The following is a 144179-nucleotide window of genomic DNA, read 5'->3' as shown; positions in this document are numbered from 1 at the left end:
ATCTGGTTAACACTACATCACTGTGCAGTTCTTACTGTTAGTCTAGTGGTAAAACATTTTACATTATATTATCCAAACAGTGCTGTATACTTGCATAATGACTGCAACATTCACGTTAATTCTTAACCCTTGTGTGTCTTTATGGACATTTTTGTCTTTCTTTTTTTTAATCTATCATTTTGTCTGTGTTAATACAAACTGCATAAATTTTGCAAAAGGTGTATATTTTTATTGGAATTTTAATATTTTACCCTCATTTGCTTTCATAAATCTATTATAAACTAGGTACACAAAGTAGTTACACTCAGGACCTTAAAGACAAAAATGTCCCCATTGAACCCATTCAAACTGCAATATTTAATACCCATGATGTTTAAATATAAAATCATGGATTCTGTGTTAATAGGCTTTTATTTTGTTGACAAGGTTTCAAAACACTGATTTTTAATTTTCTGAAATGTGTAGTGTTTTCTCAGGTTTAGTCTGTGGGGAAAATCCATGCCTTTCCTTTTTCCTGATTCTGCTGTATTATAGAGCGCTGCAGACCAGCTGAATAAATGATGCAACTATAATTACATGGGTGTGTTTGTATTGAAAATTTTATACGTGTGTGAACAGTTTGAAAGAAAGTAATGATATTGTACTGGAAATCACAAATCGCACCCCATGTATATGAGTCAGAGAAGATTACCGAGTTTTGAAGATATTTGCATTATGTAAACAAACCGGCGTTTAAAGGGTTAAAATTCTGAAAATTAATGAATGTTTGGTAATTATTATCAGAATTGATACTTTTGAAAAAAATCTACATAAATGAAAGTGGAACAAAATATTAATATATAATGTTTCTATGACAGTTTTTTGACATGGGCATTTTTGTCCTTTATGGACCCATGTGTAACTTTTTTTAATTGACACGCAAGGGTTAAGTACTTGAAGGCTGCATGCTCCTGTTATGTAGTGATGGGAAGTTCGGATCATTTTACTGACTCGAATCTCTGAATCTCGTTCAGCAAAATGAATAAATCTTTTACCGAGTCATTTCGTTCATTTCAGCAGAATATAATTAAAATGTTACATGTTCAATTCCCCAACACGTCTAGTACTTGCGCAAACGTTTGGAATAAAAAATAAACTATAGGCTAATGCAGCCAAAGCCAAATTATGAGAAACAGAAATGATTAATTAATAGCTTAGCAGTAGGTCTTCAGGCTATGCAGTCTGTTATTTCACCTCACCTCCCGATCCAAGTCGTTCTTTCTTTTCTCACATCTGTTCCCTGGAAACAGAAATGATTAGTTCACATCTTGAGTCTTCGGGTTCGAGTCGTTCGTTCATCACCTAACCGCCCCATATTCTGAATGCAGTGGAGCTGTGATGTGATGAACAAACGACTCGAACCTGAAGACTCAAGACGTGAACTAATCATTTCTGTTTCCTGAACAGAACCTATGGGGATGTTGCAGCGCATGCGCGGTCAAAAATGAACGAATCGCTCTCTGAGACAACTCGTTGTTCCCGAGTCATATGAAAGATTCGTTCAAAATGAACGAATCGTTCATGAACGACACATCACTACTGTTTAATATCTTCTCTTAATTGTCATTATTCACAGGTGGTTTTTAGTAAACGCTGCTTGATAAGTGGGATTTCCGTTTCTGCTGGGGTTTGAAATCAGGCATTGACACTTCAGATATATTGGGACTGATGGCCTGTGATAATTCTGGGGTGATGCCATCACTAGCTGGGGGAGTAAGGCGGTGTAGCAGACATTATTTCACACGCTATGTAGTGTACTGTTGTAGGGAGCCATTTGGTTTTCGAGTGTCGTACCTGGAACTCCAGGGTGCACTTAGTCCCGATGGTGATGTCCTCGTAGAAACATTGCTTGGCATTATCTGGCAGCTCGAAGGTGAGCTCGGAGCCCCACACACGACCCCAGAGCAGCTGTGCACACAACATCTGTAGCAGCACGCGCAAACCGAGCATCATGGCTAACTTCCGAGGGAGGAGATCTCAGAAGATACACAGATGCACCTGCAACTGAAAAACACCGCGTTCCTAAATGAAAAGACACCTTAGCAATGAGACATTTTTATACATATAAAACAGTCATGTTGAGTGAGGAACTTCCTTTTTTTTTAACATACAGTCCTTCCTAGCTAGCGCTTCATAATGAACAAACCCACCGGCTAAGCTAATCCTCAGCTGACGTCGGCTAAAAGCGACGCAGAATAACCCGGGATATAGATGACAGATGAGTTTATAGATTGAACACACGCGTTCGTTGTAATCTCACTGGTTTATTAAAAAAGAATACTAAATTATTTGTGTTCCGTTTTTATGTTGTTGTTGTTTTTTTTTTTTTTTTAGCAATGAAGCTTTACTCACCAACAAACCTCTACCCGGATGAAGGAAGTGCACCAGTGGCGATGACATAGCACGTACGTGCGTCGTGACGTAATACAGAACGGGTCCACGTCTGAATGCAAGATGTTATGTTTTCATCACCCGTATTCGGACCATTCCTGTGGCAGGCTTTCAGAGCCAAAGCGCGTGGGAATACCCACATGTACACGTAAACGCAATGTCGTCTTAATACGTAAAACTTAAAACGTAAATGCTTTAGCGCCACCTACTGGTGTGGCGTTAATGCTTACACAAAAAGGAGACAGACCAAGTGGAAAGTTTGGAAATAGAAAAAAGTTACAAAGAGAAAACAACAGAAAAAAAATTATACTGCACGGCCGCTTAAGGCTTCCGTGTCATAGTAAAGTTTTGTAACGTTCAAGGTTTTATAATACATTACGGTTATTATTATTATTATTATTATTATTAGTAGTAGTAGTAGTTGTTGTTGTATTAGGAGTATTAGTAGAAGTATATTAATAATACATTTAGCTATGAAAATACACAGCTATGCAAAGTTATGGGCAAATAATAGGATACCAAAATAAGCATGAGTATGCTCCTTTTATTGACCAGAAAATTCTACGTATAGAACTTGATGCGATAATTGTAAACCTGGATCAAATACCACTAGATGACAGTATAGCTACACTATTCTTCACGTACAACTACATACAATAGAGACGCAGTGGAATGAGCAATACGTTTGTAATACATCACCTACACTGATTTTAAACAAACAATCAATGACATAACAACAACGCATTCATGACATGCCTAATTTCACCTAGAATTACCAGATCGTATGTTGTGAGATGAAAAATCTGTGCTTCTGAGAGTTTCTTCAGTCAACAGACTCAACAATTAATTTTGGTGGCATAATCAAACACATTATGTAATACAAGGGCTAGATATTAACTTTAATATTAATAAATATTTGAACTTACCCTGAATGTGTCCACAGGCAAATGTCAATGTGGTGATTGATAAGTGTGTTGTGGCCTGGGAAAACCCATCACATGGTCTAATTTTGATATTTTCTATTCTACTATATATACAGTCCCCTCCAAAGTATTGGAATGACAAGAAAGATTCATTCTTCAAGTAATTTGAGTTTGAGCTCAAAAGATGAATGTGAGACGATAGATCAGAATTTCAGCTTTCATTTCCTGATATTCACATCTAGATGTGTTAAAAAAACTTAGAACATGGCACCTTTGGTGGCATACCACCCAATTTGTAGGCAAGCAAAAGTATAGGAACAGGTCATTAAAGTAAATTAAAGTAAACAACACTTTATATTTGGTTCCATATCCCTTGCTTGCAGTATCTGCATCAAACCAGTGACCCACTGATGTCACCAAACTATTGCATTTATCTTTTGTGCTGCTTTTCCAGGCATGTACTACAGCTTCTTTCAGTTATTGTTTGTTTTAAGGGGTTTCTCGCTTCAGTCTCCTCTTCAGGAGGTGAAATGTTGCTCAATTGGGTTAAGGTCTGATGATTGACTTGGCCAGTCTAAAACCTTCCACTTTATTCCCCTGATAAAGTCTCTTGTTGTGTTGGGTCAATGTCTTGCTGCATGATGAACTAATTTCATAAATTTCTTCAGCAAAATGATCAACTTGTATACTAGATCCCTTACCTACATGTTTCTTCAAACAAATTATTCTGGGAGTAATCAAACCCCTTCTAAAAATAATCAATTCTCCCCTTAGCACTGGCTATGTACCTAAATCATTTAAACTAGCAGTTTATGCTTGTATCTACATAGGAATAACATTCATGAAATGTATCAGTGAGGATTTAGGCCTCATCGTAGCACAGAGATAGAACTATTTAAAGTGGTAAATGACTTACTACTGGCCTCTGATCAGGGTTGTGTCTCCTTGCTTGTGTTACTTGACCTTAGTGCAGCTTTTGATACAATTGATCATACTATTCTCCTTGATAGACTAGAAAATGTTGTTGGCATTAAGGGAACGGTCCTCTCCTGGCTCAGGTCTTATTTGATTGATCGTTATCAGTTCATAGATGTAAATGGAAATTTCTCTGTGCATACTCCGCTAAAGTTAGGTGTTCCACAAGGTTCTGTTTTAGGCCCACTGCTTTTTACTTTATATATGCTATCTCTGGGTCAAATTATTTGTAAACATGGAATTAGCTTCCACTGTTATGCTGATGATACAAAGCTTTATGTTTCAGCAAAGCCAGAAGACAGACAGCAGCTTAATAAAGTTGAGGAATGTGTAAAAGACATGAGATGGTGGATGCTTATTAACTTCCTTTTACTTAATTCTGACAAGACATAAGTACTTGTACTTGGACCACGTGCAGCTAGAAGTAAGCTTTCTGATTACACAGTAAATCTGGATGGCCTTTCCGTTTCATATTTGAGCAGCAGTAAAAGACCTTGGTATGATTATTGACCCTAGTCTTTCATTTGAAGTTCATGTAGATAATATTACTAAGATAGCCTTCTTTCATCTCAGAAATATTGCTAAGATAAGAAATATAATGTCCCTACACATTGCAGAAAAATTTGTTCATGCTTTCATCACCTCTAGGTTGGACTATTTTAATGCCTTACTGTCTGGATGTTCCATTAGGTGCATAAACAACCAGCTCCAGTTAGTCCAGATGTCACATGATCCATGTAATGGAGGTTAGGACGGATGCAAGTGCAGATAAGAGCTTTTATTAAAGAGAGGCAGGCATACAAATCCAAATCATGAGACAAAATCGTAGTCAAAAAACAGGCAATAGGTCAGGCGATCTGCAAACAGGCATAAAACAGGCAAGGCAAAAGCATGTAACGAGAAACAAGAAACAAGATCAAAGACTATGAAACAAACCGCAGAACAGTGTACAAATGCTTGGTATGGTGATAACACTCAATCCTTTGCAAAGAGTGAATGCATAGAAAGTCCTTTTAAACTGTGGTGTGATTGTGTGTGAGATTGGATGCAGGTGTGCTTGATTAAAATGAAAGCGAGTGTTCTGGGAATTGCTGTCTATGGCAGACATGTTTGTAGGCCGCAGCGCAGGATGGGAAATGTAGTTATTGGTTTGCTGTGATATGACACCAGAGTGCAGCTGAAAGAGTCCTTACTGGAACCAGAAGATATGACCACATCATCCCTATCTTATCCAAACTGCATTGGCTCCAAGTAAAATTTCACATTGATTATAAAATACTACCACTGACCTATAAAGCACTGAATGGTCTCGTGCCATAGTACCTGAGTGAACTTTTGGTCTTTTATGATCTGCCACGTCTACAGGGATCAAAAGGTGCAGGTTATTTTTTGGTACCTCGAATAGTGAAGGCTACAGCAGGGGGAAGAGCTTTCTCTTACAAAACCCCACAGCCTTCCAATTAGTGTTCAGACTCAGACACAGTCTCAGTGTTTAAGTTCAGGCTGAAAACACATTTGTTTACTTAAGCTTACCATGAATAGACTTTTTTTACTCAAAGTATACAGTCTTATCTATTATGGGATAGTAAGCATACCTAACAATCTCTCCCTATCTTTACCTCCCTCTCCCTCTCTCCTTCTGTGGAGCCACACATGATATTATGGAGATGCCAGTGATCCTGACCCTTTCTGCTCTCCGGACCTGCCTGATCCATCCTGATGCCCTATCTCTGATGAGGTAAGATGCTTTGAGACCATGTCAATTGTTAAAAGCGCTATACAAATAAAATTTTATTGAATTGAAGTTCCTCCCAATTAGATTGGATACATTTCTCTTTAAATTGGCAGACTGAATGTTTCTGTCATTTCAGAAGCAGCCATGTAAGCCCAAGCTATGACACTACCTCCGCCATGCTTGACCAGTGAGCTTGTATGTTTTGGATCATGAGCAGATCCTTTCTTTCTCCACTTTGGCCTTTCCATCACTTTGCTGAGCTTGGCTAATCTTGGTTCCAGAACTTTTGTGGCTCATCTCTGTATTTCTTTGCGAATTTCAATCTGGCTTTCTGATTCTTACTGCTGATGAGTGGTTTGCATCTTGTGGTATGGCCTGTTTCTGCTCTTGAATACCTTTAACCCGTCCCCTTTGGAGGATGTTGGTGATGTCACTGACTATTGTTTTTGGGTTTTTGTTCAGAGCTCTCACAATGTTTCTGTCCTCAACTGCTGTTGTTTTCCTTGACTGACCTGTTCCATGTCTTGTTGTTAGTACACCAGTGGTTTCTTAATTTTTTGTAACATTCCAAATTGTTGTGTTGGCTATGCCCAATGCTTGTGCAATGGCGCTGATCAATTTTCCCTCTTTTCTCAGCTTCAAAATGGCTTGCTTTTCTCCCATAGACCTCTCTCTGGCCTTCATGTTAGTTTATCCTTTTTAACAACAAACACATTCTTCACAGGCAAAACCCAGGGCTCAAAACCAAGAGTTGACATTCAGAGCAATCAATTTAACAGGGCACACCTGAGCAACAAGAAACACCTGTTAGTCACAAGTTCCAATACTTTTGATCAGTTGAAAAATGGGTGGCTTCAAACAAAAGGCGACATGTTTTAAGTTGTTTAACACATCTAGATGTAAATATGACAAAATGAAAGCTGTAATTCTGATGCATCGTCTCATATTCATTTTTTGCTGTCCCATTTCTTTCAGAGGGGACTGTAGTTATGAAAACAGGCTGATAGAGATTTAGAGACTGTACTGTTCTGTAGAAACACTATGATAGAGCTTTAGAGAGTGTACTGTTCTGTAAAAACACTGATAGAAATTTAGAGACTGTGCTGTTCTGTAGAAACACAGGCTTTCCTGGTGTGAAATAAGTTTCCCGTCATGTGGAGCAAACTGTAAATACATTTTTATTGCCTTGAAACAAAATGAATTTAGTGAACAGTCTTTAAAATTCTAGCATACATTATTTAAAACCCATTTTCGGCAATACTTTGTATCTCTACAGCCTGGTGTGCAAATGTTTACATACTATGTGTCAAAAACTGATTACTTTAAAGTTTCAAACAAAATTGATAGAATGCTGGATTTCAAATTGATACCAGTTAGCTTTCTAAGTAACAAATAGAATATTGAATAAAATCAAAACTTAAAAAAAAGAGCAACAATGAATGTTCAGTGATTGTGTAGGAATATCACACCACAAAGCACAAATCAGTCGATACAATACAACTCAATTTAGTTTTATTTGTATAGCATTTTTAACAATAAACATTGTCATAGAACAGCTTTACAGAAATCTGGGGGTAAATAGGTTAAGATCCCTGATGAGCAAGCCAGAGGTGACAGTAACAAGGAAAACCTCCCTAAGAAATGAGGAAGAAACCTTAAGAAGAAATGAGTCCATAAATTATTACAGTTTTTTCTTTAATTGCTTATGAGCATTAGTCACTACTAAGTTAACTTTTTCAAAACTCATTATATCGCTCTGTACAAACATACAGCTCAGCACATCAGTTCATTTCATGGCCAAAATCCATCAAAATACCACAACCACATGTCCAAATAAATTCAAACACAGCACTCTTTCTACCAAGAACACTTTGTCAATCAGAGCACAAGGACAAAAAAAAAAACCCACTAACATTTGGTGTCGTTACAGTACGTTTACTATATGATAAGTATTAATGATGTAGTCATTTTTCTTTAGTTTGTTTTGTATTTTCATTTGTTGATTTACCCTTAATTGATAAAAGCATTTAAAAAAAATAAATGTTGAATTATAAACAGAAGGCCACAATTTACAGTAATTAAATATAACAGGAATATACAAAGTCAAAAATTCAGACAACAACAACAACAACAAAAAACTTGATCATACATTTTCTGTGTGGTTAAGTAATAAACAATGTGAAAGGAATAGTGAGAAGTTGAAAAATAAATATAATTGAGAAATTTATCCCTGTTCTAAATAACTCTTTGGTCATACTGTGATGCTGTGGTACGTTTTTAGTTAAAAATTTTATGGTAATGTAATAGGGAAGGTAAATAACAAAGCATGGGTAATAGGATCTGATAAAAATGGGAAAGGTAATATGAACACCTGGTTTTCACCTGGAGAAAACGCTGAATGAAAAAGCTTGGTAGATAAACATAGCAATTATCTTTGATGGGTATTTACACAACTAGTGATAAAGCACAGTAGAAAGTACACTGTGTATCGCAGCAGCATGTCAACAAAAATACTTTCTCTCTAGAAGAAAAGAAAAAGAAGATAACATATAACTTAACTGATGTTTATTTATAACTATCAACAAAAATAACTTATACAAATGGACAATTATATATCATTTAAACTGAACAGCTGTACTATGGAATCCCTTATATGCTGCTCAAGATCATTGGAACCAGACTTGCATTACTGACTAATTCACAGAGAGTTTAAGGGGTTGCATGATGTGTTGGATAAATATAAACAGTAGCCAATATTTCAATCAAATTAATACATTTCCTGTAAGATCTCAGAAAAAAAAGAGCTCTGGCTGTTATAATGTGTTAGATTTTGCTCTTTGTTTTGTATAGTTTTTAAGTAACAGGTCATATGTGTGTATGGTTTAATGCATATATCTTAAAATGTTCCCACAATTCCCTGCGTATTTGGTGTATAAAGAACATCTGATAATGTGATGCCATAGTTTGATATATTGTGACTGAATGTTCACTCAAACTTCGATCGAGGTTCTTGGGAATATTGACTTAGCTAGTAAAATATTTATACTGACTGCAAACCAGCACACTCCATGCTGTACTTTCCAGACTCTAAAGCAACTTGGATTTTATTCAGTGCTGTTGTAGAAAATAATGTTTATATGTGACATGAAACCCAATCTTCTGATTATCCTATTTTTGTTGTTCAACCATATATATGTTCAATAAACCATATACATTATCAAACTGTGTGTGTGTGTGTGGGGGGGGGGGTAGCTTAGTGGTTAGCATGTTTGCCTCGCACCTCTGGGGTTAGGGGTTAAAATCCCACCTCCACCCTGTATTCACAGCGTGTGCGTGTTCTCCCCGTGCTTCGGGGTTTCCTCTGGGTACTCCAGTTTCCTCCCCCCATCCAAAGACATGTGCTGTAGGCTTATTGGCATCTTTGAATTGTTTGTAGTGTGTGAGTGTGTGATTGTGTGTGATTGTGCCCCACTTTGTACCCCAAGTTCCCTGAGATAGGCTCCAGGCTCCCTTTGACCTTGTGTAAAATAAGTGGTACAGAAAATAGATGGATGGATAATATCAAACTAATTTGAGCTCCAACTGTCCCAATTTCATTTAATCAGTCATTGTCACTGTATTATCTACGAGATTGTGTATTTTCAAAAGGTTATCATGTTTTTTCAACTTAATCCAATTTTCTATACATCACAAAAGGATGAATAATCTCTCATAAGGACTATTTCAGGCTATTTAGGTTAAGTTATTTTTGGAACTATCTAGAAAAATATTGTATATCACACCCTCTCTGAGTAATATCTACACATATAGTCATGTAAAAAAATAAGTACACCCCATGGAAATTGTTGGCTTGTTTGACATATTTGGACAAGCAATCACTTGATCCTCTTTGAAACAGTGCCTATTAATAAAGTTGATACACTCTATGAAATGACACATAAAATTTATATTTTGTAGTCATTTTCACAATTTAAATTTACAAAAAACCCCCCCAAAAAAATGGTTACATGGAAAAAAGTACACCCCTATATTTATCACACCTTCAAACACATAAAATGAGAATCACGTGTTGAAGATTGGGTGCCAGTGATTAGAACCTGCTTAGGGAGTGCAGGTGGAACCTGTCTTATTTATATCCCTCTAACAACTGCTAATTTTTACAGGACTGGACACCCCAGCAAATTCAGCCCAAGAGCAGATTGTCTGATGCAAAAAGAAGTCTCCAAGAACCCCAAAATTTCATCACAGGATCTGCTAATAAGCCTCACAGCTGTTGGTGTCAAAGTGCATGCTTCTACAATCAGAAAGAGATTGCACAAATTTGACCTGCATGGGAGGCATGTCAGGAAAAAGCCTTTGCAACACTACAGTTTGCCAATGAGCATATAGGCAAAGACCAGGCCTTTTGGAATAATGTGCTCTGGACAGACGAATCAAAGATACAGTTGTTTGGCCACGGTAACAGCAGACATGTTTGTCGCAGACCAAAGACAGCTTTTTAGGAGAAGTACCTCATACCAACTGTGAAGCACGGTGGTGGAAATGTTATGGTTTGGGTTGCTTTGCTGCCTTGGGGATTAGCAAATCCTCCAAGGAATGGCTCCAAAAGAAGAAATGGAGGGTTATGGACTGGCCTAGTCAAAGCCCGGATTTGAATCCCATTGAAATGTTGTGGGAAGATTTGAAATGGGCAGTACATGCAAGAAAACCCTCTTGCAACTGAAAGAATATTGCATGGAAGAGTGGTCAAAAAATTCCAGCAAGCCGATGTCAGAGACTGGTGGACAATTATGCAAAATGCCTTAGTTATTTCTGCTAAAGGGGACTGCTTCTGATGCCAAGGGTGTACTTTTCTTAAGGTTAATGAGCTGGGCCACACTCAAATCTTCTTCTTGGGTTAGTCTTCTTGGGTAAGTCTGTACTAACTTTGCACAACTAGCTTTGGGCAGTTTCTTCCACACTTCCTGACAGATCCTCTCAAGCTCAATCAGATTGGACAGGGAGTGTCTGTGAAGTGCCAACTTCAGTTATGTCTTGGCTATATGCTTCAGGTCACTATTGTGATGAAAGATGAATCTTTGACCAGTTTGAGGTTGTGTGCACTCTGAAAGAGGCTGTCTTCGAGAACCGCTCTGTATTTGGCAGAATTCATCCTTGCCACCATTATTCACTGTAGGGATGCTATTAGCCAGTTGATGAGCAGTGCCTGGTTTTTATTTAAAATTTTTTTTTAGATGTAGTGCTTGGAGATTGGTCTAAAGAGTTACATTTTTGTACTTTTATTCAGGAGTAACGCCTGGTTAATCACGCTACCATAAATTTCCTTCTACTTAATTCTGACAAGAGAGAACTAGTCATACTAGGTCCAAGTAGATAATATTGCTAGAGTAGGATAGCCTTCTTTCATCTCAGAAATATTGCTAAGATAAGAAATATAATATAATGTCACTACACGATGCAGAAAAGCTCGTTCATGCTTTTATTACCTCTTGGTTGGATTATTGTAATGTCTTGCTGTCTGAATGTAGTGAAGGCAGTAGCAGGGGGAAGAGCTTTCCCTTACAAAGCCCCACAGTTATGGAACAGCCTTCCAATTAGTGTTTGGGTATCATTGTTTATATCTAGGCTGAGTATTGTGTTGAATGGGATATTTGGAAACTGTCATGCTGTCATGTGTTCAGTCAGGTTTGTTGATGATGGAGTGGCCGGCCATTTTATGTCCCAGGGCTCCCTCATGTCTCTGTTACCTTCTGGCTCTCCCTTTTAGTTATGCTGTGATAACTAGTTTTGCCGGAGTACCTGCCTGCACGCTACACGTAGTGTACAATTTTTTTTACTATTACATGATAATAAAGATACCTTATAGTCTCTCTCTCTCTCTCTCTCTCTCTTTCTTTCTCTCTCTGTCAAGCTACACATGCTACTCATAAGCACTTTTTGACACTTGATTGCAGAGGTCTGAGATGCACTGTGGATTGTGGGACCTTATATACACAGGTGTGTGCCTTTATAAGTCATGTCCAATCAATTGAAATTGCCACAGGTGGACTCCAGTTATGCTGTGAATCAAAGTAAACAGGATGCACCTGAGCCTTATTTGTTTTAATAATAAAAAAAATTTAATTCTAAAAACATATTTTCACTTCATCATTAAGGATAATTGTATGCAAATTATAGATTAATGACCAAAAAGTTTTTTTTTTTTTTTAAATAATAAAAAAGTATATTAATAATATAAAATTATACACAATTTCCTGTTCCTAGTCACCCAGGTGTACCATTTAAAAAAAAAAATATCATTGGGAATATGCTTCAAATATATTTTTTCTCATGAATTCATAGGCGTGCCAATAATTGTTGTACACCTATATTTCATGAAGATTTTTTTTTTAAAACCTGTGTTTTGTTTGCAATTGTTTGATATCCATGAGAGCAGAGTATTTTTGTGAATTTTTTTTAACAAAAGATTTTCTAACAAAAGAGATTTAAAAATTTTTTTTATTTTATTTTATTGTGATTTTGGCCCATTCTTCTAAACATATTGTCTTTAAATCTTGTTCAGTTGGATTCAACTCAGGTGATTGACTGGGCCTTTCTAACGTCTTGATTTTTTTTGTCTGAAACCAATTGGGAGTTTCCTTTGCTGTATGCTTTGGATCATTGTCCTGCTGGAAGGTCCACCCATGTCTCATCTTCATCATCCTGGTGGATGGCAGCAGATTCTTCTCAAGAATCATCCAGTAAAGGGCTCCATTCATTGTTCCTTCAATTATATGAAGTCTGCCAGTACCATGCGATGAAAAACAGCCCCACACCATGATGCCTCCACCTCCAAACTTCACTGTTGGTATAGTGTTTTTAGGGTGATGTGCAGTGCAATTTCTTCTCCAAACATGGTGTGTAGTATGACAGCCAAAAAGAGACTACATTCTCCCAGTATTTCATAGGCTTGTCCAAATGAGTTGTAGCAAACTTTAAACGAGTTTCGACATACCTTTCTTTAGTAACGGAGTCTGCGGGGTGAGTGTGCATAGAGGGCATGGCGGTGGAGTGCACTGCCTATTGTTTTCTCTGTGATGATGGCATTTGCTGCCTCCAAGTGTTTCTGGAGCTCTTTCCGAGTGGTCCTTGGCTCTTGGGCTACTCTTCTGACTATTCTTCTGACTCCCTGGTCAGAAATCTTGCGAGGAGCTCCTGTGCGTGGCCAGTTGATGACGAAGTGATATTTCTTCCACTTGAGGATAATGGCCCCAGTGGTGCTTACTGGAAGATTGAAAAGATTTGAAATACGTCTGTATCCGATTCCATCAATATGTTTTGCAACAATAAGGGTGTGAAGGTCTTGGGAGAGCTCTTTGCTTTTACCCATCATGAGATGTTTCTTGTGTGACACCTTAGTAACGAAAAGCCTTTTTATAGACCATCAATTTACAAACCCAGCTGATATTAATTTGCACAGATAGGAGGTATAATTACTTACGGATTTCAGCTGGTTCCTTGCCTTAACTTGTCTTGGAGAACTGTATTTCTTAGCGTGTTCAATACTTTTTCCTGAGTCATTCCACTTTATTACACATAACTTTATTTATGGACTTTAAAGTTGTGAATTAGTTATATTTCCAGATTTCTTGAGTTAATACTGATGTCTGGTAGAAATTTCTTGGGAATAACCTCATTGGAAATGTATTTACAGAAGTTTTTTTTGACGCGTCTAATATTTATTTCACTCACTGTATACACATACACACACACACACAGAAACTTTACAAGAGACATAGTAATCCCATGCACAAGTCACTTTACATGTTCGTACTGCTGTTAAGGACTGTTTACATTTTCGAGAATTTTACTGTGAATCAATTTGGGTTTCTGTAGTGTTCAGTGTATTGTTTATAGAATAGTTTGTTTAGTGGACAGTCTATTGTTTGCAATTGTTGTACTGATTAACTTTGCACTGTCTGTCACTGTACTGATCTTATCTTTGCATGTTTATGTTTTTTGTATCATTGTCTCAGGATAGCACTGTGATTCTGGCGGAACTATATTACTTTCCCAACATTACAGCGGTCTGTCATGAGAGGAATGACAATAAAGCCTACTTGAACTTGGACTTGAAATCCTTAATTTTGATATGTCCTTTTATTCCCTTTCCTCGAAACTGTGTAATACATTATTTTCTGATGAACTGCTATTTCAGTACAGACTGTTTAAAAAGACCTTTTATACTCATTTTCATATATACCCATTCAACTCATTTGTCATCTCTGAAAAATAATAAATGTGCTTCGGGAATTTAAAGCCTCAAAATATATTTGTAAAATTATTAAGTATCTGTGTTAAAAGATTAGTAACTACAACACTCCTCTGCCTATCATACATATGAACCAAAATGGAAAGTAATTGTTTGTCAAAATGAAATGAACTAAAAAGACAGTGATACTGACTCCAAATCAGGATATTAGCACCAAAGAATTTATTATACAGGACAGACAAAGATGATTGGAAACATTTCACAGAAATATTATTTAATGTTGTACAGTTAGAGCAAAACTTTTTCATCATCCTAATGTGTGGCTGGTGGAATAAGCAGTGCTGCTAGAAATTGAAACCTATAAATTCCTCAACTGTATCGTTATTTATAGAAAAACATGTATCATTCACTGTGGTAACTAAATTTTTACTCTACTTTTACCTACAAAATCACTGTTATGTAAGACTTCATTTTAATTTTAAATAAGACACTTAGGCTTAAAATACTAAGCACACTTACTACCATTTTTGTTCCTCCTAACATCAAATGTTCCATATGTAATTTACTGACAATGAAATGTATAAAAAAAATAAATTCATGCAAAATACATGCAAGTCTTTAGACTACTTAAGGGGTTAATGTTACAGTGTGGAAGTCATAAACCATGCCAGTTTACATCAAAATTAACTCATCAATAAAAGAAAGTGCTCCATTTTACATAGAGGTATTATAAATCTATGAACAGCTTTTTAGGTAATGACTTTTTTGTGACCACAATGCAAAAAAAATTAAAATACCTTTTTTGCATAAATTACATGTTTAGGCAAAACAATTTCAGGCCTAGTAACAGTACAAAAGTATGATTATACAGGTCACAGACGCTTAGGAATGCTGTTAGGAAGGACTTTTCTCAAACCTAGTGAACAAAGAACAGATTGCTGAGGCAGTCCAGCCACAGTCTGCTATTCAGGCCCCTTAAAATGTGTTCAGCAACATTTGCCAAGCTTACACTGGGTCATAACAAAACCTCTTGAATTACCGAGTCCCTATTCCAAACGTCCTTTGCAAATTTACCAAAAAGTATCAAATCATTATTTTTGTATTACAAAAAAAAAATAATGATGTCACCTTTGCTGTTTTAATCATGCCTTAATTTGTGAAGTTGTCTTCCCCGTTCTCAGTTATTTTCTTGTGAGACTGTAGTTTCCTGCGAAAGAAAAGAAAAAAAGTACTAAGTCGACAAAATAAGGTCACTTTCTGTTAAAATCACTACAATTAAAACGTGTGAAAAAACAAGTAGTGGTGACGTAAGCAGTGTTTTCCTCCCCTCTCATCACTATCTTATCACAGGAGTGATTTTGCAATGTGCTTGGCCAGACAGCAGTTTGGTCAAGGTGAACTTATGTAACTCTTGAATAGAAGATAAGTCCACAGTATTTGCCGAAGCTGAAACAGATCCCCTGTAGGTACCCCCCCCCCCCATTTGGTGTTGCTAGAACTCTGAGAGCAAGCTTGCACATGTTTTAAAAAAATGCTTTGCCAGAGGAACAGTTTTCTGATCACCATTACATCTTCACAATTCTATCATCTGAATATTACTAAATAGATGCATGTGCAAGTAGTTCATTCCCTAAATACTCCCAGATCCCTACTTCTGAGACTTGGACATACAGTATATATACACCTGAGGGGATACATAGATGTTCTTAATCACTGGAGTCTCTGTGAATGCGATAAAAAAAAAAAAGCACTGGGAAAAAGAAACCACCAATTCACTGTCTTAAATTAAATTAACCTTAACTACAGCCTTTCATGGCAGCAAGTGACTAGAAGATCCTGCTTTAACCCCACCTATGAAAATGAGTGTCTGTAGTAAACAAGAACACATATCAGATATCTGTAAGGAAGAGAAAAACTCAGAAACCCCTAAACACTATTTTTTAAAACTCTTTCAACTCAACTCTTTAGTTCATTAAGCTTTCTCCACTGGTAACGAAAGAAATATATTGATGGGGATTATAAAGCTCTAGACAGATATAAATAAAAGAACATTTAATGACCATTGGATGCATAAGTAGATAAGTTTTATGAGGTGATAAATCAATCCAGTTTTATTAGCCATATAAATAAACAATAACACATCCACAAACTTCAGTCAGGGCTGAATTTCTTTATCTTTATCCTCTGTAAAATGTACATTTTGTCAGACTTCCTGGCACTGATAGCACCTAGGTGTTTACTTTTATTGCTTAATAACACATTGGATTGGATTCTGTACCCATCCTACACTCTGTACAAAGTTCTATCGCTTTCTTAAACCCCTCTGAAAACAGGAAAGCAGGCCAGAACAGTCCTGTAATTACAGCACTGCAGAGTTTAGCATTCTACCTCATTTAACTCGTTATAATTACTAACGCTTTAATCGTATGACTTTGGCTTGTTATCTTTGCCCAGTATGCCGCTTTGCATCCAAAGCTTACTGTCAACAAACTACATTGTGTGGTTTAAGAATTGTTTATTGTGAATATTTTAAATATGAATATCCATTGAACACCCTGTTGTTATGCAAGAACACCCTTACCCATGATTCAATCGCTAACACACACCCTTTCATGGTTTATTTCTTCATTCTTTACTGCTGAATCAGAGTTCTGGCTATCCCGGGCTGGACTTTTGTCAAGACATTTGTAACATATAGACTTACAAATGGTGTCTTCTTGCCAAATTTACTCCAGAATGTCATTTTGACTGTGTTCTTATGTCCCGTTCTCTGGTCAAATGTCTGACAATACTGGAAAGGAGGGCTGTACAAGTGCAAGCTGGCTGCACATTCCGTGTGACTGACGTTTTCTACCCGGTGAAGGCCAATGGAATCTGCAACACATAGACATTCTGGTGGTACAATTCAAGCCAAAACATTCACACGAAGGCATGTTTCATGAGAGTAAACCTTTATTTGAAAGCAGGCTATTTATACCCTCAATCTTGCAATACGTACTCTAACTAAGATCCCACCTGCACCCTTCTAGCACATTTACAAGTACAGACAAGTGAAGCAGCAAAGCAGAAAATATGTGCCCTCTTAGCAAAAAAGGATACACCCTATGACCTTTCTTCAATAAGTGTTTTATCTCAAATCTCCCATAATCAGTGTTAATAAATTATTAACCAGAGGTGAACAGATAATTAAGAAAATATGTGCTGCTTTAAAAATGATCCTTTATTCATTCTGATCACGCAATCTTACCATTAATATAAGCACACTGGTTTTCCTGCAAGATGCGCTGAGATTTCTGGACCATGTCTCCATGCCCTTTACTGTCAGGCCATTCGAACAGAGTCTCTTTCAGCTGGCCTTGCAAGAGCTTCATGAAGCAGTGTGAGTCTGTATGGTCATGGATACTACTGCAAGTGGCACAGAGCACAGACACTCTCAGAAACATACAATACATATTATCGTTTACTGTAACTACTATTAAGCTCAACTTAAGTGCAGATTTATTTCTTGCATTTGAAAATATAATTAACCTTTACAGTACAGTCAATACATAACAGTACAGTAAAACAGAATAATGACACATATTTAATGGAAATCTGTCATTTCATTGTCACACAGTGATTGAATTAAGCACATGACATTTCTGTATTGGGTTAATAATCTTGTAATAATCGTTAAGTTTTATAACCGTTTAAAGCAAAAAAAAAGGTGATTGATAAAGATAAATCTTGCTGAACCAGATTGGGGTCTGAGTCATGAATTATGCTTATCAATGTGTCCTTTCCATTAACGACGTTACTACGCATGGATTTCAAGACTGTTGAACTCCAACAGCAATTTACGTGTCTCCAATCGGCTACACAGCAACATCAGCACAGTTGAATGAACACCTAAAGTTAACACCTTTTAACCCTTACAGATTGAAGATTCTTGGTGTTCATTCAACTGTGCTTACAGTGCTGATTATGTTCATTCAATCTTGAGGATTTAGATCTTCAAGCATTTAATCTTAGTTTTTTTTTTAAATTACTGATGCATCTTACCATTTATAAATGAGGCTAAAGATCACAATTAATCAAACCGTAAGTACAAAAAGTATGCCAGACATTCCCTACAGTATTTATGGGAGCTCGATTTCAAGAGGCTTCAAGTCAAGAGGATAATTATAGCCTGAAAACTGATATATACAGTTGTATAAATTTAGCTCAGCTCATGTGTATTAATATTTCATATTTACATTATCATTAACACATTACCTGCCATGCCCTTCACCCCAACATAGAATCATAAGGTTGAATTTGCCATTGCCCTCATCGACAAGATTCCTGGTATACCTAAACAGACATATCATGATATCATTCTGTTAGTTTCATATGATTGAGACAGATATTACTTGTTCAATTAATCTAGATTCAAACTGAAAGATTTGTTACTTAATTATTTTTTTTCAACATTTGTTAAATTTGTTATTTCAAATGATCAGCTTTGTCAGTTTTTATTAAAATCAAATCACCAGCTGAGTGGACTCTCATGTCTCGTGTCTAATTCTAATGAGAAGTTTTATTTAAAAAGGTTGTGGAAATTTTTTTTAAAACTCTATTTTATGGCACAAAATAAAGCAGATCAACTGTGTGAATGTACTTATATGTGCATGATTTAAGGAACTGAAGTTATGGATGCAACAACATAATCAAATTAATATTTAATTCTATTACGAGGACACATTTTTGTATATTTTGGATTTACTGGACATAATTTCCATTGCATAAATTCAAATGCAGTTCTTTGCAGGATATTTGCAGGAGATCAACTTGCTGTTTCGCGCTCTCTCTCACACTCTCTGTGTGTGTGTGTGTGTGTGTGTATGTTTGTATATATAAATTGTACACACACACACACACACACACACACATATATACATATATCCCAGGGAGCATCGGGCACAAGGCGGGGTACACCCTGGACAGGATGCCAATCCATCACAGGGCACACTCACATACACATTCACACACCCATTCATACACTACGGACACTTTGGACATGCCAATCAGCCTACCATGCATATCTTTGGACTGGGGAAAAAAAACGGAGTACCCAGAGGAAACCCCCGCAACACGGGGAGAACATGCAAACTCTCTCTCTCTATATATATGTGTGTGTGTGTGTGTGTGTGTGTGTGTGGAACTGAGCTACAGTTTCAGAAGGTGCTATTGGTGGAACGATCCTCAGGTTACAGATATTGCAGCAGTGCTTTTTTTCTGTGGCAATTTTCGGGTGTGTGTTGGACTCTGGCCTGTGATTGGTGGCCTCCTTCCCACCCTTCACAAGCCAATCTTCATCTTTTCAAAACACTCAGCAACTTGAGGCCACCATGTAATAGCATTTTCCAAACATGGCCAACGTGGCAAGCACAGACAAACATTTTAACAAAAGAAGAAAACAAAAAGAAGAAAAAAGTACCAAACAAGAAAAAGTAACAAATAAACAGATCTAACTGTATTAACTATTTTTTAATCCATAGCTCCACTTTTTAAAAAAAAACTATCTCCAAAATAATTCGGGAAATTGCCAATAATAATAATAATAATAATAATAATAATAATAATAATAATAATAATCTGTACCTGTATTGGTCAAATTTTGCAAATTTCTTCCATTCCTGTGGTTTACTTTCGTATGACTCCATAATACTCTGCACCTCCTCAATATTGACACTGTCACTTTCGAAAATCTGGTGGAGAATTTTAATCAGATCCTCCAGCGTCTCTGGCTTGACCATTTCAGTGTGCTCCATCTTTCCAGTTTCTGTCTCCGAGATCCCGAGTCGCACTTAATCTGCTCTTCTAACGTTATATAGATTTAGGTCCAACTCAATGGACTGTACCACTCTGTTTTAGAGGGGGGAGTTCGATAGACGTCGATTTTTAAACCGCCAAAAATAGCACAAAAATAAACTACTCAAAGGTAGTAAGTGGAAGTTACGTCTTTTTAGGTTTGTAACTGAAAGATACGACAGCAAGGAAAATTGCAACGCTCGTTTAACTTTATTTATTTTAGCCGAAACCTCATTTTGGTGCATTTGGTATAGTCCTGCCACACGTTCTTATAGTCGAACTGGGCTTCAGTTCAACTATGAGCCATAAAAGAAAAAGGAACATGTTGTTGCTCTAGGCCTCATTTACATAGAAACGTAAACGTAAAACAAAGCACACTGTAAGATGAATAAAACAACAACAACAACAACATTCAAACGTTTTAAAACATGAAGCAGTGAACCAGGGTACGCAATTCATTTCTTAAAATCAATAGATACAGATTAGCCAAAGAAATTGTGTTATTTTCGAAGGACTTCTGTTGGTTCAAATTTAGCCTATTACCCAAAAACACTTAAAATTCAACACAGAAGCCAATACTCACATCTACCTCTGAGCCTAGTTGGAGATAGAAAAAAAATACACCAGCCGTGAGTGAGAAGAAGCAAGGGTCCAGCTTTATTGTTCCATTCCACCACACGAGATCCACACCGATGAGAATTCTCAGAAGTGATCCCAATACCCTGAGCTTAAGCTCCAGTATTTATACTGTATTTACACACTAAATAACCCATATGTTTGAAGAAGACTATGATCTCACTACTTAAAAAAGAGCTCATTTACCTTACTCTTATGTTCCAGAAAAGGGCTATTTCACTTACACATAGAATTGAAACCAGGGGTTTTAATTTACACATAAAATCAGAACCCAGGCATTTCTAATAACCCAGAAAATAAAAACCCAGAGTTTTTAGTTACTCAGAGAATCAGAAACCAGAGTTTTGAATTACACAGAGAATCAGAAACCAGAGTTTTGAATTACCCAGAGAATCGAAACCAGAGAATTTGAATAACCCATAAAATAGAAAGTGGACAAGACTAAACAATCTAGAGTGACCTTGGTCTTACTGTTATCTCGCGGTGGGGGGGGGGGGCAGCTTGACTCAGCCACCCTTATAAATGGCTCCCCATGGTTCATTCTTAAAATTAAGGCCTTCCTTGCGAGACAAAAACCCTCACCATTTGAGTCATGAGTAAGTTTACATTTTCCTGTATTTCTAGTTTATAATTTATTTTCATATTTGCACTATATTTCTTATTTTATATATATTTATACTACTTGAAAAGCGGTTTACTGTACTTCCAACTTCTTAATACCATTACAGTTCTACTGTCCTGCATATCCTACTATTCTGTTTTTTTATAGAGAGTTTCTCTATTACTATAAGATATTATTAAAGTTATTCATGTGTGTGTATGAGAAAGAGAGAGTGTGTGTGTATGTTGTGTCTACTTGCCCGCCCTTGACTGTACGAGCGTGTGTGTGTGTGTGTGTGTGTGTATTAGCCCTCCTCAGCTCAGCTCGTATACCTCTTTTTTGACTTTTTTGACTACTACTGCTCTTAAAGATCTTTAAAGTGTAATTCCAATTTGTCAATGTCCGCCTAATCCCGCTTCTATGTGTCTAGGTGCCCGTTTTTTCTTCTTCTCCCCTTTGCTGGATGCTAGGTCTCCCTTATGTTTATTTTATGACATTTTTTATCCACAACACTTCACCCGACGACAAACACATCCTAAAATGATTTTTAAATAAATAAATGAATAAACAAACATTTTTATTTTACTCCTTGCAAGTGTAAGCAGCCAGTGTGCAAATGTCAGTAGGGTTATTTACAAAACATGTACAGCTTCTGAAAATGTCACTTGTATGCTACTCTTTAAAAAAGAGAATGAACCTACATAAAGATGTTGTGCTTTTCCAAGGGAAATGATGTCTAGCACTACTACAGTGTGGTGAAGTGCTTTGATTCTTAATCAAAGACTCAGTTCAAAACAGCCTTCTTGCTCCATCACGTGGACACACAAGGTCAATACAATGAAAGCGGCACTGCTCACTGACTAGCATTGTGCTCCCAGCTGCTACTAATTTGCGACCTCTGCTGCCTGAGGAAGAATTAGCAAATACACGCTTTGATTTCTAAAACCATCTCTAATCCCCTTCACCGTTTAAACCACTTTGCCCCTGTCTTCTTGTGAAATAATCCACAGCGTCTCCCCATTTATGGCAAACCGCTGAAAAATGTGGTAGACAAGATGCAATGAGAAGTACTGCAGCTGAAAATATTTACAGGGAGTAAGCTATCAACAGTTATTGTAGCAAGGAATACTCAAAGTAGCTCATCTGGCACCAACAACCATGCCATGTTTAAAGTGACAGAGATCACACTTTCCCCCATTCTGATGTGTTCCCTGTATGCAGTAGTTAGTACCTACCAAAAGTGGTCCAAGGAAGGACAACCAGCTAGCCCGTCTGGTCCGATCCCACAGAAGTACAATTTGCTGGAAAAGTTAATGCTGGTTATGATAGAAAGGTGTAAGGACATACAGTGCATCGCAGCTTGCTGTGTATGGGGCTGCGTAGCCACAGAACGGTCACATGCTGACCCTGTCCACTACATTGGGCACTTGAGCATCAGAACTGGACCATGGTGCAGTGGAAGAAGTGGCTGGGTCTGATGAATCACATTTTCTTTTACATCGTGTGGACAGCAGGGTGTGTGTGTGTCGCTTACCTGGGGAAATGATGGCACCAGGATGCACTATGGGAAGAAGGAAGGCCGGAGGAAGCAGTGTGATGCTCTGGGCAATGTTCTGCTGGGAAACTTTGGGTCTTGGCATTCATGTGGATGTTACTTTGACACGTACCACCTACCTATAAAACACTGTTGCAGACCAAGTACACCCCTTCATGGCAGTGTTATTCCCTAATGGCAGTGGCCTCTTTCAGCAGGATAATGTGTCCTGCCACACTGCAAAAATTGTTCAGGAGTGGTTTAAGGAACATGACAAAGAGTTCAAGTTGTTGATTTGGCCTCCAAATTCCCCAGATCTCAAATTGATCGAGCATCTGTGGGATGTGCTGGACAAAGAAGTCAGATCCATGGAGGCCCTACCTGTCAACTTTCAGGACTTAAAGGATCTGCTGCTAACGTCTTGGTGCCAGATACCACAGCACACCTTCAGAGGTCTTGTGGAGTCCATGTCTCGACGGGTCAGAGCTGTTTTGAAGGCACAAGGGGGACCATGTGGATGGCCAGGTGTCAGATGGCAGGATATCCAGTATTAATATCCAGTGCTACTAAACAATCTGTTAACCTATTGTTTTCAGTAACACGTTATTTTGGATATATATTAGTGAAGTTTGATGCTAAGTACAGCTTCATCGTGCTATTAATTCCACAGCTCCAGGGTTCTCATTTCGATCTTGGGCTCTAGTTACTGCCTATGTGGAGTTTTGCATGTTCATGGTCTGTGTGGGTTTCCTACGGATTCTCTGGTTTCCTCCCACCTTTCGAAAACATTACTGTGGGTGGAACGACTAGGAAAAGAATGCGCATCCTCTAATAGTTTCTACATTCTGCGCATTTGATTAGAGAAATTTCTAGAATATTGTTTAAAGTGGCCATGTTATTAGCAATGTTTCTGAGCCTTCAGTAGTTTCGTACAAAAATGTAGAAACAAAGTTTTCTTTCATTTACACCTCATTATAGAGCGCTTTAAATCTTGTCAGAGATTTCAAGTGACACATCACACCTCTGTATAAGGTGCTATATATAAGTGTGATGTAAGACAGCCATGAAGGCAGAGACAAAAGGACGTATGGTGAGTTTGGATTTGAATGAATAAACTGTGATTTATGCTGCAAAAATGCAGTATATCACTCGCTTAGAAATCTCAGGATGTGGAACATGTGCAGTTCCTATTTAATGCCTGTTTTTCTTTGTAAATGGCCTAATCCTTAACATATAATAAATAAATTCCGTTTAACCTGCTTTCAGGTAATAATGTGAATATTACAACGCTTAGCCAGAATCATACATTTAGGGTGTAGTTCTTATCAGTAATATCTAATTCAATTCTGTTTTATTAGTAACATTGTCCCAACGCAGCTTTACAGTAATATATCAATTCAGGATATAGATTTTAAACGCATGAATTTATCCCGAATGAACAAGACAGAGGCGATGGTGGCAAGGAAAAATTCCCTGAGACGATGTGCAAACCTGTTTGTGGCAATTGCTGTCCTAAAGCTATCATAGCATAACTGTTCGTATGAATTGAGGTCCAAAGCCATCTTTATGGTTTTTAAGTGGTATCATCCTCAGCAATCTCAATGATCTTTAGGCTGCACCATGTGGGGCCATCCTCAGCAGCAGCAAGTGACTCCCAATTAATGAGAACTCCAACCAGAAGTAGGGCATCAGGACGGATCAGGCAGGTCTGGAGAGTAGAAGGGGTCAGGAACGCTGGTCTCTCAAGAGTATCATGTGTAGCTCGACAGAGAGAGAGAGAGAGAGAGAGAGAGAGAGGGGGAGAGAGATAGATTATTAGGTATGCTTATTGTCCTGTAATGGTTAAGGACAACGTACTTTGCGTGAGTGCAAGCAGGGACTCCGGCAAGACCAGCTATGACAGCATAACTAAAAGGGAGAGCCAGAAGGTAACACAGACATTTAGGGCTCCCTGGGATATAAGGTGGCCATCCACTCCACCATCAACAAACCTGGGTGAATGCGTGAGAGTGGGGGGACGACAGCATCCAAATATCCCAGTTCACCACAACACTCTATGCCTGTGAGCCCTCTAGATCTGCTCACTTGCCTAGAAAAAAACCTATTCACAAAAAGCTTGACTAAACAAATATGTTTTCAGCCTGGACTTAAAGAATGAGACTGTGTCTGAGTACCGAACACTTTGAATCATTTTAAACACAGTTAATCAGTTAAAATGAATTGTTCTGAAATACTGTGCATGAGCCTGAAATACACCCTGAATGGGATGCCAGTCCATCACAGGGCACCATGCACACACATTTGTAAACACTTATTCACACCACGATGATAATGATATTATTATTTTTGTAATTAAGTGCATTGTATTCTAGACACAACCATATCAATGTTGCAAGTGGCAGGTTTTCATGTTTACAACAGTTGTTTTTCTTGATGAAGTTTTCTTGGGCCATTTCAGACTTTTGGATATTGTATCAGTCACCAAGCAGTTGGTGGAGCATGAAACTTTTAATGATACAATCTTAAAGATCAGGCTGGTTAACATGCAGTAAAGATCTAACTAATACACAATAACCAGGAGGGTAACAGGTAACACTACAGCTTAACCTTAGCCTGGTTTATACTTCTGCTATTTGCATGAGGTATTGAAAGTTTGACACCTTTTCAATACTGCAATGTGGTAAACAGTTTGAAACTTTCAGCGCTGTAAATAGGCAGACACTAATCTGATTTTGTATACGATAGTAATAAAATCAATCACATTTCAGGGTGTTGAGATTTAAAGCCTGCACTGGATGATAAATTGTTTCACAAGGAATTCTGACATGTCAGAAAATGTGATCAGATATTATGCAGTGTGAGCAGTGTCACAATCTGGTATGCATACCAGAAGCCTAATTAGCATAATCAGTTGAAGTGAATCTGTGACCTTACTATCACCAGTGTCGTGATCTTGCTTGGTAACAAAATTCATATACTGTAGTTTTGTAATCCAAACCTCTAGATTCACTACAGGGTCTGGTACACTGTTAGCCCAGATTTAATATCTAATTAACAATTTAATTACAACATACTTAAGTTTGAGTGCATTACTATAAAAATGTAAGTAGATTCTACTAATTTGTAGATATGGTTCAATGTGTGAATAACTTTAAGTTAAATGGATTCAAATTATTCAGTTTTTGTCCTGACCACACCTTCCCCACTGGTTAGCTGTTGCAGAGTCAAGCCTTGTTTATACTTCCGCCTGGCTCCACAGCGCGAGCTCTCCCTCTCCAAACGGACAAGGTGTTTATACTTGATGTGCTCGCCGTTATAATATTCTTTGAAACGAAATGGGGCGACTCTGAGTAATCGTCCTATAAACCAACAGGAAGTAGCTGAGAGAAGAAGTAGTTTGTCATAACAACCGTAACAACCATAGCAACGCTTACAAACAAGGTGTCTCACATGTACAGTAGTTGCTGAATGCTGAGGAGGAATTGTTGTGTTTGTTGTTGACGATGTTTGTTTTCAGTAAACTTCACTAAAACCCACAGTATGAAAAAAGAGCAAAGAATCATACAATAATCATATAAAACCCAGTAAACCTTGAGATTATTACTTGCCACATTACAACAAAATATAGCTTATATCATTTTGTAAATGTTAGCAATTATTAAAGACATAAGCAAAAAGTGGGCGCTTCCTGCAAATGTCATTTCTCACATTTACAAAATCAGGTGATTATTATGTTCGCCCATCAGTGCAAATGTCTCTTTATGTATAGGGACAAAAGGAAGTTATTACAGAATGATCACTCTGTATGTTCACCCATCCATGTAAATGTCTGTTTATGTATAAAGACAAAAGAATTAGGTTATTTCACTGTCTGACGGTGTAGTGTAGTGATTGTGTATATTTGTGAAGTTACTGATGAATGAAAACATGATACACCCCCAAAAAACTTTCAGCATTGGCTTTATTCTTTCAACAAATCGAAATCACTATTTTTAAAAACCTTTCCATGAATGTTGTGCCATCTGGCTATCTCTATGGTCCCGCATGGATGGATAGAGATGCCTGTATCAATCGTACCTTTCGGCAAGAGTCGCCTCCAAGTCATTCATTTCTGGATCTGGCGCCGTGCGGCAAGTTACAAAAAATGCTGTGAAAACCGCCACAAGAAATGAGGCCTCGCGCACTCCACATGCTCGACCACCCTCTCTGCAATCACGTCGTTTTTGCTGCCTCGCGCTGTCATGGAAAACAATCTTTCCAGTCAAAAAACTACAGAGATGGAGGGTTTGTAGATGTCAAAAAGTAAATAAACTTTATTGAAACAATAAAGTGAAACAGTCTGCAGAAGGTCCCAATTATACATACACAAACATGTCTTTATATACCTCTCTGAAGCAGTAATAGTAACCCAAGGCGGGGCATTCACCTTTTCTTTCTAGAAACAAACCAATCTCCCTTGCCTTAACTAATTATTCATATCCATATGATACCTTATATGTGTGGCGCATGCGCTGTCAGTTGTATTTTCTTTAAAAGTTTTACCAGACCAGGGTTTTTTATTTTGTCCCATAATTCACCCTATAGTCTCATCTTGGTACTCTTCCTCCTGGAATTCTTATCTTTTCTTTTGACACTGATTTGCAAGCTTACAGGGCTTTGTTTGGAAACTCAGTTCTAGTATGTGTCTAATTGCTTTTTTTATTGCCATAGAGTGAAGCTGGTTTAGACAAACACAAGGCTCTTAATTTACTACCATAGAGTGAAGCTGGTTTAGGCAAAACATAAGGTTCTTAATGTACACACTTAGAATGTCACTTGTTAGAAAGTGCTTTATAGTTTTAGATTATACTTGCTGTGCAGAGAGGTACGGACTGACACAGAAAACAATTAGGCCTACTATTCATTAAGACACAGAATTCATCTAACTCAATACACACTTAGAGTATAACGTGATCAACAAGTGTACTATGGATTTAGATAATGCTTCCCACTAATAATTCCAACTGTTGGCTATACATGCCAGATTATACCTTATTAACATATTCAAACATTAGTAAGCTTTGTAGTTACACACATTGATTACACTTTAAATGCAAAAACTATTTTTTATTTTTTGTGTTGCTGGTGACAGACATGCTTTGTATGTACCCTCGTAACTGTGAAAAGAGATTACAGCTATTTAAACATTATAGACTAAAAAATGGAAGTTATGCAAGAACAGAGTCATTTCCTTGTTTACATTATCCCGCTTTCATACCAAAAAGTCTGATCAACAGAGAAGTGTCAGTGTACCAGTTAAGTTTTGCTGTCTGTCCTGTTTGCTGAATATTGTTCTGATTACTTTATTCAACTGCATACTGCACATTTAAAAGTAAACCATAAAGTGAGGTGCCTTTATAAAGACTGTAACTTTGAAATCTGTGTCTACTCCACTTTCAAAGCGCACAAGAGTAAAGAACACAAGGAACAGAACTGGAAGAGGTTCAAGTCAGAAATGATCGGTCATGATTATACAAGCCATGACACTGATGCTGCACAAGAGCAAATATCAGATTCTGATGATATGGAGGAGTTAGAAGAGCTGCGTGAAGAACCCAGTGAGAATCAAAGGCGTAACCATGGTTTGGACATGGGAGGGGGGGTCCAAGCCCCACAACATCCAAAGTTTGATACTGAAAATTCTCATATTTAGAACATAGTTTTAGGATTACAGTTACCGTTTGAATTCACGTGGTTTCTGAGTGATAGAAGCTCCCACAACATGGGGAAATTGTAGGGTGCTGTGGACGTCCTGTGGGCAGATGTATTCTCTGCTCCATAACCTACCATGAATCCTACCACACCAAGTAGAGGCGAGCTTAGATGTGTGCAGGCAAACCACACACGCTAACATTTAAACATGCAATCATGACTTTTAAACAAACTCAGAAAGGATGGCTACCTATGAAACTAAATTCAACACTATACATGTTGTAAATATAATTTCCCCACGTATGCTTCCAAGCAGTGCTGTGCTGCCTGCATTGTGACCAGTGTAAGGATCCAGTTAAATCCTCACGGGTTTCTCAGGAAAGTTGATATAACTCAGCCGGACATGAAATGAAAGTACTGTTCTTCGTTTATTACACCGCAGGATACCATAGGCTTACGCATGGTTACAGGTCGGTCATTAGAAGAAGATTAACCAAGTAAACATTCCGAAGATGGTATATTAACATGAGACCGTGTGTCAGCACACGAGGTGGAGGTCACAGAGAGGGAGAACAGGGCGGCGACCACACCCCTTGACCCCATATGACATCGTCATAGCTGATCATTCCACCAGGTACCATTATTTTCCCAGAAAAGCAATGACTGACTTAGATGATCGTTTTAATTTTATAAACTGAATATTCTGTTTGTGTAACTGGTGTCATTTATTATGTTAATGTCATCATGCTGTTTAGCTTGCTATGTAATAAGTGTACAACAATATATAGTGGTAACCTGAAACGTTAACTATGTAAAGGGTACTGGAGTTTTCTTTTCTTAATTCTAAAGACAAACTGCCATAACTAATTCTGAATGGATAACTACAATATGGACACAACTCAGAGTTCCAGATCTCTCGTTGCCAAACTAACACATCTCAGCAGTATGCTGAGGCTTATATTTGTAAAATCACTTAGTTGTCTTTAGGCCAAATGTAGCATAAAGGAACGAAATGCTGTGCAACTTTCCTCACTTTCACTCGCATTTATAACAGTCTGTCACAACGTGAGGGTTCACAACGAACTCAGCGGGAGGATATGCAAGTGAATGTAACGTTAATGGTCAAAAACTGGAACTGACGTTAGCCTAGCCTACTTCGGGGGTGTGCAAATATCAAAAGTCAACTGACGTTCTTAAGAACAAACCAAGCCATGGTATGATGCCTTCTATACTAAGCTAAGGTCACCTACTATTTAGGTATCTAGTTACTTACTGTCACAGCTCAGTCAGATCAGAACTCAATTTCCCAAGATGCAACACTCACTTCTCATGCACGCATGCGCTCACCATCCCCGGAGTTCTGATCAGACCCACCTGGCACCAATCACACACAAACACACACACTCTCACCGCTAGTACTTAGGGATGTCATTCACCTAGAGTCAATGTGAAGTATACATTCAGTCAACTCGTTTCTCTGCGTTACCAAGCCGATCTAGTTAGTTAGTTTCTCGTTATCCTTGACCCTTGTTTCCGGTTTCGACTACGCTCTCTGCCTGACCCCGTTTGTGTTGTTCGTCCGATCGATTGCCTGTCTTACGACTACGTTTCTTGAACTTCCCGATAGCACGCCCTACACCTGCCGCCCACTTCTGCTTCCGTGCCGATTCGAGGTTAGTGACAGAATACTTCACCTTCCAATGGAAGCAGCGGGAGATCCCCGTTGGCCGCAAGCCATCGAGGGACATGGCCGGATGATTAGTGACCATGATTACCGTCTCGCAAGCCTGACTGAGCAGGCAGCTCGGCTAAACCAAACCGCGCAGTTTTCTACGGCACTGACCACACGCTTACCTCCCACTCCAGCGCCGGAGAAGTACAATGGAGATCCGGCACGCTGCCGAGGTTTTTTACACCAGTGCTCCCTGTTTTTTTCAACGTACCCAGACATGACGGAGAATCGGAAAATTATCCACTTCATGGAACTCTTAACCGGGAGAGCTCTCCTCTGGGCCACAGCGGAATGGGAACAGGAAGGGAACGTCATCAGCACATATGATCAGCTGACATCACGTTTCCGCACTGTATTCGATCATTCTCCAGACAAACGGGAGACTGGGGAGGAATTATTATCCTTGACGCAGGGATCAGGTTGTGTGGCGGATTATGCTCTTGAATTTCGTACTGTGGCCACTAGGAGTGGATGGAATCAACCCGCTCTAAAGACTATGTTTCGCCAGGGATTAAATGCCGACATCGTAACGGAGCTGGCGTGTCGCGATGATCAGCTGACTCTCGACTCACTCATTAACTTAGCTATATGCCTGGATCGTCTACTACAGAGCCGCTGCTCCATATGCAGCGAGGCGGAAGTACCAGCGTCTGAGAGCCCTGGTGAACCCATGCAGCTGGGACAGACTTGGGTGAGCATGCAGGAGAGAGAACGACGGCGCACCCCCCGCCGTGTCCAAGCCATTGATGGAGCCCCCATTGGAGATGGTTTAATCACCCACTACACCGAACCTATTAACCTCCGCACCAGCGCTCTTCATACAGGAAAAAATTACGTTCCATGTCATTGTGACGGCCCGGCATCCAGTGGTTCTCGGTCTTCCTTGGCTCGAACATCACAACCCACAAATTTCATGGAATCAAAGGGAGATCACTCGCTGGTCAGCTCACTGCATCAATCACTGTCTCCAAGTCCCTGTGATCACCTTAGCATCCACATTCATTGAGAGCCCTGACAAGGTGGACAACGTTCTGATCCCCAGTGTTTACCACGACCTCATTGAAGTATTCAGTAAAAATAAGGCTAGTGGACTACCTCCTCATCGAGATTACGACTGCGCAATCGATTTGCTTCCAGGCACTACACCACCGCGAGGGAGAGCCTATCCGTTAACAGTAACTGAACAAAAAGCCATGGAGGAGTACATTCAGGAAGCATTGCACCAAGGTTATATACGACCATCTACTTCTCCAGCATCAGCGGGGGTTTTCTTCGTAGAGAAGAAGGGAGGAGGTTTACGACCATGCATCGATTACCGAGGACTAAACCGGTGCTGCGTCAAGTACCGTTACCCACTACCTCTAGTACCAGCCGCTCTGGAACAACTACGCACTGCCACCATCTTCACGAAACTGGACTTACGCAGTGCATACAACTTGGTCCAGATTCGAGAAGGAGATGAATGGAAGACTGGGTTCTGCACAACTTCAGGTCACTATGATTATCAGGTCATGCCGTATGGGCTTTCTAACGCTCCCTCGGTCTTCCGGTGTCTAATTAACGACGTGTTACGTGACATGCTGGGACGCCATGTGATCACCTACATAGATAACATTCTAATATATTCTAACTCCCGGGAGGAACATGTTCACCACGTCTGCCGAGTTCTACAACGACTGCTCCATCATCAGTTATATGTTAAAGCTGAGAAATGTGAATTTCATAGAACCACCATTGCGTTTCTGGGATACATTATCAGCCCCGAAGGGATCTCCATGGACCAAGAAAAGGTCCAGGCAGTAGTAAACTGGCCCACACCCACGACGATCAAGGAACTACAGAGGTTTCTGGGGTTTGCAAACTTCTACAGAAGGTTTATTAGGAATTTCAGTGCCATCGCCAACCCCCTAACGTCCCTGCTAAAGGGGAAACCCAAATGTCTGTCATGGAATCCAACCGCCCAAACCGCCTTCGACAAGCTCAAGAAAGCCTTCACTACTGCACCCATCATCAAACATCCGGACCCATCTAGACTGTTTATAGTGGAGGTGGACGCGTCAGAGACCGGGGTAGGAGCCATTTTATCCCAGCGGTTCGGAGAGAGGCCAAAGCTCCATCCAGTGGCATTCTTCTCGCGAAAGCTTTCCCCCTCTGAGAGAAACTACGATGTGGGAAATCGTGAACTCTTGGCAGTTAAGTTAGCACTGGAGGAGTGGAGACACTGGTTAGAGGGGGCTACACATCCCTTTGTCATCTTCACAGACCATAAGAACCTGGAGTATCTTCGCATTGCAAAGAGACTCACACCCCGCCATGCCCGATGGGCCCTGTTCTTCACCAGGTTTCACTTCACGTTATCATACAGACCAGGGTCCAAGAACATAAAAGCTGATGCCCTGTCACATCTCGACCACACAGAACGTGTCAACGAGCACGAGGAGTATATCATCCATCCTTCATGTATCATCAATGCGCTAGAGTGGGATCTGGACCAGGAACTAGAGGAGATTTTGTACCCGAAGAGTACCGTCAAGAACTCATCATCTGGGTGCACACGGTACTCGGTACAGGGCATCCAGGGGCACAGCGCACACACCATCTCCTAAAAGAGAAGTACTGGTGGTCCAATATGGAGGGAGATATACACAAGGTGGTGGCATCCTGTTCATCTTGCGCACAGAATAAGGTACCTCGGACCCTCCCAGTTGGGAGGCTCAAGCCCTTACCCATACCCGAACGCCCATGGTCACACATATCAGTTGACTTCGTAACGGATTTACCAAGATCCCAAGGAAATACCACAGTTCTAGTCACAGTGGACCGGTTTTCCAAGTCCGTACATTTTATTCCATTACCCGCTCTCCCCACCACCTTCGTGACAGCCGAACTTCTATTCCAGCATGTTTTTAGATATTTCGGCATTCCGGAGGAGATTATCTGTGACAGGGGCCCGCAGTTTACTTCCAGAGTGTGGTCCAGCTTCATGACTGAGATGGGAGTAACAGTGAATCTCACCTCCGGATATCACCCACAAGCCAACGGACAAGTTGAACGAATCAATCAGGAATTAAGGCGATTCCTCCGTACTTTCTGTGCCAATAACCCAGAGGATTGGAGCAAGTTTCTGCCATGGGCCGAGTACACCCAAAATTCACTACGTCATTCGGCTACCAATCTCACTCCTTTCCAGTGCGTACTAGGTTACCAACCTCCACTGTTCCCATGGAATGCGACTCCCGCCACAGCTCCTGCCGTTGACCAATGGTTGAACGTAGTGAGCGTGTCTGGGCTGACACCCACCGACGCCTGAAAGAGACCACAGACACATACAAGCGCAAAGCAGATCGCCACTGCAACGAACACCCTAATTACCAACCAGGCAATAGGCTGTGGTTGTCCACCAAGGACTTAAGACAACCTCATAGCTGTAAAAAACTAATGCCAAGATACACTGGACCATTCAAGATCCTCAAGCGAATCAATGAAGTCACTTACCGTCTGGAACTGCCACAACACAGCTGCATCTCCCCCTCATTCCACGTATCACGTCTCAAACCTGTTGTCAACGGTCCATTAGCTACAGAAGTACCATCTGAAACTCCTCCGACCCCTCTGGAAATTGATGGACAACTGGCTTACCGTGTCAAGAAAATCAGCAAATCTAGACACAGGAGAGGCAAGCTGGAGTATTTGGTCGAGTGGGAGGGTTATGGACCTGAGGAACAATGCTGGGTTCCCAAGCAGGACATACTGGATCCACAGCTTACTAAAGACTTTCACGCAACTTATCCTGATCTCCCAGGTCCACGACCCCGGGGGAGGCCAAGAAAGAACTCGGCTCCCGGAGTGAGCCCTTTGGGGGGGGGCTTCTGTCACAGCTCAGTCAGATCAGAACTCAATTTCCCAGGATGCAACACTCACTTCTCATGCATGCATGTGCTCACCATCCCCGGAGTTCTGATCAGACCCACCTGGCACCAATCACACACACACACTCTCACCGCTAGGACTTAGGGATGTCATTCACCTAGAGTCAATGCGAAGTATACGTTCAGTCAACTCGTTTCTCTGCGTTACCAAGCCGATCTAGTTAGTTAGTCGTCTCGTTATCCTCAACCCTTGTTTCCGGTTTCAACTACGCTCTCTGTCTGACCCCGTTTGTGTTGTTCGTCTGATCGCTTGACCATTGCCTGTCTTACGACTACGTTTCTTGAACTTCCCGATACCACGCTCTACACTTGCCGCCCGCTTCTGGTTCTGTGCCGATTCGAGGTTCGTGACACTTACTGTCTGAAAAAAAGCTCGTATGTTCTGCTGCACTTTTCTACACTTGGCTGCTGTCTCCATTTCTTACAGACTGAGCTGCTAAAATATATCAACGAACTTGCGTTGAGTATGGGCGCAACCAAGTGTACAATTATTGGAGGAGGGGGCACACACCTATTTTCCTTAACAAAGGAAAATGGACATAAATAAATAGAATAGATGAAGAAAAGACAGATTTGTTGGCAGGGTTCATTAAAGGGGGACATATAGAAAATATTTTGTACTGTACATTGGGGGGACAGATTGGTATTTCCTGAACATTTGGGGGTACATGACCCCCCCAAAGAATGTGTGGTTACGCCCATGGTGAGAATGATCTCCATGATTTAGTAAAACATCTTGAGCGCAACTTGGCATCTCTTCTGTTAAAGATGCAAACAGTTCTACACGTACCAGAGAGTTCTGTGCAAGAAGTTATAGAACAGCTTTGTCAAATTAATAAGTTATCACAGCCACTTATGCATAACAGAGTCAGGGCCGTGCTAAATAAATATGCTGACATTTATGAAACAGTTGTGAGAGAGGTTACAAGTGCCATGTCAGAAAGTAACATGATGACTTTTTGTGCCAAAGATGGACCTTTAGGAACTGCTAAAAGGAGAGCAGCCTATGTACACAGAAAGTTTCCACTGGTAAGCCCCATAGAATATGTTGTGGAAAAAGGCCAAAAAACAGTTGCGTATGTCCCCATTCTTCCTATGCTCCAGAGGTTGCTTAACAAAATTGATGTGTTAAACAGAACTATGTCAGGAAAAAGTCCATGCGCTACAGGAATACCGATCATATGTAGATGGGCAGTACTTTAATGAAAACCCTCTTATTACAAGGGATGAGTTCACAATTGCTCTTTGCCTTTACATTGATATCTTTGAAATCGCCAATCCTCTAGGAACATGAAAGCTGAAACATAAAATGTGTGCTGTATACCGGGTCATTGCCAACATAACTGCAAAATATAGGCCAACCCTCAACTCAGTCCAGCTTGCTCTACTATGCAATACCTCCACAGTCAAAAAGTATGGTTATGCTTAAGTTCTGCAACCTCTTATCTATGATCTAAAGTCATTGGAGCAAAATGGTGTTTACCTGGAGAAACTAGGTACAACTGTGAGAGGCACAGCCTTATTTGTTACTGCTGATAATCTAGGTTCCCACTCCCTTGCAGGATTCCTGGAGAGCTTCCTTGTTGAAAAGTTCTGTAGATTCTGTTTGTCAAGCAGTAGTGATGCTCAGCAACAAAAGGTATGTTCTGGTTTCTTTCAACTCAGAGACAAAGACTCCCATGATAGGCAGGTACAGGAGGTAAGAGAGAACCCAGGATTGAGTCGGACTTATAGCGTGAAAGGAGCCTGTCCTTTAACTGAGAATCTCGATCACTTTCATTTGGTCACTGGTTACCCTCCTGAGATCATGCATGATGTCTTAGAAGGCATAGTTCCAACCGAGTTGTCCCTGTGTCTTACAGACCTGATAGGAAAGCGTTATTTCACTCTAGATATGTTAAATCATGCCATCAGGTACTTTAATTACACATTTACTGACAAAATGGACAGACTGCAGATGATTGGAAAGGGATTTTCCACTAAAGGGATCATTGGTGGAAATACCCATGAGAATTGGTGTCTCATACGGCTCCTTCCATCTCATTGGTATCTATGTCCCTGAGCGTGATGACACTTGGGAAATTCTTATGTTTCTCAAAGAAATTATTGAGCTAGCTGTGGCACCAAGGAATACTGAAGAGACACTACATTTCCTGGACTGTAAGATAGCAGAGCATAGACACCTGCTGTAGTTAACATTTCCAGATTTTTGTTTAAAGCCAAAGCATCACTATGTGGAACATTACCCTCAGCTTATTAGGAAATTTGGCCCCCTGTGTGAAGTTTGCACAGTATGCTTTGAGGGGAAGCACAAATTCTTTTAAAAAGCAATTCGCAGTGCTCAGAATTTCAAAAATGTTGCCATGACACCAGAAAGGAATTAGTTACAATCTTGATTGTAGCTCATTTTTCAGACCATCAGTTGAGATGACAAAGGTCACCCCAATTTTGCTTGCCTCTTTCCCTTTGAATGTTCAGAGTGTAATCGCTCAAAACATTACACAGTCAGGATCAGTTCTTGATGCATCGTCTGTCTATTTAGATAGAATCAAGTATCATCCAGGTATGATTCTCTCTACTGGCTCATGCTCAGGTCTCCCTGAATTTGCCCAGATTGAAAAGATTGTTTCACAGAAATTTAGTTTGTCTGCCACAAAATTACAGAATGGTACTGTGAGCATTTGAGATCGTACCAACTTCTCTGCAGTGATGTCACCTTAATGTGTGGGGTTAGGATGTCAGAGTTGAATGATATCTTCCCCTTATCAGCATACAAGGTGCAAGGAGAATTTACGATAACACTGAGACGATATATTATTTACTAAAAATGGCTGTCCAACAGAAATTAACCATGAGAGTTATTGTCTCTGAGGGAGATATAAGAAAAATGATGATAACAACATGACCTGACACACTGGGTGGTTCAAAGGCACTCTCCAAACAAACTACAGCTTCACTTCACAGTACCAAGATCCCGAATTTAACAACGAACTGCGTAATCTTACAGATCTCTCTGAGCTCCCAGAGAAGCCAGATATCAAAATTATCCCTATGATTGAGCTTGTACCAATCACTGCACAAACCAAATGTTTTAGTGACACAAGCAGCCAGGCAGACACTGAGATCCTGTCTAACTCCTCTCTGAATAGAAGTTCTCAGTGGCCAGATGTATTTTACATTCCAAAATTTTCTGTTGATGTTGCGTATCGACTTTGTCAAGCTAACCTGCAGTATCTCAAGGATGCAACAAATCTGAACGTCACAACAGAGCTGAAACATGATATTCTTGAGAAACTGGCAGAGACTATGTATGAATTTAAAGTATATCCAGCAAAGGAAGAATTTGATGCTGTTGCAAAAGCCTTAGTACAAACACACCTGTGTCTTGAAGAGTCAGGCTCATCCGCTGGCTGGGAAGGATGGAAAAATAGTCCAAAGTTCAAGATGGGAAATTATAGGACCAAAATGTGCCAGCTAGGTCGACTTCAATGGTGGTAAATGTGGGAGGCACACTACAAATGACAACCATCCCAACAAAGACATCAAGAAGCCAAGGAAAGGGGAAATAAATGTCCTACCTGAAAATCCAGAGGGGATGGATGACCACAACCTGGAAGGTGTTTGTCAGGTTCTTGTCAGTGAAATGATGAAGTAAAAAGCCAAATGGATCCCTTGTTAAGAAACACATAGACATGATGTTTGCTCTCCGCAGAAAAGAAGTTGTCAAGCCTGACATCAGCCAGATGGTACTTCGATGGGCAGATTTTTTTTACAGAAAGCCATGTACAGTATGTGTGACTTTTTTTTTTGAGTATTTGAGTAAACAAATAGGTAGAAAATGGGTATTTATTACCATTCAGGAATGTGTGACCCAAATCATGTAGTGTTGGGGGTCATAGATGGGGTCATTTGACCATGGGCCCACATGGTTTGCTATGTTTTATGTTTCAGGTTTATTGAGTTCAACAGAGTGATGGGGAAAAATCTCAGAGAGAACTTCTTTGATGCACTTGACTGTTTCTCTCCAAGCCTGATGGAGCTCTTCAGGAAGAAGAAAGGCCATCAGACAAAGGTGGGTTGACTTGTCTACATCAGTCTACTCCTTCTCTTCCCTTTCACCATTCCTCTCCATTCCCTTTGCTTTTCCTCTCCTTTCTTCTCATCACTTATTTTTATTATTTGCTTGCCTCTACCATTTCCTCTTTTATCCATTTTTCTCTTTTTCTCTTGCCCTCTCCATTCTGAAATCTCTTCCTCTCATGTTCTGTCTATTTTTCTACTTTTCTCCTGTCGTCTCCACTATACTTCCCCACCCCTTTTTATTGTTTCATCTCTTTTTCTTCACCCTTCCATCCTCTCCCTTTTCTCTCCTCTCTCCTTTCCTTTTTGTGTCATCACCTCTTGTCCTGTTCTTTACTTTCCAAAATCTGGAAATTGCTGTGAAGTCATAAAGAATTGGGGGGGGAGTTCAGGAATTTGATTAATACATGTGAGTATCCCCACCAAACTGTGTTGTACAATATCTGCACTATCTTCCAGACCACTGAGCCAACAGACATTAGGTGCCTTTGTCTTCGTAGACTGCCGGTCACTTTGGGGGATGATCCAATTTGTTGTTAATGTTGCAGGTACACAATATATTCTTTTTTATTTTACTTTAAGCCATTCATGAAGACTGTCTGCTACTAATATTCAGAATCATTTAATCATTTAACTTTTATTTTGTGACGTAGCTAATTTTAACTAAAAACATTTTTGAATATCTGTATTACTAGTTAATGACATGACATAAACTGAAACGATGCCTTCTCCTTGTCACTCTCTTTCTTTCTTTGTTAGGATGTAACTGACAAGGACTCATATAGTCAAACTCCAGTGGGAATCCTCTGCTTCGAATCAGAAAGTCCTCAGCTAAACCTATTCAAACTGAGCATTGTCTTGGAAAGGAGTTTGGTGCTGGGTGAACTGGCCAACCTGCCTCAGGCCTTCTGTGTTCTTTTTGGACTGATTTATGCCCTGCACCTGGACTATCCTAAGTGTATGAAAAACACTTTCCACGTTATTCAGCAGGTAATGCTCAACCTGGGAGGTAAGCTGGCACCCAAAATTCAATCTTTGAAAAATCATCTTACACTGTGAAACGGGCCTCCCAATTGTTATACTACTGTTCCACTAGCAAGTGGTTAATTTGTAAAGTGCATGTTTTATGATATTGGCACTGATTTTGTGGTATGATTAAATTCTTATTTGCAATGTTCCTATTATATGTAAATGTAAAAATGTTTTTAAATAAATATATATATATGTATATATATATATATGTATATATATATGTATATATGTATATGTATATATGTATATATATATGTATGTATATAATGTATGTATATGTGTGTGTATATATATATATATATATACACACACACACACACACACAGTGGGGGAGATAAGTATTGGACACGTACATTTTTTTTCTGTAAATATATTTCCAATAAGGCTATTCACGTGAAATTTTCATGAGACATCAGTATTAACTCAAGAAATCTGGAAATATAAAGAATTCACAACATTAAAGTCTATAAATAAATACATAAAATTATGTGTAATAAAGTGGAATGACACAGGAAAAAAGTATTGAACAGGCTAAGAAAAAGCAGTTCTCCAAGGTAAGGCACGGAACCAGCTGAAATCCATTAAGTAATAAGTAAGTACTTATAAGTGTTAAGTAATTATACCCCCTATCTGTGCAAATTAATCAGTTGTGTAAGTAAACTGATGGTCTATAAAAAGGCTTTTCATTACCAAGGTGGCACACAAGAAACATCTCATGATGGGTAAAAACAAAGAACTCTCCCAAGACCTTCACAACCATATTGTTACGAAACTTCTGAATCTTCCAGTAAGCACCATTAGGGCCATTATTCGCAAGTAACATCACTAGGTCATCAACCGGCCACGCACAGGAGCTCCATGCAAGATTTCTGACCAGGGAGTCAGAAGAATAGTCAGAAGAGTAGCCCAAGAGCCAAGCACCACTTAGAAAGAGCTCCAGAAACACATGGAAGCAGCAGGTACCATCATCACAGAGAAAACAATAGGCAATGCACTCCACTGCTCACGCTCACCCCGCAAGACTCCATTACTAAAGAAAAGGCATGTCAAAGCTCATTTAAAGTTTGCTACAACTCATTTGGACAAGCCTATGAAATACTGGGAGAGTGTAGTCTGGTCAGATGAGAGCAAAATTGAGCTTTTTGGCTGTCATACTACACACCATGTTTGGAGAAGAAATGGCACTGCACATCACTGTGACGAGCATAAAGCAAAGGAAACTCTCAATTAGTTTCAGAGAAAAAAATCAAGGTGTTAGAATGGCCCAGTCAATCACCTGACTTGAATCCAATTGAACAACATTTAAAGACAATATGTTTATAAGAATGGGCCAAAATCACACCTGAATACTGCGGCCGATTAATATCTTCACAGAGGAAGTGTCTTGAAGCTGTCATTACAAACAAAGGCTTCTCAACTAAGTGTTAAATAAATTTCAGTTAGCGTGTTCAATACTTTTTTCCCGTGTCATTCCTCTTTATTACACATAACTTCATTTATGGACTTTAATGTTTGATTTTCTTTATATGTGTGGATTTCTTGAGTTAATACCAAAGTCTGGTGAAAATTTCATGTGAATAACATCATTGGAAATATATTGAAAATATGCTGAAATATTTGAAAAAATTATATTATATTATTATAAATTATATATATTATTTGTTTTTTCAGATAGACTTTAAGAATGCCTTTGACAAAAGAACAACGTATTGAAATCATTCTCATGGCTAAATTGGGAAGCTGTCACAAGGTTTCAGAGGTCTTTAACAGGAAACATGGCAAGCACCTCACACATGACACTGAAAGCGTGTGGACCCGAGAAGTGGACGTCCACAAACATCCACTGACAAATGACGTGGTGCTGGCAAACATAGTCCTTATGTATGGAGGTTTTTGGGACACCCTGTACATACAAGAATCTACAGCAGGGGTATCCAAAGTATGGCCCAGAGCCAAATGTGGGCCACAGCTTCTCTATTAAACCCAATTTCTATCCTGGTGAAGCCCTTTAGAAAAGTATGTCACCAGAGCACAAACTAAAGCAGAAAGACTCAATCGTGACTCGAAGTTTGAGCAGGTAAACACACACACACCCACACCCACATACACACTAGTGATGACAGAGTAGATGATGAGTGCCTTACTGACTCTGAAGAGTGAATCTAGTATGAAAATCTTCCACAGTGCTAATTTTTCCTCATGGTTATTATGTTTGGCATGTCCTAATGTGTCTCCTCGTTGTCTCCTACAGGTAAAAATGGAAAATGGCCACTCCAGGGGGTCTGTCTTTGTGCACTCCTCATCTTCCCAGGAAGTCAGGAAGGCCAAGAATGAGATGAATGGCAGGATTTGTGGCAGGAAGCCAGTGTGTGTTGGTGTGACTCGGTGCAAAGAGGAACACCCGACTTGCCTTGCCGTCAGAACATGCAGAGGACGGCAAGCATGCAGGTTAACACCATATACAACTTCTACCAACCTGTACCAGTTAAAGGGGTCCCTGGCTGCAGAAAGTTTGAGCAGCCCCTTTAGCTACCCCAAGTTACCACAAGAGGCTATACTGCTAGCTGGATAGAATAACTAACTGCCCCCTGTGATTCTGATCTGAAACAAGGAATGAAATAACATGTTTAGTGTGTGTGTGTGTGTGTGTGTGTGTGTGTGTGTGTGTGTGTGTGCTGTGTTATAGACTCAGAACCTGAATCTGCACTATGTGAGTTACAGCTGTCTGGTTGTATATCAGTGTTACATTTGTTACACAGTGTGTGTATGTTCCAGTCTCTCCATAGCTGTGTCACATACTACTGTACTATTGCATACTACTGTACTAAATAGTGACTTAGCATGCTAGATCAGGGTTTAGCAGCCAGGTCACTCTGACTGAACCACCCCTTGAGGCTACTGAATGCTAGACTACATAATGTTTTTCAAAACAGACAGGGTATTATCTGGGTAAATACCCTTTAGCAATCAGTGTTGGTTTCCAATGTGCTGTTTATCTGACTGTTTTTCCAGTTGATGCTACTGTACTAAATATCATGTAAACAGGGAGTTTGGCACCTACTTGTAAGCTATGGTGCTATACTATATAGAATGGTTGGACACAGTTTGAGACGCATCCACAGATATGGCTTTTATGTAACAGTTGAACATTTGAGCCAGTTACAGTAGCTAACAGTTTTTAGTGATTAGTTTTCACCACAAATGTACTTGCATAGCAGGATATGGTTTAGGACAAAGCCTGTAACTATGTCTTTGTTTGGTGCTTTTTTTCTTTAAGCAGATGTCCAGAGTATGCCCGATCTGGTTGAATCTGCAGTGCGTCAGCAGACCACTGGCACCATCACACCATCAAGCAGTCAGGTGCCATGTGTGATTGTAGAGTGTACAAGTGTAACTACAGCAACATCTGTAGATACTGTAATAGTGGCAGACTCTGTGTCAGCTGTAGAAAAGTATCTAGTGGTAGACAGTGTCCCAGCTGAACGTAAAGTTCCATCAGTAGAAGGTGTCCCAGATGTCGACACTGTTCCAGCTGTAGATAGTGTCCCAGTTCTAGTTACAGTTGCAGATGAGCTTTCAGCTCAAGCTCTAGATGCAGATGTTACATGTCTACCTTCTACATCTATGGTATCTGAAAGTGATGTGCAGCAGGACAATGACACAACAGTAAGAGCAAAACACACACACACAATATTCTGCATGCTTAATATTACAATATATCATATAAGTGAGTAATGATATTAGTCTAGTTGTGTGATTATAATTTTGATGATAGTAATAATAATATTAATAATAATAATAATAATTATAATAATAATAATAATAATCTCCTATGTTCCTAGGATGTATCAATGTGTCCAGCAGCTGAAAAGTGTCTGACCATTTACATGTTGTACTCCGCTCCGTTAGATGACCAGATCCAGATGGCGCGTGAGTACACACACACACACACACACACACACACACATATATATATATATATATACACACACACACTTAATAATAATAATAATAATAATAATAATATTATTAACATTGTTTTTAAGAATTAGTTGTGAAGGGGATATTCATGCATTATACCAAGTGTTTCATATCTGATTCTTAAACATTTTTGACAATGAAATGATGAATTAGCTTTGGCATGAGGAAGCAGAACCAGACACATCAATCCCTCATCCCTCATGTTTGTGTTTGTAGGTGGATGAAATGGACGCTCTGCTGAAAGCGAGAGAAGCTGGTTACAAGCCGGTGAGGATCTGTAATGAAAATGATAATCACTTATTTGATACACAACAATAGTTTGTTTAAATTTATCATTACATCACAATTTACACAGTTTACACAGGGATAAAAAAAAGTTCAGTCATATGAAATTCTTAAGTTTTAGGGTTATATCAACAAAGCAGACACACACACTATGTAGTTTTGAAAAAGACACATGTTGTGTAGACTAAAATCGCTGTGCATTTCTCTTTTAGGAAACCCTAAAGATGCTTTACAACAACAATGAGAAGAAGAAGAAGAAGAAGAAGAAGAAGAGATAATACAAATAAACATTGTATTCAACATTGCAAATAGTATAAAGTGGCCTGGGTCTTGATTATTGTCATTTAAATAAGAATTTAAAGAGAAATTGTACATTTATTAACTCAAGATTATTAAAGTCTTAAGTATTAACTGAGAAGAATATTAATTATTGATTGTGATTTATATGCAATTAAATTTCTCAATGTCTGTGAGGAATATTTTCCCAAAGACTAAGAACATATTAATGCCACAGAGTCAAAACGTCATTCTGTTAAGGAGATTAAGTTGTAAATGGCTTGATATTAACTGCTCTACTCCAGCCAGGCACAGTCTCACTGGCATTGCTTGACTCATTTGCTCCCCATGATTGTTGTGACAGTCAGAAAAAGGGGAATATTCTTTAAACTGTGTCTTGATGAATCTGAGAATTTCTAGAACAGGAAATGTGATCATGGGCACAGAAAAAGGTCAATGTAACAACTCGTAGCAGCAGCAGGCACGCACAGACAGAGGCTGGGCTGGTGGTTAAAACAGCTTTTATTTTGTTGGGTGCTGGGAAAGACGGAGGATGGGAGTGCAGCAGGGACGCTGTGAGGGAAGTGTTAGAGAGGAGTGGGAGAGAGTCATGGCTGCTGCGGTCCAGGCAGTGGCGTGCGGGTGGGTGAGAGTTGTCATTGCAATCACTGTTGTCAGAAAGACAAAGAAAACACAAATGGATCAGCATAGCCATATAGCCAAAAGCTGCTCAAGCTGCTGAGGTTGTGGTGCTCTTTTATCCTTTCCCGTCTTCTCTGAGATGGCTCCATTCCCACGCCTTACAGCCATGTGCTCTTCTGTGGTCCAATGCAGTCCAATGGTGCAGAAACGGCACTGTCCATTCAGCACCGAGGTGGCAGTAGTTTCTTGCACCGGAACAAGAAATCCTGCAATGACAGAAACCTCTGGGTTATTCAGACATTACTATATTTTCCTTTTGCCATACATTGAAGAGGGGCTTGGTCCATGACCAGCGTGAAGTGTTTGCCTGAGAGGTAGTATCACAATACCTCAGTGGCCTACTTTATGTTCAGATATTCTTGTTCCAAGTCAGCATACTGCTATTCTGCGGGGGTCAGCTTTCTACTCACATACAGGATTGGGTGTTCTTCTCCATCGAAGGTGTGGGAGAGTACAGCACCCAGGCTCGTCTCTGAAGCATTCGTGTGCACAGTGAAGGAATGATCAAAATCTGGCTACCTTAGCACTTGTGAGCTTGTGCGAGCTTGTGAGCACTTGCTTCAGAGTCTGGAACGCCTGCTCTGCTGCCTAGTCTGTGTGCCCCTTTTTAGTTAGGTCTGAGAGTGGGGAGACTAGAGTGAAGAAGTTGGGGACAAACCTTCTGTAATACCCTGCCAACCCCAAGAAGGCACATACCTGTCACTTGGAAGTGGGTCATGGATGACACTTTCATGGGTTTGATACAAGTGATTTTACCATGTCCGTGAGTGGATCATGATGATGTCCAAGTAGACTGCCGTGACCTGCCGATGTGCATGTAGGACGACATCCATGAGCCTGTTCTGAATGCAGTCTTGTGTTTTGTGTGTGGGGCTAGGGCTACCTGCCAGTAGCCTTTGGTGAAGTTGAACGTCGAGATAAATCAGGCTTTCCCCAGGTGCTCCACCAGGTTGTCCACCTAGGGAAGGGGGTAGCTGTCCAACTCATATACCTGGTTTAGTCTCAGGAAGTCATTATAGATCCTGAGGCTTACATCAGGTTTTGGGACCACCACGATGGGGCTAGACCAGGGGCTGTCAGACTCTTCTATAATGCCTTCCTCTTAAAGAAAGGAACAAAGAAATCATTGTAAAGATAGGAACAGACAAAAAGGCTAATGGAATGAAACCCTTTTAGCAGTAGACTCGTGAAAATAAGAATGAGAAGAAGGCACATAAACCTTACTATCCTCTAGTGCTATGCCCTCACGAACGACAACAATCAAGAACAGAAGGACACATTTTACGACCAATTGCAAGCTGAATTAGAAAGCACACCTAGACATGACATGATGATCATAATAGCGACTGTAATGCAAATGTTGGAAACAACAATTTGCACCATGACAGGATCATGGGGAAGGAAGGCTGTGGCATCATGAATGATAACGGAGAGAGAATTTTAGTTCTGCACCAACTACAACCTTGTCATCGAAGGAACTCTATTTCCACACTGCAACATCCACAGGCTGACCTTGTTTTCCCCCAGAGGAAGAGACAAGAACCAGATCGACCACATCATATGGCATCTGGAGAAGGTCTCTTTTGGTTGTCAGAGTAATGCTGGGAGCCGATGTTGGCAGAGACCACACCTTGTCACACCCATGTTCAAGTCGAAGCTACAGAGAACCCCAATCGGAAAACACTGGGGCACCAACGTATCGATGTGACCAAACTGCATGAACCCCAGGCCAGGAATACACTGAAAAACAAGGTCCAAGTTCTTGCAGATTTGGATAGCCACACATAGCCAGACCAAAATGATGCCCACACTCAGTGGGAACAGATCCAAAGAATATACACTGAAGCGAGTAAAACATGCTTAGGAATGAAACAACAGAAAAGAAAGGAGTGGATCATACTAGACACCTTGAGAATATAGGGGAAAAACTTAAGAAGCAAGTAATGGAGACCTAATTAGAACAACTGAAGGAAAGATACAAGATACAGTACAGGGAAGCAAATCGAATTATGACGAAGATGGCAAGAGCAGACAAGAGAGCATACACAGAAAATCTTGCTCGCTTGGCAGAAGAGGCTGCAAACAGGGGAGATCAGGAAAAGGTTTACAAGATTACAAAGACTATATGTGGCAAGTACAGCAGAACTGCCAATCATGGATAAACAAGGCAGAATCTTAACAATAACAGAGAAAGAACAAGAAGCATGCTCGGCAGAATACTTCAGCGAAGTACTAAACAGACCATCGTCAACAGCTGAAGCCAACATTCATGAGGCAGAGATCAACCTTGATGTAAATGTTGTACCACCAGAGAAAGAGGAACTCATTGCAGTTATTAGATCCCTCAAGAATGGAAAAGCCCCAGGATAAGACAACCTCAATGCGGAACTCTTCAAGACAGATCTAGGGGTCGCAGAACAAGCACTACAGCCACTTTTTTCTGCCATTTGGGAGGGAAAGAACATTCCAAATGACTGGACAAAAAGGTGTCATTATAAAGATTCCAAAGAAAGGCCCCCTGAACAACTGTTACAACTGGTGAGCAATCACTATTCTGTCTGTCCCAAGCAAAATAATAATAAATATATAAATAAATATATATAAAAAATAAATAATAAATAATAATAACAGTTGACAAACTCAGAAAACTCAGAAAAGAACAATACGGATTCCCAAAGGACAGAGGATGCAAAGACCAGATATTTTTGCTCTACAAAACATCATTGAGAAATGCACATTTTGAAAAAGAGAGACAGCATATTCTTTGTGTTTATGGGATCCCACAGTAATTGGTCAGCATGATCAAAGGTTTCGGTGCCAACTTTACATGCACAGTGGGAAGCAGTGACTACAGTTTTTAAGTCAAGACAGGTGTAAGACTAGGGTGTGTGATGTCAGCACTTCTGTTCAACATGGCCACTGACAGGGTGATGAGACAAACAACTTGGGACCAGCCAAGAGACATAAGATGGGCTCCATTTACATAGGAACATTGGAAGACCTTGACTATGCAGATGACCTGGCATTGCTCTCCACACTCATCAGAACTCAAGGACTTAAACCATAGCAGTTGGCCCAAAACAGACAGCAGTGGTGGACTTTTGTTGCTGCCTTTCATGCCAGTGGGCATTTTGGGCAATAGAGATTTCTTATCAACAAGGTGTTTCCACAAACAGAACTGTCACACAATCAGTGTTTTTTTATTTTTCCACACCATTCTGTATGAACTCTAGAGGCTGTTGTGTGTGAAATTCTCAGGAGATCAACAGTTTCTGATATACTCAAACCAGCACTTCTGGTACCAACATCCATGCCACAATCAAAGTCACAGAGATCACATTTTTCTTCATTCTGCTATGAACATCAACTGAAGCTATTGACCTGTATCTGTATGAATTTTTCCTGCATTGTGCTGCTGGCAAATGATTGGCTGATTAGATAACTACATGAATGTGCAGGTGTACAGGTATTCCTGATAGAGTGGAGGGTGAGTGTATTTTTACATTAGCGTTTTACTTAAAACAAATGCTCATGTAAATTTAATTGTTTCCACATACAATTAGGTTTTAATTAGAACTTTAGAGAAGCAACAAGGAGAACAGCTTATTGGGGAAGTTTCCAAAAAGCCTCCTGAGTGAAGCTCCATCATAAAGCTGGTTGAGAAGTGCAATGTGCAAATTTTCATCAGAAATAGTGTTAACTTTAATTTGTTTAACATATTTCTTGGTCACTGCATAATTCCATATGCAAGTACTAAAAGTAGACAAAGAGAACCCAGTTAAACAAATGAGACAAAAATATTATACTTTATTTATTTATTAAGGAAAATTATCCAATATTACATATCTGTGAGTGGCAAAAGTATATGAACCTTCACCTAGACTCAGGTGTTTTCAATCAATGGGATGACAATCAGGTGTGAGTAAGCATACTATTTTATTTAAAGAACAGGGATGTATCAAAGTCTGATCTTCACATCACATGTTTGTGGAAGTGTATCATGGCATGAACACTGAGATTTCTGAGGACCTCAGAAAAAGAGTTGTTCACATTTTTCAGGTTGGAAAAGTTACAAAACCAGTCCAAGAGTTTGGACTCCACCAATCCACAGTCAATTCAAGACCATTGTTACCCTCCCCAGGAGTGGTTGACCAACAAAGATCACTCCAAGATGTGTAATAGTCCAAAAGGTAAACCAGAGTAAATTATAAGCAACTAAAGGCTTGTGTCACATTGACTAATGTTAAATTTCATGAGTCCACCATCAGGAGAACACTGAACAACAATGGTGTGCATGGCAGGGTTGCAAGTGGAAAGCCATGGCGGAGGCCATTTTAGTGTTGCCGAGTAGGATCTTTTTCAGGACCGTCTGGAGGGTGTGAGTAAGTGCGAGTGTGTGTGTGTGTGTGTGTGTGTGTGTGTGTTTGCGTGTGGGCATTAAATCGTGTGGTGAGGGGTTCAGTTGTCTGCGGGGTTGCCGGAGTCGTGCCGGGGCTTTCCTGAGTGACGGGGGTTCCTCTCGGCCATCAGGCAACACCGTGTTTGCAGCCACGGGGTGGAGTCTTCGCTCAGGTCTGAGTCGTCTGGAAGACAAAATCACACACAACGCCGATTAGTAAAGCACGTGCAATGTGTACATGTATGTATGTATATATATAATATATATATATATATATATATATATATATATATATATATATATATATATATATATATATATGTGTGTGTGTGTGTGTGTGTGTGTGTGTGTGTGTATAAATATATATATTTATTATATATTTATTTATTATATATATATTTATATAAATATATATATATATATATTTATACACATACATACACACACACACACACACACACACACACACACACACACACATATATATATATATATATATATATATATATATCTTGGCAAGAGTTGCCTCAAAGTAATTAATTTTCGAATCATGTTTATATAATTTCAGCTACAATACCTAAATGAGAAACTTTGTAATTTGGCACTTTTAGAATAACCTGTTTACACACAAGTTTCCTCACACTGATCGTTCAGCAGACCACATTTCTGGGAAGTAAAATTTGGCAAATGATTTCACTGAATTTTCTTGACTGTGTGTATTGTATTTTCAAATTAAAATATTTAAGTTGAAATAAAACAGATTTTTTTTTTTTACTTTTGTTATTTGCTTGCTTTTTTAAATATAATTTAATGAATTTAAAAAAAGTTTACTTCATTTAACTTAAGGAACTAAGATAAGTGTGAGGCGAACGTAATAACCACTAAGTGACCCACCCTGACCTGAATCCCTGAGTTACACCAGTTCTCTCAGGAGCAAAGAGCATTCTGGCAAAATATTGTGAAAAGCTTGTGACAGGCTACCCCACTTGATTCAAGTTAAGCAATTAAAAGGCAATGCCACCAAATACTAACAAAGTGTATATAAACATTTGACCCACTGAAAATCTGAAATAGTAAATAAAAGCTGAAATCAAGTCTCTTAGCTATTTTGAAATGCCCTCTTCTAGAAATAAAGTAGTGTCACAGCTTTGTTGTCACAGCTCTATTTGCATTTCCATTACATTTATAGCATTTTGCAGACGTCCCTATACAGAAGGACTTACATTTATCTGAATTATTCACCTAAGCAGTTGGGGGTTAAGGGTCTTACTCAAGGGCCCAACAGTGGCAGCATGGCAGTGCTGAGATTTGAACTCACGACCTTTTGATCAGTAGCGCAACGTCTTAAATTTACAAGTACTATATGTATGCAGATCTGTCACATTTCGGACAGGCTTCTGTATTTACCCCAACTGAGTAACCTTAGGGTGGCATGGTGGCACAGCAGGCAGTGCCGCTGCTTCACAGCTCAAGGACCTTGTCTGTTTGCACTTTCTCCCCATGTTCTCCCCAAGGGTTTCCTTTGGATTCCTCCAGATTTTCTCTAGGTGTGGATGTGTGTGTATGGTGCCCTGTGCTGGACTGGCATCACATCAAGGGTGTACTCCTTCCTGGCATCCTCATGCACTGTGATGCTGACCAGGATAAAATGTTGAATGATGAATGAATGAGTAAACGTAATATGCATATGGGCCAATGGGAAAACAATGAAATATGATTCGATACATTTTGATTGAAATAGCACCGGGCATACATTACATTACCGTTTTAAGGCAGACTTTTATCTTTCAGACCCTGCGGAAGGATATTAGGAAATGCGCGGCGGCCGCTAACTTCACGCACTTCTCTGTCATGAACTCCTCCGCCGTGCTGCTGTACAGCTGAGTGGCTCTATGCTAGAGTTTCACTCAGCTAACACAACACCAGAGCGGACCGTGTCTCAGGACGTCGACTCGACAGTTTAATTCACTAACTTGAGAAACAATAAGATGATAAAAGCCATACTGATATTCAACAACCATGGGAAACCGAGGCTTTCGAAATTTTACGAATATTACGTAAGTATTCCTTGAGTTTCATTGACGCTAGCTAGCAAACTCCTGCTAAGTTGAAATGAACACGAGTGAGCTGGGACAGAGCTCTGTACTCATTTCTCACAGAACTGTACGTCGTTATATGTAGATATCTTTTCTATCGGGATGCACACTCGTTTGTTTATTTATTTACACACTAAAGAGTGTTAGTGTCATTAATAATCTCTGGAGCTAACTGGCTAGTCAAATCACTGGGTGAGCTGGCACATTGAAGCCAAATGATTTTCCTAGCATTTGTTTGAGTAATTTGTTTCGACACTGTAATCACTACTGTTTCTTTTATTATTTATTTATTTATTATTTCATTATTGCTATATCAGTGTGTAACAACCGTCAAACTGACCTTTAAGTGTTTTTTTTTTTTGTTGTTGTTTTTTTGCGTAGAGAATGTATCCTCATGATAAGCCTTGTAATTGAATACACGCGTACTGAATCTGGTTAATGAAACACTAGGTAAGAGAGTATCATGTTACACGTGTGTGTTATGTGATCTTGAATTTCTGGTCATGTGTGATGCTGCCAGAGAGAGAGAGAGCTCGGGTTACGACGTGACTCACCTTGCGATTGACTCGTGATTCAGTGAGTCTTCTCAGGCTGAACACCATCATATTATGCACATGATTGCAACAGTGCTTTCCTGAACCAGCAGCAACAATATCAAGACATTTCCCTGCACTCACTCTCTCTCTCTCTCACACACACACACACACACACACACACACGCTATTTATACTAAGTGATGATAGAGAGATGTATTCTATTTACACCAAGAGACGATGGAGAGATGTATTCTATTTACACCAAGAGACGATAGATATTCTGTTTACACCAAGAGACGATAGATATTCTATTTACACCAAAAGACGATAGAGATATATTTTATTTACACTAAGAGACGATAGAGATGTATTCTATTTACACCAAGAGACGATAGAGAGATGTATTCTATTTACACTAAGAGACGATAGAGATGTATTCTATTTACACCAAGAGACGATAGAGATGTATTCTGTTTACACTCAGAGACGATAGAGAGATGTATTCTGTTTACACTCAGAGACGATAGAGAGATGTATTCTGTTTACACTCAGAGACGATAGAGAGATGTATTCTGTTTACATTGTCGGCGTCTGTCTGTGCAGTGTGAACTAGGCTTAACAGAAATTGCAAGGTCACACTGGCTGATTCAAATGATGCCCCGTGGCAAAATCAGCCAGTTATCCCATGAGGTTGGGATAGGTTTATACCAAAAGGTGGCAACGATGACCCAGGGCCGTTGATTCTCAAGGTAGTTGAAGAAAAAAAACAGAAGAGACTGAAACGAGTGCAGGTTAGAAAGTACCCGCGTTTGTATAATTCTACCTTAAAGATCATCAGCATTTGTACATGGGTGCGTATCGTGGCGAGAGATTGCCCAAGCATCATTCTTCGTGTTGTGATTCTTCTTCGTTGTCGTCCTTCACACCAAAAGACCTGCTTTACTGCTCTGTACTGACTCCTGTAGGCCAGGAGGGGTAATGCAAGTTATCGTAATTTGCATGCATCGACCGCCTGCGCACGTCTAATGGGGCATACTTTGAAAGGCTATGTGTTCGACTGTGCGCACACACTAGCATATGCGTAAAAAAAACGAAGTGTACCAGAGACTTAACATGTGCAATCCTCCCACAACTATTTTGTTTGGCTGTAAAACTGACTGTAACTGATGATGACCAGTGATCTGAGATTAAGAACATGATCCAAACAGCAGTATATTTCTGGTTGTACTGTGTGTATGTTTATACATGCATTTGAAATGTAAATTTATGCATTTCCACCACACTCTTGTATTCTTTTGGCCCACAGTTCCATATAGATGAACTCAGCACACAGTGAAACTGGTGGAGGTGGATGAGAAATAAACTGCTACAGGAAGCGATTCCTTTTTTTTTTTTTTTTGGTACTGCATCCTCTTCTGTTAAAGTTAAGCTAATTAAAATTTTCTGACATGAAATTCATTTATGCATTCGTCTTCCAACATGTAATCAAGATTAAGAGGCAAGTACTATATTGCTTACACGGTAAATCTAGGTTTTTCGTCTTATTGGCATCATCCAAGAGTAAAAACTCTTATGACAATAGATTATTATTTAATGTCAAAAGCAATCCTTCTCTTGCTTTTTTAAATGAATTTTGTTTTGTATTTCAGTAAATGACAATGCTGCGTTGCACCATCTTGTTTACGTTTGCTTAGTGACGTTTATGTTCTCGGCTACGGCGGTGTAACAGCGTACTTCCGGTCATGCTGACCTTTAGTCAACATCAAGGTTTTTAATGTAGACAAGTGACATTCTCTCTCTGTCTATCTCTTTTTCTCTTTCTTCTTTTCCCTTTCTCTCTTTCTTTCTCTCTCTCTTTCTTTCTTTCGCACTCTCTCTTTTTCTCTTTCTTTCTCGGTCTTTTGCTCCCTCTCTTTCTCTCTTTTGCTTTTCTCTTTTTCCCTTTCTCTCTTTTTTCTCTTTTTCTCTCTCTTGCTCTCTCTCTTTCTGTCTTTCTCTCTCTCTCTCTCGCTCTCTCTCTCTCTCTGTCTCTCTCTGGGCAACAGCACTTAGGTTTTATCTGCCATGCTGTGTACATAAAACTGAGTGCTGTAACCTAGAGCTTTTGTGACCTCTCTTAAAAATTTCCCATGAAAATTTCACTGCCTTGAATTAATTTAAATCTATTTTACGTGTTTCTTTTCCACAATGTAAGGACTTTGTAATGTAATGGCTTTAAAAACTGTCAAAGGAAATAATCTAAACAATAATATTATATAATATCAAAATAATATTAGAATAGCCCTCTACTAATCCTGTATACCTAATCCTGCTTTTTTTCTTTCTTTTCTTATTTATTTGTTTATTTATAACGGTATATTAGGCCATTCATTGATCTTTACTGCTGTACTTTAACATCCATGTTCCTCTTTTGTAATTAATCAGAAAGTAGAATTCTTTACATTTATGGTGTTTGGACTCCCTTTGCTAGAGCAAAGTGTTTTACCACGAACAACAAATAAGTGCAACATATTTCGCTGCTATATGCTATGACCGATGATCTGTTTTTAAAAAGGGCTCAGCAGGTTTACACTCGGATATAAACTCATCCACCAGCTGGCTGACTAAAAGCACAAAAGGCTACATGTGCTTCTATTGTTTAAGTCTAAGCTAAGGTCAGATCAAATTACCTCTGATCATCTCTGGTTGGCTTGTGGGGACAGTGTGCCTGCCTAGAAGTGATATCAATGAATTAAACTTTCATGGTTCTCAGGATTCTTTTGTATATATAAGATGTACAGTATCTCACAAAAGTGAGTACACTTAATGATGATGTGTATTTATTGAATTCTCACATTTATTGTAGCAGATGGTGGTAGCTACATGTTCCTAGTGAATGACCTCTCGTCTCCATTTTGAGTGACTGGTTTTAATGGCACGTGTGTGCTACAATAATCTAAATCCTGAAAACTGCTGTTTATTGTAAAACTTGAATTCTATCATGGTGCCAAGAGTGCAGTTTGTGTGCTCCAGGAGTTAAAAGGCAACCAGCTGATTTAAGGGCTGGGTAAACAGTTAGTCATGGAAAGTTTCTGTTCAGCCGTGAGCAACTCTTATCTCATTCATTCATTTCATACGTTTACCCCGGAGTAACACCAGATGTGTAATAAAAGTGGCACATCAAGACTGTGACGGACTCGAGGTTGGATAGAGCACCGGCCCTCCGAGCTGTACCCCCCAAAGTTAGAAAAAACTATAACTATAAACTGTGAAAAAGTGCCATCTATGGTGCCTTTACAGTGGAGGAAATGTTATGCAATGGCCCTGTGTGGGTGGAAATAATATGCTAATGGTATAATGCTAATAAGTGTGCTAATGGCAGCAAAAAGATCAACTGCACAGTTTTACACCACTTCTGGCATTCAATTATCAGTTGGTGAATTTACATTTCTGGCTGTTTGTTTGTTTTCAGAGTAAGATTAACTGTTTAATGTATAATAATGAATGGAATAAGTTTAGTTCAAGAGAAAATCTGCACCGACGCATTTGTGAGAAAATCTGGTTTATGTAATGGTTGCTCGAGTGTAAATGCTGCAGAATCAATGCTAGTACTCAATCAGATTGCATTAAGAGAGAAATTCAAGATTTGAATGCAATTTCTTGTGCAAACCTGCTTTCACGCAGTCGAGCATTTCTGCTGTTTTATTATGAAAACTAGAACTGTTGTACCAGTGTAATTCAGTTATTTGCAATTTCTAACCCAGAGTGAAGACACAGAGCAGCAGATCATCAGGGAAACATTTCACCTGGTATCGAAGCGGGACGAGAACGTCTGCAATTTTCTTGAGGGTGGAATGTAAGTATGATTAACGGTTTTTACGTGTACACAGTATGACGTACATTATACAATCAATACTCTCGAGGCATTTAATTCTCAGATGCTCAGAATGATTGATTGTTTGTTTATTTTGTTTATTTATTTATTTATTTTAAAATACACACAGGTTGATAGGTGGGTCAGACAACAAGCTGATCTACAGACACTACGCCACGCTGTACTTTGTCTTCTGTGTAGACTCCTCAGAGAGTGAACTCGGCATTCTAGACTTAATCCAGGTACTTTGTTGTCAGCAGGAACCTTTTTTTTTTTTCCCCGCAATTTTTTTCAGTGTTATTATGGTATGGTTGAATTTTGAAATTAATCTTCATCTCTCATCACACAGGTATTTGTGGAAACGCTGGACAAATGTTTTGAGAATGTCTGTGAGCTTGACCTCATTTTCCATGTGGACAAGGTAATGTATGATGCAAAAGCATTTCTCTAGCTAGACCCATGTACACTTTGTAGCCAAATGTATGTGAACACCCGATCATCACGCCCACATCCCATTCCAGATTTCAGGCATTCAGGCACTGATGTTGGGTGAGGAGGCGTGAGGTGCAGTCAGTGTTTCAGTTAATCTCAAAGGTGTTCAGTGGGGTTGAGCTCAGGGCTCTGTGCAAGACACTCAAGTTCTTCCATCTCAACTTTAGCAAACCATGTCTTCATGGAGCTCACTTTGTGCATTGTCATGCTGGAGCAGGTTTGGGCCTCTTCGCTCCAGTGAAGAGAACTTGTAATGCTACAGCATACGAAGACATCCTAGATAATTGAGTGCTTCTAACTTTGTGCCAACAGTTTGGGGAAAGTTCAACATATGTAGGTGTGATGGTCAGGTGTCCACAAACCTTTAGCCATATTTTGGCACGGTTTTAATAGTTTTTAAGTTTGAAAGAAAATAAAAAATGTTCGGCTGTACAATCTTCAGAGTCACAAATTTTCAGCATTTGACTTTGGCTTAATATTTCCCAGGTACACAATATCCTGTCTGAGATGGTGATGGGTGGCATGGTCCTAGAGACCAACATGAACGAGATCATAACACAAGTGGATTCCCAAAACAAAATTGAGAAGTCTGAGGTAAGAATTATGCAGCTATGCAACTCTACTCTAGGAATGTGCAGGCATGACTGTATGTGGACTGCATGTCCCAGAATGCCCTTTTTGTGATGCCTGTCTGTGGCTCTATGGCCTGCTATGCTGTGCTCCACACTAAAAGCTCAACCTGCAAATTGCAGTCCCTGCTCCGAAACGGAGTTGTTCACAGTATCCATGGTGGGAAATCAAATTCTGACTTCACACGAACACCCACATGATTACTGCTGCTTCTCTCACCGAGTGTTTCAGCTAGACGGAACACAGCTCCAAAATGACCATAACATTCATGTAAATTCGATTTCCACGGAGAGAACGTTTAGAAGGTCGGTGGGGGTTGGCATCGGTAAAGATGACAAGATTTGATGGTGAGTCGAAGCCATGTTTTGGTTGCTAGAATGATTCAGCCTTCATTTCAGTTTCTCTGGCAGGCAAGATCTTCTATGTTTCTTTCTTTTATTTCAACATCATTCATATAAATGCACCTTGATTTCATTATGTTTTGGTATTCAGTATAATTGTCACATTTTCTTTCATATAACATTCTTCTGATGGATTAGATATGCTATAATGGGACGCTCATTAGCTACAAACATTTGTAGACTTTCTGTCTACATTTTTTCATAATTTATTTAAACAGATAAGATCAGCAATTTAAAAAATAGCAAAAATCAGATTTTGGCACTGATCCAGTGTATATGATCCACTCAACGAATCATGTGGGAGAACAGCAATGCATAAAATCGTGCAGATACAGGCCCAGAGCTTCAGTTTCAGGGAACATGTGATCTCGGTGACTTTTTAAAAATTTTTTAGTTAGTTATTTTATTTAAATTTATTTTTATTATTTAGTCTTGACCAATTCCCACGTACCAGTTAGATTTCCCCTATCAAAACTGTTTCATTCAACCAACATTACCCTGGCATTATAATACCCACCATGCATTACACAAATTTCTGCTACAATCAACTAATCCTGGCTGCTGGACACTGATGTATAAACTAATAAAATCAATGGTGCTGCTAGCTATCTTTAATAATGTAGCCCTTCCACTGACTGCACTGGTCACGAAGCTCCCAGATATTGACCTCAAAACAGATCAAATATTTAGGAATTACCTCCACTTCTAAGGTGAATCAGGAGATGCTTAACTAGTTCAGGATGGCTTATACACAAGAACATGAATATGGCATTCAGTACGTTTACATGGACAATAATCCGATATTAACCTGATTAAGACGATACTCTGATTAAGAAACTACCATGTAAACAGCGATTATTGATGACCTTAATCCGACTAAAGTCATACTCAAAGTAAACACAAATCGAATTAAGACATGTGGAGTATTCCTGTTTTAGTCGCATTACAGACATGTAAACACCTTAATCACAATATTGTCTTACTCAGAATAAGGTCAGTAATATTATAATATTGTGATTAAGATGTTTACATGAGTTGCTTTTAGAATATTCCTTACATGTTCCCGTTTTACGTGTTATAGAACATAGATTGATTAACGGCACACGTCACGCCGTCCGACGTTCCCTCCAGAATTTCATGCATCAACATACAGTTCATCTTTATGGTACCGTATACAGTTTCAGTTGTATTAATTCTTGATTTTTATGAACGCTTCAAGTGCAGTTAATTATTTGTCATGCTATACGTGCAAATAGACGACTGCCTGAAGCTGTGGGCTGTGTCCCAAACTACGTATTTACCTACTATATAGTATATAGAGATAAATGTATTTCGCCTAATATATAGTAGGTAAATACGCAGTTTCTAACGCAGCCATGTTCACTTGTTTGGCGTCAAATGGTTGGGCACTGCCGTGTGTGATTGTGTCCTGTCGCAAAATGCGGTGAAAACCCCCACACGACGTTAATAGTGTGATTAAGGTGTTTACATGTCTTTTAATGCACTTCGATAATGCGACTAAAACAGGAATATTCCACGTCTTAATTCGATTTGTGTTTACTTCGTGTATGACTTTAATCGGATTAAGGTAATAAAAAATTGCTGTTTACATGCTAGTTTCTTAATTAGAGTATTGTCTTAATCAGATTAATATTGGATTATTGTTGTCCATGTAAACATACTGATTGTAGAAAGAGGCAAGTAATAGTGTTTATAAGAGTTGTTTGATGATGATGAGGAGTTTTTATTTTGGACTTTTTGATTTTGATTTTTGTTTCCACACATGCACAGATGTAGAAAAATCCAAGCTAGCATATTAATGGTATCCATGTGGTAAATTCCCAAGATCAGACAATGATCGTATTATTAGTGTGCACGTTAATGCACTGTGTGATCGAGAGGTCCTGAGTTTTTGGCTTCAAATCGAGACCTTTTGAGTTCTGTCGAAATGTTTCTGTGAGTGGTTTCAAACATAACCCAAGAAAAGAAATTGCTAACAATAAATGAATGAACTGGATTTCAGTTTTGTAATTGCATGGGTGCAGATATGTATTTGATTTAACCAATGTTTATTATTATGATTATTTTCTTAACTCTACAAATGAGTGAATAAGTGAGAAAATGTCTGAATCATTCTCAGCACCCTTGTGTCATAAACTTCAAATCTTCTTGCTTGTTCTCTCTTTTGACAACCTACCCTAGACCGCTAGCACTGAAATGTGTTTACAAAAACGTCTCTCAACATGAATTTGAAAATGAATTTTCAGTAATATATATTTGGTATGTTTTATTCCTTATAATGTTCAAAAATAGCAAGTTTACAAATTTTTCAAGTTTTCAAATTCCACATCTAATATTAGTGGCTGAAAGTAAGCTGTCTTCTTTTGAGTATTTAAAATTTTGGATGATTTTATTATTAACCTCTGCAGTTTCGGTATGTAAGGCATGTGCCGACTTAAAATTTTGATACAAAAATGTTGTTCCATATAATCCATATAGCACAATTTGTGTTTTGACAATATAGTATTGATGAAAAATTATATTTACCTTTGCTTGTCTCATTGGGAGGTAATACACATGCCTACTTATTGCCCATGGGAGCCATTTGGGATAATCGAAACTTCACTATATGGCCAAATGTGTGTGGACACCTAACCATCACACTTATAAGTGAGTCTTCCCCAAACTGCCTTCCCCAAACTCTTGCCACAAAGTTGGAAGCACACAATTGTCTACAATGTCTATGCATGTTGTGGCATTACAGTATCCCTTAACTGGAGCTAACGGCCCAAACCTGTTCCAGCACGACGGTACCCCTGTGTACAAAGCGAGGTCTGTAAAGACATGGTTTACCAAGGTTGGTAGCCCTGAACTCAACCCCACCGAACACCTTTGCGATCAGCTAGAATACTGACTATTCAGAAGTCAGTGCCTGACTTTACTAATGCTCTTGTGGTTAAATGGGCAAAGCCCCACAGCCAGAGCCTTCAACAAGCGGACATAGGGGGTGATGGTCAATTGTCCACAAACATTTGGCCATAGAGTGTATAATGATCCAAAAATTTGTGTTATTAAGGGCACTACTAATTGGTTATTAAATAAGGGAACAACTGAGGGACACTTTTTTTTTTGCACTGTTATTATTGAATGGAAAAAATGGCCATGGGAACCAGTGAGTTGAAAACTATAAGATATTACCTATAGATGAAACATATGGACAGTTTCATATAGTAATGTAAATAAAGGGAATGAAGCTGCTAGAGGTAGTGCTGCAGCAAGTAAGCATTCTGGTATGTTCCACGCCTTTACTGCTACCCCCTGTAGCTTGCCATTTGTACTTGTTTGCGTTTGTAAACTGGAACTAATAAATGAAACAAGTGGCAGGATGGGGAAGCTTACTCTTATTTGTCCACCTGCTCATCAGTAATTGCGATACTTGTTGATTAACAGGAGAAAACTATGTGCTCAGTTTAAAAACAATTATGTTAAATTGTACTCTGAATGGTTGTTACTTCAGAGTTGTGTTAAGAGTATGGAGGAAGTAGGTCATGACTACTTCAGAATGAAGGTCAACTTCATCTCAGGAGTGTGCAAACACCTGTGAAACTTCTGCTGCCTCCTGAATGAAACACAGGGATGCTGACAGTATTTTGAAATATCCATAATAACCATATTCTGCATTTTGAATATCATGGCATTATCGGCACATGCCTAATAATGGATTAAACAGTTTGTTGGTTCGCTTTTATAGTCGGCGGTCTAAGATGGGTTATACGCTCTCTTTCAGCTCTACAAACTGTGATTGCTTATCTGCTTTAACTACCATTCCTCATTCCTCTTTCCTGACTTTCTCTAGTTCTTTCCATTCTTTCTTCTTGCAGACGTTTATCTTTCAGTCCCCCAGGCAGGACAGGTAGACCCAGGTACTGCTCTGAATTCCCAACCAAGTAATTTTACACAATTTTACACATCCTGAGGACAAATATTAGACTTTTAACAGGTGTACATGGTGTACCGTTTGTGTAGACTTGGTTTTGTTTTAAACGCCTAAACTGTCTGGTAAAAAGTTAACCTTTCGAAGATCCTCCATCAAAGGAAGACTACAATAACTAAGCTAAAAGTTTAAACTGATCTAAATGTTCTCTGTTTGGTTGTGTTTAAATTTAATGAATTATAATTCTGTGTTATTGAACACATGCTATAACCAGTGAGTTTTGTTCAGCCACAAAAAAAACTGCAGTTTTAATGGTGCCTAAAGACCAATTGTTGCTTGGCTTTTCATTTACAAACAAAGTTCGTTCTCAGGATAACATGGTAGAATGCAGCAGATTTGATTTACTTTTATGTAGAACTCTTTAATATTGTGTTTACCTCAGATCTAAGAGTAGATATTACCATGGCATAATATGGATCACAAGCAAAAATATTTTGGACAGAAAGTCCATTTTGTATTTGGTTATTTATATAGTTGGTAAGTACTGTATATATCGTTTGTTACTATAAGTCCTTCCATGATGAAGGATATTCGTAAGGTTATCGATGCAAACTGATAACTGGTAATTACTGACTGACTCAAATGCATCCGTTTTCATATAATGTTCATTATTATATACTATATTTATAAAATTCCAAATCTTGACAGAAGTAGTAGGGCTTGTATTACAAGGTTGATGACCAGCATGGGATCATTGCATTTAAATCTTATATTAACTCCGTCTAGTGATGGGCAGTTCATTAAAACTAAATGAATTTTAATTAAAAAAATTACCACCTGTCCTATTTTACTTGCTGGTGAGAATTCCCTGGATACTTCTTGTGCACATGTGCATGCATGCTGAGATCTCCCACCATGTCATAGTGATGCGCTAAACTCTGCTGGCCTAAAGCATTGTTTATGTGAGGGGCTTGTGATGGGACGTTTTGAAACCTCACACGCTGGCTGGTGAGGAAATCAGCACTTTCTTGATATTAGTTGTTTTTGTGACCCAGAGTGTTTTGTTCTCTCTTGGACAGACGTGATTGACGAGGCAGGCCCTACACTCCAAAACAAGGGTTCTGTGCTAAATACGTTATTTTTCCGTGGAAGGACATTTGTTTCTGTCCAAATGTAAATTTGAGAGAGCTGAACTGGGTTCTAAAAACACTCCCTTTCAGTAAAGTTGTTATCCAGGCTGTGCAAGAACATGACTGGTTCACATTGGTGGACTTGTGAGGTGCGTATTTTCATGTCTGCATTTCCCCAGAACAAAGATGCTTATCCTTATTGTTTTTCAAGGTTAAGCATTTCGATTCAAAGTTCTACACTATGGCCTCTCCCTATGTGGCTCCATCAAGGATCAGTTCATTCAGAACTGTCTATCATACTCTCACACAGCACGGAGCTCCATAGCCTAGGAACCCTTATGTCACAAAAAGGGGTGCCCCTGTCTCAGAGAGAGGGGCACAGGCTCTGGCTTGCTGAAGAGACAAACTTTTTCTAATGAAAAGGGGTCTGTTTGGGAAGCGTTGCCAAGAAGATAGGTTGGTGTGTCCAGTTCATCATGATATTGTGGCATATTTTACCCAGGTCTCTGGTGGTTAGGAGGGGGAAATAGAACACTAGTTGTTCATGTAACTGTGCTTCTGTGAACCCTGGATAACCACCATGGTTCCTTGTCCTTTGGGGACCGGCACCTATCTTGGAGAGAAGGATCCTGGTGGAAGATGACTATCTGACAGAGACATTTATTGCTAATAACGTGTAGTCTGTCATATTTTGTGACTTTGTTGAAGGTCTCAGCATGTGTGCGTGTGCGCACAAGTAGGTATTTGGGTGATTTTCTCCACCACTTGCAGTTATCCAGTTCCATTCATAACTAGTGACCCTTTCTGCATCTTGTGTAGATTGATATCCACACCTTAAATAATTAACACATGTTGTGTCTTGCCTTTCTTCTTTGGAGGTCAGAGTCTCTCTGTGGCTCTCCCGAGATGTTTTTAATTAACATTTTCTACATTGCCACTGCCATTGCTCCAAGTTTGTTTTCTTTCATATGGGTCTATTCAAAGTCCCATATGGAGTCCATACTACTTTTTTCTTTAGTCAAGAAAAAGAAACCATGGGCACAATGTTATTAATTATGGGGCTGTTCAGATGCAGTTTGTGTGGACCCTTTTACCATCTTTTAAAAGTACATACCTTCCACCTAGGGGCCCAGGGAAGTCCATTCCCCTGGTCACCCCACAGTGACGCTTCAATAAATGTGATTTATGATGTAAATATGGTCTCGTATTGACATTATATCATTACTTGTATATAAGTAATTAAATTAATGTATGGATGTGGGTTACTGTAGGTGTTTGATATTGTAGCCTGTACAGTATGTCTGGATACTTCTGAGTGGTGAACCAGAAACTTTTAAACTCCTAGTACGATCCAATCAAATGGCTAATTTAAAAGAATCGCATCATAATACATATTGTAATGCCCATCACTAGCTTAGTTTCAGTTAGAGTTACATCCTTTTTCAGTCTATGTACTAATCTCCAATAAGCTTAAAGAGATGTGCATGATTATTTCACACCTATTGTAGTCAGTCAGTTCTTACCGGACTTTTGTGTCTGTATGTCTGTTAGAAGTCGTAATGCGAGTTTTAGTTTTGTCTGTGCATCTGTTTAAATGGGTTTTGACAACAGTTTATAACCCAGTCTTAGGACAACCATTCTTTACTGACTACATAACATGCTACTGATGTAGCATGTGTACACAGTTATTAGTCACACTAACCAAAAGGATGTTTTAGAATACACTTATCCATATAGCAGTTGAAATGGTTGACAGTAGGTAACAGAGTGGAATTCCTCACTGTTGGTCTGGCTGTCGCTGTTAGAGTGTGAATTCTTCAGGAGTGTGCAATCCTTCCAGTTTTCACTTGTATTATGAGAGTAAGCAGAGGAATAGGAATGTAGTCTGTGAGCTTTTGAGTACTTTCATATTTTGGCCTTTAGCATTCCGTTGAATAGTCTCCCATGATTGTAGAAATGAATGGTTAATTGTAATTGCATGGTCTGTGAACGTTTTGGCCATTCTATTTTCGTGTCTGTAACAGAAGCTAAAAAATAAACACGAATTGTTTTTTTTATGATTGTTTCAAAATCCCAGCAGGAGTAAAGCAGGAAAAACAAAAAAGTAATTTTTTAAAATTTTTATTACCAGAAATAGTACATCCAAAATGTAAGAACAACACAAAAAACCCCCATAAATTATAGATATAACAGAAAACAGCTCCATTTATGCGTGAAAACATGAGACTTTCTCCGATATGGCTGTAAATAATTTGTAAATACAATTAAGTATCAAGAGCACCTCCACAGAGGAAGTTAATCCCCTGGTCAGCGTTGGGAATCCGTCATCATTATCAATTAAATAGTCTTGGAGTTGTAGTACATATGAAATCTAAATTAATGGTTAGTGATCTACGTATACTGAGATATCAATATACTAGTCTCTACTGAAAATAAGTTGAACTGCAAGTATTACAGACAGGTTGATCATAGTTGGCAGTCAGTGAAGCAGGAGCTTATGGGCCTCAGAATGATAGGAGTCAGTTTGGTGTGCTTATGTTATTGAACCCCAGGTCAAGATCATTGAATTTATTTAAAATGATAATGGTTTATGATGGAGCATGGTTATCTAATCATGAGGAAAAGCCTTATTTCTGCAGTGGTGGATAATTTGCCAGCTTGGCATACTTGTCTTTTTTTTAAGATGCAATTTAGCTCTAGTTAACTCCTTTCATCTTCTGTGGAATTATGAGATTAGACATGTTGTTATTACTGATTTTTCAAATTTCCTTGCTCTGCTTTTCCCATTTCTCTTATGCCCAGTTCTCAGAGGCTTTGGTCAGTTTAGTTTTGGAAAATTCTCATTATAGTCCATGCTTTTACTTCCCAAACACTCTGATCCTTTGTTCATATGTTCGGTTTCCATAGGTACGGCTTACTCTACCCTACTTTTAGTTACGCTCGAAATTGACCCGAGACATGCATGTGCATATTGAGCTGTAAGAACAAGAATGCCAGTTTGCACCCATCTGTAATGTGCTTTTGCATTTCGTGTGATGTCGACTGTATCTGTGAAATGTGATTCGAGTGTCTGTGTTGCCTGTTCTTGTGTGAATATTTTCATGCAATGGTTCAAACACCACTGTTACTGTGTGTTGGTGCGTGTGTGTTCACAGGCTGGCATTGCAGGGGCTCCTGCACGTGCTGTTTCAGCAGTAAAGAACATGAACCTGCCAGAAATGCCCAAGAACATCAACATTGGAGACATCAGCATAAAAGTGCCAAACTTGCCATCTTTTAAATAGCAGCAGTGGACCGGATGGGCAGACGTACAGTACACGTAAGTACACTCTATGGAAATTGTTGGCTTTTTTGACATTTGGACAAGCAAACATTTGAACATCTTTGAAACGGTGCCTATTAATAAAGTTGATATAGTCAAACAAAGCCATAAGGACAATGAGCTTTTTGAATCATTTATTCAACAGAAGATCAATAGATGTGGTGATCTTCTGTGAAAAAAATTAAGTACACCCTTGTCCACTAGTCTGACATCGGCTTGCTGGAATTTTTGACCACTCTTCCATGCAATATTCTTTCAGTTACAAGACGTTTGAGGGTTTTCTTGCATGTACTTGCATCTTTTTGCATCAGACGGTCTGCTCTTGGGCTGAATTTGCTGGGACGTTTGAAATCTGCGCCACTTGTAGATGATTTTCCTTACGGTGGAATGATGTATTTCAGATAATTTGGAGATCTTTTTAAATCCCTTGCCAGACTCATAGGCATCCGCAACCTTTTTTCTGAACTCTTTAGATCTTGGCATGATGACACCACACACCTCAATAACAAAGGGAACACCAGACACTAGATATAAGAGGGGTATGGATAAGACAATTTCAATCTGCACTTCCTAAGCAGACTCTAATAAATTTCACCCAATCTTGAACACCTGATTCTAATTTATTGATTTGAAGGTGTGATAAATGTAGGGGTGTACTTACTTTTTCCATATGACTGATCTGTGTTTTTTGTTCATTTAAATTGTGAAAGTTATTACAAAATGTAAATTTTATGTCATTTGATAGTGTATCAACTTTTAATAGGCACCGTTTCAAAGAGGATCCAATGTGTTTAAAAAAAAAAAAAAAAAAAAAAAAAAAATTCCCATGGGGTGTACTTATTTTTTCACATGACTGTAAATGCATAAATGTTTACCAAACACAACGTGAATATCTTGTTAAGAAGGTACTGTGTGATTTCCTGTCATGTTGCTTCTGGTCTTTGAATGGCATTTATGTTTCTTTTTTTTTTTACTCTATGGAAATGAAGTATTTATTTATTACATTCCATTGGCCTTTCTGAAGGTTTGCTTCTACAATTTGGCTGCTACAGTATTTGAAGATCATGTCTTTATAATGCTTTGTACATCAGACCTAAAAAAATATACTCAATAATGGAAACATCCAAGTGATGCTGTATATGCTTTAATTGTATTACTGGTATTATACTGTATGTAATCAGAGTATTTTATATATAATTTATCTTTTCTTACTCAAGCAATGCTTTTATCTTTAATCAGTGCATGTGAGTGTTTCTTCTTTTTTTCACAACAAAATAAAAAATGTATAATTTTATTTTGTTGGTGTTTTTTTTAATGATACACTGTAGCGTAATGGCAATTTATAATCCAGGTCATAATCAAATACACTTATTCCAAAATGGATGTAACCCAAATGCGTTATTCAGAATGAACAGATAATGTGTTGTAAACCAGTCCATCCATGGTTTTGGCAAAATCAAGGGAACTCTGCAATTTTGTATTCATAGGAGCTTGAAACATTTAAAAATTATCACCGGTTTTCCACATATTTGGGCCAAGATGCGACATCACAACGTGTATTCAGCCAAAGCCCTCTTTGATTCATGTGTGCTGAACATAAGTACAGCTAAAAGGTTCCATTTACCACCAAACATCACTGCAAAAGAGCATGCAGAACAATTTTGTGCAATTGCAATTTTGACAATTCAAGTAGTTTTCTGCAAAAAATAAAAAAAAAAGCACTCTATATAACAAATTTTGAAAAAAAAGCCACAACAAAATCGAGCATTTTTGGCTGCAACGATCACAAAACATCTGATGCTTCACCAGGCATGTGATTGAGACTAAAAGTGTGCATGACAAAAACACGGGACACAACAGAAAAAAACGTGTGAGCAGGACGATTTTACTTTCATGTGTGTGCGAGCGTTCATACATGAAGCTCACAGAGCAAAGAAAGCCCATGTTCATTAACACAATGGCTGGCTCTGCACAATGCATTTATAGCATCTTTAGTAACTGCCTGGTCCAGCCAGAATTCACAGACAGTGCTTGCAAGGGCTGCATGATATAGAGAAGAAAAAAAAAAAAAAAACACAACGTGATTAATTTGTAAGATGGTGTAATGATATGTGATGCAATTAATCAGAGAGAATCATGTACCATATCAAATTAGTTTTAAAAACAAGGTGTTTTGTAACTTGCCATCCCAAAAGAAAGGCTTTTCTCTGTTATGATCCTTCAGCATGTTGCTCATGCAGTTCTTTGGTGTTCGATTACATGCTGTCCGTGGCCATCTGTATATCTTTGAGCTTGCAATAATCGTTCTCCAAGACAGTTGAAGTGCCACGCAGTTTGGGAGACAAATTTAAGGCGTAAGTTACAGTTACATTTATATAGCGCTTTTCTAGACACTCAAAGCGCTTTACATAGAATGGGGGGGGGGTCTCCTCAACCACCAGTAGTGTGTAACATCCACCTGCACGACGAGGGCAGCCATAGTGCGCCAGAACGCCCACCAGTTATTAGTGGAGAGGAGAGAGATGTAGCCAATTCAGAGATGGGGATTATTAGGGGCAATGATAGAGAAGGGCCAATGGGGGAAATTCACCAGGACACCGGGGTTATAACCCTTCTCTTTTAATATAAGTATCCTGGGATTTTTAATGACCACTGAAAGTCAGGATCTCGGTTTAACGTCTCATCCGAAAGACGGTGCTGTTTTTACAGTATAGTCTCCCTGTCAGTAAACTGGGGCATTAGGCCCCACACAGACCTCACTAATACCACTTCCAGCAGCAACCTTAGTTTTCCTCAGGAGGTCTTCCATCCAGGTACTGGCCAGGCTCAACCCTGGTCATCATTGGTAAACCAGGTGAAAACTGCAGGGAGATATGACCCTGGGGTACAGTGAGGGAAAAAAGTATTTGATCCCCTGCTGATTTTGTACGTTTGCCCACTGACAAAGAAATGATCATTCTATAATTTTGATGGTAGATTTATTTGAACAGTGAGAGACAGAATAACAACAAAAAAAATCCAGAAAAACACATGTCAAAAATGTTATTAATTGATTTGCATTTTAATGAGGGAAATATGTATTTGACCCCTCTGCAAAACATGACTTAGTACTTGGTGACAAAACCCTTGTTGGCAATCACAGAGGTCAGACGTTTCTTGTAGTTGGCCACCAGGTTTGCACACATCTCAGGAGGGATTTTGTCCCACTCCTCTTTGCAGATCTTCTCCAAGTCATTAAGGTTTCAAGGCTGACGTTTGGCAACTCGAACCTTCAGCTCCCTCCACAGATTTTGTATGGGATTAAGGTCTGGAGACTGGCTAGGCCACTCCAGGACCTTAATGTGCTTCTTCTTGAGCCACTCCTTTGTTGCCTTGGCCGTGTGTTTTGGGTCATTGTCATGCTGGAATACCCATCCACGACCCATTTTCATTGCCCTGGCTGAGGGAAGGAGGCTCTCACCCAAGATTTGACGGTACATGGCCCCGTCCATCGTCCCTTTGATGCGGTGAAGTTGTCCTGTCCCCTTAGCAGAAAAACACCCCCAAAGCATAATGTTTCCACCTCCATGTTTGACGGTGGGGATGGTGTTCTTGGGGTCATAGGCAGCATTCCTCCTGCTCCAAACACGGCGAGTTGAGTTGATGCCAACGAGCTCCATTTTGGTCTCATCTGACCACAACACTTTCACCCAATTGTCCTCTGAATCATTCAGATGTTCATTGGCAAACTTCAGACGGGCATGTATATGTGCTTTCTTGAGCAGGGGGACCTTGCGGGCGCTGCAGGCGTAGTGTGTTACCAATTGTTTTCTTGGTGACTATGGTCCCAGCTGCCTTGAGATCATTGACAAGATCCTCCCGTGTAGTTCTGGGCTGATTCCTCACTGTTCTCATGATCATTGCATCTCTACGAGGTGAGATCTTGCATGGAGCCCCAGGCCGAGGGAGATTGACAGTTCTTTTGTGTTTCTTCCATTTGCGAATAATCGCACCAACTGTTGTCACCTTCTCACCAAGCTGCTTGGCAATGGTCTTGTAGCCCATTCCAGACTTGTGTAGGTCTACAATCTTGTCCCTGACATCCTTGGAGAGCTCTTTGGCCTTGGCCATGGTGGAGAGTTTGGAATCTGATTGATTGATTGCTTCTGTGGACAGGTGTCTTTTATACAGGTAACAAGCTGAGATTAGGAACACTCCCTTTAAGAGTGTGCTCCTAATCTCAGCTCGTTACCTGTATAAAAGACACCTGGGAGCCAGAAATCTTTCTGATTGAGAGGGGGTCAAATACTTATTTCCCTCATTAAAATGCAAATCAATTTATAACATTTTTGGCATGCGTTTTTCTGGATTTTCTTGTTGTTATTCTGTCTCTCACTGTTCAAATAAATCTACCATTAAAATTATAGACTGATAATTTCTTTGTCAGTGGGCAAACGTACAAAATCAGCAGGGGATCAAATACTTTTTTCCCTCACTGTATCTGCTTGCCTTCTTGCTCTCACTGGGCCTGCTTATTTTGATGTGTGTCGCTGAGCTCTCCTCCTCGTCCTGACGCCAGCTACACGAAGGCAGCGTGAACAGGGAGAAGAAATGGTGAAACAACCCTGCATTACTTTCAGTGACTTTATTCATTTAATTCATTTCATCGAAACCCTAGTGATGTGTAAAAGATTAAAAAAAGTCAATATATTGTTCATCCCTAATCACTACAGTACAGCCATTCACATACCAAGAACTTAAAAAATAAATAAATTGGTAATTACAGCTACCATTTCTACTGAGAATGATGTACATGACATACATGTAAGAGGGTGCAAATATTTTAGTAATAGGATTTCCTTTTATGATGCTCTGCCCGGTGAATTATTGAAAGAAACATGCACTGGTAGATGTTGTAGCACTAAGACAGAGAATCCCTTTGGGTCTTACTAATCTAAGTAATAAAAAAAAATTATACTTAGAATTTAACTACAGTACTAAAACACGCAATAGTTCAAGATGTAGTCTATGCAAATGCATTACCCTCTAAAATCTCTACAGAAGGAGCAATTTTGTCACCTATCACTTTCCATAAAGCACTGTAGGAGTTATATAAGTTATATAAGCCATAAGTACACTATATGGCCTAAAGTATGGGGACACCTGACCATCACCCTCATAAGTGCTTGTTGAAAATACCATTCCAAACCCATGGGCATTAATATGGATTTGGTGCCACATTTACTGCTATAAAAGCCTCAACTCTTTTGGGAATGCTTTTCACTAGATTTTGGAGCATGGTTGTAAGGATTTGTTCATTCAGCCACCACAAGAGCATTAGTAAAGATGAGGTGAGTAGACCTGGTACGCAGTCTGCATTTCAATTCATCCCAGTGTCATGAACATGTTTGGGCTCCTTAATTCCACTCAAGGGAAATCTTAATACTACAGCATACAAAGCCATGGTAGACAATTATGCCCTTCAAACTTTGTGGCAACAGTTTGGAGAAGACACGCTTGCAGTAGGAGTGTGATGGTCAGCTGTCCACAAACGTTTGGCAATATAGTGTATCTCCTGCAAGAGATGCAGCCAGGGCCTTTTCAATATAATATTCATGACTACCCCCTTCATGAATGGTGGCAAAATTTAAATGCAAAAACTTTCAGCAGTTTATGCAAAAACTTTTAAAGTTTATTTAGCAGTGAAGCTGACACCATATTATTGGTAATTAGAAATTTAATTAATTTTAATTCTTATATTTTTATTTCAGCTCAAACAAACAATCTCCGGTTTCATTTCTACTGAACATTCTTGCTGAACATTCCTGCTGCACATTTCTAGTGAACATTTCTACTGAACATTTCTGCTGAACATTTTTTTCTGCTGAAATTTAATTCATTTTAGGTTATTTATTTTTTTTTACTACTATGAAGAACGGTGATTTCTTCTGTTTTTGTGTATCTCATACTAAATTGTTTTAGATCTTCAAACGAAACACATTATAAAACAAATGCAAACTGAGTAAACACAGTACAGTTTTTATTTTTTTTTTTACTGAAGCATAAAAAAAAGTTAACCAACATCTATCACCAATGTGAAAAACGAATTACCCCCTTAAACATAAAAACTGGATGTGCCACCTTTAACTGCAACCGAATGCTTCCAATAACTGGAGATAAGTCGTTCACTTACTTCTAGGACTAGTATTTACTCCTACGCTTTGGATCATTGTCTTGCTGCATAATCCAGTTGCGTTTGAGTTTCAACTTACAGACTGAAGACCGGATATTCTCCTATAGGATTTTCGGGTAGAGAGCAGAGTTCATATTTCCCTAAAAGTTAACCAGGCCCTGAAGCATCAAAGCATCCCCACACCATCACACTTCCACCACCATGCTTGACCGTAGGTATGATATTCGTTTTGTGGAATTCTGTGTATATGTAATGGGACTTCTGTCTTCCAAACAGTTCCAATACCAAAACATCAGTCACCAGAACATTCTCCCAAAAGGTTTGAGGATCATCAAGGTCTGTTTTGGTAAAATTCAGATGAGTCTTAATGGTCTTCTGGGTTAGCAGTGGTTTTCACCTTGCTACACTTCCATGGATGCCATTTTTGCTCAGTGTCTTTCTGATAGTGGAGTCATGAACAGTAACCTTTATTGATGCAAGAGAGGCCTGTAGTTCCTCTGATGTTGTTCTTGGCTCTTTTGTTACTTGCTGGATGAGTAGTTGCTGTGCTCTTGAAGGAGTTTTTTTTGATAGGTCGTCCACTTCTGGGAAGGTTCACTACTGTGCCGAGTTTTTCCATTTGGAGATAATGGCTCTCACTGTGGTTCTTTGGAGTACCAGAGCCTTTGAAATAACTTTGTAACCTTTCCCAGACTGATGTATTTCAGCCAACTTCTTCCTCACCATTTCTAAAATCTCTTTCAACTTTGGCATCGTGTGTTACTGGATAAGGCCTTTTAACCAACTTCATGCTGTTGAAAAAGTTCTATTTAAGTGATGATTTGATTGAACAGAATTTGCAGTAATCAGGCCTGGTTGTGCCTAGTCCAGCTGAACCCCAATATGAATGCAGTTTCATAGATTTGGGGAATTAGTAATTATGGGTGCAAATACATTTTCACACAGGCCCAGTTGGTATTGGATAACATTTTTGCTTCAATGAATAACATAATTTAAAAACTACATTATGTGTTTGCTCAGGTTGCCTTTGTTTTATGTTTAATCTGAGATTTTGTCTTCATTTTCGAAAACAATTAGTAGGAGATATACACAATATATATATATATATATATATATATATATATATATATATATATATATATATATATATTGTGTATATCTCCTACTAATTGTTTTCGAATATATATATATAGAGAGAGAGAGAGAGAGAGATACAGCACAGATAATTTAATAAAGTTGTGCAGGAAAGTGTATATAATATTGGGGCAGAAGGTAAACCAAGGAACTTTCCTAATCTTTCAGTAAGTATTAGCTGTGTAAACATGCAAATATACAGTATTAATGTCTTTAACATACTAACTGAGACACTCGGATTTAAGTGTTTCGCTCATCTATCCGGCACTGATGTCATGTGACTGATTGACACGTGACCGTTAAACAGGAAGTAAATACATCCACTGCAAGGTCGAATTCCAAATGGCTCCTTTGTTCCTCTATAAGTGCACTACATAGCGTATGAAATAACGGCTTTTTATGCAGTGCACTATATATCCAAAGGAGCGGCATTTGGGATTTAACCTGTGGTTCCCAGTTAGCTAGATGAAAGACTGAACGTTAATATAAACATTAATGAGACACTAGCATGGCTTTAATAGTGAAAGAAACACAGAGGTAAGTGAGATTAGATTTTTTAAATATTGGAAGTGCTGTTATTGTGTAGTTGTCCTGTTGCATGTCCTATAGGGATCTAGCTAACTGAATTGGATGTTAATTGCTCTTTGCTGTTGGAGTCTAATCGAGCTGTAAACACAACCAAAAGCTCAAACGCTAGAATTAAATGAACCAGACGGTAATAACAGGACTGTAGTTTCTCCATTATAATAAAAACAGTATATGAATGTATGCAAAGTGCAATAAGGTTATAAAAATATCACTTTTTTAAAGCTATGGTCAAGAATGTAAAAACTGGACTAGAGTTCAGGGGTTGTTTTGGGTCGGTTCTTTACCTAATTTCTCTCTACAGCATCAGAGACGCAGTAACTTTCATCAACTCTATAGAGGTCAACAAACTGTCCAGACTTCTCTCTCGCATTCTTCAGAAACTTCATCTTAAGGTATGAACTTAGTGTTTCCTCTAAACACAGCTCTGTTGTGCATTAGATTTCAAGGGAAGCTCCACCTTGAGGCACATTAAACACGTTTCTCTTAATGTGTTTAGTGATTCTGGTGCTAATTTGTTGGCTAGTGCTGTGTTTTCGTTACTTCCGGGAGAAGTTAGCGGTTGTCTCCCGCGCTGACGTCAAAGGGGGACGTTTCTGGCACTGTTGCAATGAAGTTGTAAGTTAGTTTTATAATCCTTTTTTATGGTAGACATTGTCATACATGTCAATCACCTCACACCTCCAGGGTTGAGGGTTCGATTCCCGTCACGGCCCTGTGTGTGCGGAGTTCGCATGTTCTCCGGGTTTCCTCTGGGTACTCCGGTTTCATCCCCCAGTCCAAAGACATGCATGCTAGGCTAATTGGCATGTCCAAATTGTCTGTAGTGTGTGAATGTGTATGTGATTGTGCCCTGTGATGGATTGGCACTAGAGCTGCACGATATGGCCAAAATGTATATCACGGTATATTTATTATTTCAGTTGATACGATATAATTCCGATATCGATATGAACAATATAAATCCTCAGAAAAACTGCCAAGGATGCCCACAACGGATGTCTGTACCTTCAAACTTCTGTAAAATGAATTTGCCAAGTCTATGAAACCTCCTCATATAAAACTATATAATAATTTAGAAATAAAAACGGCACAAATAAATTAATGTTCAACTTTTATTTGGATTTAACCTTCATACAAACAAGAAATGTGAAATCACTGGCAAATAAACATAAAACTCTCACCTTTTGTCAATATTAATATCTTTAACTTTTAAACTACAGCATAGGCTGATTATTTTATTCTTATAGATTGAAATAAAAGTGCTTCAGCCAGGATAAAAAAAAATATGAAAAATGCTCAGAGTTGCTGAAGAAAACAGAAAAAGTGTGAGCAATAACAAGAACACATGTTGTTGGGGATTGATGACACCCTATGACAGGCTCTAGAGGTTTCTGGCAAGAAATACAAGCTGGTCTACATTATCTGGCTTCAAAGATGCCCTTTTACATGTGACAATGTTTCCACCTGTACTAAAAACCCTCTCAGAGGGGGAGCTTATGGCTTGAATACATAAGTAATGTTTTGCCAGTTGGCTTACTCCGGGGAAGTTCTTATGAAAGACTTTCCACCAATCCAGAGGATTTGAGTCATTGTCAGCATCTGGAGACAGAAGGTAGTTGCTGGGCTCCCTCTCAACTGCCTGCTGTACACTCAAGCCTTCTGTGTTGGTAGTAGTGGACCTGTTTGAAAAAAAACTAGCCAGAGACCGCTTTGTTTTCTTGGCTGGTGTCACTGCTGCAGCAGCATCTCCCATGGCTTCTTCTCTGGACTCCTCTTCCCTTACCACAACAACTCTCTCTCCCTTCAGCATCTCCAACACAGCTTTCTCTTTGATGTATTCTCTCTTCTCCTCCTGAGTGTACTGAAGCTTGAATCTTGGGTCAACGAGGCATGCCATGTCAAGTAGATCATCCATGGCTGGGTCATCATACTTTTCATTCAGGTATCCCATCACTGTTGTCTTTATGGTCCTGGTGAGGTCTGTGTCATCCTCTGCTTCCTTCAAGATGGAGGTGTTGAAGAGATGCATCACTGGTTTTAGGAATGACACACTGACATAGGACTCACCAGACAAGGCATCGGTGAATTAGTGGAGCGGGCTTAGAGCTGCATCTATAGACTCTAAAACGTCCACATCTTGCCAAGTAGGAACCAGCGACCTGGTCTTCTTGTCTTTTGAGAGGACCTCTGTGATGGCCCTTTTCTCCTCCAGAACCCGCTTCACCATTTGTTGACGGGAAACCCATCTTGTTGGTGTTTCACTGATGAGCTTGTGCTTTGGCAAGTGATACTCCTCCTGAGCAGCTGCAAGGTCCCGTTTCTTCTTCCAGGAGTAGAAGGCAGCCACCACCTTTTTACAGACCCCAACTGCTCTGTCCACTCGCTTGTCTTGGTGAACTTTCTCTGTAGACACAGAGGGGAAAAAAAATATTGCAATATATAGTTCTCATTTGTATTTTACCTACAAAATTTGATTTATTTATATTATTCTTACAGCAAAATCACAATTCTTCTGCTTATGTACATTTTGTTTTTTTTATTTCACACCTGACTTGGCAAAGTAAACATCTGTTTCCATGCCAGTAAAACACCTTTGAATTTAATTGATAGAACTGCTGTATGTACAGTAGCAAGAAAAAGTATGTGAACCTTTTGGAATTTCATGGTTTTCTGAATAAATTTGTCATAAAATGTGATCTGATCTTCATCTAAGTCAATGGTATTGACTAATAATAACACAAAAAAATTCTGTTCTTTCATGTCTTTATTGAGAACAACCAAAAAAAAAACCCTCATAGTGCTTGTGGAAAAAGTATGTGAACCCTTGAGTTAATGACCTCAAAAAAGCTCATTGGAGTCAGGTTTTAGTATACCTGGAGTCTCGTTTAGAAAATGAGTTTGGCGGTGTGGACTACAGCTACTTTGACTGATGAAAACCCCTCAAATTTTTGGAGTTTGCTCTGCACAAGGAGCACACACTTATGTGAGCCATGCCTCGCCAAAAAGAGCTTTCAGAGGATCTACGATCAAGAATTGTTGATTTACGTATAGCTGGCAAGGGTTACGAAGTGATTTCAAAGACTTTAGAAATTCACCAGTCTACAGTCTAACAGGCAAACATTCTATAAATGGAGACACTTTGGGATTGTTGCTACTCTACCAAGAAGTGGGCGCCAGTCAAAATGACACCAAGAGCACAACGAAGACTCATCAATGAGGTAAAGAAACAACCCCGAATGACAGCCAAAGATTTGAAGGCATCATTGGAACTGGCTAACATCTCTGTATATGAGTCTACAATACTTAAAACATTGAACAAGCAGGGTATCTACGGCAGGATACCACGAAGGAAGCTACTGCTTACTAAAAAGAACATTGCTGCACGCCTGAAGTTTGCAAAAGAGCACATTGACACTCCGCAGCGGTATTGGTAAAATGTTTTGTGGACTGATGAAACTAAGATTGAACTATTTGGGAAAAACCACACAGCACTACATCTGGCATAGAAAGGGCACAGCATATCATCATGAATACATCATCCCAACCGGAGAGTATGGTGGAGGAAACATCATGATTTGGGCCTGCTTTGCTGCATCAGGGCCTGGGCAGCTTGCAATTATTGACGGGAAGATGAATTCCCAAGTATATCAGACAATTCTTCAGGATAATGTGAGAATGTCTGTACGTCAGCTGAAAAGTTGGGTGATGCAACAGGACAACGACCCAAAACACCGGAGCAAGTCCACAACAGAATGGCTTCAGAAAAACAAAATCCGCCTTTTGGAGTGGCCAAGTCAGAGCCCAGACCTCAACCACATAGAGATGCTATGGAATGACTTGAAGAGAGCCATACACGTGAGATGTCCAAAGAATATGACATAGCTAAAGCGGTTCTGCCAGGAAGAATGGGCTAAAATTCCTCCTGAATGATGTGCAGGTCTGATCCACAGCTACAGGAAGCAACTGGTTGAGGTTATTGCTGCCAAGGGGGGGGTCAACCAGTTATTAATTCTAAGGGTTCACTTACTTTTTCCACTGCCATTTTGAATTTTGAATGAGTGTGTTCAATAAAGACATGAGGGATCAGAATTTATTTTGTGTTATTATTTTAGGCACATTATATTTGTCAATACCCGTGACTTAGATGAAGATCAGATCACATTTTATGACAAATTTATGCAGAAAACCATGAAATTCCAAAAGGTTCACATACTTTTTCTTGTCACTGTATAAATCCATACAAATATGTATGTCTTGAGTAAAGAATAAATGAATAGCCTATTCAGTCGCTTAAATTGGGGGAATGAAATCACCTAATCAAATGTTTTATTTATCAAATCAAATGCACATTATAACACATGCTCAATGAAATTCTTAGGACATGGCATGCAACAACCACATAGCAAGCATAAAATTGTGTGAATATAAACATACTATAAACAAATATAAAGAATATAAAAATAGCTATCAAAAACATACAAGCACTGATAAGCTACGTTTAGGTTGGGCCTATTTTGTGTTAAGCATATCGCCTATTTGTTACTGCAATGATTGTAGTAATATATCCTCATATTATGAGCAAAATAACTTAACATAATACTCAAATGTATATTAACTGTGTATAACTTACCAATAGCAGAGTTCAGTCGGTGCCTGAAGCATTGTAGCCTTGTCCATCTGTTCAACTCCGCGGCTTTGATGTTATTGCTAGCTGTGGTGATGCAGACCTGGCAGTCCTCGCTGAGTCCCCAGGAGGTGAGCGCTTCCGTAAGTCCGGCTGTAATTGCTTCGCCCATGTGATCCTCGGGAAAGTAAACCATCTGGAGGCATAAGCTGACAAGCTTCCAATCTTGATCAATAAATTGGAATGTCAGGCTCAAGTATGGTTCCGAGGTTCGGCTTGACCACAGGTCAGCTGTGATCGCAGAATATGACACTGACTTCAGTTGCTCCTCCACCCTTTCCCTAACGTCACCGTAAAGTGTAGGTATAGCTGTGCGGGAAAAATATTTCCGGCCAGGGAGCTCGTATCTGGGGTCGATGACTGACATCATTTTCCTGAAGCCCACGTTTTCTACTGTACTAAACGGCATCATATCCTTAGCCAAAAAGTTCGTGACAGCCTTAGTAATGTCTTTATATCGTTTAGACTGCTTGTCACAAGGCATGAATGCAGCGATCTGTGTTTGCTGCATGGGTTTCTCTTTTGACACAGTTGGTGATGGGGGGTGGCGGTGATGTTTCAGAGACAGGTTGGCTTAAACCTTTATGATGCCTCATCTTCTGACTCTCAGAATATTCTATCGGGTGGAACTGCTTCAGATGGTGGAACAGATTTGATGTGTTCCTGCTGCTAGTCGGCACCACTCTCCGGCACATTTTGCAGCGCAATGAAACCTGAAGTTTATCAGAGCTTAGACAGCCAAACTACTTCCATACCACTGAATTCACCTTTCCTCTCTTATCAACTATTTCGTCTGCGCCATGAACGTCAGTCAGTGACAAATGTTTTAATGTATGTCGAAATATCAGAAATGTGTTTAAAAATCATATCACCATTATTGAAAAAATTTATATCGCGATATATATTGATATTGAATTATTATCCAGGCCTAATTGGCACCCTGTCCAGGGTGTACCCCGCCTTGTGCCTGATGCTCCCTGGGATAGGCTCCAGGTTCTCCATGACCCTGAAGGATAAGTGGTATTGAAGATGCATGGATGGATTATGCAATATGTGCAAAATGACTTCTTTTTTTTTCATATTTAACACCTCATAAATCATAAGCTGTGACATCATTAATGGATATAAAAATGTGAAAGATCTGATGTACTTTAGTGTGGTGATATAGAGGGGCAAAGCATGAACACTTTTATTTTTATTTATATGCAGATGTGGACCTTCTGTTTTATACATTAAAAACATCTTATACTAGACCCTGGCAATTTCATGCATCTGTCATGAATGGTTCAAAAGTTATTATAACAATAATAATGATGATGATGATGATGATGATTCCTTAGATTTTTATAGCATTTCTTTAGGCACTCAAAGCTCTTTACATTGGGGGGGGGGGGGTTGGAATATCCTCATCCACCACCCGTGTGTAGCATCCACCTGGATTGTTGGTGGTGACGGCAGCCATAGTGCACCACAACGCCCACCACACACCAGCTATTGTAATAACTTATGGAACTTTTTATGTAGCACTTTGTAAAGCCTCTATATCTCAGAAACTAATGCAGATACAAGCCTGAAGTGTTGCATACTATTTATTGGGAATAATGACATTATTTGAGTCTGAGATAAAATCTGAGATGGTCTGGCGGGAGGCCTCCAGGGATATCACATGGATTGACATTTTTACGTTGTTAAACACTTTGTTTGTTTGTTTGTTTGTTTGTTTAAAAAAAAAAAAATCAGTATTAGATTATGTGGAGCATCAGCTGTACAAATGCCTGTGTATTACATGTTACTATAGAAACAGTAACATGTTAGAACAAGCGCATTAATAGTAACCTATCAATCGTGTTACAGCTGGAAATAATGCACACAGTCTGACTGATCAGATTTGAGAAATTTCAAACATAAGTGTTAATGGTCAGGTTTCACTGTTGGGTCCTAAACACCGACGAGCAAGAGCTTCTTTTCTCATTCACCATTCTCCAGTGATGGTAAACATCATATAAATTGTGGTAAGTTACAGCAGAGACTTGGCTCTGCTAGATTGCGAGCTACGAGATGACCAGCAAAATGGCACCGATGGTGGTATTAGCATGAAAGTTGAAGTTTTGGAAACGTATCTGTTTTCATGTAGTTGAATGGCGTTGAATGTAGGGCGGCTGTGGCTCAGGTGGTAGAGTGGGTTGTCCACTAATCGTAGGGTTGGGGTTCGATTCCCGGCCCACATGCCGAAGTGTCCTTGGACAAGACACTGAACCCCAAGTTGCTCCCGATGGCAAGTTAGCAAGTTATTGGTGTGTGTGTGTGTGTGTGTGTGTGTGTGTGTGTGTGTGTGTGAAGGGATGAATGAGACACGGTGTAAAGCGCTTTGGATGAAAGTGCTATATAAGTGCAGACCAGTAAACCATTATTCAAAGTGAAAAGAAAGTAATCATAAAGATTATGATTACTTCAGAGTGGATGATTCTGAACAAATATCATGAAAGCCTGTTAGATTCTTGCATTAGTGCTGCACTCCAGTGTTTAATGACTCAAATGTCTGTTTTTCCATCTCAGGGCGAGCGCTCCTTCAGTGAAGATGAAGAGCAGAAATTACAGAGTGCTTTGGCTTTAGAGAAACAAGCTCTTCACCTGGTGCTAGAGACGTCCTCATTCTTATTAGAACAGGTTGGTGGTATGAGATTAAACTGCATCTGGAGATGCATTTATTTGAGAAGGCTCTCGACCAGTATTGGTCTGAAACCATGGATCACTATTGGATCAGATTTTACATATTTTTCAATACGTTGCACCGATGTATTTCGTGCCATGAACGAGAAGTTATCAACAGAAACTCGCAGAGATTCTTGCTTACTGTGAGGATGTCAGTATCGAATAAGTATCAGTTTTGGGCTAACTTAAAAGCTCTGATCTTGGTGTATTAATCAATAAGAAAAAGTGAGATCTGTGCATCCCATTTTAAATATAGCTGTCTTTTATAACCGTATATCTGGGACATTTACCGTATACTTGCCTAAGTGTTTTCTTGCTTTTGAGCTGTAAAATAATCATGACTTATGCTTACAGACCAATGTGGGATCTTCTTTTACATAGAACTAGTTCTGTTAAAAAACATGTATATTAAATTATTAACTGGACACCAATATATTTTGGTAAAACAGGATCAAAATATATTCCTAATACTTAAAGCAGTTAAAAAAAGTGAATATCTGCCTCACTAGATTTCTTCACCACAATCACATTCTGCATATTCATTTTTAACAACTTGATTCTTGTTGTTCGACAGCTTTCTTATACATTTATGAATCATCTGCTCCATTCATCAGTCTGGACAATTGTTAGTCGTTTTGTATTATTAAGAATGTTGGATAAAATCTTCGAGAGGCGATTCTGAACGTTTAAATGGTAGTTGGTTTGGTATGGTATTTGCTGTGTGCTACTGCTGGCCCTGCTTATGTTGTGTATGAACAACGAGTGAAAGTGTCCTTTGTATCATTTGTGTGTAGGCTGTGCATCACAATATTAAACCAGCATCTCTGAAGCAGCAACTTGAAAACATCCACATTGCCCCAGACAAAGCCGAGGCATTTAGCCAGGCTTGGGCTACAGCTGGCCCAGATGTGGTAGAGAAGATGAGACAGACAATATTTGCCCCCAAGAAGGTGAGTCCTTATATATAAAATATACAGTATCTCACAAAAGTGAGTACACCCCTCACATTTTTGTAAATATTTGATTATATCTTTTCATTTGACAACACTGAAGAAATGACATTTTGCTACAATGTAAAGTAGTGAGTGTACAGCTTGTGTAACAGTGTAAATTTGCTGTCCCCTCAAAATAACTTAACACACAGCCATTAATGTCTAAACCGCTGGCAACAAAAGTGAGTACACCCCCAAGTGAAAATGTCCAAATTGAGCCCAAAGTGTCAATATTTTGTGTGGCCACTATTATTTTCCAGCACTGCCTTAACCCTCTTGGGCATGGAGTTCACCAGAGCTTCACAGGTTGCCACTGGAGTCCTCTTCCACTCTTCCATGACGACATCATGGAGCTGGTGGATGTTAGAGACCTTGCACTCCTCCACCTTCCGTTTGAGGATGCCCCACAGATGCTCAATAGGGTTTAGGTCTGGAGACATGCTTGGCCAGTCCATCACCTTTATCCTCAGCTTCTTTAGCAAGGCAGTGGTCGTCTTGGAGGTGTGTTTGAGGTTGTTATCATGCTGGAATGCTGCCCTGCGGCCCAGTCTCTGAAGGGAGGGGATCATGCTCTGCTTCATGTTGGCATTCATGGTACATGCTTGACACCATCTGAACCAAATAAGTTTATCTTGGTCTCATCAGACCACAGGACATGGTTCCAGTAATCCATGTCCTTAGTCTGCTTGTCTTCAGCAAACTGTTTGCAGGCTTTCTTGTGCATCATCTTTAGAAGAGGCTTCCTTTTGGGATGACAGCCATGCAGACCAATTTGATGCACTGTGCAGCGTATGGTCTGAGCACTGACGGGCTGACCCCCCACCCCTTCAACCTCTGCAGCAATGCTGGCGGTACTCATACGTCTGTTTCCCAAAGACAACCTCTGGCTATGACGCTGAGCACGTGCACTCAACTTCTTTGGTCGACCATGGCGAGGCCTGTTCTGAGTAGAACCTGTCCTGTTAAACTGCTGTATGGTCTTGGCCACCGTGCTGCAGCTCAGTGTCAGGGTCTTGGCAATCTTCTTATAGCCTAGTCCATCTTTATGTAGAGCAACAATTCTTTTTTCAGATCCTCAGAGAGTTCTTTGCCATGAGGTGCCATGTTGAACTTCCAGTGACCAGTATGAGGGAGTGTGAGCGCGATGACACCAAATTTAACACACCTGCTCCCCATTCACACCTGAGACCTTGTAACACGAACAAGTCACATGACACCGGGGAGGGAAAATAGCTAATTGGTCCCAATTTGGACATTTTCACTTAGGGGTGTACTCACTTTTGTTGCCAGTGGTTTAGACATTAATGGCTGTGTGTTGAGTTATTTTGAGGGGACAGCAAATTTACACTGTTATACAAGCTGTACACTCACTACTTTACATTGTAGCAAAGTGTCATTACTTCAGTATTGTCACATGAAAAGATATAATCAAATATTTACAAAAATGTGAGGGGTGTACTCACTTTTGTGAGATACTGTGTGTGTGTGTGTGTGTGTGTGTGTATTACAAAAAGGGGTGGCTAAATCTGGAATTATCATAAAGCACATGTGGGTGTGAAGGATAGGTTCCCTTCTCTGGAGTCTGGATCCTCTCAAGGTTTCTTCCTCATATCATCTTAGGGAGTTTTTCCTTGCCACCATCGCCACCGGCTTGCTTAATAGGGATAAATTCACACACTTAAAATCTGTATTCAGTGTTTATATGTTTCTGTAAAGCTGCTTTGAGACAATGTCCATTGTTAAAAGCACTATACAAATAAAATTGAATTCAATTCAATTGAACCTCTATTTCCTGCAGACAAACAGTGAAATTTAAGCAAAAGTAAGTTAACACTTTTTATTACCTTATCCAGACACATACTCTGTATGCCTGTGCTTTCAGTGCACACAAGTCTGACCTTTTTAGTCTAGTATTTTATTTTTAAGACATTTCTTCTAGGCTGTATGGATTAATAATAATAGTAATTGACTTCATAACTGAATATTAATACCGAGGCATGAAATATGCAGGCTTTTCCATGAAATATCAGTGCAGAACTCATTATAAGTGACTCGACGGTAGCGAGTTTAAATTCTAGGACCGTCTCAGAGCCACTACTGGGCTCCAGACTCTAACCTGCTGAGCTCTGTGCTTGGATTGGGTTCTGTCTCCATTATAAAAAGCTTTGAGTAAGTTGAGGAAATGATATGTATAATAAGAGTTCTTCTTTTTTTTTTTTTCCCTTCCTGCTAGCTGGAGCATATAGGCTGGCAACTCAACCTTCAGATGGGCCAGTCATCACAGGCTAAGCAAAAAGAGCCACACGCCGTGCTGGACCTGGGAGTCAGAGAGGAGGATGAGTTGGAGGTAAAGATTTTATGCAGCTTATCCATGCATGGAGACGATGTTCGCATCACCCCGGTCTCTTGCGGTAGCACCTGGCTTTGAAATGGATGTAAATTGGGCTCGCTCTGCCTTCGCCAGAAAAAGTAACAACAGCTTATTAAAAGAACTGGCTGCTATCCTGTGAGAGCTCCTTTTTTTTTGTTTTGTTTTTAAAGCAACAGCAATTTGAATTGCCAAGAACCAGGCGTAATCCGAGCCTGCAGAGTAACAAAACATCTGGATAAACACACAAACCTCTGTTTTGCCCAAAGCAGTGACAGGCCTTCTAAAGTTTCGGTAGATTTGAAGGTATTTTTTGTTCCTGGCTTCCCGTCCATAACCCCCTGTTTTTTTGCTAGTGTTATTAGTGGCAATGCAGGATATTTAGCCACAGTGTCCTTGTGGTTGAGGGAATACATGACGTATCCAAACTGTTGCTTTTTTTGGTTCTAATAAAGTACAAACGGAACATTTTCCCCTTAAAATAAATCCACTTAGGATGCTTCTGTGTGGAATTGATAGCTTATAGCCTGGAGCAGGTCAACATAATGAAAGGAAGGATGCAACGTGTGCCCTTTTCTAAGTTGCTCAATTGGGGGCACTGTTCCCACACGGCAAAAGTCTGTTCTCTTAGCGAGAAGCAAGAATACTTTGTCATATTCACCGGCAACTTCTTTGACTTTAAATGGAGTTTCTGGGCTTAGACTGGGTTTTAGAATTCCTTCTGAATAAAAGGCTTGTGTCGTGCTTTTTAACTCTTATTGTATGTGCGAAAGGTAGAGCTGGCATTTTGTCTTCCAGATAGTGCTATATCTGTCTGGGAGCTGTTGAATTGAGGATGAACTATAATAGACCGAAAGAAACTCCAGAGCTTTGAACACCGTTTAATGAGAGTTTGTGATTTTCGTTTCGGACGGAAGTGCTCCATGAACAACTGCTCAGACGATGGGATGACTGTTAGTAGTTATGTTGAAATGAGTAATTTGTTGGTGTTAATGCAACGTGAAACGTGGACACGTGAAATAAAGCAGTCCATGTTGGTGTAAATGTCTAAAATGAAACCATACGCAGTCATTGTGGTGATTTTATAGTAAGCACGTTACAGTCCATGTATATTATTGGTATGGTGTTATTGGGCTATTAATTTGGTATGGTTATGTCTGGCATACTTTTTTTTTTTTTAACCCAAAAGTATAATATTTATGGTCATAATATATTAAGTTATACTTGATGTTAATGCCCTTTGTCGAGCAGGTTTGGATTCTGTTACATGGCTTAAATTGATTTGTCTTTTGTTCTGCCCAAACTCTGGTGTAATTTTAAAACGCTCACGTATTCCATGCGTCAGCGATTTTTGCGGCTGCAATAAGCATTAGGTATTGAATTGAAACAGCAAGGCACAGTAGTGGAGTTAATAAAAATGAAACTGAAGAAGGGGAGGTGGCCATGGATGGCTGTCGGTTGCTGTTCGCAAACTCTTGGAGAGAATTCGCCTTAGATGGACAAAGCGCTTCAGGTCCGTTAGTCATATCTGTCCATTCTCTTTTAGTCCTGGACTTGCTCTTATCATGACCATTTGACAGCTGGCTTCTGCTTAAAAGAATCAGGCACTTTGATATTACTTTTGAACTTCTTAGGGATCCTCCTGTTTCCCTTCCCTGTTTCCCTTCCCTGATAAGGCCTCGTCAATCTGCAGGCTTCAAAACCAGGGCAGGATTTGTGAAAAATACACCTCCATGTCAGTGTGTTTTGGCTGATTTTTCATTTATGTATTTAGATTGAACTGTAGTTGAAGACACGTGTTTGACCACCATGTTTTTCCCCATAGAATATTTTGTTGAATTATATTCACTAAAGGTACGTTCACTCGTACATCGGTTTTTATCACTGCAAGTCGACATTCGCTGTGTTATGAAGTCGCCAGTTGGCCTTCCTACTACTGGCTGCCATAGTAACAGTATCTTTATCAGTGAGTGGTGGAACTACTGTAGCATTCCACTTTTAACAACAAACCAGTTTTCTTGCCGCTAAAATTAAACCTTCTGGAAGGAGAGCGTTTGGATTTGAAATTCACCAGTGTGTGTATATGCATCGTATGCTACGAGATGAACGAGAAGAAGTTTGTGTTTTTTGGCATCGTGGTCATCTATCAGCAGCAAGAGCGCAAGCACCGGACTGTCTGGGTCCAAAAAACTATCTGGACTCGCAGGCTGCATGGCGGATGACTGATCACGTGTGCTCTACTGTCTTTACTCCCGTTGGTAGTCCCTGCACCAAATCGGTCAAAATTTTCATACAGTTCAACTTTTCTCAATTTTGTCGTGTCGGACACGCCCACACCTAATCACCAATGGTTGCTGTCGCACATGTTGCCGGAAGTCGCCAGCTCTCGTTAAAAACGAACGGTCTCCTGTGGCTTTGTCGCTGCGGGTCGCCATATGTGTGAAAATACCTTAACAAATTGATTTATAAAGTTGCATAATATACTTTACACTTTGATTTTTATCATTTGAAACAGTCAAATTATTATTCCAAGCTTATCCCGAGTTGTAATTGTATAGCTTGCTGTCTCCTGTGGTTACTTTCCTAGTTCACTTCGAGGCATTAACTAATTCTGTGTATTCGGACGTATGCGAAATCAGTCCAAGTGTCTGACATGATCATACTTTACCTGGGTTCAGCCACTGAGGAGCAAGAAGCTCTGTTGGATTTCTCACTTGTGAAACCTCATTAATTATCACCTAGAACAAAAGAGAACGTAATTAAACGTCAGATTTTAAGTTGCGAAGAAATTCAAGGATCTGCCATAAACATTTGTTCTCGTTTTCCTCATGCTCGATGTTGGATGTAAAACAGGGCAACGGCTTTCACACAAACAGAAAAGGTTGGGGGGGGGAGATCATACAAGTCACTCAACTCATACCATGAAGTTGTAATTGGTACCTTCTTAACATAATAATTGCTTGCGATCACCTAACCAGACTAAAAAGAAAAAATGAATTAAGCTGTGGTTGGTTGTGGCTGGTTGCTTTGTTTGTTTAGGGATGCTTTGTGCATTGATTAAAAAAAAACCAAAAAAAAAAACCCACAAAAAAAACATTTATTGTGTGTGTTCGCAGGGAGACAGAACGTTTTATCATTTTGTTTATTACCACAGCAAAGTAGTGAGTAGTCATGCATCTTTATTCTGGACCACGCTTTTTTTCTTTTTCTGTTGGCTTGCTCAGTTTATTGTAAAGTGGCCCTGTGTTGATAAATGTTGGTGAATGAAAACAGGGTACACTGCAAATTTTGTCTGCACACTGATCATTATGCAGGGAAAACCGGATTTGGCCGCATGCTGATTCTCCCAATCAGTGAAAGCTCTTATTTGCCTGTATTGCTGCTCTGTTAGATGGGTAAATTAGTGCACTGTTGAAGCACATTGCTTTGATGAAAGGGTGGTTTGATACTCTACTTGTTTATTTATTTGCATGCAACTGCATCTGGGCTTATTTGGGGGAAAATGAAGCAGTGTGGACTATAGCGTAGTGTGTGAGATGAAAAGCATTTTGATCATCGTTCTAGACATAACACAGTTTTAGTATGTAAACTTGTACGGTTTTTGCCAGTGAATTAGTAAAAATCTTTTTCATTAGGGTTGTGCTTTTCCCTAGACCCTAACGTGGACATGATAATGTGCTGTCTAAACATGAAGCTTGTTGTCACCATGAATCTTTCTGCTCGCAGCATTTCTGGCAGTGTCATCATATATGTGAGGCGACCTGCAAAAAAAAAAAAAAAAAAATCCTGTCAAAAGTTGTTAGAGTTGAATTCTGGAAACCAGCCAAAAGTGACAAAAAGTCAGGTTTAGACCAAAATTGAGTTTTTTCTGCCAGTAATGCTCTTTGACTTCTCTACTTTAACTAAACGTACAATCAGGTCCATAGATATTTGGACATCTGGACATTTGGATCCGGCCAACTGTTGTGAAGGGGTTTTTCTTCACCAGGGAAAGAATTCTTGTGTCGTCCAGTACAGTTCTCACTAGCGCATTCTTTCTTTTTAAGAATGAACCAAATAGTTGATTTAGCCACACCTAATATTTTTGTTAGATTAATGATGTCTTGCTTAAGTGGCTGTGACATCTTTTTGGACTTCATATTGAGAGCTAACAGCAGCAAATTCCAAATACAAATGCCACACTTGAAATCAAATCTAGACCTTTTTATCTGTTTACTTGTAGGTGAAATAATGAGGGAATCGTACAGCACACAGCAATCAGGTCATGCAACAGCTGAGCAGCCAGTTTTCCGGTTAATTTTGGTCCTTTCGAAGTGAGGGACCACATATAAAATTCTACACCGTTCACACTGTTTTGGATGTAAAATCGCTCAAATTAAAGCTGGAAGTCTGCATGTTGAGCTTCGTTCTCCCAACCTTGTGTCCAAATATTTATGGACCTGATTGTAAATGCATTTCACTGAAACCACAGAATTATTTTTTTTATTTCAGACACGTTTCCTTGGCTTTCTGCCTGCATTTAATAAACTCTGGTAAATGTAGCCACTCTGCCTAAAGAAGTCTAAAACCTGTGCATTTTAAGTGAAGTGTAAATCTTTTTTATTTTTTCACGATTTGATCAGGTTTCTAATAATTGCATGAAATAGCATCAGATCAGATGTCAACTCTCAAAATGCCTGCAGTGCACCAGCGCCATTACTTTATCCGCATAATAGACAAGCGCTCTTGCACACACTCTGTATAGATGAAGTTTTAAAAATGTTTAAATGACCTAATAAAACTTTAATAAGAGCAAAATTATTCAGCAGTACATAACCGACTGAATTAATCAGTGTTTACAGTATTTCCCCACCCGTGTCAGTGTGTAAAGTGATCAGTCGGGTGAAGAGAAGATGATGGGTCTTTTATTTAAATGCTGCGAGTGACTTTTACGTCAGGTGATGAGACAGAGACTGACGTGATCTCCATAAGTAGATTAGATTATATATGTAGACGTAGGTGGGACATCGTTTAGAGTAACTAGAATGGAATCTTTCAATTTAGTTACAGTAAGTGGGACACCAGACTAAAATGAATTATAGAGTTCTATATAGAAAATGTATATGAGAAGGGTTTTCACAGACTTCCACACACATCATGATCATGTTACATTATTCTTTTTTGAAAATCATGTTGTGCAAAAAATGATCTCTCCTGATCCTGCCCAGAATGCCCAAAAGTTTATGGACACTAAACCATCACTCCTGTATGTGGGTCTCCCTCAAACTGTTACCACAGTGTTGGGAGCAGTGTATACAGTTGCTATGGATTCTGTAGCTTTAAAATTTCCCTTCACTGGAGCTAAGAGTACGAACATGTTCCGGCATGACAACGCCCCTGTGCACAAAGCGAACTCCATGAAGACATGGGTTGCCAAATTTGTTAATGGAAGAAGTGATTGACCTGCACAGAGCCCAGACCTCAGCCCCACTGAACACTTATGGGATGAATTGGAACACTGACACATTAGGCCTCCTCACTAAACCTCACTGCCTGATCTCAAAAATGCTCTTGTGGCTGAATGAGCAAATCCCAACAGCCATGCTCCAAAATAGTGGAAAGCCTTCCCAGAAGAGCAGAGGTTATTATAACTGCAAAGGAGAGACTAAATCTGGAATGAGATGTTTTAAAAAAAACAAAAAAAAAAAAACACACATAGGGGTGTGATGGTCAGGTGGCCACAAACCTTTGGCCTTATAGAGAGTGTGTGTGTGTGTGTGTGTGTGTGTGTGTGTAAGCAAGATACATTGTTACCGGAACCTCCAAGTGTGTTGCCAGTGTACTACTTACAGCCTTTCTAACAATAGTGTTATCAACTTTTGATTAGTGTGATCGCATGTGGAGGGGTGACATTCTATTTTTTGCCACCGATCTGTACTGTTTCATTGGCTGACTGCACTGGATAGAGATGCCACTGTAGATGTTCTGATTATGCGAATGGTCTTCGTTCCCACAAGCTGTACAGTATAAAGGACGAGGCCCTCTAACTCTCAGCCGTTGTAGTGTCGACATACCAGAGGGATCTAAAAGGGAGCCTAGGCGATCACCAAAGTTACCGCACAAGAGACATTTCTGTTGCTATGAATAGTGGCCCGTGAGCCTCTCTCACTCTCTTTCTCACTCTCTCTGCAGCTATAGTGTTTCAAAAATGGATAGAGGGGATGTTTTTATCGTGGGAGGGATTTGGCATGCTGCGGGTATGTACAGCACATTCTCTCTGAGCCGCATAGCTGAGGAAACACTTGCTTTCAGTGAATTCCAGGCTGTGTCCAAAGTCTCAATCATCTTTAGTTTATGGTACCTTTTTTGTTTTTATGTGCTGTAATTTCTGTTGTCAGATCAGCTGATAATCAGGTGCTCTTTTAATATAGTTTCTATAACATTTTAAACAAGTCTGGCTAAAATGTGATTCCATTCTTTACACACGCCCACCTCCTAATTAATTAGGATCAACATACTAATACTGGGTAGGACCCACCCTTTCAGAACAGCATCAGTTCTTCATGGCATTGATACCGCAAGATGTTGGAAACAGTCCTTAAGATTCTGGTCCATGTTGTCTTGATTGCATGACATAATTGTGAATTCATACTGTGAATCTCCTGTTCTACCACATCCCAAAGGTGCTCTACCAGATTCAGATCTCGTGACTGGGAAGACCATTGAAGTACACTGAAATCATTAGCATGTTCAAGGAAGCAGTTTGAGATGACTTTGTGACTTGGTGCATTTGACATAGCCATTATAAGATGGGTCAATTTGTTTCCTTAAAGGAATTCACATGGTCATCAGCAACAATGTAGCAGTCAAAGATGCTTGACTGGTTTTAAGGGGCCCAGTATGTGCCATTCCCCACACCATTACTCTACCACCACCAGCCTGTACTGTTGACACAGCTCAGGTTGGGTCCAGGAATTCATGCCAAATTCTGACCTTTAAAATCTGCATGTCACATGTGAGATTCATCAGGCCAGGTGATGGTTTTCCCACCTGTCCAGTTTCACTGAATCTGTCCTGAGCCTGTGGCTGACAGAAGTGGAACCCAACATGGACTTTCACTATTGTAGCCCATCTTCCATTTAATTCCATTTTAATTCACTTTGATATATTCCATTGACAGTTGTGTAAATTAATTTTGTCTATTATACTTATAAACTTCAGCCTTTGTAGCACATTTCCATCAGTCTGCTTTTTAATGTCATTGTCCTTCAAAGCATTTACCATGAAGTTGCCCCAGCTGTACAGAAGGTTGTACTGCTGTTTTATTTTCAGTCAATTCCGCTCCCTCAGACCCCTCATATTTCTAGTCACCGTTTCTCTCATGCTGGGATAACAGAGCGAGTAAGGCTTTTTTATATTCTTCTTTTTATCACTAGATGAGTCAGTGTCGGTATAAATAGGTGCCATGAATGGCATGCAGTAAATATGAGGGTGTAATGTGCCTTCTTGTCGTTCTCTACCAGTGCTGGTAGCAGCATTCCAATTATTGTTTGGCTGAGGAGCTTATGCTTATCATCAGATCCTCCTATTCTTAATTTAGTGTCATACAAACACACTATTCTAGATGGACTTATCCTTGTTTCTTAAATCCTATGACTCAGAATTGTCTGAAAGAATGGGACTTTGTTACTGCTACCTGCATAAGAGCAAGTTCTGTAATCTAGCGGCAGATGGATATCTGATTGCACAACTAATGCACAACTGAGCTTTATCTAACTCATTTTAGTGAGCTTTGCCGATTTTGCTTTACACTAGGTTCAAAAAGGAAAGCCCGGGAGACTAATCTTTAGATAGAATTGAAATAACAATTACACTAATTTAGCATTTTGCATCTGAATGTGTTTCATCATGTACTAATGTCTTATGCCTTTATATATACTGTCCCCTCTGAAAGTATTGGAACGGCAAGGCCAATTCATTTGTTTTTGCTGTAGGCTGAAGACATTTGGGTTTGAACTCAAAAGATGAATATGAGAAGATAATTCAGAATTTCAGCTTTTATTTCCTGGTATTTATATGTAGATGTGTTACATGACATAGCACATTTTGTATCAGACCACCCAATTTGTAGGCGAGCAAAAATATTGGAACGTGACTGACCGGTGTTTCTTGTTACCCAGGTGTGTCCTGTTAGATTGATTGTTTAAACAATAAATAGCTCTGAACATGTACTCTTGGTTTTAGCCTTCAGTTGCACCTGTGAAGGCTGCATTTGTTGTTAAAAAGGATAAGCCAAGATGAAGATCAGAGGGCTGTCTATCTGAAAAGCAAGCCATTTTGAAGCTGAGAAAAGAGGGGAAAATCAGAGGCACTGCATAAACATTAAGCATAGCCAACACAACCAATTGGAATGTCCTGAAAAAGAAAGAAACCACTGGTGTACTGAGCAACAGACACTGAATGGGTCGGCCAAGGTAAACAATAACAGCTGATGACGGAAACATTGTGAGAGATGTGAAGAAAATCCTAAAAACAACACTCAGTGACATAACAAACAACCTCCACAGGGCAAGGGTGAAGGCATCACAATCCACCATTCAAATAAGACTTATATATAGAAATGTAGAGGCCATACCACAAGATGCAAACCACTCATCAGCAGTAAGAATCAGAAGGCCAGATTGTAATTTGCAAAGAAATACAGAGATGAGCCACAAAAGTTTTGGAACCAAGAGTAACTTCTGCCAAAGTGATGGAAAGTCCAAATTGTGGAGAAAGAAAGCATCTGCTTATGATCCAAAACATACAAGCTCGTCTGTGAAACATAGTGGAGGTATTATCATGCCTTGGGTTTGCATGGCTGCTTCTGGAACAGGTTCACTAATCTATATTGATGATGTAACTTGTGATGGTAACAGCAGAATTAATTCAGAAGTTTACAGGAATATTTTGTCTGCCAGTTCACAGAGAAATGCATTTGAAATAATCAGGAGGAACTTTATCATGCAGCAAGACAATGATCCAAAAAGCACTGCCAACTCAACAAAGGGCTATCAGGGGGAAAAAGTGGAAGCTTTTAGACTGGCCAAGTTCTTGGCAGTTATTGAAAGTGATTGATATGTAATCAAATATTAAGTGTTATTTAATTCAAGACTAACTAGTGTCACCTAAAATTTCACCTAAAATTCGGTGCTCTGATACAAAAGGTTCTGTGTTTTGTTGCTTCACAGATCTAGATGTAAATACCAGGAACTAAAAGCTGAAATCCTAAACTCTCATCTCATATCCATCTTTTGATCTCAAACCCAAATGTCTTGGGTGTATAGCACAAACAAATTAATTGGCCTTGTCGTTCCAATAGTTTTGGAGGGGACTGTAGCAGCTGGCTTCATGTGTCTGATTATGATGCACGCATTTTCACCTGATGCCATTTGCACGTTAGTACCATGATCTGAATTGTAAACTGCCTAATGAAAAATTTGGTGTATTTATTGTATACTTGTTTACTTCAAGTGTAGGTTACACAATAATAACAAATATTAAAGCCGAAACACACTGCGTTTTCCACAGTTAGAGTAGAATTGAACCCAGATAAAATCAATACTTAGCATCTGCTGTTTCCCTTTGGCACCAAAAACATTTCAAACATTTATTATAACGAAAATTAGGTCAGACTCAAAGACATTATTATTACACTGTTCCATTACAAATTTCTAACATTTGTAGCAGCAGTGCCATAACTCAGTCTTGCTTTTCCTCCAATTGCACCCCCACCCTCCCTCCACTGCTCTCTGATCTCTGACTAAAAGCATGTCTGTGATGGATTGGAGAGGACACACCTGCGTCCTTAAATAGGCCAACACGAAGGTCATGGAGTTACAAGTGAAGAGCACTGGCTTTCTTGCAGTGCTCCTTTGTGCCTATGATCAAGCCCTGCGCTCCTGTCTAGTGCCAGAAAGTAAATTATAGATTGAGAATGCAGCACAGTATGTCATTTCCCTGTTTAGCTTGCAGTATGGGATTGCACCATGGGAAATGGAATGAAGGACTGCTGTGTTAGCAGGGAGGGTTTTAGCTGAAGCTTTCAGCCTTTGGCCATAGAATCTTATTCAGTAACCTAGCTTAGATGTTTTCTGGGGTTATAAAAAAAAAGAAAAAAAAAAAGGACGTGATCAGGACATGATGGCATAATTCTTGTTTATTGTGAATATACATCTACTTTGTGTTATACCTGCATACATGATCTCACAACAATGTCATTTTTTGTGATCTGTGGCTCTTGAGTGGCACAACAGAAAAGCATTGCTTTTTTATCCTCAGGAGATTGCAACTTTGAATCCAAATAATGCTACAGCCATACAAGGCTGGGAGTCCAAAAGAGCGTAATTGGCCCTGCTGTCGGGATGGATGGTATTACTCTCTTCCATGCCAGTCACAGTGACACTAGTGAGCTCATGTATGCTGAAAAGTGCAGTTAACGCTTTCCTCCAAGTGTGTTCAGCCACTCTGTAACGCAGCATGAGCAGCAGTTTAAAAAGATGCTGTAGCTGGCTTCACATGTCTTGGAGGAAGCACATGGTAGCTTCACCTTGCCGGTTTGTAGCTGTCGTATGATTTGGGAGATGGCTAGCTAGTGTGTGAACTAAATGGGAGAATGGGTTAAAAAAAAAATCTGCTTCAAGTTTTTAGACAAGGTGAGCTGACCTACTTTTTTTCAGGGGAAAAAAAAAAGTATTTCTGCAGTTTTTGAACTACTGAAGCCTAAGAGTGATGATTAAACCTTGTGTTGCTGTTGCAGTGTTGCATGTAGGGCAACTAACGATTATTTTGATAATTTTTGATAATAATTAAAATTGTATACTTTTTTTAATACTATTTATTTTTTATAATATATAAATTATTATATTTTGAAAACAAAAAAACTTTACAGCAGAAGTTAAATCACTATATTAAAAATGCTGAAGAAAAAGAAAACAGCACAAACTGAGTGTTAACTGTTAAGAGGTTGAATATTCTGCAGTAACACACATTCACTCATCTGAACACAGTAACATGTTACTTTTATTCTATGAATGTATGACATGTCTTTACATTTATGTACAGTTACATGTTATAACCCCATTACAGTTACTGCTCTCATAAAAAAAACAATTACTTTTGGTTCTAAATATAGTTAAATGTCAACAAACAACATATTTAATCGAAATGAATATTTTAGTCAGAGTTAATGCGCGTCCTTTCTATTACACGCTGTTTGATTGACGCGCATGTGTGGACTCGCGCTCATTCAGTGAAGTTTAATGGAGACTCACTCGCTGTCACCATACTTTGTGTATATAGTATTTTTTGGATGATAAGCTGTCTTTTATATTTATGCGGAAAATATTGGACCTTTGTCTCATCAGACCATAACACATTTTGCCAATGTTTCGAGGTGATTGTATGTTTTGTCAACATTTAGGTGTGCTTGATTGTTTTTTTTCATTTGAAGAATACATGATATTCTTGTCATGTATTGCTGCATGATATTCCTGCAGCTTTTTGAATGTTACTGTAGGTCTTTTGGCAGTGAGTTTGTGAGGGAGGTAGCGCAAAGTATTGACTAAAAGGGACTAAAAATCTATATTTAACAAAGATGTGTGTGTGTGTGTATATATATGTATATGTGTGTATATATATATATATATATATATATATATAAAATTAGTTTTTATATATTTGATAAACTTCTGTTTTGTTTGCAAATATATATACAGTGCCTGCCACTAATATTGGTGCCCTTAGTCAATATGAGCAAAGAAGGCTGTGAAAATTCTTTCAAAAAATTCACAACAATACTTTGTTCTCATGGATATCAAACAATTGCAAACAAAACACAAGTTTCTAAAAGTAATCTTTGTTAAATATAGGTGTGCAACAATTATTGGAACCCTTTTAGTGAATGCTTTGTGCTACCTCCCTTTGCCAAGATAACAGCCCTTAGTCTTCTCCTATAATGCATGATGAGGTTGGAGAATACATGGCAAGGGATCTGAGACCATTCCTCCGTACAGAATCTCTCCAGACCCATCAAATTTCGAGATGCATACTGGTGGACTCTCCTCTTCCGTTCATCCTACAGGTTTTCTAAGTCATGGGACAGGTATGGCCTTGACAGGACTTTGATTTTGTGGTCAGTAAACCATTTTTGTGTTGATTTTGATGTATGTTTTGGATCATTGTCCCGCTGGAAGATCCAACCATTTTAAGCTTTCTGGCAGAGGCAGTCAAGTTTTCATTTAATATCTGTTGATATTTGATAGTCCATGATGCCATGTATCCTAACAAAATGTCCAGGTTCTCTGGCATAAAAACAGCCCCAAAACATTAAAGAGCAACCACGATATTTAACTGTGGGCATGAGGTACTTTTCCATATGTGCTACCTCTCTGTGTGCGCGAAAACCACCTCTGGTGTTTATTGCCAAAAAAACTCTATTTTTGTTTCATCTGACCATAGAACCCGATCCCATTTGAAGTTCCAGAAGTGTCTGGCAAACTGAAGATGCTTGAGTTTGTTTTTGGATGAGAATAGAGGATTTTTTTCTTGAAACCTTTCCAAATATCTTGTGGTGATGTAGGTGACTTCAGATTGTAGTTTTGGAGACTTTCTGACCCCAAGACGCAACTAACTTCTGCAATTCTCCAGCTGTGATCCTTGGAGATTTTTGGCCACTCAAACCATTCTCTTCATAGTGCGTTGAGACAATATAGACACACGTCCAATTCCAGGTTGATTCATAACATTTCCAGTTGACTGTAACTTCTTAATTATTGCCCTGATGTTGGAAATTGGCATTTTCACTGCTTGTGCTATTTTCTGTTCCTAGTCACCCAGGTGTACTAAAAAATTTTAAATATCAATGGGAGTATACTTCAAATATATATAAATTCATAGGGGTGCCAATAATTTTTGCACACCTATATTTAACACAGATTTTTTTTTTGATAAATGTGTTTGCAATTGTTTGATATCCATGAGAGCAGAGTATTTTTGTGAATTTTTTTTTTTTAACAGTTAAAAAAAAGAAAAAAAAATCAAAAGGTTAAGCCGTAAAGACAATTTTTCATATTTACCTCAATTTACCAAGGGTGCCAATATTAATGGAGGGTAGTGTAGATAGATAGAGAATATAAAAATATATAAAGAATCGCCAGTGGCCCCCCAGTCAGAGTCGAGTCCATGATGTCTCAATGCTGCTGGTGCCAATTTATCATATCAAACAAATACAAAATGGATAGACATTAGCTGTCACGGCACATAGCCACCATTCACAATATACTTTGGAAATAACATTTGGAAAAAAAACCTTGAAGATTTAATTAATGACTTTCCATGCGCACATGCAAACAGTAAGGCTTATTTACCATTATTTCTCAGCAAATATCTGACGCTGTTGTCTATTTGGTATTTGTGGAACGGTTTTCTCCTTTTACTGGTTGTTCGGTTAGTGATGCTTGTAAAGTAACTGTATGTTTCACTGTTTGCTGCTGTGTCGTACTGAATTTAGCTGTTGATATGGTTCCTTGCAACAAGTCCTTCTTGGGCTTGCCTTATTTGGTAAATGTGTGTAAAGTTTTATTTATTTATTTATTATAGACAATACTCTGTAATGGTTTTGTATGTAGTCCTCACACAGGCCATTTAGTATGATGGAAATACTGATATTTAGCATGCCATGTTGCATTGGTATGCAAGTTGCATTCAGATTTGAGCATCAGTGCAAGGGCTAGAATGGCATTTGTAGGCCCATGTCTATCTATGATGTCAGGTTTTTTGGTTGGGTCTTAAATTTTTTCTGTAGTATGTTTGGTAAGCCTGTACTTTAGCTATAAGTTATGTAATCTATGTTCTTTATAACCATAGAAAATGTAACTTTTTCATGTGTAAAGTGGGAGGAGGGGAGCACTTCAAGTGTGGTCACCCTAGGGCACCACACTGTGTTTAAAGTGATAAACATTTGCATTTATGGCATTTGGCAGATGTTCTTATCCAGAGTGAGGTGCACAAGTGCTTTGAAGTCTCTATCAATAAGTACATCCCGATACTGGTTCAGTAGGTCACACACTAAGAATACCATCAGTCTTAAAACTCTGTTGGGAGGTAATATAGTAAGAAAATACAGAATTTTTTATAAAAAAAAAAATTTTTTTAGTGCAAATTTAAGTACTTTAGGAAGAGGTAGGTCTTTAGATGTTGTTTGAAGACTCAGTGACTCAGCTGTTCGGACATCTAGGGGTAGTTCACTCCACCACCTAGGTGCCAGAACAGAGAAGAGTCTTGATGCATGGCCTTCCTTGTACCCTGAGGGATGGTGGCACCAGTCGAGCAATGCTAGAGGTTCGGAGGTGACTTGAGGTAAATGCGTGTTGGTCGATTTTTGGCTTTGAAGGCAAGTATCAGAGTTTTAAATCTGATGTGAGCAGCTATCAGAAGCTAGTGGAGGGAGCGTAGCAATGGGGTGGTGTGGAAGAACTTAGGAAGGTTGAAAATAAGTTGAGAAGCTGCATTCTGGATGAGTTGCAGAGGTTGAATTGCACTCAGAGGAAGACCTGCCAGGAGTGCGTTACAGTAGTCCAGTCTCGAAATGACAAGAGTGGCCTGTTTGGATAGAAATGGACCAATCCTTCTGATGATGTAAAGAAGAAATCGACATGAGCGTGTCAGATTAGCAATGTGAGAGGAAAAGGACAGTTGATTGTCCATGGTTTTCACAAGATTGCGTGCAGTAACCGAAGGTGGGATCAGAGAGTTGTCCAGGGAGATCACAAGATCCTGACCTGGTGATGAATCACCTGGGATGAACAGTAGTTCAGTTTTGCTGGGATTAAGTTTCAGCTGATGAGCTGCCATCCATGATGAGATGTCTGCCAGACATGCTGAGGTCTGAGCAGAAACAAGAGGATCTGAGGGATGGAAGGAGAGAATGAGTTGAGTCATCCTCATAGCAGTGGTATGAGAACCTATGTGAGGATATGACCTCACCAAGAGATCGAGTATAGAGTGAGAACAGAAGAGGACCCAGTACTGTGCCTTGTGGGACACCAGTGGTGAGCCTGCGGGGAGCAGATGTGGATCCCCTCCACGTCACCTGGTATGAGCGACCTTCCGGGGACGACGCAAACCACTGCCTTGCTGCACCATGAATTTCGAGACTCTTGAGGGCAGACAAGGTAGTCTTGTGGTTGTGTCAATTGTTGCTGAAAGGTCAAGGAGGATGAGGACTGATGACAGTTTTGCTGATCTACCAGCATGTAGCTTCAGTGACTGCCAAAACGGCAGTTTCTGTGGAATGTGCCACTTTGAAGCCAGACTGGTTAGGATCATGGAGGTTGTTTTGTGAGAGTTAGAGAGACAGTTGATTGTAGACAGTGTGTTCAAGGATTTTAGAAAGAAAAGAGAGAAGTGATACTGGACGGTAGTTGCTGATGTCAGAGGGCTCTAGAGTGGGTTTCTTCAGGATGGGAATAACCCTTGCTCTCTTGAATGCAGTTGGTACATGACCAGATGATATGGAGCCATTGATGATAGTCGTCATGAAGGGGAGGAAGTCTTGCAAAATGGTCTGGAGCATTGTGGACGGGATTGGATCCAGTGGGCTGGTGGTAGGATTGCAGGACAAGCTGACCTCCAGGATCTCTTCTGTTGCTAGATTAGACAAATGTGCCAGTGAAGGAGAAGGGGAATCCTCAGTGGGTGGTGTAGGAGTTGGGGTAGAAGTGAAGGTCTGGCAGAGGTTTTTCAATCTTTTCATCAAAAAAGGTGGCAAAGTCTTCAGTAGTCAGGGAGGATGGAGCAGGGGGAGCTGGTGGGTTGAGTAGTGAAGAAAAGATGTTGTGGAGCTTGTGAGGGTCTGCAGAAGTTTCCAGATTTTTCTTGTAGAAGGGAGTCTTAGCAGTAATCACTTCAGATGAGAATTTTGACAGAAGAGCATGGTAAGAGGCATGATCTGTGTCGAGTGGTTTCTTCTACTTTCTCTCTGCTGTTCTTAGTTCTTAGACAACCAAGGAACAGGCCGAGAAATCTTCCTAGGTTTAGAGGTTAGAGGGCAGGGGAGGTCCATGGATGAGGAACGTTAGGAGAGGAAAGTGTCTGTGGCTACCTGTAATGGTAGGGAGGAAAAAAGTTGGAGTTTGGAAGGGATGATGGGGTGCAGGAAGCTTTGGATTAAGGAGAGATAGAATAGAGGTTTCGGCAAGTAGGAGAGAAGTATTGATAGCTGGTTTTAGGCGGGTTAGGCAGAGTGATGGTGAAGGATACCAAGTGTTGATCGGAGGTGTGGAGTGGGGTAGCACTGATTTCTGTAGCTGGAGAGGGGCGACTGAAGACCAGGTCTAGGACATTTCCTCCCTTGTGTGTGGTTGGGCAGCTGTTAAATGTCAAGGAGAAGGAATGCAGAAGAGGCAGAAGGCAAGAGGACTCGAGCCTATCAGAGGAAAGGTTGAAGTCTTCAAGAAGTGTAAGAGTGCTGTCGGTAGGGAAAAGACTGATGAGCATATCCATTTCTTCAAGAAAGTCTCCTAGGGGACCAGGAGGGTGGTAGATGACAATGATGAGAAGGTTGATTGGGGAGGAAACAGTAACTGCATGGGATTCGAAGGATAAGATATTGAGATGAGACAGGGAGAGAGGCATGAAGCACCATCTCCGAGACAACAGCAAACCTGTACCACCACCCCTGCCAGTTTCCCGTGGAGTGTGAGAGAAAGTCAGAGGATGGAGCAGCCGATGTAGCTGAGTTCTGTGGAGATAGCCAGGTTTCAGTTAGAGCCAGAAAGTCAAGAGTGTAATGGGACGCTAAAGCCAAGATGAAATTGGCTTTCTTTACTGCAGACTGGCAATTCCAGAGCTCACCTACCACTGCTGTTTGAGACTGAGACACCAGAGGAGTGTAGATGATGTTACTGGTAGTTCGGCCTGTGGTTTGTGAACAAGAGCTTCTGGGTCTGAGAGAGGTGACAACAGAGATAGGTTTGAGGCACATGTCTAGTCAGGAATGAAACTAGTGAAGATGGGGCTGAGAGGGAACTGGTAACACTTAACAAGAAGAAATAAACACTATTAAACTTGATGTTTTATACAGGTTATTTATATCTAAGCTTCTAACCTTCAATATATCTTAGTAAGCCCTGCCCACAATTCACACCTTAAGGGAGACTGAAATTATTATTGATTAACCACCTGAGAAAACTTATTAGTATAGAGTAACAAGCACTTCCAAGCAACACGACAGAATCAACAATACTGTACATTACAGCAATTCTAGTGCCAAGAATCTAGATCCAACTGAGTCAAGTAGATTAGTATACAAAAGTCAGAATCCTACCTTACCAGTAGAGAATAAATTAAAAATGGAAGAACTTAAAGTACACCTCAAATAGGAGGCATGGTTTATCTTGGTTTGCCTTTACATTTATGGCATTTGACAGACACCCTTATCCAGGGTGACTTACAGAAGTGCTTTAAAGTCTTGATCAATAAATTAATCCTGATATTGGCTCACTAGGTTCACTAGGTCACCGACTAAAAGTACTATCTTAGTTACAGTCTAAAAAAAACCTCTGTTGGGAAGGTAATGTAGTATAAAAACACAGACACAACACAAGTTTTTAGTACAAGTTTTAGCACTTTTTGAATATAAAGTGCTAATTTAGGCACTCCATGAAGAGGTAGGTCTTTTGTCGTCATTTGAAGACAGCCATGTTCATGGCAGTGATGCTTTTCACGGCACAAATATAGTGGATCTGTATGCAGCCAGCATCAAATCCATCTCTGTACAGATTCAATAGCTTTATCTGTGTGGTAGACACCGGAGTGGGCATGTCCTCATCATGAGTAAACATGGGGATGTGATGGACGATGGAGAGTCAAATATACAGAATGACCAAAAAGAGTGAATTATAAAATGTGAAGGGGGAAAAAAAAAAAAAAAAACAACCAGGAAGAATGTAGCTGAATGTAATGAAGTAAAAGTAGATTTTGGTCTTAATTTACTCAAGTAAGAGTGAAAAGTAACCAGCATATTACATGTAGAATTTATTCAAAAGTTACTTTAGTAAATTTAGTACATCTCTAGCCACCTCTGTTTTATGTAGATGCAAACTCATGAGATGTGCTGTTTAGGGACATTAACCCAGATATAATACAAGATACTAAGGCATGCTGAGATTCTTGCTGAAGATTAATTCATATAAATATTATTGTCCATTACGGCATAGATGTCTGAAATCTCATATGATTTAAAATTAACTAAATCGCTCTTTGAAATCCTCATGGCTTTTAATATCACTGAATATTACCCCAATTTGGCTGCTTATTGTCACTTTTATTACACTTTCCTAATGGTATCCCAGCAATTAACAGCATTAGCTCTGTTTTAATACAGTGGCTGTGTTTGAAAGAGCATAATACTGTATGCACACTTCTCGTGCTAATCCTTGCCCAAAAGTCTGCAGTATGTGAGCAATATAAATGATTCCAGTACACCAAAGATACCCAGATGATGTATTACTTTGGCTTTTTTCAAAGCATTTCATTTTTAGAATAAAGTTTTCTATACCAAATGACAATTCTTCCATGCTGCATACTACACTGCAAACTACCACTTGAAAATAGTGTACAGTGTACACCTACAGTTCCCTCCACTAATTGGCACCCTTGGTAAATAGGTAGAAGGCTGTGAAAAATTGTCTTTATTGTTTAACCGTTTGATCTTTTGTTAAAAAAATTCACAAAAATACTCTGCTCTCATGGATATCAAACAATTGCAAACACAACACAGGTTTATCCAAAAATATATATCATTGTTAAATATAGGTGTGCAACAATTATTGCACCCATTTAGTCAATACTTTTTGCTACCTCCCTTTGCCAAGATAATGGCTCTGAGTATTCTCCTATAATGCCTGATGAGGTTGGAGAATACATGGCAAGGGATCTGAGACCATTCCTCCATACAGAATCTTTAAAGATCCTTGAAATTTCCAGGTCCACGCTGGTGGACTCACCTCTTCAGTTCATCCCACAGGCCTTTTATGGGTTTCAAGTCAGTGGACTGGGACGACCATGGCAGGACATTGATTTTATGGTCAGTAAACCATTTTTGTGTTGATGCATGTTTTGGATCATTGTCCTGCTGGAAGATCCAAGATTTGATAGTCCATGATGCCATGTATCCTAACAAAATGTCCAGGTCCTCTGGCAGAAAAACAGACCCAAAACATTAAAGAGCCACCACCATATTTAACCGTGGGCATAAGGTACTTTTCCATATGGCTACCTCTCTGTGTGCTCCAAAACCACCTTTGGTGTTTATTGCCAAAAAGCTCTATTTTGGTTTCATCAGACCATAGAACCCGATTCCATTAGTGTCTGGCAAACTGAAGATGCTTGAGTTTGTTTTTGTTGTGATGTAGGTGACTTCGGATTGTAGTTTTGGAGACTTTCTGACCCCAAGATGCAAAACCTCTGCAATTCTCCAGCTGTGATCCTTGGAGATTCTTTGGCCACTCGAACCATCCTCTTCACAGTGTGTTGAGACAGTAATAGACACACGTCAGATTCCAGGTTGATTCATAACATTTCCAGTTGACTGGAACTTCTTAATTACTGCCCTGATGGGGGAAATGGGCATTTTCAATTCTTGTGCTATTTTCTTATAACCACTTTCCAGTTTGTGAATGGGAACAACCTTTTGCCGCACATCACAGCTATATTCCTTGGTCTTACCCATTGTTATGAATGACTAAGGGAATTGGGCATAAGTGTTACCTCATATTTATATCCCTGTCAAACAGGAAGACATGGTTGAAGAATTTCCTGTTCCTAGTCACCCAGGTGTACTTAAATTTTTTTTTTTTATTTTTTTTATTTTTTTTTTTTATATAAATATTAGGGGGAATACATTTTTCTGATATGAATTCATAGGGGTGCCAATAATTGTTGCACACATATTTAACAGAGTTTTTTTTGGGTTTTTTTTTTTGGATAAACCTGTTGTGTTTGCAATTTTTTTTTTTTTTTAAACAAAATATCAAAAGGTTAAACAGTAAAGACTTGTATATTATTTACCAAGGGTGCCAATATTACTGGAGGGCACTGTAGTACTGTATCTGCTGAGATTGAACTACAAACCACCAAATGATTCCATATGTATGGACTCATGACGTGATGTCGGAATTACGGTAATTACACGTTTTCAACTTGTAAAACCGTTTATGTCTTTGTGAAACCTGTAATTACCAGTTGGAAAGGGTTTTTTTTTTTTTTTTTTTTAAAAAGCTCTAACTTGATGTCAGTGGTAACACCATGTGTTAACCAAAACCGTTTCCCAGTCCTAGGGAATAAACAGCTCTCAAGTGGAATCTCTGAGTTGTCATCTCATCATCCACCTCATTAAGGCTGCAACTAACAATTATTTTGACGAATAATTTTGATTGACTAGTTGATAGATTTCTACACCTTTATACACCTGAGCAGTTGAGCCCTTGAACAAGGCCCTTAACCCTCAACAGTGGCAGCTTGGCAGTGGGATTTGAAATCATGACCTTCCGATCAGTAGTCCAACACCTTAACCACTGAGTTACCACTGCCACATTTATCAGATAATCAGTCTTTTATCAGTCTCATTAAACATTGTACCATTTATCAAAACATAGTTAAACTTATTACAAGATAATTAATACATTTAGCTTTGCAATATAGCCAGAAAACCAGATTTGACCCGGTACATCAACTGCTGTTTCTCACATTCCCACAAACAATTGATTACAAATTTAAAAATGTAAAGGCTCAAATGGAAACGCAAGATATGTTTTGAGGCCAACATCATAGTTTTAATGTAAAGTGTTAGACGAAGTGAAGTGAACAGAGTTTGGTATAACACGTCACAAAGTAAGGCGTTACTGTAATCTAGTTATTTTTTCTGATAATGCAGTAATGTAACGCAATACGTTTTAAATTAATATAATTTGATTACAGTTACTGGTGTTAATAAAATTACATAACTTCCATTACAAATTTATTGTTAAGAAAACAAGATTAAGTAAAATGTATTTTTAAAATAAATCATGCTTATTTCACGGTCTGTAGCCTGCCCTGGGGATTCGGGTCTGTAACCCCGAAGATTTTATCTTTAGCCGTGAATATTTATCCAGTTGGAGCGGTTTGTCACTACGTAACTGAACGTCAGTAAAAGAAGACAGCCTGTAATTTTATATCTTCAGTGAACAGAGGTAAGACTAATCAGACAGGGTTTACAGGAAAATACATGGAAATACTCGTGTCTTATTGGCCGACATCTCTCAATTCTGCCAAATGCTAGCTCACACGGTCAGTGTGAGGGGGAAAAATGGATATACACCGATTTAAAATAAATAAATAAATAAATAAATAAATAAATAAATAAATTTTAAACCAGTAAAGGGGTTGAAACTGAAACATCCTCTGATGCTGAGCAGGAAAACAAGGTGTGTAAATGTCTATATGAGTTCCAGTTTACATGAACATGATATACGCAGAGCATAAGGAAAGATAATGTACTTTGCATGGCACTGTAGCAGTTAAACCCAGAAAATGATAACTTAGCGGTGCCTCCCCTTTGCTAGCGACACAAACTAGCCTAGTTAGAAAAGTTTTATATTTTATTGGTCCAGTAATCCTACAAACCGTAAAAACACCCGAGGCAAGTTTTATGATAACTTCGACTTTTTCTGATCATGTCATACATTGACGTGCGCTACAATTACTGAAACAATTACGAGTTTCACTTTGTAGTGTATTTTTGTAGGTTTGATAGGTTTTGAACATAACGTGAAAGTAAAGTAATTAGTAATCTGATCACTTTTTGCATGCAGTAATCAGTAATGTAATCAGATTACAATTTTAATGTAGTACTTGGTAATCATTAGTGGATTACTTTTTTTGAGTAACTTACCCAACACTGATGTAGTGCATGCCACTGCTTCATGTGCAGTCCAACTAATTGATAATGACATTTTTGCCAACCTTTTTTATCATCAAAGTTGATCTATTTTGTCGATTGGTTGTTGCAGGACTACACCACATCCATGCCACCATGTAGGGCTGCAACTAATGATTATTTTGATAATCGATTAATCTGTTGATTATTTCTTTGATTAATCGATTAGTTGGATTAAAAGGCCAATGTTCTGTATTTTTTTCCTTAAAAAAACGTTATTTCACATTCTGCCCAATGCTGTCCTTCAAACATTGTGCAGATTGAAGGCTTTGAAAAAGGTATTAAATGTATCTATGTGGGCTATGTAATTCATTGTGCAAAGGATATTTAAAAATATTAACATTATATTTTGGAAAACAAAACAAAGTTTTCCAAAGTCATTGTCCACAAGCTTTAAAGCAGAAGTTAAATCACTATATTAAAAATGCTAAAAAAAGAAAAGCAAAACAAAAGCACAAACTAAGTGTTAACTGTTAAGAGGTTGAATGTTCTGCAGTAACACACACATTCACTCATCTGAACACAGTAACATGTTACTTTATTCTGTAAATGTATGACACGTCTTATCATTTATATACAATCACATGTTATAACCCCATTACAGTTACTGCTCTCATAAAAAACACAATTACTTTTATTTCTAAATATAGCTTCAAACAACATATTTAATCAAAATTAATATTTTAGTCAGAGTTATTGCGCTTCCTTTCTATTACACGCTGTTGATGTGCATGCATGGACTCGTCTTCATTCAGTGAAGTTTAATGGAGACTCACTCACGGTCAGGACGAGCCTTTATGTAAAATGGAAACACTGGCATGAATTTCTAACATTTACAGATAAGGATATGAAGGTAAAAATGTAATTTCTGCGCTGCAGAAAACACGTCTGGAACACATTAAACAGCACGCGCATCTGTCGCAGCATCTGACATGACGAGCCACGTTAATACACTTACGAGTTTGTTTGAAGAGCTTAATATAAAACATTCTCATGTTTTGGGCAACCTGGATCGTGCACTTTTCCCGCAGCAGCAGCTCACTCTGTGACCTCCGGTCTTTTTCAGATGTGTTGCTTAAACAATGAACAGTAGCTGAATTATAATGTAACTATATTAGGAACGTTACGAATACAGTGTGTGAAGTGTTTTAGAATATTGTTCAAGTAGTTGTGTTTTCAGGAGTCTATGGCTCTTGTATAGTTTGATAGACGTTTATATACTAAGATGTTCACCATTGTGTAGTGACGTCACTGACAGGGTTATCAACAGTGACGTCACAGACCAACTAATCAATAATGAAATTTGTTGTTGATTATTTTAATTATTGATTATTTTCGATTTGATCGATTAAGTTGTTGCAGCCCTAAACCTCTGCATTACTTTTGACTCCTCTCTTAGTTCAGAGCCCCACTCTCTAAAAGTGCTTTTTTCTTCTTTCACAATATTGCTCACCTCCACCACTTGCTGAACACAAGAGATGCTGAAACTTTGGTCTATGCTTTTATCACCACTCATCTTGACTACTGCAATTCCCTTTTCTTTGGTCTCTCGGCTAAAAGCAATACAGCAGCTTCGGTGTGTGTTCAGCACTGAGCCTCCAGAGTCCTCACGCATTCTGCACAATCTCTTCACATCACTGATATGCTTCATGAACCTCAGTGGCTATTGGTTTCGGCCCACGTCAAATACAAACTTCTGTGTCTGACATATAAAGCCTTACATGGCCTTATTTCATCCTAACTTTCTGAGTTCCTCCATTTCTATACCCCAGTGCATTTTCTCAGGTCGTCTTTTAGATTTTCCAGTATTTAAGGCAGGTCTTAGCACCCAAACATTGGAATCTCTGGGGCTGCCCTTCAATTTCCGCTTTTAAAGTTAAGCTGAAAACCTTTCTGTTCAGAAAAAACAAAGTGTGGAGGGGAAAAAAAAATGTTCCGACTTTTTCTGTCTGTTGTAAACCTGTCTTCTTCCTCCATAAAACAACCTTAAGTTTACAAAAGGTGCTATATAAATTGAACTTTTCTTCTTTTTCTTCTTGTTCTTCAGTTAAATGTCCAAAAAGAAGCTTACTAACAACAGTGAACACTCCCAATTTTTGTCGTTCTTGCATATGATCATATAACGGGAGATGGTAAGAGAGACTGTTTTTCCTAGCTAAATTTGTTTGTATCTACATTTATTTGCACTGTTCTTTATTTACATCATGAAATACTGAACTTGTGATAATGGGTTCTATGTTTGTCATGCCATGACGTTCTCATACTACCCAACTCTATTCAACAGAGTTGCTCCATGGTCGCTTGAAGCTGAAGCTGCATCAGACTAATTGCTACTATTACTATATTGTATATAAAATTTCCGAACTTTGGCTATGCGTGGAGCAATGCACCGAGCAATAATATGGAAGCTTTTATTCTCTTTTACATATTGGTCATCAAGGGCACCCTGTTGAGCTATGATGGATACCCACTGACCACAAGAATGTTGAGATTTTTTTTTTCTCTTCAGTTTTCTGATGAATAGAATATTAATCAGGTACTTGTCAAATTTGTCACTGCTGTCATTTTGACACATTGAATGACTTTTTCCTTGACGCTCTTACTTTCCTGCTCTAGTGGTGTTTTTTTTTTTAACATTCCAGAGAATTAAACTACACCATCACTGTGACAAATTTTGATGTGAAAAGGGTGCTTTTATTCCATTTCTTTTCAATACGTACAGACTTGTGATATCCGACATCGGGCTTGCTTTTTGTGTGGTCAGTGGCCCCCTGTGGTGATGAAGTCACCAGAAGGGTGTGCATTTACTTTACTCTCAGAGGTAGGTGCCATTAGGTGCTCTTCCCCTCTATCATATGATTGTGCCAACTTGCCCTACACCTCCTTTGTGTCCTCATAATCAAAGCGATGTAATGGTATTGATGCTTACCTTAGCAAAAGCGTAAGTGGTTCTCTGTCATCTCAATGAAAAGGAAGTGCACAAAGGAATGACTGAGTAAGCGCTTCACTTACCTCTCCATGTCATATCTTTTGGTGGTTCTGTCTGTAGTTTGTCCAAGCATAGCCTGTGAATTATCACCAAAGTAAATCAAGCCCCGGCCAAGTCTGCTTGCTTGAGAGATCAGAGACAGTGTCACAGGAAGGCAAAATAAACAAAGCCTGAATCACTCAGCTATCAGGGTGGCATCGATGCCTGATCAGATTTTTCCATGTTTTTTTTAAGGCAAGGACTGCTGACAAAACCTTATCTTTCCTCACATGAGTGAAGCAGAATTGAAGCAGGGATCAAATACTAAATATGTGCAGGTGGTGCTGGAAGATTGAAAACCAGGAGAACTCTGCAAAAACCAAAATTAAATTTGTCAAATGGGTTCCATTAATGGAACGGGAAGTGAATTTAATTATGAGAGAACATCCAGCTGCATGTCAGGTTTGTGTATTTTATCTTGTGTTTGACCTCTACTCCTCTGCGTGTGTGTTTGTACAGTATGTGTGTGTGTCTGTGTTTTTTTCCCCCAGTGGTGGTCCGCTGTGTGGCTTGTTGTCTTTGTCTGCGCATCTGTGTATGTGAAATAAGCAATAAAACCTCGGTTTGGTTCAGTGCAAGGCTGCAACCCTTAATTATTATTATTATTTTTTTTATATTTTGCCAAATACTGTCTGAAATATTTTGATTATTTTCTATATGGATAAGCTATGCTAAAAGCTTAAATTGAAGAATTCAATAAAAGAACACCAGCAGTAACATACAAACCATCTGAAAGATTCTTCTATGGTACGTTACCCCATTAAATCAAAATAAATTGTTTGCAGCATACCATCTTTTAAATGTCCTCTCACATCCATCTTTGAAGACTGAAATCTGTCTACCAACATTAATGCCTGCAAACTTTGTATGATTTGAAATACCCATATAGCGAAAGAGGTTGCTCTTGGCATCGTCCGGATTTGTACTTTCGATCTCCGGACGTTTCTGTTATCGAAAAGTTATGAAATATTTATAGCAGCCTTAGGTCTTATCCATTTCACTACCCACCATATTCACTCTATTACTCCAAGGTGTCCGGCTGATTGAGTAGTGCAGCATTACAGATTTTAACCCACCATAACTACTGTAATTACCACTGCTTTCGGTTTGGTGTATGAGACGAGGCAAATGACAAATTCCTATAAAACATCCCTGTCTTATTCTACACTACATTTACACTGGGTCATTTCATGCATCCTGAGTATCAGGATTGGATCCAGATAAGAAAGTGTAAATACACCCAAAGATGCATTTAAAGCATTTAAATTTGATCACTCAGACTTCAAGAGGTGGTCTGGGGCACATTTTAGCCAAGTTTAAATGCCATCTGTTTCTCCAAGCCACATTACAGGGGACATACATGTTTCACCTTTAAAGTCCCCATAAAATTAACATTTTTATGGTTTTATGGCTTTTAGTATGAATATGTTAACCTTAAGGTTATCTATAAGCTAGTGTGCTCTAAAACAGTGACAAAATTCGCATTTAGAAGATGTAGTCATTACAAACTTGCGTCTCTCTCTACCACCAATATGAAACAAGAATTTTGAAGACAACAGTCTGCACTTAAGCTTTTCATCAGATTTTCTGTCCAGTCAAATACTCTCTAGAATCTGAAGTGTCCTGCCCCCAACATTATAAATATCCATGGTACCAATTGTCGAGTACAGCTTAGCCTGGGCTGTGAGGTAAGCTAAACACTATTGGCTATTTAAAAGGTGGAGGGGCCACTCAATATGTCCCACCCAGACTTCCTGTTCCAGTGGAAATTTCATCAACACATCGAATAACTCTGGGCGTTTGTAGGCATTTCATGGGGGACTTTAAAAATGTTTAATACAAAAATTAAAACAAGATTAACAATGGCACAAGAAATCAGTGTGTGATGCAGCAGCCATCTTGCTCATAAGCACTTAAAATGAGGCACACCACTGGAAAATGTAATGGCCTAAAATGCATATTAACTGACAATACAGCTTTTCAGTCTGTTCAACCATAGACCCATTTGACTAAGTGCGTTAAATGCATGTGATTTAAAGTCTTATCCGGGAGCATTCCAGATTCCCAGGTGTAAGTAAATACCAAGTGGGTTTTCAAACTGGTTTTCAGCCTGTCTGCATGCAGGTTTGATTGTGGGTTCTGTTTGGTGATGGGTGACATCATTTTACAGCTTTGTTTTCAAGCAGAAAAAAAATTCTAAAAGCTGTAACAGTTATACAATTATGAGCAGTCTATTGTGCATGGATTATCATTATAATTGCCTTATCATTTCCATCGTGCATGCCTTTTTTATATATTTATATATATATATATATATATATATATATATATATATATATATATATATATATATATATATATATATATATAAAATATTGTTAAAGTGATTGCACAAAATGCACTTCTGTCATTGCCAGCACAACCACCATGAATCTCAGTAACTCTATCATCTCAGTTGAACCAATCACGTTATTCTACACCCAGTTCCAGGTGCAGATAGCATTCATGCGTGATGTGCACTGACCCCGAAGTTCACTTGAAATGAACCCTAGACCACTGTTTTCAGGTGTACCAGAGCTTCATTTTCTGCACCACACCTGAGTTCGACAACTTTTATGCTTGACCAAAATGAACTCTTGGTGCAAACAACCCCGAGTCTAGAGAAAACTTGTGGTGTTTTTACACTTTATATTCTAAACTGTCTGAGAACTATGGTGTTTGTTTTAAACGTCTAGCTTATTTTAGCATTGACACAAGATGGTACTGACTCACATGCTGTGGAACATGTCAGATCCAGAGATAGAAGCTAGACTAATGAAACATCTAGAGTGAAAATCTTGTTGAGGGTGTATACATTTGTCAAGCTGTCATGTCAGGGAGAACAGCAGCAGGAGCTGTTTTAGTGGATAACGATGTTGTGGATGTAGCATGGCTTACTGTTTTTCCTTCTTATTACTACTCTAGATAAATGTGACATTTTTTTTTACTCCCCAACATGGCCTGCTGAACTCTCTTTAACAATTTAGCCAGATGTTTAAAGTTGCATTGAGGCTTTTTACCTGATTGTGGGTGCAGAGGTCCCGCTGTTTACACCTTCATAGCCAGCTTTCATAGACCAGCACACCGTTTAAAAGAAAACTCAGCATTGAAAGTCTGAATAAAATGTGTTTATACTGAAATTTGTGTTTAGTCATTCTGATGATAATTTGTTGGGTTGGTCCTATGTATCCAATGAGATGTCCAATGTAGAATCAGTGGAGACAGCAAATGTTCCAGAATACAGTGCAACTACTGTATATGACACGGTTACACTGTGTTACAGCAGAGACTAGGCTTGGCTAGTTGGCGATCTACCAGGTGACAAGCACAATGGTGTTGACAGGTGTTAGTGTTAAAGTTCGGAACCTGATCACTTAGAACAGATGGACTAAAGCACCTCTTTAGGTTGAGATGAAGCAAGGGGTAATTACCACTGGCACTGCGATCAGTAAGTAGTCGAATGGCATTGTGGGTAATGTAGGAAACTGTTTACTGAAGGCAGCATAGACTAGCATGTTGATCAAAGAAGTTTAAACTTAAAAGGTCTACTTGGAATTTCATTACATGTAAAATCTTGGCCACCAGTATAAATGACTTGTTATTTATAAAGATTGTTATGCAGGATGTTCAGGGTGGATTCCTTCTTTAATTTTTTGCCCAGTGAGCTATATCACAAGTACTTGAACTTATATTTCTCTTACTTATTTCTCGAAGTGTCTCTCTTATTAACGGTATAATTTTGTATATGTATTGTTTTAAATGTCTTCCTTTTAAAACATCTATTCTGTTTTTTGAAGAGTGCTATAGAAATGAGAATTCTTAAGGGCCCAAGCACTGAAGTGCATTGTCTTCTTCTTCTTCTTCTTCTTCTTCTTCTTCTTCTTCTTCTTCTTAAAAAGTTGTGAAATTTGGCACACTGGTTGGGGAGGGTCTAAGGAACAATCTGACCAAATTTGGGCCAAGTGCTGCCAATGCTCTAGTGCCACCATTGGGCCAGTTTTGGCCCTTATTTGGAAGTACGTTTATGGTCATAACTTTTAAATCATCTGTCCAAATTTTAAAAGCCAGACATCCTTGGATTTCCTGCTGCCCATCTGTTCATGTAGACCTTTCCGCAAACACATCATGAGGGGAAACTACAAATCACTCCTGAATCCCTTGTAAAGTTGCGGCTCTGCTTTCCTGTGATTGCTTAGGCAACAATTGTAGTGCGTCTGTGAATGTGTGGCTCACTGAGTCTGGGTGCCTGGTCCCTGAAAATGCTGCTTGCCACATTAATAATTTTTATTATTGTTTTAGAGGCTTTAATTCAGTGCTGTAACCTTAAGCACCATGTTACAGTAGTCCATATTCTGAGCATGGACATGGCAGTTGGAGTTCAGCATCCTCTTCTAGTCCCTACCAGATTCTAATTTGGTTATGGTTTTGTAAATGTAAATCGTATTTGCATTCATTTCCATTTTGAATGATATATTTGTACCTCAAATTGTTGGGGGTCAACAAATTAATTTATCAGTACTGGTTTTATATTTGAATAATTTGCTATATTCTAAGTATATAAACGTCTATCAAACTATACAGGAGCCATAGACTACTGAAAACACAACTACTTGCACAATATTCTAAAACACTTATCACACTGTATTCCTAACACCAGAATATAGTTTCATTATAATTCAGCTACAATTCATTGTTTAAGCAATATTGCACTAGCACAAATGTGGTTATACAGAATATTGGAACAATATTCAGTATAACTGCACAATTACAAGTGTGATATTGGTTTTATACAACAGTTCTATAAACAAGTATTAAAGAGAAATGCTAGCTAGCTAACATTGATTTGTACATTCTGGTTAAAGGTGCTTCTGGGGAAAATTGGCATCTTCAACTGATGAGCTTTCATATTTTAAGTTAAAAGTTATATTCCTGAAAAGTATTGTTTACCACGTACTCTGAGGTCACTGACGCTACTGTAGTAACGGTTTCGAATGAGGAAGTGGAATTTTACATGGCGAGCACAAATACCACGGAGTGATGAACATGGTGAAACGTCACTGTACATTTATAGGAAATATAGAGTGCTCTAGGGATGATGTATTTTTGTAGGCCAGCCCAGAAGTTAGCATCACCCTGGTTCCATCGACAAAAAGCTAAGTTTTTTTCCATTGGCTTTTGGATTATTGCAGAAAATCATCTCTGTGACCAACAAAAGTTTATTATTCTTACACATTTTTGTTCATCAAGATCTTCACAAATGAACACAACTTTTCTGAATTTTGAAGCCTAAATACAAATGGCAGAAGTAAAAAAAAAACAAAAAAAAACAAAAAAAAAAAACATAAGCTCAAGTTAGGCTATAAACGAACTGCACCACGGTCACATGATTTCAACGTCACCACCACTAAGCTTCCAACAACTCTTTCAATTTCTTGGCACGGACCCAGAGTCTCCCAGAGCTGGGCAGCATCAGTCGGGAAACAATAAAATGAGCAACTTCCATCCGACGACTTGTGGTTGCTTCATGGGGCAAAAAAAAACCATTGCCTAGCTACAGAAGAACTTAGACAAAATTGGGAAAAAAACCTATTAATTGGTTATCCTACAATTGATATAATTTATAGCACTACAATTTGCAAAAACCACTTCAGATGGAAAATACTATAAATTGACAAATCTACAAGTTGGAAAGTTTGAGTTGGTATAGTCTGCAACGAGGGTGTAATAGATCAGTTTTCCTCTTCGGTGTCATGACGTTTAATGTCCCCGCCAACCTCTGCAGTCCCATTTAGCCACTTGTTAGCAACCACCTTTTTCAAAACGCATAAAAGCTGAACAAAATCACGAGGTATTACTAGTGTATTACTGATGTATTTTATGTTGTAGAATAAAACATGAAACTAACTTGAGCTCCTGTTAACCACAGACTTTATTTCAGGCATTTAACTAAAAACCCATTCAAAAACCCCGTTGACCCATTTTTGGGTGTTAGGACTCATTCCTGCAACACAGATAGGCACTCTTGGAATGGAGCTCAACCCATCAAATTAGTGGACCAGAACTTACTGTTGAACAATGTACCATTTTATCACATGTTTTTATCTAGTACAAATGATAAATAGTTCAAATGTCTGTATTCTTGTCTGAAAGTTTTGTCTGTAATATATTTTGTCACAGAAACCGATCTGTACGTATTGTTTTAAACTTGATTTAAAGAGACCCCTTGACCTTCTGAGAAAGGAGCTATGCAGGTTAATTTGTTTATTTTTATTATTGTTATAATGATCATTGGAAAATGAGATCCAGATTTAGTGATTGAGTGGCAGTCTGTCATTTGCCCACAGTGGCTTCCCTCAAGCCATTTCAAGTATATTTCACACTCTGGAGATGTGTCTTTGTTGGACATGCTATTTATTGAGGAAATGTACTTATTCCTGCACACCATCACAACGGAGTTGACATATATTGGGCAGTAATTTGACAGGGCTTGTCAACTCTGAATAGCAGAGAACAGCAGAGAACTGGTGAACAATTGATCATATGCCAAGCCCTCAGAAACTAAAAAAAAAAAACCTTCTGATGTAGGGCAAAATGTATATATAGATATACTGGATTTAAGAAATCCTTACTCTTAGTAATGACCAGAAGAACTAGACCAGAAGTCCTCAAAGCGTTACAAGAAAACGTTTGCAATCCATTTAGTCACAGTTTTGTTTGAGGAAAATCACCTTATTTAGGGTGTCTGCTTCTTCTACTCCCATTTTGAGTCTTAACTTTCCTTCAAGTTTTGGTTTGATGTAGCGTCTCCATTTTGAGCCCAAAGCTCTTCACGCATTAAGTAAATAAGCTAGCTACAAAAAATAGCACTTGGCAAGCTGACAGGGGTGCTCGGGTTGATTTGGTAGTGCAGCACTGTATCATTGGACTCTATAATTCATGCCAAACTGATGTGTTCAGTCAGTCAGCAGCTGGATTTAATGCACACTGCAGACATGTTTAAATTCTGCCATGCGACAAGCAACACTAAATTATTTACAGTAGGTTTCTGTCAGCATCCTATAAGACACACGCTGACCTACTTTCAAATAAACAAATCTGGATTCAGTCTGTGACCAGGCAGTATGCATACCTTCTATAATTTCTGTAAATGTGAAGCACATAAGCAGTGCACTGATTGGATTAAAGTAATGGACTAGTTTACATGTTTTAAGATTCATGCTTGCAGTATTCCAAATGTTGAAACCTTGCAGCACTGATTCATATTAAATATGACACTGGAATTATAGGAGTCACAAGATGGCGATGGGTACTGGCTGCAAAGCGCCATTCTCCATCAGATCATGCATTTCCCCCGACACTTTTATCTCAACCCTATGATGTGTTTTTATACCAAAAAAGCAATACAATTGAAAGAGTTTCATTTAATTAAACATGAAATCAGGACATCTATACACTTAAAAGTTCACATACACATCTCTCTTTTCACCATAGCAAACCTTGCATTTCAGCAGTGCTTGGATTGGCTTCACAAATAATTAGGCTTGAGCCATCCTATATGCTAATGATTTGCTAATCTCCTCCTGAGTGCAAGGCTTAATGAGAGCGGATTATCCTTAGTGAGAGCTGCGGTATGGAAATAAGTCACATCATAAGATGGGCGAGCAGAACGCCTTTACATATTTTGAATCTTTTCAAACCAAGCTTGTTGTCCTCTGAGGCCACCCTTGGATTGTAAACAAGCACTAATGAGTTACAGCGAAGAACCTTCACTCATAGAGGTTCAGGGAAGTAGGGCACTGCAAGATATCTTTGGGTATGTGAGTAAACGAAGTGTCTCAAAGGGCAAAGAAGGGTGGAAGTCTTCTTGATGTTGATGTCTATAACTATAGACATCACTAGATGTTGGGTTTCTTCCTTGGTTATGCTATATCAGGCCTTTACTTCAGCTGTCTTCAGTTCTTACTTGTTCCTGGGGGCATTTGGACTCCAGTTTTGCCTTTAGCAAATGGAATTCATGCTCAATTGGATTCAGGTCAGGTGACTGACATGGCCATTGCAGAACATTCATTGTGCTTTGCCATTGTTCACCACTGTATTATTATATTTTTTTTAAGCATGTACCAGGTGATTGATTTGGCCAGACCTAATGTTTGATTTTTCAGCCTATTGATGGCTTGCTTCACTGGCAGTGACAGCTCTTGGGACTTCATTGAGAGGTAACAGCAACAGATTCCAAATGCAAATGCCACACATGAAATCAACACTAGACCTTTTATTTGCTTACATGTACGTGAAATAATGAGAGAATAACACACACCCGAGCATGGAACAGCTGAGCAGCCAATTGGCAAATTACTTTTTGTCCCTTTTTTTAAAAAAAAATGGGAACCAAAATAAAATGTGTACTTTATTACATAATTCACCTAATTTGGTTGTAAACCCTCAATCTGCATTTGAGCTCATATTCATTATTAAATTTCAAATAGAATACACTGAGGTAGATAGTTTAAATAACTAACTTTATTTATGGACCTGACTGCAACAAGAAGCAGTGTGCTAGAAGTTTGAGGGAAAATGGTTAGAGTTTATATATTTTAAAGACGGTGGAATATGCTGTTCATCATGTTTAGCTAGTTTGGTGGGATTTGAAGAATCGCATATGGTATTGCTGTAAATCAGCCAAGCAACTTCAATATGCTGTTACTCCGAATTCCTTTTTCAGAAGGAAAAACATCAACATATGGAATCAAATTGCAGCTCTCAAGCCATTTCACGGGGACTTTAAGTGGTTTAATACTGTATGCTGCTGCTTTGAACAGCTAATATTTCCACAAACCAAGCCATATGTGGAACATGTACTGAACCCAGTATACTACTGATAATTGATATGATTATTTTAAAACTCCATTATCAAATGCTTTAATATTTGCCTTATTTGTGCCCATCTTACATTGCCAAAGGGGTATAACAGAGTGAATCTCACAAATTAAACTCGGCAGATATGATAAAACTGCATGTCTACTGTATATAAATCTTTGCTGTATAAATTGTGAGAAGGCCCCAAGCCAGTTATCTAGTTTGAGATTTACTCTGTCCTCCTGAACGTGACATGCCTCTGAACCCCCTTAAGGCCCTGTTTAAAATGCCACAACGCTTGGTAAGTGCAGCCGGGTACGCGGCAAATGAAAAGCAGCCTGAGACCGTTGCGTCTCTGCTTGGCCTGGTTTTGATGTGGTGGAACAGTAATTGCCTGGATGAGCAAACACTTGAGAATGAGTGCTGACCACACAGGCTTATGGAAGAGCGAGGAAAGGGTTTAGCAAAAGTCCTGTGCTGTAGGAATGCAAAAAGTTATGCTTGAAAGCATATGGTTTATGGTCTGTATTAAAGCAGAAAATACAGAATGGCATCGCTCCTTGACCGTTTATGAAAACCCTTCAGTTTGAGCAACTGCAAAACATTTAGCTATATATTCAGCTCAGTACAGACTCCTATTACAGTGTCCTGCTAGAGGTGGATTCAACACTTGTAATTTTATGCAGGAGCCCAAAACCCCAGTGAGCAAACAGTATAAATTATACAGGTATGTTCATATTAACCGTTTTAGAGGACAGAAATATTATTACAAATGCCACTGCCTTTTTCTCAAGAAACTATAAACCTCATGATGCATACGATGTAAATGAAGCACACAGACAGCGACTCTGATTCTGCCCTTTGTCATTATGTTATGCTAAACCAGAGCTTGGCACTCCATTCTTGCTTCATACCATTCATGCCAGCTAAAGTGAGGGAGCCTCTCTCTCCATATTATTCAGACTTATTCGACTGAGTGGAGAACTGTTGCCATTCCTCATTTTTCCACACTAAGCAATAGGGAAGGTGAGGTCTACCCACGATTAGAGATGTGACGAGTGCTGAAAGAGTGCTCTGTACATCCAGCCCCGTCATTATGCGCCTTTGAGTATCAGGCCGCTGGGGGACAATCCCAGCCTTTGTTCTGCAGTGTTATTGCACTCTGGCTGTGTACTGTACTGAATGGCAGTGTGAAAACCATGTGAAAATCCCCCCAGGCCTGGATGAATTCAGCCAGCTTTGGGGGAACCGGGCCCTCACTGGAACAATGAGGCATTTTTCCTATTCTTGTTTCTCCCAAGCAAAAAGAAAATGACCAGACTAATGCCCCAAAGGCTTCGAGCTCAGACTAATACGACGTTCTGGGGTTGCTGTTTTGTGTTGTTTGGTGATGCGTACTGTGTGGGTCATGAGTCGGATGTGCGCTGCTTGTTTTTGTTGGGGCAGAGCTCTGGTTCCAGCTCCACCCACCCACCCAAAGCCACAACAGAGGATGTGGTTTATTGTAATGACTGACGAGAAAAATGTCCTAGGTGACCTCATCTTTATTAAACAAATCAAAAGTTACAGCGTTGGTTTCATTTACTCGTTGCATTCTCATTTGTGTAAATGTCAGTGCATGGCGTTTGCTTTGTGTGCCTTTATATAAACTTGCACTTTTCATTCACTGTTCATTAGGCTCGTATGGGATATAAACCTAAAAGGAAATAAGGAAATCTAATTACAACAGAGAAATCATCAATACTAAATATGAGGAGGCCTGATTTATGAGATAACAAATCCTAGAGAGGGCCATAAGAGAATGCATTATTGAAATGAAAATTCTCCACTATGAATCAAGCCCATGTGTTGTGTAGTCATCCGTATTTTTCAATGCTTTTTCCAATTATGGTTGCCATTTTGTTTTCTGTCTTTGGCGACCTGAGCCTCTGGCCGGGCATGTCGACATGCACTGTTCTTCACCTTAATTGGATCATGCTATTCACCTGGGGCCTGACTCGATCTTGCTTTCCATAAATGCCAATCTGTGTGCCACTGTGGATGGATGCCTCTCTGATAGCTTGTCTGCACTTAGGCTTTCTCTTTGTTTGAGTGCTGAAAACAGATGAAACCACACTTGCTGCCTCTAGGGTGCTTCAGCAGCACAGGACGAAAGTGTGAAAAACAGAGGGGATCTCAGTCACTGCTGCTGCATCATCTATTGGATATTTTTTATATCACATCTGGGCTCTGTTTACTTTAGTGTTCCTGCTGCGTGAGCAACAACTGAGCTTGATTTTCAGCAGCATGTATTTTCTTTTTAAAATAAATGACTTTTCAGTCCACACAAATGGGATTGAAGTTGGAGTCTGTATAAAATTAACAGGAAAGAAAGATACACCACCCACCCCGTTCCTGTTTATGCTCCTAGTTCTTTCACACTGTGCGCATGCAGTGTTGCTATAACGTCACTTGGTGCATCCTGCTGGCTGCTATGTGTCTGATCCCCCTATTCTTTAGCAGCTTTACCATCTTTCATCCACCATCTTTTGGCTCTGGTTCTTCAATATGTTTACAGTTTGAGACAAGACAAAGAGAAAATTTAATATTGTTCCCTTCGAACACTGTCTGGGTTAGACATGACTCCACCACTGGCATCGGCTTACAACACACAATGAACGCTTGAGACGTTTGTTGAACTTTTTGTTTGTCTTTTGGATTGAAGTTATTGTTTAAACTCGCATTTGAATACTGTTTGTTTCTTGTTAACATCAGGCTGCATGGCCAAATATTTGAAACAAATTCCTTCTAGACAGGATGCAGAACACATTTAGATGTAGAACACACGTAGATAGCACGTCTCTAAAACGACGCAGTATGTTCGATAAATTTGTCAGCAGGTTTCATTGGCATTTCATAGCAGTGCTCTTCAGTTAAGTTATTCACACACATTTTTCCTTATATTTTCAGACGGATAGGATGAATATGAAATATCAGGCCACACATTATGGAAAATTGCATTTAAGTGGAGTTGTTTACATGTCGCTTTGGCCAGTATGGCGTCCCAGTTTTCACCATTATCCCTGAGAAACTCCCACCATCTTGAAATGACTGACACAGACACAAAACTTTACAATGTATTCCTCGGAGCAGTGCTACGAGTGCACAAAGGAAGACTGACATTTTGTGTGGAGACAGACAGCACGGTACAGCGGAAAAGCCTTTCCGAGAGCTCGGTGGCCATGGCAACCAGTTAACCTAGGAATTGGGGAGGGGGTTTATCCATAATTAAGGATGTTTGGGGGAGAGCTCTGCTCTGGTCAGTACTTGAGTTTGAGATTCACATGGTCAATATATGTCAATTTAAAATAGAACAAAGAACATATAGGCTTCTTTTTTTGAACCCCTAGAACCCTTGGTGATGGTGCACATCTGTTTCTGCATATGTGTATATATATGCATTAATACTGGTTTATGATTAAATAAAGAGCCCAATTAGATTTTCCATTGCCTTTTTGAAACAGTAAATTATTAAATTTACTGTAATACTCGGTAAACTGTAAATTACTCTTTTTCTAGTATATTTAAAAATATCACACACCATTTACTGTCTGCTATTTCTCCTGATTTTAATGATTTAGTCCATTTTGCAGTTTTAGCATGCCCTAACAATGCTGTGAAGCCAAACTCCAATTATGGATATAGTTCAGTCTGAAGCTGTTGCTGCATCTGGCAACCCAAGTTGGTGATGAAGAGCTTTCAGTATTGGGATGTAAAATTAGTTACTTATGCTTCAGGAGTTAATCATACAGTCAGGAACATGAATTTGCCTTCTATTCTTTTTCTTGATTTATTTAGAGATCTTATTGAGTATATTGAGAAATTGCCATTGTTAATAATGTAATATTTTACAACCACAATCCTTGACCACAATACTTTTTTTCTTCTTCTTCTTTTTTTCCCCCATCCAGATTTATAATATAGGACCAGGATTGTAACATGTCAACATTTTCTTATGTCAGTAGCATATGTATGTGTAATGTAAGTGTCTAAAACCAAAGGAATATTCCTTACTCAGACTTACCGGTCTATTCAGAAGTGGTGTGGTGTGTTATAGGAAAATAAAAAGTAGGCAGGTATTTCATAAATTTTCTGCCCCTAGCCAGTTCAGGTATTTCATGTGTTCCAGCTCAAGCACACCTAATGAAGCCCTTGATTAGTTGCATCGGGTGTGCTTGAGACAACACCTGATTTGTTTATTTGTGCTGTTGTGAGGGATTCTATTCAGGGGTTGAATAATTTTGAGACTGGAGAAGTCATTATAAGTTGCATTTTCTGTTGAATTTGGGAAACCACTTGAAGCATTCATTGTTTTGAACTATTTCAGTTGATTTTGTTTGATTTGTTCATTGCAAACAGCTGAAAGTCTGTACATTTTTGACAATAAACCTGATTTGCAATGGGGGGTGAATAATTTTGATTGCAACTGTATGTCAATCCAAAAAGTTTAAGTCACTAGATGGGAAATCGGAGCCAAAACATCACTGTCCATTATTCAAACTTAGTGATTTTATGCACTGCAATGTTAAACATTCTGACAAGCTCTGTCTCACTTTAAAACTTTCTGCTGTCGTTGTGATTATTGTCATGGGCTGCATCTCAAATCGAAAACTCTGACCTTACCTTCAAAAATATTTACTAATCTAGAAAATTCAGATGACTGTCATACAAAACATTTCGGTAGGTTTGAAGGCTACATAAGAGGTTTTTATAGATGTAACTAAAATAGGAAAACCGGTTAGTGTTAGTACACAGTAACTGTCTAGAATAGTACATGGGTATACGATTTGAGACATGATGCTAGGGTTTTTTTTGTTTGTTTTTTTGGGTTGTTTTTTTTTTAAGGTGGATGCAGATGGATGGGGAAATTTGTCTATTTTTATTGCTGAACTACTAGTTCAGTGTGTAAGGATAGTGAAAACGGCTAAAATAATATGTACCCTTTTCATTTAAGTGTGGCTTGGGTAGGCATGATTCCCAATAACAGTTCAAAATATTTGCACACAAACTCTGTCTTTGATACTCACGAGCATCTTTAATATTTCTGATTGGGATTAATGCAACCACATTTGTAAATATCAACTACTAGTTTGAGGAAACCCTAAAATATATGGGTTCATGCTAGAATTGCATTAATTGCAACACCTGCGATATACTAGGCTTATAATATTTCTTGGTAAAAAAAAGTTTGGACTTTACCCTCAAGCTGCACAATTCTTAAAGAATTGGCTTGAATTGATGACCAATACATAGAGATAATCACAAAAAGAACAATTAAGAAAATTAAAAATGGTCAAGCAACCTGAATTGGACCACTTGAGGTGGAATGACCTGTACATGTTTTTCTTGTCTGTGTGAGTTTCCTCCGGGTTCTGTGGCTTCCTTCCACATCCCAATACATGCTAGTAGGTGGAATGGATACTCTAAATTGCCCCTGCCGTCCCATCTAGGGTGTATTCCTGCCTCACATGCAATGTGATCCACCATGAGCCTGATCAGGATCAAGCAGTTGATTGAATTAATAAATTACTATTAAGTTACAAATACCTATGCAAATGATGACTAGATGTATGAAATGAAATGAATGAATGGGGCAACTGAGTCATAGCAATGTGCATTAGAATGCCTTTATCAAGACAAGATTTTCACACACAAATGGCGTATTAGTTACTCTTGGCAAAAGAACTGAAATGACAGCAAATTATTTAATATTGCTGATTTCCTGTTAACTCCATGAAGACGCACTGTTCTTGGCACCCTGAAATGATTCATGTTTTATAATAAATAGTAGTTTTTTGGAATACAAATGTGTCAGGAAAGGATTCATTCAAATGCAGACAAGAGTTTAACAAATACTGTTTCTTACTAAATTTACTAAATTGATAGATAACGATCATTATCATTCATCAATTATCTATGATCTCTCACAGGGTTCTTCAAATCTGCAGAGTTTAGCTCCAACTTCCAAACTCAACTGCCTGTAATTTTCTAGTAATCCTGAAGACATAGTTTAGCTTGTTTAGGTGTGTTTGATTAGTGTTGGAGCTAAATTCTGCAGGACAGTAGACCTTGAGGACCAGATTTGAAGAACCCTGATCTATCATGTTGGTACATATTTGAAGAACCCTGTGAGAGATCATGCTTTATTGTAGCCAATATCAAATATAGTAATGTTATAGACCTCACTGACAAGCATAAGCTGTTGTATGTCAGTCATAAACATAGTTACTGTAAAATACTGTTCATTTTTATTATTTGTTATGCCTATATTACATCTGTTCATTTCTCAAAATGCATGAACAAAATAGGCTTTTCTAGAGATTTCTACAAGCCCTAACACTGTAACCAGTGGAATCTCAAACTCTACAAATGCCACTATAGAGGACTTATTTCTGTATCTGCTCCCTCACCAGAGATATTCAACCTGAATGTGCAATATAAAAAGAGCACTTTCTCACCCCTATAAAAAATAAGAGAAGTCTCAAAGCTGAAATGTTCATGCACACTATACTTGCCTAGGTGTCCCCTAAAAAAAATTAAGACTGAGACTCGAACCCTTCCCATTATAAATCGACCCTAAACGTGGAACTGTGAGCAATCTTGAGCATTACATTTGGACTTAAGTTCTAAGTCTAAGGAACAAGAATGTGCAAAATGTTTATACATTGTACCTTGTAATGTGCTCTAGAGATCAGTTTTTGTTCCAAGGAGCTAGGACCATCCTGAGCTGAGATATTGAGGTTTCTGTAAACAGCTGTATAATCAAAATCTGTTGTGTGCCATGACACAAAGATGGCCATCGTAGTTAAACCAAATAACATAAAATAAATTTAAAAAACATTTTTTGCAAAGCAAATTTTTGAGGTAATCACTCAAAAAAAAAAAAAATTAAATGGTCAAGGAACCAACTTTAAAATTATTGGACCACTTGAGAATGACTGACTTTGTACAGAAACAGACAATAATCTGAGCTCAGGGTAAAACCTGGGACCCTGGAGCTGTGTAGCAGCAATGCTACCCTCTATACCACTGTGCCTCCTGGAATTTAATATTCAGTACCTAATATAAAACAGTTGTTTAGGACAAATTTGTTCTGTCTCACTGCAACTGAGTGTTTGTCATTTTTCAAATTAACTCTCAGCTTTCTTGCATTTTTTTTTTTTTTTTTTTTTTTTTTTTTGTGATGGTTTCCCAGAAATAGCTGGTCATTTTTTCTGTTACTGCAGCTGGAATTTCTTAGATTGACCCTGACTTTTATATCCTGAGTTTTCTTTTGTTTGGATTTCATGAATAAAATTATGAAATTGTTAGTGTGTGCAATATAATACACATGGTGGCAAACTCAAGACCCATTGGGCAGTTATGGTCCACTGGAGCATACCAAAACAAAGTATTTTGAAACGGCCTATAGTACCCTAATATCCAACATTTTGGGCATAGTCCTCAATGGTTCAGCTGTATAGTTCACTTAAAACTGTGACTTAGTACAGAGACACAGCGAATATATCACATATATTTTGTGGATTGAAAAGCTGGTTAAGTGGAAACAAATCTGCTACACGCGTGCATCTAAAAATATGTCGTTGTATCGAAACAATACATTCAACAGATTGCATAATAAACTAGGCTATTTGCCATAAAATACCACTCATTATTTATCTGAAGTGTATTAGCCATTTAAATGTAATTAAGCCCACACTCCTGTACCTAAAAAAAAAAAAAAAAAAAAAAGGAACTTCCTCTTCTGTCTCAAATCAGACAAATATACAGGAGGCATACCATGAGCTAATATGTTGGCATACTAGCATACTATCATATTAGCGTCAGTGTTGAGCAGCAAGCAGGAGCTGGAAGATTCCCCCATGTCTTTAGGGTCTGGTGTATATAAAAGCACTTCAGCTTCCTTGTAAGCCACGACATTGATGGCCAGTCGGTGGTGGATCGAAACATTCAAGTGCACTGAATCCACCCAATATGTGTACAATACATCTGTGCTAATACCACGAACACTGCACACATGCTTATTGAATCTGAGCTACAAAATCACCATGGAGATTGGGACGTTCATATTCAATAGTGTAGAGAGCAGAGTTCTAAAAAACACATCTGTGGCTACAGAGAGCTACGTGACTGACAGCACAACTAACATGTGTCTCAATGGTACATTTCTGATACAGCACAAATAAGCATCACCTGAACAGGGCTTTTCTTATTCTGCCACCAAGAGTGACACTGGTGTAAGCTTAGCCATGTTTAATTTGTTACATTCTAATGCACAGCTTTTCTTTATATGCTGCTAAGAGTCTGAAGGGATCACACAGTCATTAGGTTTCAATTATTGTACTTTTATTAAGTTGAATGTTTTAATCATTTTAAACTGGAAATCTGAGACACAGATTCAGGCAATGCTTATTGGTGCTTTATCAGAAATGTACTGTCGAGACACCACCATATTGTATTGAATTTGAATGTAATCAGATTAGAAAATAGATACTTTTGCGTTTAAGAAAACCCCCCACAATAACCATCGTTTAAGGCCTTCCATGGGCTCACAGAAATGCTGCTTTGGCCCAGGCAGAAATTGAGTTTGACACCCCTGATTTAAATCTTATTTTTCTAGGCGTTAAATATAATGGTAACATGCAGATTTAGTAATAAGAAACGTCTCCCTCCTTCTTTCCCCTTATTCCTGAATGCACTCAAGCAAAGTGAGAACACTATTGTAACTTAACTGTAATAGTACAGCACATCTGCTAGCATCTTGCCACATCTATGACTAATAATATACTGTATGTCTCTTTCTAATTTGTTTATTTACAAGTCAGTTTTATTTTACTCTGTATATACGAGCGTAAACGTCTGATAAACAATGATAAAAATGACAAACGAGTGTAGATGTTTTGTAGTCAATAAAATAATTCAGAATAAATTAGAAAAGGCCCACTGCTTCTAGTACAGGTGCAGCTCAAAAAATTCGAATATCGTGGAAAAGTTAATTTTTTCCCCAAAATTTAATTAAAAAGTGGAACTTTCATATATTCTACATTCATTACACATACAGTGAAACATTTCAAGCCTTTTTTTGTTTTAATCTTGATGACTACAGCTTACAGCTCATGGAAATCAAAAATCCAGTATCTCAAAATATTAGAATAAAGAATTTATAATACAGAAATGCCAACCTGAAATGAGGTCTAATCAGATAATTAATTAATTAACTCAGAGTACCTGCAAAGGTTTCCTGAGCCTTTAATCTCTGTCTGCTTTAGTACACACATTTTTCAGATGAAAGTCAATTTTGCATTTCATTTGGAAATCAAGGTCCCAGAGTCTGGAGGAAGAGTGGAGAGGAACAGAATCCAAGTTGCTTGAAGTCCAGTGTGAAGTTTCCACAGTCATTGATGATTTGGGGTGCCATGTCATCTGCTGGTGTTTGTCCACTGTGTTTTCTCAAGTCGAGAGTCAATGCAGCGTCTACCAGGAGATTTTAGAGAACGACATGCTTCCATCTGCTGACGAGCTTTATGGAGATGCTGATTTCCTTTTCCAGCAGGAATTGGCACCTGCCCACAGTGCCAAAACTACTAGTAACTGGTTTGCTGACCCTGATATTACTGTGTTTGATTGACCAGCCAACTCGTCTCACCTGAACCCCATAGAGAATCTGTGAGGCTCCAGACCCAACAATACAAAGCTGAAGGCCGCTGTCAAAGCAACCTGGGCTTCCATAACACATCAGCAGTGCCACAGACTGATTGCCTCCATACCATGCCGCATTGATGCAGTAATTCGTGCAAAAGGAGCCTCGACCAAGTATTGAGTGCATAAATGAACATACTTTTCAGAAGGTCGACATTTCTGTATTATACATTCTTTATTCTAATATTTTGAGTGGATTTTTTTTTTTTCCATGAGCTGTACGCCATAATCATCAAGCCCAAACCAAAAAAATGCTTGAAATATTTCACTTCAAGTGTAACGAATCTGGACTATATGAAAGTTCTACTTTTTAATTAAATTACTTTTCCACGATATTCTAGTTTTATGAGATGCCCCTGTAAGCTGTCTACACCCCCGACAATTTGTTAACTAAGGGTTGTGGAAAGTAGAAAACTTTTTAATAAGAAGGTGTCACCTCAAAATGCTTTTTTTTTCCTCCTGAAAATGCTGAATTTCACTGACAGGAAGCAAAAAAAGCATTTCACATAACCAAATGATTCATGAGAAGTGCCTTTTTGTGTCAGCCATTCCTCACTTGCTCAGCCATGAGAAATGTCATACTCGAACAGCTCATGAATCACCATTAGTCATTAAAGTTTCATTCAGAAATTAGAAATAACTGTCTGTGGTTTCTCCAAAGCCATCAGCATTTTTGTAGATTTCAGCACAGTGTTGTCAAAATGGAGCTAAAGATAAGAGGATGTCGCTTGTTTTAGTTCTAGTGCTTATCATCTGAGTTCTGAGGACCACCTCTGTGATTTGGTGGTGCGTTATTGTTAACCTAGATCTGTCAAATGAAGCCTGGCTTTTTTGTGCTGCAACTCCAGAGTGGGTTTAACCCTTCCTTTCTGATGCACGTTTGCGCTCGTTCATGGTGTTCAAAGAGCATCACACGTACAGAACAGCTCTCTGTCTCCTGGTTCAGTGACAGCAACTTCCCACATTACACAAGCGAGAGGAATCTTCTTATTATTATTATAATAGAATATTAACATACTTGTACCTTGTCATTTTGTTGTTCACGTATCTGGTACCTTGATACTATTGCTTATAAACTCAAAAGGAATTTTATGTTCTTTGTCACATTTTGCAGCTATTATTTTATAAATGAAACAATATTTTAACGATATATATAATCATTTTGTGATTAGTATTTGTTGAAGCAAGTTTGCTTGTTTTTGTTTTATTAATAAAGCAATTTTACAGGCAAAACTAGGTCAGTGTGTATGCCTTCTGATGGAACTGACTTTATCTAGACAGATGTGCACTAATAATTCATGAGACGCTTTTATGTAGACAGCTGAGTGGGTCTGTTTCTCACTGTTGTTGTTTTTTTGTTTTTTCTGCTCTCCTCCAATTGCTTCCAGCATCTACAGAAGGTTCATGTGGAATTCAGCCACCAGGAACTGTTGGAGTTCTATAACAAGGTCAGACTATTTCATAAGGTTTTCCACTTGACTGCCTAGCCAATAAGTTCATGGTACCGCTGTTGAAACTGTCAAACATTGTTTTTTTATTTCTTTTGCAGCTAGAGATTATTCAAACCCAGCTGGATTCACTGACTTGATGCTGATGGCACAGTTCATAAGGGCAAGTGTGCAGTGTATCAGCCACATTTCCCTTGAGGCCAGGGTCCATACGTCTACAAGATGTCCCAAAAGTCTCCATGCATAGGAGGAATTAACCTTATACATAGTTTACATTATATAATATATATTTTTCAGATATCCTTTAAGAACGCCTTTGACAAAAGAAGAACGTATTGAAATCATTCTCATGGCTGGATCAGGAACCTGTCACAAGGTTGCGATGGACTTTAACAGGAAACATGGCAAACACATCACACACGACACTTGCCAAACTTATTAACAAATTCAAAAAGACTGGAAGTGTTCTGGATCAACTGAGAAGTAGACATCCATGAATATCCACTGATGAATGCACAACCGACATGGTACTGGCAAACATAATCCCCTATATATAGAGACTTTTGGTACACACTATAGTGAAGAATGATTGGTATCCTCAGTTTGTTCATTTCTGTTTAATTACTGCATCATGGTTTAAAAGTCTATGTCTAATTTGTCATCTGTGTGCATTACCGTTTGTGTGAGTCAGATACCGTGAATGCGGATGAACTCAAAGCACTAATGTCATTCTTATTGTACCCAGTACAAGGTTATTGTTATTATAAATAATGTCCCTGCTGGTTGGATTGTCAAATTTTATTGTATAACGTGGTGAAGAAAATGAAATCAGGGGAAAAAAAAAAAACTAGGAAGAAAGTAGTTATTTTAAGCTCCCTCTCAGTACATCTAGCTAGAGGTTTGAACATTTAAAAGTGTGAGTGTAAAGTCACACTCTTGATCAAATCACTAAGTGTACTCAAGGGCCTGTGTCAGATGGCTTTACAGATTTAACTTTCATAAATCTGTCATAAAATGTGGCAGTGCATTCAATATGTGCTAACATTGGCTACATCACTCTCTCCTCTCCACTAATAGCTGGTGTGTGGTGGGTGTTCTGGTGCACTATGGCTGCCATCACATCATCCAGGTGGATGCTACACTATACTAGCTACAGTATACTAGTGGTGGTTGAGCAGATTCACCCCACCTTACCCCATACTATGTAAAGCTATTTAATGACTAGAAAAAGCGCTATATAAATGTAACTAATTAACTAATTGAGATTTCCTGAAACAAATGTTCACTCAAGTTCTTTGTGCCAGTCTCTAATGCGTGTGATGTTTTAATATGAAACAGATGACTATGTCCTAAAAAACCCCAAAAAAGACAATGATATTCTGTGAGCTGTACCTTTTTTATATTTTCATACATTTCTGTTCTGCAACAGCGACCCAAATTTTCATTCAATTTGTAATGGAATCGCTAACGGTGGTGTATAGCTAATAAATGTGTAATGATCCCCTGCAGTGAAAGGTCATTTCACAATAATTTTCACTCCTGTTTCATTTCAGCTTCAGAATTCACAGAAGTGCTAATTGATCTATGGTTTTTTGGGGGGGTTTTTTAATGGTCTTTCTAGTGTTCAAAAACAAGTGGTTTGTATTAATAGCCTGCTAGGAAAAATACTACATTGTTTTACTTCTTTCACAGTATTAACAGAATTACATTTTCAGCGCCCAGTTAATAGGTTCTGGGTTTACAAAAAGCTTCGATATTCATAGGTAATGCCCAGCGAGTGTAAACTTGTACCCTGTAAGCTCTCTTGCCTGGATATCGCTGCAGTTTCATTTCTTAGTCACTATTAGCTTGTGTAACAGTGCACTCTTATTACTTATTAGTAAAACAGGGTAAAATATAAAGTGACCAGAAACAGCATTCAAAAAAGTGCAGATTTTTTGAAAGCAGCTCCTTGTCTAATGATGTACCCCTTAACCTTCCACTGCTGCTAATAGGATAATGACATGCTGTAAAACGCATGAGTTCGTCCTCTATTTAAGATCAGCGTAATGGAACATCCTCCTGGCTTTTCACAAAATGTGCCCTCCCCTGTTTGAAGTCCAGCCAGGCACCTTTGGAGTACTTTGTGCAACATCCATTCATGTGCTAACTGTGAGTTTCCATTGTACCCAATTTATGCTTTTTCTCTGCAATACAAAAAAAGCATCAGAGCCAGTGCCGGAGGAAGAACTGCGTCCCACAGCACGGAGAACAGATGGCAACTCGGTGCCTCACGATGGTGAAAGCGGTTGGTGCTGAATGACTCCAGCAGCGAATCAACAAAATACAGAACACTGAGTTCTGTAATAGGGAGTTGTTTCAGAGGCCTTCTGGACCATAAACACTGACATGAGGGCTTGGTCCTAAGAGGCATTTAAACACTGGCTCCTGCAGTTGTCCCACGTAAAAAGGAGATTAACCTACGGAGGACTGCATCCAGAGGAGCAGGATGTATGCTAGTAATTTGTCCTAAATAGTAAATGGAAAATGACAGAGTTTTGGGACTAATAAGCCTCCATAACACGGTTGGGATCATGTCAGCTAGGCTGCTGTAAAATAAATAAATATATATATATATATATATATATATATATATATATATATATATATATATATATATATATATGGGACATTACAAAAATTCTATGGCATTGGCAAGTAAGGAGTAAAACATGGAGCGTGCTGTTGTAGGAGAATAATCCATCACGGGGTGATGAAATGGCGGGCCTTTACCACCCTGACGTGGATTATTTTTCTATAATCATAAGTCCCAACGTGTTTTAAACGTTTAAACCAAAACAGTTTCGCCAATGATTACTTTGCTTTACTAACGAACGACATGCTATACCTTTTATCCATTTACAGTTACATTTATTGTTGTGGAACATCTACAGAACAAGTTAGTTCTCGTCATCGCTTTTGTTATAGCAACTATAAAAAGTCATTCCCTCACCAGTCTCTCTCTTCACCTCTCTTGAAGATAACGAAACAAAAAAAACGCAGCTAGTCATGTAACCTGGAAACCAGAAGATGCAAACACTCCTGTCCCGTAGACTTTCCTTTACGGCAGAAAACGTACAAACTATTACAATGTGCTCCCGACCCTCCTTCATTAAATGGTGCATAATTATTAAAGCTTTCTGTATTTTCTTTGCTTAATCACAGAATTTTTTCCCATATTATTAGCTTTAAATCATGTGGAGCTTTTACCGTACGAGTCCCTGCAAATGAGCTGAATAACACGTTAGAACTAGCACATTACTATAACTTATGGACAATCAGAATTTGAGAATTCGACAGCACTGCGGTGTAAATTGTTATTTTTGAATGTGACCACATACCAAGCTCAATATTACCGTTATTGTGCTCTTATCTTTTCTGCAATATACACAGAAATCAAAGCAGTCAAGCATATTTTAGACACTTAAAATGCATTATTCATTCTGGTAAAATGTGTGTTTTGAGCATTAGCATAACAGAACAGAAATAGCATTTGTGTGTGTGTGCGTGTTATTAATGCCACCCATGCTCTTTTCTTTTTTTTTTTCTTTTTTTTCTTCATATAGCTGAGATTTTGGATGGCTATATTTGATTCATCTGTTAATCCAGGATCAGCGTATAGTCTGTAGCCAACCTGTTCCAACGCGTTTCCTGTGTGTGTGTGTGTGTGTGTGTGTGTGTGTGGATTGTGAAATGGAAAGAGGTGCCAAGACAGTTTTGCCGTGGTGGGTGCCACTGGGTCCCTACAATCTCGACCCGTCTGTGGAGCCAGACTCATCAGCCTGCTCACACACACACACACACTCCCATTCTGTCATCACTCCATTCTGTCCCCTACAGCCAAGATGAGTGTGTCTTTTCACATCACACAGCTCAGGGATTGCTGAGCACATTTGCACCTGCTATCGCCATAACTCATCAAATCAAATCAAATCAAATCAAATCGAGAAAAAAGCCAATGGGGAAGAATGAGTATTGTTGAGACTTCAACAAGGACTCTTTAAGTCTGGCCTGCATCTAGAGAGGAGGTCTCTGTCTTCTTGGAAGTGCATGCGGGTGCGCCACTATTTTTAGCGAAACACTGTCTCTTTTCTCTTCTAGCTTACTTGGCTCTTCTCACTCTGTCTTGTCTTGAGGCTTCTTCTTGCAACTGTTGCCCCAAAGACAAGTCTGTTCTGGTTGATAAATTCTCGAATGAAGCTTGTGTTGCTATACTGTCTTGGCAAGTCTGTGACCTCACTGTGGCACCAGGCTGGATTTTTCATTGTGGATTATCCGATATTACTATGGTGATAGATAGAAGACCATATGAGGAGCTATATAGAGGCATATGGAACTTTTTATTCCTCAGGCTGTCAATTAACTCACCATGTAGTAGTTATTTTTATTCTACTCTTAACGAATGGGAGCACTCTATAGTGCCAGTCTGAAGCCATTTTGCTAAATCAAATGAATTAAAAAGGGATTTCCCTGCTGTCAACTGTTGCATCTTTTCTTGAATTAAGCTTTGTTTTTTAGTGCTCAGGACATGGCTTAACAAACATCATGCATATTTCTTTGAAAAATTCAGTTTGAAAATTCCAATTAAATTCAGTTGTTAAGAAACAATTTAATTTTCTAGATGTCCTCATAATACCCACAGCCTCTTCACTCCCCCACACAGACACGGTGCATGGCAGGCATACCCACCCGAATAATTACACACTGGCTAATCCTGTTTCCCAAATCCAGGTACCTACGGCTCTGGGGAGAAAATCCCATTGCTGATGCACATTTCTCCATCTGCTTAGCTTTTTATTCCAGCCTCTTGTATCTTGATGCGATGACTCTATTGCGAGGCAATGACCATTATTTTCTATGAGAACCCATACATGCACACTATATCTCTATCTATCTCTATATCAATAAAAAATAAACGTCCAATCACATTCAACTGCTTTTATTTCTAGCAAATTTTTAGCAAATTTCTATCAAATATCAACAGATATTAAATGAAAACCTGACTGCCTCTGCCAGAAAGCTTAGAATGGGCCATGGTTGGATTTTCCAGCAGGTCAATGATCCAACACATACATCAAAATCAACACAAAAATGGTTTACTGACCACAAACTCAAGGATCTGCCATGGCCATCCCAGTCCCCTGACTTGAAACCCATAGGAAACCTGTGGGGTGAACCGAAGAGGAGAGTCCACCAGCATGGACCTTGAAATTTGAAGGATCTGGAGAGATTCTGTATGGAGGAATGGTCTCAGTTCCCTTGCCATGTATTCTCCAACCTCATCATGCATTATAGGAGAAGACTCAGAGCTGTTATCTTGGCAAAGGGAGGTAGCACAAAGCATTGACTAAAAGGGTGCCAATAATTGTTGCACACCTATATTTAACAAAGATTTTTTGGGGGGATATACCCATGTTGTGTTGGCAATAGTTTTAGTTCCATGAGAGCAGAGTATTTTTGTGATTTTTTTTAAACAAGAGGTCAAAAGGTTAAGCAATAACGACAATTTCTCACAGCCTTCTTTGCTCATATTTACCAAAGGTGCCAATATTAGTGGAAGGCACTGTGTATGTGCGTGTGTGTGTATATATATTTATATAATGCGTGTGTGTGTGTATATATATATATATATATATATATATATATATATATATATATATATATATATATATATATATATATATATATATATATATATAATGTATGTATGTGTATATATATATATGTGTGTATATATATATATATGTGTATATGTGTGTGTGTATATTGTCGCGACGGACCGGTAGCCGGCGCACAAGAAATTAAAATCGCTCCTTCCCCGACTACCGCGCTGGGGCTGAAGAGACGGCCCCGCTGCAATGTTGTGGACAAGCAGGAAGCACATAGCGGTGGGGCGGGGCCACTGACACACCCCCGGCCGATGACTGGTGCGCCACACGGGAGAATTCCACCATCCAGCGGACGAGGGGAGAGTATTAAGGGCCGCTCTTCCACTCGACGCGAGAGATTCCGCTCACGTGACAAGTGCGCGTGGCTTTCTGCGAGATATTAGCATTGGTGTCACTATGCGTGTTGTCTAATCGGCTTTGTGTGTGTGTTTGTTTCTCCCTTGCAGAAGACTTGGACTTGAACGAAGCCTCCACCCCCTAGCTGCACACGCGGCGCTGCCTGACTGCCGAGAAGAGCCTCGATTCCTCCAGAAAGCATTGGTGCGACCCCGGAAGCCCTGCAGCCCACTGATCCCGCACCACACACTGCCACGCCCACACGCAAACACACCGTCACACTCACGCACACCCCCAGAACCTCATAAATAAAGAAAACTGTCGTTTCGCAGTTACAATGGCCTCCTGTGTGTCTGTGCTCCACCCACCATGGGCTAATATCCTTACACCGGGAAGGATATTAGGTGGAGGATGCGGGCACGAGCACAGACCCACCCATAAAAATAAATACACACACATATATATAATATAAATAGAAGAAAAAAATGGACCCCACGTTGCAACGCCTGCTAGAGGCAAGCCTCCAGCAACAGACAGTGACACAGCAGCTCGCGCACAGCGTACAGGCCGTGACCCAAGAATTAGTGGCCCTGAAAACAGCGACTCCCGCCGCCACCACACCTCTCGGTGATCCCGGGAAGGACGGCGGTCCCGTAGTCTGCCCCGAGTATACCTGCCCCACTGGCCCGACCGCCAGCGCTACTCTGAGAGGGGGAGGGCCCTCCGAAGCCCAACCGCCTATGGGACGCCCAGAGATGAGCCCATGCCAACGAAGCCGGACCTGGGGCCACCCAAGAAGGCCCAAAATCCCTGGTTGGCGGGATGTGCACTCCACACGCCGAGGCCGCCAAGAGCCCCTACCCTGTCGGTATGGGTCAAAGGGAGCCCAGTCACCGCCTTGCTTGACTCTGGGAGTACTGTGATCCTCGCCCGGCTGACAGTCCTGCCAAAACAATTTGGCCAGGACGGGACAATCACCGTGACCTGTGTCCATGGGGATACCAGGGAAGTCCCAGCGACTGAGGTCCAGATCTGGGGTAAAGCAGGCACCTGGCCACTCCTAGTCGGCGTTATCCCCGACCTCCCGGTGCCCCTGCTCCTTGGGAGAGACTGGCCAGGGTTCCGGACCGGCCCAGCGCCAAAACCCGGCAGTGGGTGACCCGAGCCCAGCGGGCCTGCTTGGCGCAAGACGAGGGGGACGCCACAGCCGAAGATAAGCCGCACACACACGCTAACCCCATGTTGTCTGTGTTCCAACAGGTGAACCGGCAGGGAAATTTTGGGAGGGAGCAGAAGGAAGACAACCGCCTGAAACACTGCTGGGCCCAGGTGCGACAGATAGAGGGGGTCGACCAGGACCCTGACCAGAGACTCCCCTCCTCCTACTTCCTCGTTCGGGGCGGCCTCCTCTACCAACGAGCCTGCCGCCGAGGGGAGCTTGTGGACCTCCTGGTAGTCCCCAAAACCAAAACACAGACACTGATGCACCTGGTCCACACCCACCCGCTCGGCGGCCACCTGGGGTCACGAAACACTCTGGAAAAGCTAAGGGATCGCATTGTTTGGCCAGGGATGGACGCAGAAGTCCGGGGCTTCTGCCAACGTTGTCCCCAGTGCCAGTGCACCGCCCCACGGAGGCCCCCGCCGGCTCCCCTTATTCCTCTGCCTGTCATAGGCGTCCCCTTCAAGCGGGTTGGTATGGACCTCGTGGGGCCACTCCCCAAGACCGCCCGGGGTCACGAGTGCATACTTGTCATCCTGGACTACGCCACCCGATACCCTGAGGCAGTGCCCCTCCGCAAAGCCACTTCCCGCAATATCGCGAAAGAGCTGATGCTCCTCTTCAGCCGCGTGGGGATACCAAAAGACATCTTAACCGACCAAGGTACGCCTTTTGTATCCAAGCTAATGTCTGATCTGTGTCGGCTGTTGCAGGTTAAGCACCTGAAAGCGTCCGTCTACCACTCCCAGACCGACGGGCTCACCGAAAGGTTCAATGAAACCTTAAAGCAAATGCTACGAAGGGTGGTAAACGAGGAAGGAAGAAACTGGGACCTCCTCCTGCCCTATGTACTTTTTGCTGTCCGGGAGTGCCCCCAAGCCTCCACGGGCTTCACTCCCTTTGAACTCCTCTTCAGACGGCGGCCTTGAGGACTGCTGGACGTGGCTCGTGAAGCCTGGGAGGAACAGCCCTCCCCATTCCGCTCGCTCATTGAACATGTGCAGGAAATGTAGGAGAAGATTGACCGAGTGGCCCCGATCGTCCAGGAGCACATGAAACCCGACCAGGAGGAGCAGAAGCGAGTGTACGACCAGCCAGCACAACCCCGAGAGTTCCAACCTGGTGACCGGGTGCTCCTGCTAGTACCGAACAGTTCCTGCAAGTTCCTAGCCCGATGGCAAGGGCCCTACACTGTTCTTGAGAGGAAGGGGCCTGTGAACTATTGCCTGCGACAGCCCGGTAAGCGAGCCGACACCCAAATGTACCACATAAACCTGTTGAAGAAGTGGGTAGAGCCAGCCCCAATAGTGTCAGCGTTTGCGACCTTGGAGACAAGCCAGGATGAGGGTACAGTGGTCCAGCTGGGTGAAGATCTCACTCCCGGGCAAAAACAGGAGTTATCAGAGTTGGTGGGCCAATTTACAGATGTGTTCTCTACCTCCCCAGGGTTGACGCAACTGGTCCACCACGAAATCAAGACCCAGCCGGGAGTGGTGGTGCAACAGCGGCCCTATCGAGTCCCAGAGGCCCGCCGCCAGGCTATCGAGGAGGAGGTTAGCCGAATGTTGCGAGATAATATCATCGAGGAGTCCAACAGCCCCTGGTCCAGCTCCATTGTCGTCGTGCCAAAACCCGACGGAAGTATGCGGCTATGCAAGGACTTCCGGAAGCTGAACCAGGTCTCAGAATTTGACAGCTATCCCCTCCCCGAGTGGACGACCTGGTGGAGCGACTGGGGAGAGCCCGGTTCATATCCACCGTGGATCTCACCAAGGGGTACTAGCAAGTGGCCCTAGCTCCAGAGGCAAGGCCGAAGACGGCATTCAGCACGGCAAACGGCCACTGGCAGTACCGGGTTCTCCCCTTTGGGCTCCACGGAGCGCCCGCAACGTTCCAGCGTTTAATGGACATTGTCCTGTGCCCACATCGCCTCTTCGCAGCGGCCTACCTAGACGATGTGGTTATCCGCTCCTCCACGTGGTCGGACCACTTGTTCCACTTGGGGGAGGTCCTGAAGGAGCTCCGGAAGGCTGGGCTGATGGCCAACCCCAAAAAGTGCCACTTGGGGCTAACGGAGGCACAGTACCTCGGGTACCATATCGGCCGGGGCCTGCTAAAGCCCCAGATGAAGAAAATTGAGGCAGTAAAAACCTATCCCCAGCCCACATCAAAGAAACAGGTACGTGCCTTTTTGGGGTTGGCGGGGTACTATCGCTGATTCGTGCCTAACTTCTCCTCTGTAGCCTCCCCCCTCTCAGACCTCACGAAAAAGGGCCAGCCGGACCGGGTGAAGTGGTCAGCTGAAGCGGAGAGGGCCTTCCAAGCCCTGAAAGACGCCCTCACCAGCGCTCCAGTACTACACAACCCAGACTTCACCCTTCCATTTACTGTGCACACCGACACGTCCGAAACCGGGCTGGACGCAGTTCTCTCCCAGACTTTCGACGGAGAGGAACACCCGGTCCTCTACATCAGTCGGAAGCTGTCCCCTGCTGAGAAGAAATATGCAGCCGTGGGAAAAGAGGCCCTGGCGATAAAGTGGGCCATAGAGGAGCTCCGATATTACCTGGCCGGTCGGCACTTTGTCCTGGTGACAGACCACGCCCCACTGCAGTGGATGGCCAAGGCCAAAGACACTAACGCCAGGGTAACCCGATGGTTCCTGGCATTACAAGACTTCTCATTCCAGGTCCAGCACCGAGCGGGGGCCCACCATGGGAATGCAGATGGGCTCTCGCGACGAGACGCACTGTGGGCCTGACACGCAGCGGCAGTAGGCTCGGAGCTGGGGGGGGGGGGGGGGTTGGTACTGTCGCGACGGACCAGTAGCCGGTGCACAAGAAATTAAAATCGCTCCTTAAAAGCTCCTTAAAATCGTGTGTGTGTGTGTATCTCACACACACACAAATATATATATTTGTGTGTATGTGAGAGAGAGAGAGAACTGTTACAACAGCTGAAAAAGCACCATAAACTGTTGCATTTATGGTATCCTTTTTCTCATTCAGCTTATTCAAAACAGCTGATACTGTTTCTGAACACAGCTGTTACCACGACAGCAAATTACAATTATGTGGATGGGTGTGTATCTGTGAGTAACTGTTAACAGTGGGGGGAGGAGTGCGGGAGAAATGTGATGAGCAGATTAAGGAGGTGCGTGTGTGTGTGTGTGCGTGTGCGTGCTCGATAATGAGATTGGTTGAGAGTCATGCTGCTCACACTCCCTGACGCACATGGCAACTCCTCTCTGAACACCTCCCCAATGATTAACTCTGATTCCCTCCCAACCCGACTGTACATTTCATTTGATTTGTATCTACCACTTCAATAATCGTGGCTTTCACTTTGGTGCACACACCTCTATAATGTCTTTTAATAGTCCAGTAAGAGAATATTAGTGATTGACGTGCAGTGTACAGGGTAATGAACTACTTCCATTTTCTTCAGTTTGTTTAGTTCGGGTTTGGCTTCTGCTCTGTTTAAAATGAAATTCTTATTCGCCATTTAGTCCCAACAGATTGTCAGAGTAATTTCTGGATATTAAGAAATTTTGTTCAGTTTAACAGAGTTATCCAGAGTAGCAGCTTTACATTTAACTAATGTAATGCTGAAATCAGAGACACCTGACAATGTCTCATGACAATGTATTTGCCGTTTATGCTCACCAATGAACTTCTGGATATTGTCCATTCGATGCCTCCTATTGGAGCCCATACTTTTTATTTATTTAATTAATTCTTCCTCATTAACTACTTAATCCTGATTAGGATCTGAAGCTTCTACAGGTATATAGTACACAACACACACACACATTCTCATGGAGAACATGTGGAACTCAGTAACCTGAGCTCCAGATTGAAAGTGGTATCCTTGACTGTGATATTCTACTGGGTGTGTCATGGTATCAAAATAGTTACATTCAGAAACAAGATATAACAACCCAATAAGTGCTCTTGTCCCAAATTAACATTAACACTATAATGCAGAAGTGTGTATTTAATTAGTATTAAGAATTGTAGCTTAGTTATTCAGCAATTCACTTATTGTTTGGTTATTCCTTATGAGTACTTTTGTGAGCGTGATAATTACAACTTTTGAGCATGTACACGAGTTGTTGAATTGAATCTGCTGTGTAAGTGTTAGTATATTTAAATTGTTAGTTGTCCTAGTAAATTCTAATCATTTTCCATTTGTTTCTACTTATAAAAATAGATTTAAATTCTGTGCTTTGACTAAAAATTGGGGGGGGGGAGAGATCTGTTTAATTTGTACATACAACGTTGAGATCTTGCATACACGCACCATCAGCGCACAGTCTGAACATTTCTAAATATCATCCCATGATGTTTGAGATACCCACTTAATTTATTTTAGTTACACGCGACTGAGAGCCAGAGACTCTCAATAGTGTTACAAGCAATTTAGGTTAGAAAAAACAACAAAACAGTCTAGGGAAGTATTTTAGATTGTATTAAAGATAATGTTTAATTATTTTTAGCCATGTTGCCTTTAATTACTTGCAGAACGCAACCGGATTCCACACATACTGTACTGTACATGCATTATTAATGCTTAAATTGAAATGGTTTCATTTATTTAGTTGGATTTGGAGGGATTTCTTTCATCCTGCTAGTTGTGAGTGTGAGCTATCCTCGAAGGAGCTCTGGCCCTGTCTGGGGAGGTACAACTCGTTTATTCACACAGCCTGGACACAACACAGAACAGAAATCACATTAATGATAGCGTTTTCCTTTAGATTATACCCGGGTCAGTAGCTGAGCCACGCTGCATCATTAAACATCAGAAGCGAACAAAAAAAATGGCTCAGTAATGGGGGATGTGTCTGGAGACGCACTTTAAAGAGTGGCTCAAAACGGATGGTGGCAGCTCCATTAGGAAAATGGCCGCCCCTCTGGAAATGAGCTTCTTCACTTATTGAAGAGGATGGCAGCTCAGTGCTGTGTGTGATAAAGAAAAGCCTGATGAAAGAGGATGGGATCTGTGTGCACCGCAGCCGGAAGAAGCCGCCTCGCTTTGTCAGCACGATTATGAAAAGTGGGTGGGGACACATGCAAATGGTGGCACTGCTGGAACACAGCTGGGGGACGGCCCATGGGACTGCTTTACCTCCGTCACTCATCTATAATGGATGGTGGTGCAGTTGGGAACAGCACTGTTCATGTTCTGTAAGCCTTATTTATGGCTGGAGGGATCTATGTTCATCTATGTTCATCTAATTAAAAATATACACTGTTCCCATTTTCAATTGGGTAATGATCTTTGTTTTTCCTGTGTCTGCAGTGCTAATTTTTTTTAATTAATAACAAAAAAATAAGAAAGCAGATTAATAAGTCTGGGGGGGTTAGTGTTAGTCTAAAACTTGTTCCTGAGGTACTGTAATAGTTACAGTCAGGGCTATTGTGTACAATTTGACAGAGATTTGCAGAAGTGTATATCATACTCCAGCATAGATATCATACATCATCATGCTTACAGCATAAAATTTTACTATGCTAGTCTTTTTTAGCTAACACACTGGATTAAGCATGTGAGATTTGTTGTGGTTTGTGGTAGATAGCTAAAAAATAATACCTGACTAGCTCACAACTTTGGTCAACTCGGAACAGAACAGAGGAAGCTAATAGCTAAGCTTAGCTCACTAGCTACTTGGTAAATGTAACATGGAGGGATATTTGAACAGTACTAGCTAGCTAGATAGATAGATAGATCTGCATACTGTGTGAGGATTGTACACCAATTGAGCCCATTTGAATAAAATTTCTATTCAATCTGATATAATCTGTTAAAGTGAAGAATAATTGTCATGTAAAAGTTTGTATCTGATTGCTTTCACTATCTGAATCTACACATAATCTTTTGAGTCATGAGACGCTGATGGGCTGATGGTGTAAAACAGTCCTGTGGGGAGACAAAGCACATGACACATTTTAACCCTCCTATTATGTTGGAAAGAAAGTTATGTCCATTATGTTATGGATCAAAATGACTTCAACTCTTTAAATACACACACACAAAAAAAAACATCATAGAACAGCTTAAAAGAGTAAACCTTTATTATAGCTTGGCCAAGACAAGAAGAAATATTTGCATATAAGTTCATGACCGTAAATGAGGAAAAGTCAAAGAATTTCAAAGAGAAAAATAGAGATTAAGCAGTATCTCAAATGTGGAAATTGGTCAAATTGACCCATAACATCATAAACATAATTAAAGCATTTAAAAATAGTTGAGGTTGTATCATATGGAAACTAATATCTAGAAGCAGATATCTATTCACCAGACACAAAGGCCCTGCTCATTTTTAACAAGCTTCACTGTAAAAGGAAAAACTTGATAATAGTAGAAGTTAATTAAAGGCATTCTTTTTATTTGTGTCTGCTTGGTTGGTAGACACATGCACATTTTCTTTGCTAAATGTATTTTCTATGGTTATTTATAGCATACAATTTATGTCTATCTAGCTCAGGGAATAACAAATATTAGCTATATATATATATATATATATATATATATATATATATATATATATATATATATATATATATAAAGCAAAGTAAAATAGTTTTTTAATGCTGTAAATTCTATAGAGATAAATTATAACTGCAGATGGTACAGTAATGCAAACCATTAAATATATCTCATGATCTCTTGAATTGTTTTCGTTACAAATGAGATTTCCTGCATGTCCTATGAACAACTGCCTGCCTTTATGTGCGGTTAGACGCTCAGAGTGTTGCCATGGTGATGACTGCTTGCCTCGGTAGTCCAATCGCTCATTTCTTTGATTGTTGTAGACTGCACAAGAAGTGATAGTGCCATAAACACTGAACTAATCATTAAGCTCTCTGTGCTGGATGGTTAAAATTGACAGTTAAACCCAAACAAACAAACAAACAAATCATTTTTGCATCTATCTATGATTTAATATAGCTCCAAATATTTCTCCATAGTAAGTGTCCCAATGGAAAATACATAATATTTTATGATTTCTCCATAACACTGAGGAGATAACTATAAAGGCAGCAGATATCCTCTTAGTTGCAAATACTTGGGGCATCCCAAACAATAGACCAATGTACAAAAGAAATATGTCATGTTAGTATCTAAATGTACTTTTGTAAATGCAAATTTACTTTGAAGTATGCAGTTTGGGAGACAGGATTGAACAGTCTTTAAGCATGTATTGACTAGCACATTATGAAATGACCTTCCTTAAGTAACTTAATGCAATCGCATTCTTCCACCAGAGAGGTTTTCAAATCCACAAATCCTACATCCATCAGTTTTAACTTGCAGGATGACAAGTTCACAATGCAACCGGGCCCATGTGTATACAGTATGTGTAGCTAAATCTGTGTAGTTTTCTGTCACATTCATGACTGAACATAATTGAATGGGTTGTGTTATTTGGTACCATCACCTGAGACTACAGCAGCCTCCTCCTCCTCCTCCTCCTCCTTCTCCTCCTCCTCCTCATATGTCCTTCTCAGGTCTCCAGAGATATTCAATACTGAATGACAAATGTGATTGATGAATGGCTAATGTGTCTGGAATTTTGACCTTTTGCCATAATGAGGTGAAATGAAACACATTATCTACATCCTGAATGCAGCTTGAACTTCAGCATCAGAAAAATGAAAAAGGTTACCATTTACACATTGGTTTTCTTAAGGATTGTATAGTAGTATGAATGAGTATGAATACTATTTCACAGTCAT

The 144179-nt window shown here is 39.5% G+C and overlaps 4 protein-coding genes and 1 long non-coding RNA gene across 9 annotated transcripts in view; 3 read left to right on the top strand and 2 right to left on the bottom strand.

The window, feature by feature from the left end:
- The window catches only part of tmed7 (transmembrane p24 trafficking protein 7), an 11933-nt gene extending 9440 nt beyond the window's left edge, over positions 1-2493 (bottom strand). The window contains exons 1-2 of one of the 2 annotated variants that reach the window (XM_053625006.1): positions 2392-2493; positions 1834-2043 (exon numbers count right to left, since the gene is read on the bottom strand). In XM_053625006.1, the coding sequence (XP_053480981.1) occupies positions 1834-1992 (159 nt within the window). In that variant the 5' untranslated portion in view covers positions 1993-2043; positions 2392-2493. The remainder of the gene's footprint in view (positions 1-1833; positions 2044-2391) is intronic. The other variant, XM_053625007.1, reaches the window with a different exon arrangement.
- A 12020-nt stretch (positions 2494-14513) lies between these two features.
- On the bottom strand, positions 14514-20155 carry cdo1 (cysteine dioxygenase, type I). Its single transcript, XM_053625005.1, has 5 exons — positions 19937-20155; positions 18569-18646; positions 17562-17719; positions 17019-17188; positions 14514-15521 (listed from the first exon to the last, which is right to left on the bottom strand). Exons 1-5 carry the CDS (start codon positions 20104-20106, stop codon positions 15492-15494), a joined length of 606 nt encoding a protein of 201 aa, XP_053480980.1. The 5' UTR covers positions 20107-20155; the 3' UTR covers positions 14514-15491.
- A 17929-nt stretch (positions 20156-38084) lies between these two features.
- On the top strand, positions 38085-45884 carry LOC128607815 (uncharacterized). Of its 2 annotated transcripts, XR_008385975.1 has the most exons (8): positions 38085-38341; positions 38809-38897; positions 39109-39339; positions 41053-41458; positions 41633-43047; positions 43224-43311; positions 43579-43629; positions 43860-45884. It is a non-coding gene; the product is annotated as an uncharacterized LOC128607815 (long non-coding RNA). The 2 variants fall into 2 exon arrangements; XR_008385974.1 differs by having other exon boundaries at positions 38085-38897.
- A 4687-nt stretch (positions 45885-50571) lies between these two features.
- LOC128607814 (AP-3 complex subunit sigma-1) lies at positions 50572-66712 on the top strand. 2 transcript variants are annotated; one of them, XM_053625004.1, is made up of 6 exons: positions 50572-51081; positions 55400-55491; positions 55640-55751; positions 55859-55930; positions 56488-56595; positions 60914-65197. In XM_053625004.1, the coding sequence occupies exons 1-6, from the start codon at positions 51013-51015 to the stop codon at positions 60947-60949; spliced, it is 489 nt and encodes a 162-aa protein (XP_053480979.1). In that variant the 5' UTR covers positions 50572-51012; the 3' UTR covers positions 60950-65197. The 2 variants fall into 2 exon arrangements, with proteins under 2 accessions (XP_053480979.1, XP_053480978.1); XM_053625003.1 differs by lacking the exon at positions 60914-65197 and adding an exon at positions 65252-66712 and having other exon boundaries at positions 50623-51081.
- Positions 66713-72888: 6176 nt separating this feature from the next.
- commd10 (COMM domain containing 10) lies at positions 72889-130953 on the top strand. 2 transcript variants are annotated; one of them, XM_053625001.1, is made up of 7 exons: positions 72889-73261; positions 73614-73704; positions 80553-80663; positions 81503-81658; positions 83934-84047; positions 129115-129174; positions 129276-130953. In XM_053625001.1, the coding sequence occupies exons 1-7, from the start codon at positions 73233-73235 to the stop codon at positions 129312-129314; spliced, it is 600 nt and encodes a 199-aa protein (XP_053480976.1). In that variant the 5' UTR covers positions 72889-73232; the 3' UTR covers positions 129315-130953. The 2 variants fall into 2 exon arrangements, with proteins under 2 accessions (XP_053480976.1, XP_053480975.1); XM_053625000.1 differs by lacking the exons at positions 72889-73261; positions 73614-73704 and adding an exon at positions 73720-73927.
- The last annotated feature ends 13226 nt before the right edge of the window (positions 130954-144179 follow it).

This window comes from Ictalurus furcatus, chromosome 5, assembly GCF_023375685.1.
Source record: "Ictalurus furcatus strain D&B chromosome 5, Billie_1.0, whole genome shotgun sequence".
NCBI classification, from domain to species: Eukaryota; Metazoa; Chordata; class Actinopteri; order Siluriformes; family Ictaluridae; genus Ictalurus; species Ictalurus furcatus.
The sequence above is the reverse complement of the archived record's forward strand: the minus strand, read 5'-3'. Positions and strand labels throughout refer to the sequence as shown.

Excerpts from the sequence above, each read along its gene's own strand:
- cdo1 (XM_053625005.1), bottom strand. The coding sequence starts at position 20,106 with ATGGAGCACACTGAAATGGTCAAGCCAGAGACGCTGGAGGATCTGATT. Across the intron at positions 17,720-18,568 it reads TGGGGTGAAGGGCATGGCAG|TAGTATCCATGACCATACAG; the intron begins GTAATGTGTTAA and ends TGCCACTTGCAG. Across the intron at positions 17,189-17,561 it reads CCAGTGTGCTTATATTAATG|ATTCCATTGGCCTTCACCGG; the intron begins GTAAGATTGCGT and ends TATGTGTTGCAG.
- LOC128607814 (XM_053625003.1), top strand. The coding sequence starts at position 51,013 with ATGATAAAAGCCATACTGATATTCAACAACCATGGGAAACCGAGGCTT. Across the intron at positions 51,082-55,399 it reads CGAAATTTTACGAATATTAC|AGTGAAGACACAGAGCAGCA; the intron begins GTAAGTATTCCT and ends TTTCTAACCCAG. Across the intron at positions 55,492-55,639 it reads AATTTTCTTGAGGGTGGAAT|GTTGATAGGTGGGTCAGACA; the intron begins GTAAGTATGATT and ends AAATACACACAG.
- commd10 (XM_053625000.1), top strand. The coding sequence starts at position 73,799 with ATGTGTTTAGTGATTCTGGTGCTAATTTGTTGGCTAGTGCTGTGTTTT. Across the intron at positions 73,928-80,552 it reads GGCACTGTTGCAATGAAGTT|GGCGAGCGCTCCTTCAGTGA; the intron begins GTAAGTTAGTTT and ends TTTCCATCTCAG. Across the intron at positions 80,664-81,502 it reads CCTCATTCTTATTAGAACAG|GCTGTGCATCACAATATTAA; the intron begins GTTGGTGGTATG and ends ATTTGTGTGTAG.